The sequence below is a fragment of the Eptesicus fuscus genome, chromosome 5 (genome assembly GCF_027574615.1).
Source record: "Eptesicus fuscus isolate TK198812 chromosome 5, DD_ASM_mEF_20220401, whole genome shotgun sequence".
In the NCBI taxonomy this organism is placed as follows: Eukaryota; Metazoa; Chordata; class Mammalia; order Chiroptera; family Vespertilionidae; genus Eptesicus; species Eptesicus fuscus.
The window spans coordinates 56,720,243-56,821,483 of NC_072477.1; the positions used below are offsets into that span (position 1 = coordinate 56,720,243).

At 42.0% G+C, this 101,241-nt stretch overlaps 1 protein-coding gene, 1 long non-coding RNA gene and 1 pseudogene across 5 annotated transcripts; 2 read left to right on the forward strand and 1 right to left on the reverse strand.

The window, feature by feature from the left end:
* The first annotated feature begins 9,982 nt into the window (after window positions 1-9,982).
* On the forward strand, window positions 9,983-13,461 carry LOC114232018 (uncharacterized). Its single transcript, XR_008556123.1, has 4 exons — window positions 9,983-9,995; window positions 11,098-11,221; window positions 12,121-12,218; window positions 13,163-13,461. It is a non-coding gene; the product is annotated as an uncharacterized LOC114232018 (long non-coding RNA).
* A 2,060-nt stretch (window positions 13,462-15,521) lies between these two features.
* Window positions 15,522-89,167, reverse strand: TMOD3 (tropomodulin 3). 4 transcript variants are annotated; one of them, XR_008556122.1, is made up of 11 exons: window positions 89,000-89,167; window positions 56,539-56,731; window positions 55,198-55,354; window positions 33,606-33,728; window positions 31,793-31,882; window positions 28,091-28,221; window positions 26,133-26,240; window positions 22,124-22,267; window positions 20,697-20,841; window positions 19,413-19,498; window positions 15,522-16,634 (listed from the first exon to the last, which is right to left on the reverse strand). XR_008556122.1 is itself a non-coding variant. In XM_054716226.1 (10 exons), exons 2-10 carry the CDS (start codon window positions 56,662-56,664, stop codon window positions 19,464-19,466), a joined length of 1,059 nt encoding a protein of 352 aa, XP_054572201.1. In that variant the 5' UTR covers window positions 56,665-56,731; window positions 89,000-89,167; the 3' UTR covers window positions 15,522-19,463. The 4 variants fall into 4 exon arrangements, 1 of the variants encoding a protein (XP_054572201.1); XR_008556121.1 differs by having other exon boundaries at window positions 15,522-16,658; XR_008556120.1 differs by having other exon boundaries at window positions 17,723-19,498.
* On the forward strand, window positions 61,849-62,351 carry LOC103287435 (E3 ubiquitin-protein ligase SIAH1-like; annotated as a pseudogene).
* Window positions 89,168-101,241: the final 12,074 nt, after the last annotated feature.

Here is a 101,241-nt window from a genome sequence, read left to right on the forward strand (position 1 = left end):
AGCTTATGCACCACAAGAACTACAATATTTTGCTAATAAGTACAGGCAGAGCCTGGGGAATATGTGTGGAAGTGGATTCTAAGAATGAGATGAAGGACAGACTATAACACTAGTTTGGGCCAAATTTACTGATCTGGGTGCACTTGTATATTCTGAGTTCGATGTGTTAGCACATATAACAGGACATGACTGTATACTTGGTTGGTTAGTGAAAGCAAACTCAATGGTTACCTCCATTTAATGAAGTTGAAATGTCAAAGCTTCCCTGGAATTACGTGAAGGGAACCCAAAGACTTAGGGAGATAGAATTGTTGGGGTACACATCTCATGTGACCTGCATACCACCCCTTACCTTCTCCAACTACCTCCCTTGAGAGGCCAGCTAGAAATAACAAGTATTTATAACATACTTCACAGTTTCTGAGGGTCAGGGAGGGCTCAGGAGGGTGGTGCTGGCTCGGGGTCTCTTAGGAGGCTGCAATCAAGACATTGGATAATGCTGAGACTGCATTATCTGGCGGCTTGCCTGGGGCTGAAGGATCTGTTTCCAAGCCAGCTCCCCTGGCTCTTGGCAGATCTCAGTTTCTCACCACAGCCTCTCCATAGCAGTTTGAGTGCCTTTATAATCATGGCAGCTGCCTTTCTCTAAAGCCAGTGACCCAAAAGAGAAATCGAGGCAGAAAAGCCACAAGTTTTCCCTGGCTGGTGTGCTCAGTGGTTAGAGCACCGGCCTGCACACCCAAGGGTTGCAAGTTCGATTCCTGGTCGCAGGTTAATTCCTTGCCCCAGATGGGGCATGTGTGTGAGGCAAGCAGTTGATGTTTCTCTTTCTCCCCCTCCCACCATCCCTCCACTTACTCTAAAATTCAATGGAAAAAAATATCCTCAGGTGAGGATTAAAAAAAAAAAAGTAAAAAAAAAAAAAAAGCCACAAGTTCATGGCTTAGCCTCGGAAGTGAGGTTGTATTCTATTGATCACACAGACCAACCAGGACACAATGTTGGAGGGGACCACACAAGGGCAAGGCTACCAGGTAGGCATTGAGAACTATCTTGAAAGCTGTCCGTCACAACAACTTTGCCTTCCACCAAATTTATCACCTTCCTTCTCCATAGATACTCTCCTCCAGCTTCTGAGGGCCAGGCTCAGGGAGCCTGTTTGAGGTTAGGTTTGTTGAGATTTGGTTTATGAATCTTGGGAATATGTTGAAGTGGTAGGCTAAGAACCATCTGAAGAATTTTTTCAGAGAAATTTAGACTGTGCATTTCTCTCCAACATGGAAGCTTCTGGTGGAACCATGGATCTGTTTGGAGACATAGATGATATTTCTTCCGAGAGTGATGATGACAGCCAGCCACCTGTTGCAGGACAGCCTGTTGTAAGTACGATCACTAATCTCAACTGGTCCCACTGCTCAAAGCGAAGGGAAAATTTCCAGAGGGAGAGAGCACGGGGAGAACTGAGCAGCTGTCTGAAACATCGGATGAATGGGTGACTTCTGAGCTACGATGAGAATTTCTGGATACTATGGGTCACAAAAGGAACTGCTTAGAATGAGGCTGATGTCAAGCGTTAGGAGCTAGACTGTCAGGACTCAAAATTTAAAAACCTTTGATTTAAAAGTTGTTCAAACCTGTGCCAATTGTAATAGTTACTTAGCCTTGAGGGATTGCATAATTACACACTTCTGTTGTTAAATATCTTATGCAAACTTGATATGTCAGCAAAATAGACTTTTTTTTTCTGGTAATGCAGGCTATTAACTCTTGTGAATTTTGCGGTGTGGGTAGGAGAATAGAGGATGAAACTTTTTTTAAAAAATACACCCTTTTTCTTTTTCTTTTTAAAAAAATCTTTATTGATTTCAGAGAGGAAGGGAGAGGGAAAGAGAGACAGAAACATCAATGATGAAGAGAATCATTGATTGGCTGCCTTCTGCATGCCCCCCACTGGGGATCAAGCCCGCAACCCAGGCATGTGCCCTTGACCAGAATCAAACCTGGGACCCTTCAGTCCGCAGGCTGATGCTCTATCCACTGAGCCAAACCAGCCAGGGCGAGGATGAAACTTTAGGGAAAGGCCTGGAGGGGTTGCTGACTGCTTTATCCCTAAACTGGTGTCTAATTGTATTTCTGGTCAAACCTGCATCTGCCTGGTGCGAGAGGCGAGCTGGGCATTTCCAGTGTCGCTGCAAGCTCTCACGTCCTGGTTCTTCTCTAGGATGCACGCCGATTGCCTCAGGACCAGCAGGAGGAAGAGCCGATTTCTGACACCAGGATAGAAGTAGAAACTCCCTTCTTCAGATCTGATTTAGGAAATGAATTGCACTTTGTGAAGCTACCCAAATTTCTCAGCATAGAACCCAAGTAAGAGAACTGATTCAAGTTTTCTTTTTCTCAAGATATTGAATGAAAACATGTAGAATGTAAATGTGTTTTCTTATCATGAGGCGAATCACAAAGATCGGAGATTTCTCAACTAATGAAAAAATAAGTTTATGATGTTCTGTAGTAGAAAAATGATGGATTATTGATGTGTGAGAATTTTTTTACATTAACATGGAGTTTCTGATGTGAGTTTCTTTTTTAACCTTTTTTTTAAAATTAGTATCTAAGATGAAACAATTGATATTTTTTGAATATATTTTATTGATTTTTTTACAGAGAGGAAGGGAGAGCGATAGAGAGTTAGAAACATCGATGAGAGAGAAACATCGATCAGCTGCCTCCTGTACACCCCCCACTGGGGATGTGCCCGCAACCAAGATACATGCCCTTGACTGGAATCGAACCCGAGACCCCTGAGTCCGCAGGCTGACGCTCCATCCACTGAGCCAAACCGGTTTCGGCCTTTTTTAACCTTTTTAAAAAATATATTTTTATTGATTTCAGAGAGGAAGGAAGAGGGAGAGAGAGAGAGAAATATCAATGATGACAGAGAATCATCAATTGGCTGCCTCCTGCACACCCCTTACTGGGGATCGGAGCCCACAACCCTGGCATGTGCCCTTGACCAGAATCGAAACCAGGACCCTCAGTCCACAGGCCGATGCTCTATCCACAGAGCCAAACTGTCTAGGGCTGATGTAAGCAAGTTTTAATGCTAATAATTCTTGTAACGTTTAGGCACTTTTCTTGTAAATAAACAGATGTCACAGCTGACAAAGGAATTTTTTATTAGTCTGTAAAGCTTAAAAATCAGAAAATGAGAGTGAGGAAGTTTGCTAGAGAAATCGCAAATGTTCAATGTGAAAGCCATCGTGAATCTAGAAAAGAAGGATTTGGGACAACAAGAGAGTGTTAATTGGTATTATTCACAAAGGTGCACGAGTGCACGCAGTTAAACATGACATTTCTTCTTTAAAAAACATATTTTTATTGATTTCAGGGAGGAAGGGTGAGGGGAGAGAGATAGAAACATCAATGAGGAGAGAGAATCACTGATCGGCTGCTCCTGCATGTCCCACACTGGGGATCGAGCCCACAACCCAGCCATGTGCCCTGACTGGGAATCGAACTTTGATCTTCTAGTTCACTGAGCCATGCTGGCCAGGCAACATGACACTTTTCTTTAAAAATATGGAGAGACAGATCATGTGTTACCTGTAATTAGAAGACATTTTATCAAGCAAAGAAGACTTTGAATTATTTAGTCACGTTTGGATTTTATTTCATGTAATATATTTTTAAATCAAATTTCAAGAGAGTACAGTAATTTTTATATTTCCTTGAAGTTTTTACATGAAGTAATTCGCCTACTGGATTTTTGAAAACACATTGGTGCCTGTTGTAAGATTATAATTTGTAGTATTAATCATATTCATTACTAAATATGGCTAATCAACATTAAAAACAATTTTTAGACCTTTTGATCCTCAGTATTATGAAGATGAATTTGCAGATGAGAAAGTGCTTGATGAGGAAGAGAGAACCAGGTTAAAAATAAAGGTAAAGTTCACTTTAATCCTTTCTTTTGGTAAGTTTTTCCTTTTTATAAAGTAAAATACAGGGTTAATAACTTGAGACTTGAGCTTATGAAATGATCTTTCATATTTACTATTCAATCAATAAATAACAGTTTAGAACAAGGAATTAAATGCCTTTTCAGAATATTTTTAGGGGAGAAGGTACATCATCATTTTTTAATCCCTGTAGAATTGTCACTTTTCTAACCTTTTATTTGTAGTTGTAATTTTTTGACAAAAGACAAAAATTCTTGAAAATTGTTGGCTACCTCTTTTGGAATAAAGATAATGTAGCAAAGGCCATGGAACTGCCTGCACATCCCACAGTGGATAAATCCTAGCAACTTCCCCCAATAGAACTATCTCAGGCCCTTTATGGGAATTCAGATTGTGCACAAAAAGGGACCTTGTCATTAGGCAGTTCCTCTCGGGATGGCCAAGCACAACCATTGCTCTCACAGGGGCTTTTGCCAGGGGCTCCAGTAGTGGCCGTGAGCAGGATCCATTTTTTTGCTACTTTTGTTACTTGGAGTTTCCTACCATATGGGAAGGGTAAACTTGAACTTTTAGTTTAAACAGGACAAAGCACAAGTCTCAAGTTTTAATTTGTTAATTATTTAATGGTTTATTCTTTTAAAATGTTATTTAATGGAATGTCCAGAGCTTTTTTTTTTTAAAAAAAATATTTTTATTGATTTCAGAGAAGAAGGGAGAGGGAGATAGAAACATCAATGATGAGAGAGAATCATTGATTGGTTGCCTCCTGCACGCCCCCTACTGGGGATTGAGCCCACAACCCAGGCATGTGCCCTTGACTAGAATCGAACTCGGGACCCTTCAGTCCACAGGCCAAAGCTCTATCCACTGAGCCAAACCAGCTAGGGCCAGAGCTTTGTTGTCTTATTAGGCTAGGGGGCACTTCTTTAGTCCTTCTTTCATTGGGTTCGAGGCCCTTCAGGTGGCCCTGCAATAGGCGGACGTACCAAAGCCTCACCCTGTCTCCCTTGAAGCTCTTTTAAAAAATATATATGTATTTTATTGTTTTTGTTTTTTTTTTACAGAGAGGAAGGGAGAGGGATAGAGAGTTAGAAACATCGATGAGAGAAACATCAATCAGCTGCCTTCTGCACACCCCCTACTGGGGATGTGCCCACAACCAAAGTACATGCCCTTGACTGGAATAGAACCTGGGACCCTTTAGGCCCATGCTCTATCCACTGAGCCAAACCAGTTAGGGCTCCCTTGAAGCTCTTGATGTGCTGATAAGAACTCCTTCCTGTATCGCATTTAACATCTGCTTCCACTGCTAATGAGCTGGGGCTCAGAAAAGATTTAAACAAAATGTGTGGTTAGATTAACCAATATCTCTAGGTTCTTGTAGCAGGAAGGTTTCGGTGTGGCCCAATCAGCTATTTTTTTGGAAGCCTATTCTATCGCTACCTATGGATTCTTGGTACATGATCATAAGTCACTCGAGGAATAAAAAACATGCAGTGCCCTAGCCAGTTTGGCTCAGTGGATAGAGCATTGGCCTGCGGACTGAAGGGTTTGATTCCTGGTCAAGGGCATGTATCTCAGTTGCATGCTCGATCCCAGCCCTGATTGTGGCATGTGCAGGAGGCAACCAATTGATGTGTCTCTCTCACATCGATGTTTCTCTCTGTCTCTCCCCCTCCCTTCTATTCTCTCTAAAAATCAATGGAAAAATATCCTCGGGTGAGGATTAACAAAAAAAGAAAGAAAAAGAACATGCAGCTTGTCACACTGGGTGCCTAATGCCTTTGTGTTCTGAGCCAGGTAGAAAATACTATGCGATGGAGGGTACGCTGGGACGCAGAAGGAAATGAGATTAAAGAAAGCAATACTCGGATGGTGAAGTGGTCAGATGGAAGGTGAGCGCAAATGCCTAAGAGTGATAAAATACCCAGAGGGCGGCCTGTTGTGAGTGTGAAGTTTGCTGGGTAGGACCTTATTTTGGAGTCATCTTTCATTAAACCATGAACAAACTCTAAGCCTCTGGGAAAGCTGGGAAAAATAAACAGGGTTGCAATCATGGTGCTGCATTGGTGGGAGACATTATTATATATTTTTTAAAATATATCTTTATTGATTTCAGAGAGGAAGGGAGAGGGAGAAAGAGATAGAAACATCACTGATGAGAGAGAATCATTGATTGGTTGCCTCCTGCATGCCCCCTACTGGGGATTGAGCCCGCAACCCAGGCATGTGCTCTTGACCAGAATTGAATCTGGGACCCTTCAGTCCACAGGCTGATGCTCTATCCACTGAGCCAAACCGGCTGGGGCTGGTGGGAGACTTCAGAAATGGTCCCAGATGTGTTCGAATTCATGGTGTCTACCTACTGTTAGCTCCATGTGTGAGCTATGAGACATTATATACTGAGTGGCCAGATTATTGTGATCTCTGAACGCATAATAATCTGGCCACTCAGTGTATATCCTATATAATAAAAGGCTAATATGCAAATTGTCCCCTCAACCAGGAGTTTGACCAGCAGGCAGGCCAGCCAACCGCCCATGTCCCCTCTCTCTGGCCAGGCTGGCCGGACCCCACCCATGCACGAATTCATGCACTGGGCCTCTAATATATATGTATACACACACACACACACACACACACACACACACACACACACACACTGAGTGGCCAGATTATTATGAGTTCAGAGATCGTAATAATCTGGCCACTCAGTGTACATTGCTGTGTTTTGAAAAACTGATTTACTAATGAAGTGGTAGAGATTGGGAAGATGACAAAACAACTATATTTCGAGGGGAAAGGAGATGGGTTTTACCACTGTTTGCTTTGGAAGAAGGTAGGTTATTTACAGTATCCGTTCTGAGGAATCAGGATGAGGACAGGGCCCTGCAGCTCCACTGCATTTTAAGTGAAGCGGTCAGGGTAGCGCGGGAGCTGGAGGACTGGTTGACCAGCCGCCCTAACATGCCTGCCTCTGGTTTGCAGCATGTCCCTGCACTTAGGCAGCGAAGTGTTCGATGTCTACAAAGCCCCACTGCTGGGCAACCACAGCCACCTGTTTGTGAGAGAGGATACTGGTCTGCAAGGACAAGCCATCTTTAAATCCAAGCTCACCTTCAGGTAATTACTCAGACTGATGCGTTGTTATTATTTGCAATTAAAGAGCAACAAGGGAGAGAGAGGTTGTGCAAAAAGCCCAACTCAGCCCTGATGACCTAATTTCAAGGTACAGTTCACCAGGGACCATGGTCTGGTTCCCGTACTATTTTTCACCTTTGCTGCAAGTTGCAGTTTCTCAGGGAGCCAGCTCATGCCCTCAGACCACCAGGAGACAGTGTGTAAACCAGACCAGTGTATGAACTCACCTTGATCAGTGTACCTCTGGAGAGGCCTGAAGACCTGTCTGTGCTGCTCTGCTGGTCAGCGTGTCCTTTCCCTTTACTGGAATTCACCGGGAAGCTAACTGGTCATGAGTATGTTGGTGTGTGCCTGCAGTCGAGGGGAGGGAAGAGCTAGATGGTGTGACAGGCTGCTGCCTGACCCCACGCAGGCCCAGTGCTGCGCGTCTGTGCTTCGGCCCTGCCCTGGGCGGTGCACGGTGGCTCCGCCTCACCGCTCCCCTCTGAAGGACACTAAAGACTGTAGCAACGTGCACAAGGCTTTTCTTAGGGGTCATGGAAAAGCGCTACAATCAGATTGCCGTAGTGCAAATCAGATGGTTGTTGCACAACTTCGTAAATTAAAAAAATTATTTAATTGTTTATTTATATGGGTGAATTTTATGGTAAGAATCATGTCGTGCAGAGACTTGATAAATCTGTTGCTCTGTTTATTTTATTTTATTTGTTTTTATTTATTTTTAGAGAGAGTGAAAGTGAGGGGGAGAGACAAAGAGAGAGAAACATCGATGTGAGAGAAACACATTGATCGGTTGCTTCTCGCACAGGCCCAGACTAGGCCAGGGATCGAGCTTGCAACTGAGGCACGTGCCCTTGAATGGAATGGAATTTGAGACCCTTTAGTCCACTAGCTGACGTTCTATCTACTGAGTCAAACTGGCTAGGGCTGCTCTGGGTTTTTAAAAAATTTGTTTTATTTTATTATTATTGACAGTATTACAGATGTCCCCCATTCCACCCAACCCCCATCACCCCCTCTACCAACTCCCACCCTGCCCCAGGCCTTCACCACACTGCTGTCTGTGTCCATGGGCTGTGCACATCTATATATATAAAAAGCCAGTGACCGGAACGACCAGTCACTATGACGCCCACTGCAGCCAGCGAACTGGCCCGATCGGAAGGGGGGTGTGTGTGGGGGGGCTGGCCCGCCAACCTCCTGCAGTGGAGGGGCTGCAGGAGGTTGGCCGGCCAGCCCCACCTCCCGATCGGGCCAGTTCGCTGGCTGCAGTGGGTGTCATAGTGACTGGTCCTGCCACTGATGGGCCCCCACCACCCTGATCGACCCGTGGCCCCTCCCCCCAGACAGCTCCACCCCCAATCGGCCCCCCAACTCTGATCAGGGGCAGGGCCAGATGGCCAACCGCCCATGGCTCCTCCCCCAGGCTGCTGGCCCCCAAGTGGTCCCCCCGCTCCGACTCCATTCGGAGCAGGGCTGGCCAGCCCACCACCAATAGCCCTCCCCACAGCTGGCCCCACCCCTGATCAGCCCCCACCACCCCGATCAGCCCGTGGCCTCTCCCCCCACCACCTACACCCCCAATAGCCCCCCACCACCAATCAGGGGCGGGGCTGGCTGGCCAACCTCCCCCAGCCCCTCCCCCAGCCCCATTTGGGGGCGGGCCGGCCAGCCAACCACCCGCTGTCTCCTCCTCCTGACAGGCCTGGCCCCAATCCGCTGATCAGGGCCGGGCTGGCCGGACCCCACCCATGCACGAATTCGTGCACTGGGCCTCTAGTATGCATATAAGTTCTTTGGTTAATTTGTCAGTCTGTTCCATACATCATGCCTCTGGACCTATTTTGTTCATCAGTTTATTCTGTGCTCTGTTTTAAAGACTGTAATGGGTGGTTCTGAGGTCGCATGTTTCACATCTGACCACTTAAGCTTGAGGAGGAGTCTCAATCTCACAAATGTTTGGTTTCCTCATCCATCAAATGGAAACATCTACTTGACAGGGATGTTGCATCAGTTAAGTCAAATAATACATAAAATCATGTCGTGCAGACCTGGCACACTAAATGTGGCTCAGATCCAACCCCCGATGGTCTCTGGAGGGCACCCTAAAGGACAGGGTTCTGTGCGTGTTTTCCACCGTGTCCACGCTCCACACTGGGACAGTACTTCACTGTCCATCACAGGTTCATTCCTCGCGTCCCTTCTCTCACTGCCACACTCTCCTTCCGAGGCTCCCTCCTGAGGAGCATCCTTTCTCCTCTCTGATGCACTTAACCTGCCTTCCTTTAGCCAGGGTGCAGGGCCTCCTGTCCCACGGTGGCCCCTGAGCGGTCATGAGGCCCCCATACCACTGTGACCCTTCCCCTTGCTTTGACCTTCCTTCCGATTTTACTCAGATGGAGGGACTCATCTTCAGTTCTGAAACTATTTCTTCCAGCCTTTGTGCCTCCCTCACGGAACTGAGCTTCCCTTCCCTTCTCTTCTAGGATTGTGGTCGGGGTTTTCTTTGTAAAAGCCCTGACTCTGCCACGGCCTCTCCTCCTCCACTCCACTCCCACTTCCCCCCATCTGGCTCTCCAGGGGGCGGGGCGGAGGGAGGCACTCCTCGGGAGCCAGAGAAGGAGGGGGTGCAGAAGCACCAGGTCCGGGGCCCTGCTGCTCTGCTCACGGGAGGTGGCCGTTGTCCACAGCAGTTTGTGCGCTACGATTGCCTCCAATGTTCTTAGTAAACAGGCCTTTTTGTTCCTTTCCTGCAGACCTCACTCTACAGACTATGCCACCCATAAGAAGATGGCCCTGCCACTTGCTGGCAGATGCTCAAGGACGCAGAAGATTAGGATCCTACCAATAGCTGGCCGTGATCCCGAGTGCCAGCGCACCGAGAAGATTAAGGTGTGTTGGCTACGCTTTATCCTGGGATTTGGGGGTGTTAAGAGTTGTGCTTTCCACCCTGACCGGTTTGGCCCAGTGGATAGAGCATCGGCCTGCGGACTGAAGGGTCCCAGGTTCGATTCCGGTCAAGGGCATGTACCTTGGTTGCGGGCACATCCCCAGTGGGGGATGTGCAGGAAGCAGCTGATTGATGTTTCTCTCTCATCAATGTTTCTAACTCTCTTTCCTTCTCCCTTCCTCTCTGTAAAAAAAATCAACTAAAAAAAAAAAAAAGACTTGTGCTTTTCAGAATATCAATTCACCATTTCTTATTGCCACTGGCAGTTTACCTTCTGTGGTTATCAGGGAGCCGGCTTAACCTCCTAAACGTGTAGTTAACCACAGTAATGTCAACAGCCACGGGTGAGATAGAGCAAACCAGACACTCAGGTGCTCTCCCTCTAATCTGTGAGGTTTCAGATGAAAACTGATAATTTAAAAAAATGTAGCCTTTGAGAGATATCACAAAATTGGGTTAGCCAGATAAGAAGTGATCTAGGAAGGTCAAAGGACATTTCTGATTCATTTGACACTGGCCCTGCTTTGTGAACCCCAACATGTGGGATGCCAGGCAGATGAAGGGGTGAAGGCTCTACTTTGGGGCTCAGGCATGCTCACATGCCTGCAGGTTCTCATCCTGTCGTCGGGAGCTGAGGGGCCAGACAGGAATATCTGGGCTCTGTGGTGGTTTGGTGGAGCCTAGGCCAGTTAGGTGTCTGTCTCTTGGGAACAGAAACGGCCTCCCTCAGGCATCCGCTGGGCATGATGACATGGCTCAGCTGGTCGCTGCTCTCTGGGCTCTGACTGGCAGCACAGGGGACATGGCGGCTCCCACGGCTGTGCCTGTGCCAGTTCTGATCGGACGGTGTGAGGGGCCGTCTGCCTCTTCACCCGTGTGTGGCCTTCACGCCTTAGAACTACACAAGGCGATCGCTGTGTGTGGTGACAGGTGTGGCTTGGAGAGCTCTGTACTCTGAAGACATGGGGAATATATAAAAGTAGGTTCCAATGAGCACAAAAGTTGTTCATTTTTAAGTTCAGGGGTTTATTTGCTTCTTTACAGAAAGAGAAAGAACGCTTGAGGGCTTCTACTCGCCAGGGGACAATCCGTCTTCGTGGGAAGCAGAACCGGCAGGGCCTGAGTGCCCCCTGCCAAGAGTCCAGCAGTGACAGCGAGGAGGAGGAGGGTGAGTAATTCAAAACCAGTCCCAGGGGAACTCGGAGGTGAGTCGGTGGAGGTAACATTTCATCTGAGCCCCGGTGCCTGCTTTTGCTCTGGTGGGCTCCTATCCCCTGGCCTGCTGTCACTTAGAGGGCGGTACAAAGGTCTCTTATTATTGTTATTTTAGTAATTCTTTATTATTGAAAGTATTGCATATGTCCCCCTTTTCCCCCACGGACCTCCTGTCCCAGGCCTTCAGCACCCTATTGTCTGTGTCAATGGGTTATTTTTGTTGTTGTTAGGACCACTTTCCCATAGAAAAGCTAAGGTGGGAAACGAAGGCAAAATAAAGAAAATGAAATAATTCTGTCCTATGGAGGAAAACTCTCTTTCCTTCTCCCAATGGGCAGTTTGCTTATTTGTATAATTAAGGACCCAATACTTAAACTTGGCAGTTTTTTAAAAAATGTGTGCTTTAAGCCTTGTGGGTATTTAAAAGTGATCAATCTCTCCGAGAACAAAACTTTTCAAATCTAAGTTATTTCTGAAAGTCATACAGGGATGGGCAAAAGTAGGTTGGCAGGTATTTGTGCGGAGGAAGACCTGCAGATTATGGTTGTCACAGTAGCTTTGTTAACACAACAGAGCGGCATGGTGCCCTCAGGCCCAGTCTCAAGTGCTCACATCGCCGGCCTTCGTTACTTACACACTCCGTAGTCTACTTGCGAAACTCAAGCACACGTTGGCACAGAGTTCTTACCTACTTTTGCCCACCTCTGTTTATACTTCCCATCAAAACTTTAAAAAAACTGTTGGCTCCTCAAGGGAAAACGTACTGTGGGAAGTGACAGTATTCAGAAGAAAAATTCAGGAATAAATGTGTCTTGGAGGGTCAGTCTCATGCTCTACTTCCTTTGCTTTCAGAGGAACAGGCCAGAATCAATTCGTCAGACAGTGATGAAGGATCAGAAGAAGAAAAGCCTCAAGGATTACTGAGAGCAAAGCAACTCACCAGTGATGAGGTAAAAGCAAATACATTCCATTCCAAAGGGTTTGCCCTGCACTCAGGAGCCAGCTTCTCAAGAGGAGCTTGTAGCCTCGGCCACACGCTTGGCTGGACCTCAGTGAGAGGCAGGCAGCACCAGGACTGGGGCTGGCCCCGGTGTGGGAGCGTGTTGGCTTGTAGGGGACACCGGCCAGGGCGGGCCTGCCAGGGAGATGCAGAGGCCTGTGAGGAAGGCTCGGGGCCCTTGGGCACCAAGTCTTGTCTGGAGAACTAGGAACAGTTCAGTGTGGGAGAGAGAGCAAGGGATCTACCATGTTCCTGTGGTAACCGGGTGTCTTTATTATTTGGGTGTAATGGTAGTGGAGCGTTATTTCATTTCCATGTAATTAAAATGTTTTTCCTTTAATTATTTCCTTTGTCATGTATAGGATCATCAGTGCAAAGATATTTTAAGTCTCCACTATACAAGTGAATCACTACGTTAGTGCCCATGAGCCGTATTTATTCCTTCAGTGTTTGCCGAACACTTAACATGCTCCACTCTGTGTCCTGGAGGGAGATGGGAGTAAAGGTCACAGTAACAGGGATGTTCAACTGAACATGGGTCACTTGTCTAAGCGAGGCATTCATTTTCACTTATTCTATATAAATATATATTTCAAAATTTAAAAGCACAGAAAACATCAGTAGTCCTTTAAAAAAATCAGCGGGCTTTAAAGTGCTGAATTTTAGAGAGTAAAGTACTAAGGAAGCGGACAAATGCATCTCAAGTATAATATTGTAGAAATCCTAGTCGGGAGAGCGAGTGCCCCTCCGCTCTGACCGCTGTCCGGGGGAAGCACCGTTTCCATTGCCTGACCTGCCGGACAGGTCGCCAGTGGGGGGTCGAGTTCTCACTGAAGGCTGGCTCCTCAGTCAGTTTGGTACTGAATTTTACCTCTCGACTCTCATATTTTCCAGGTGAACCCTACAGAAGCAGGAAAGCAGGGAGAGAAGAGAAAGATGACAGACGCATAAAACCTGCACTCATTGTCTGTATTGTTTTCAACAGTTTGTTTTTTAATATATATATTTTTAATTGATTTCAGAGAGGAATGGAGAGGGAAAGATAGAAACATCAATGATAAGAGAGAATCCTTGATTGGCTGCCTCCTGTACGCCCCCTACTGGGGATCGAGTCCACAACCAGGCATGTGCCCTTGACCGGAATCAAACCCGGGACTCTTCAGTCCGCAGGCCAACACTCTATCCAAACTGGCTAGGGCTCAACAGTTTGTTTTAAAACAATGATGAAATGTCTTGTTTTGTTTGATGAATTGAGTTATTTTTGCATAATCTTAGTTGTGAATAAAAAATGTTCAGAAGCAAGTCTATGACTTTAGAAAATCCAGTTTGTGTTTGCTCTGGATCTTAGGTTTTCTTGCCTTCCTGCCCTCTGCCTCACCCCATCCCCGGTAGGGCTCAGAGGTAAGCTTGGGTTTAGCTCTGGTACTGCCCCCTCTGGGATGTCCTCCCTCTTCTGCCAGCTGGGTCAGGCCCTTCTGTGCCGTGTCAACTTTCCATTGACCACATAGCCCTGGGACCTTGGAAAAGCAGGTATAGCATGGGAGGGCTCACTGGACACTGGGTGCTGTATGGGCCCTACAATTCTAATCCTCAGAACAACTTGAAGGACAGGGCTGTTATTCCCATTTTACAGATGTGGAAGCTGAGACTTAAAGAACTTAAGACTGCTGTCCAAAGCTTTTTCTTCCCAAGTAAAGGAAAATCAGCATTTTTGAGATAAGAGGCAGGATTTTCTATGCACAGCCACGATACTGAGCAGATGTATTAGTGACTTTATGGAGAAACTAGAGGCCTGATGCACGAAACTCATGCAAAGATGTTGGCTCTCGCAGCCGCGGCAGCTTGCCTCGGCTCTTGCAGCTCCAACCAGAAGGACGTCTGGTCTAATTAGCATATTATGCTTTTATTATTATAGAAGAGCAGTGGGAACCAAAACCAGATTCAACTTCTAACTTTGTGGCTGGTGTAGCTGGAATGTAATAGGTACCTTAATAAGTATTTACTGAATGAACAAACCATCGGTAATATCTTGGGCAAGTTACTTAACTTCTCTGAAGTCAGTTTCCTCAACTCAGGGGTACTTGGACTTGACCATGTAAATAGTTCATGATTTAATGTTTATATTTCTCTGCCTCTGAGAATTGAATACTAATTAGAAACATCTTTAAAAATGTTTGTTAAATAGAAAAGGTCCAAGAAAAATGACCCATTATCTCAACATGTGGAAAACCTGGATTCATATATTTCCCTCCCTTTTATACTTTTAGATGGACACTGAGCTGTATCTGCAGCCACTGTCTGTCCTCCCCTGTTCATTCCATTATGCCTGCCTTCACATGTCCCAATGTGTGCATCTTCCAGGCATGTTTATGTTGAGCGGGGGATCCTTTGTTGAGTTTTAATTGTCCAACTTGTAAATCTAAGGGAGGAAACAATGGAGCCGTCTCTCTCCACTGACACTGAGGTCCCTCAGCTCAGCTATTCTTTATGGGGGGGTAAGTGGCCCATGGGGCTCTGCTGTCTCTGCAAACAGACTGGGGTGGGGATTTACGCTAGGATCTCCAGGCCCTCAACCTTTGCAGGTGTGCGGGAAAGTTTAACACACGAAGGATAAAAGATGTTTGGGGATCTGGGGCCCACATGTGGTCGGCCACTTATTTGGTACCTAAAAATGCAGGGTGCTGCTTGGCTGAGCACAAAGGCACTGTCTCCCTATGGCCACAGTTTCTGGCACCACCTCCACTTGAACTCACAGGAGCTAAAGTTACCTGATGACTCCAGCGCCTGAGCCTCCAACTTACCAAAGGGGACAGGCATCAAAGCTTCCTGTAAGAGAACGTACCCCAACAGCCATCCTCAAAGGCCAGCCAACATTGAAGATTCAAGGGAATTTTTTTAAATTTCAGCTTCAGAACTGTGAAAATTTTAAATTAAATTGACATTTATCCCTAAAAGTTTCCTCAAACCCATTATACGTTTCACTGATTTTCCCTTTTGGTTGGTGGACATAGGTGACTGATAAGAGGTACCTTTGCTGTAATGTAAAATCATCTGCTTTAAGCAGGACTGACTCCCAATCAGGTCATAGGAGCCCGTTTCTTCACATTTGTCAACTCAATTCAGTTTTATGGATGGCATTAGACTGAACCATATGAAATTCTATTTTTGTGGGTAAAAATGTTCAGGTGTTGAAGTGTGTAAAGAATGAACTTTAGAACATCTAAATTAAAGGGATTTTTAAAAAGTCACAGTCTACAGGATATTTGATAAACTTTATTGAAATTATTTATTCCAGAAAGAAGTGGTAACTTCTAAATGCCTATAGTACATGTTCTTCAAAAGAAATTTCTCTGTGCTATTATGAACCAGGTTAATAATATTTCGTATTTAGACATCAGTATTATAAAAATTAACACGCTTATATTTAAAAAGTTGAAAAAATAAAACATCTACAGCATTTTGGATATTTTAGCATTAAAAAATGTATTTAAATACCTATTTGCTGTGACAAAGAATGATGCATTGTAACAAGATAATTTCCAAGCTTTTAAACATAATTAAAACCAAATATAATTCATCCAAAAGACAAAAAAATATAAAGTGGGCATTTACTTGAAATTACAAAGATTTTTATGCAATGTGTGTGTATGAGCATATGTGTATGTGCCATTTTTTTTAACCCTTCTTAAGCAGACAAATTGGAACTGAGTCTGAGGGCAGCATGAGGAGCTGCTCTGCATATCCCTGTGTTTAGCTTTCCTGGATGCCATGTCTTCGGTTAACACTCTTCGGAAGTGAAGTGGCCTTGAGGACATGGTGCTAAGTCAAATAAGCCAGACAGAGGAAGACAAATACTGTATGATCTCACTTACGTGAAAAGAGAAAAAACCTCATTGAAACAGAGAACAGATGGGTAGTTGTGAGGCAAGGCTGGAGATGAAGGATTGGGTGAAGGTGGTCAAAAGGTACAAACTTCAGGTATAAGATGACTAAGTCCTGGGGATCTAATGTACAGCATGGGGACTATAGTTAACAATACTGTATTATATATTTGAAAGTTGCTAAGAGAGTAGATCTTAAAAGTTGTCATCACAAGGAAAAAATTTAACTATGTGAAGTGATGGATGTTAACTAAACTTACTGTGGTGATCATGTCTTACATCTATAGATTAAATCATTATGTTGTATAACTTTAAGCTAACACAATGTTAAATGTCAACGATATCTCAATGAAACTGGAAAAGTTGTGGCTTTGCAAGAAGCAGCCAAGTGGGATGGCACTGAGCTTGCAGAGGATGGAAGTTGCTTGGACCCCAGAAGAAGCATGCTCCTCAGGTGTGTGTGGAGGTTAGGGTGGTTCCTGATTCTGTAAGGGGGAAGTGAGGCAGCCCTGGGAACACTGAGCCAAAAATACAAGATTTTATGAAACCTCATGCATCTTCTCATCGTATTTTAATGGCAGCAAGGGTTAAATATAATATATAATAGAACAAGACTAACATTTACCAAACATTTTTCTTTTATAAGTTTTTAATACCATGGAATTCCCATTTTAAATGAAAACACATCAGATATTGTCAATGGAAAAACAATTTACAAAGTTCTATTTACATGTAACTTTTCCAGAGTGCACCTATTGCATAAAGTATGTGGGTTGTTTCATTCAAATAATAAGAATTTGCCATTTAATGATCAAGATAATTCTCATTGAAATCTCTAACAATTGGTAGGTGTTTAAAACACAAAATGTTTATTTGGTCTTTTAAATGACAGGCACCCTTAGAAAATGTATTTCTTCTATACTTTAGACTTACTAGATACAAGTATATAGCACCAAAATCCATTTTAATAATATCAATATTAGTAATTAATATTTTTAAAATACAAGTTCATGTAGACATACTAGAAAAAATTTGGACAAATATAAATATAAAATTTTATAAAATGGGAAGTTAAAGCTTTAAAAAAACCTCAGCAATTTAAAAATGCAAATGTTCTTTGATTAGATCACCAGATAAGTTTAAATTGGTTAGACTACAAAATTTAAGTCTTATACATCTTTGGTTTAAAAATCAAGACTACTTCACAACCCTAATCTATTACAAAATTTTAGAGCAATGTAGAAATTCCAAAAAATTAATAAAAGGCTAAGAGGTGCCATATTTTTAAAGATCAAAGTAAACATCAGTTTTGTCCCCTGTAGTTACAATTCTCCAAAGATTTTTCTGTATTCAATTGGATGAATGTTTATCTTTAAAGTTATTTATTAAGAAATTATATAATGAACTATTGTAGCTCAGAACTGGAATGGTACAAGCAAAACACTCAACTTCTTCATACTAAAGATATTATCCATAAGTATGACACACAATTTTAGGTAAGGGCTTGTCTGTCTCTGTTAAAAAACCAACTCATGGAGGAGGGGGTAACGTACTAATCCATGTAATGACTCACAGGACAGTGCGAGCCAGGCAGCCTCGCCTCTTCTCCCTGTGGCCCCCGCCCCGCTGGAACAGTGCAGTCTCTGAAACCAAGTACGTTTCCAAAGTTGTATATGAAAGGGAGAGAGAGCGAGAGAGCGAGAGAGAGAGAGAGAGAGAGAGAGAGAGAGAGAGAGAGAGAGAGAGACTTCCTAATTAAAAAAAAATCAGCAGCCTGTAACTGAAAGGAAATAGTGCAAAGTCAATCTTAGGCCCCTTTAAAACATTAGATACTGACACAAAGCAACAAACACACCCTGTTAAGAAGGCTTATACCATAGCACACAGGAAACTGCCCAGTCATTGGATAAACTGTCCACTGTAAGCTGAAGGAGCAGGAAAAAAACCTTTTTTTAAAAATTGACAACAGACCTCTCTGCTCCTCTGGAATGAGATTCTCCCTTAGAAAAATCTCCCTGTGAATGGTACAGCCGGGCCTGAATTTCTGAGGCCAGGGTTACTCGGATTCCTTTGCCCCTGCTTTCGGTGGCTGTAAAGACTCCGCCAGCTCCGGTCCAGAGGCTGCCCTGAACAGCCAGGACACAGGCCCATCCTCTACCGCACCGCAGCCTGGAGTCAGCCCACCACAGTACACTGTTCACTTGGATTCTTTGAGTAACAGGAAGACAACTTTTGTTATGAGAAATTACTTCTTACACAATTTGGACAAAAAAGTACAAGATAACAGGAAACAATAAAAACTGGGTTTATGAAGAAGAGCAGGTTTCCTGTTTGGAAAATTTGTAGTGAGTGATGATTAAATACCGTTTATCGAATTCTGCACTGCATACAGGAACACTGATTTATACGCGTGCCCGTGTCTAATTTGCTTTACAGGAACCATCAGTTTAACTGACGGTTTTGCAAGCTCCTCAGACTTCACCTTCATCACATTTACTGTAAACAACAGCTTTCTTTTTCTCTTACCCTATATAACCAAGAGTTGGCTATCTGCCTTTTACAGGAAGAGAATAACTTTCCTACTCTGATGCTTTTTACTATGGGCTTTCACAACAATCTAATGAAGTCCACAGTATTAAAAGGAAATACTGTAATCAGTGTAGAGACATCACTATACTCTTAGAGGTGTTGCTAAACACATCAGACAAGTGCAGTAACCTGGAACGCATTTTCTCTCTCCCAGAGGCCTGCTTTTACTTCTAAACAGATGACTAGGTTTTGAGTCACCTGGTTTAAAATTCTGGCATTGTGCTTTCTTGATAGAAGCAAAAGCACAATCTTTCCAAGCTCATGTGTTCTGAAACACGGAAATCTCTCCCGTCCTGGAATCAGGAAAGCTTTGAAGTGCTTGTACCTATGAGGTGCACAGCAAGTCTGATATCAGCAAGGTCCCTTTTTTTCACAAAGAGATTTTGGTCCTTAAAATGTTCATATTATTCTACATGTGACTTCCTACACTTTCTTATAATTGTTTTGTTTTTTTTTTAACCAAGACCCAGCATAAACCACTCAATTAAGCTAAATTAAAATTGATTTAAGTAGAAATAATGCTTTAAATATAAAATATCACCCACTATTGATTTTACAGTTTGAAACTTGTAACTTAAACTAGAAAAATATACATGTAGTTAAAAAAAGAAAAAAGAAAAATTTCCAGTCTCTTCCCTTCAACCCAGGAAAATTTTATATCTGATATCACCAACATGAGTCCTGATGACCTTCCGAAGTCTTCCAAAGGTTATGCCTTGGCGGACTTACTGGTGGTCTCCTTCAACTCGTTTCTTGCGAACTATGAGAAAAGTAAAGTTAGAGATCCCTGTTCATTTGTACAAACTTAACTTGCTTTTTACAAACAAGTTTCTGTAAATCCAACGATAGTTGTACAAACATGAAATGTCTATTTCCAATTCACATGGTCATTAAAATAAAAAATTCACATCCTTTTCCTTATCATTTACCTGAGAAGTGAGGGGTTTCAAAATGAGAACTACATGTCCTAGCTCACCTGTGCTTACATAGCCAGAGCATTAGAAATCTAAAACAGAATGTCAGCAATCACATTCAAGTCCATTGTGCTGTCTCATCTGTTTATTGAAAAAGTTTATACCTCCATTAAAAATAGTTAACAAATGATTGTGTTAAATTCTGAATTGACACTCAGGCAGCTGCGGTTAGGTAGTATTAACACTATGTGCATGCTCTTCAGATTGGGCACTACATACAGTACAGCGTACTTCCTCAGTCTGTGAAAGAACATAGTGAAAACGGTTTTGTCATTCATTTTTGAAAGTGACTTACTACTGCTCTCCAAATTTTCCTTCTCTTTTCTCCCACAAAATGACTGGCTCAGGGCTATGACAAAATAAATGCAAAGTGATGAAGATCTCAGACCCTGGTAATGTGGTCAGGTCACAGCTGGCTACCATAACCTTTGGCTGTCAAAGAGGCCAGCCAACTAGTTCAGCTGATGGAGTAAAGAAGGTGCATGCATCTGAGGCCCCCCAGCCTCCTCATGGATGGGGGGCCCTAACCCACCAGGCTGTGCTCACTAGTAGCAGGGCCAGGTCTTCAACTTCAGGATCTTGTTACTCTTACCTAACAGCCACCAGAGAGCATTTGATAAAATGGACAAACATTTTACTGTCATGTTGAAATCTTTTTTAATAGCTCCAATGGGTGACTTAGAGCTAAGAGTAAGACATTTATTATAGGAAGTATAACTATTTATTGTAGAAAACTGTTCACTAAAAGCTGTGAAATATGATTTTTACAGGAAGTAGATTTTACCCACTACCCAACCCAATAATCACTACAGCCTCCCTTAAACTGAATTCTGATCCAATCAGTATAAAAAGGACCATGCAGATATTAGAAACACAGGCCAAGTCATCTCTGTTAAAATTTATTTTAAAAGCAAAAAAAAGCTTCTCTAATACATTAGCTTTATGGCATGATTCAGAAATTTGATTTGCAATTGTACGTCTTACCTAAGTCATTGTTTTTCGTTATAGCATTAGCTGCCCTGGTTCGGGGTCCCTGCTGTGTAAACCGATATCCAAACTTAAGGATATTTGTATTTTCCTCAAGCATCTTCGCCATTTCCAACTCTACAGCTGTCCCCAGCTGTTGCCTCTGGAATATTCAGAAATAAAGAACAGTGTTAATAAACTTGCTCAAAATACTTTTCTAGGTAAGTCAAGACTAAGACATTGAGGCACATGCTGATTCTGTTGGTATTTTAAAATTTTCCCAATTCTTATAGCATACAAGAGAAACGAAAGTTTAAAGTTCAGTATAGATCATACAGACATCAACAAACTGGATTTCCATCATGAGATACTCTTCATACCCACAGGATGACTATAATAAAAAAGACAGAAAATAATAAGAGTCGGCAAGAATGTAGAAAAAAATGGGACCCTCAGGCATGCTGGTGAGAATGTAAAATGATGCAGTTGCTGTGGAAAACAGTATGACATTCCCGTATGACCTAGCGATGCCACTTCTAGGTACAGACCCACAAAAAATGAAAACACACGTTCATACAAGAACCTGTATATATAAATGTTCACAGCAGCTTCATTCCTAATATTCAAAAAGTAGAAACAACCCAAAGGTAACAATATTATTCAGCCAAAAACAAGAATAAGTACTCAGGTGCTACAACCTGGATGAACCTCCAGAACATTCTGCTCAGGGAAAGGCGGCAGACACAAAAGACCACATAGCACACAATTCCATTTATATGAACTGTCTCCAATAGACAAATGCAGACACAGGAAATAGAGTAACGGCTGCCAGGAGCTGGTGGGAGTAATGAATTGGGAGTGACTGCTGGTGGGTATGGAGTTTCTTTTGTTGTTGTTAATCCTTGCCCAAGGATTTTTTCCAGGGGGTGGCGGGGGTAGGGGGAAAGAGAAGGAAGGAAGGAGGGAGAAGGAGATGCAGAGTGAGAGGGAGACAGAAAGAAAGAAACATTGATGTGAGAGAGACACACGGATTGGTTGCCTCCCTCAGGAGCTTCAACCAGGGCCTGGGGTCTGGGATGGACCTGCAACCCAGGTACATGCCCTTGAGCAGGGCTCAGGCTGACGGTCTACCACTGAGCACACAGGCCAGGGCAAGTTTCTTTTTCTTTTTTTTTTTCAGGGCAAGTTTCTTTTTGCGATGATAAAAATGTTCTGGAATTAGACAGTGGTGATGGATGCAAACTCTATGAATATACTAAAGACCCATACTAAAAAATATCAAATTAATATTCCAGATGCCTCCAATGTCCTCTCATCCTCTTTCATGCCACCTTCCCAAATAGCTCCCTGAAAGCCCTCCTCCCCAAGGGCACGCCTCCTGAGTCCCCAGCCCTGCACAGCAGTGTGGGCTGCAGCTTCCTCAGTCACTGCTGCAGAACACTGACCTGATTGTCAATCTTGAGCTCGGCCAGGGTCTCATTATCTCTTAAAGCATCAATCAGTGCTAGAACCCCAGCTCCTGTGATAAAGTTGGACTCCATATTTAAGCTCTTCAAATTTTTGTTCACTCTCAGCATATCTGCAAAAGCCTAGAAGTTAAAGAAAATATTTGGAGGTTAAAATCTGACAATTACTAGTATACACCGTACGTACCATAAACTAATATACTAATTAACATAACTGCCTTAATGTTTCTCATTTGATTGTTTGAGTTTGACACCTACCTCATAGGTGTCACATGTATCCACTTTGCATATATACTGTCACAATCTTTTTTAAGAAAACATGTTTTTATTCATTTTTATTATTTTTTAAATATATTTTTTATTGATTTCAGAGAGGAAGGGAGAGGGAGAGAGATATCGAAACATCAGTGATGAGAATCATTGATTTGACTGCCTCCTGCACGCCCCACACTGGGGATTGAGCACGCAATCTGGGCATGTGCCCTGACTGGGAATCGAACCGTGATCTCCTGGTTCATAGGTCGATGCTCAACCATTGAGTCACGCTGGGCTTATTGATTTTTAGAGAGAGCGAGAAACATTAATTGGCTGCCTCCTACTCACGCCCTACCAGGGATTGAGCCCACAACCTAGGCAGGTGCCTTGATGAGGAATCAAACCATCGACCTCGGTATGTGGGGCAATGCCCAACCAACTGAGCAACACTGGACAGGGCCCCTGTCACACTCTTTGGATTTTTCTGTCACATGTAATTCTCTGTTGGCAACATTCGCCATTGCTATTTAATCCTCATGTTCATCCACACCCTTTGTCATGTTTTTCTCTTGTCCCTCATCCTTCTGCCAGTTTCTGTGTAGGACTGACTTCATCAATGTCTCTGGAATATTTTTTCCTTATTTAGGTCCTGGTGCAGCTGGATTACTGCAAAGCCAAAATGAGGGTAAATTATGGACTGATTTCCAAGGCAGAGATAAAAAAGAATGCCTAAGGCAGAAGACCAAAAGAGATCACCAATAACTAGAACTGCAAGAGCACAAAGACTGTGGAGAAGAAGGGGCTAACTGAACATTCATTTCCTCAAGGAATGCTGTCTTCCGTCTGCGTCCTTCCCTTTCTCACAGGACATGGTAGTGCTAGGCATTTGATCCAGTGCATGATAAACACCATATTAGCTCTGGCCGGTTTGGCTCAGTGGATAGAGCTTCGGCCTGTGGACTGAAGGGTCCTGGGTTCGATTCTGGTCAAGGGCACATACCCAGGTTGCAGGCTTGATCCCCAGTAGGGGACGTGCAGGAGGCAGCCAAACAATGATTCTCTCTCTCATCACTGATGTTTCTATCTCTCCTTTCCTCTTTGAAATCCATTTAAAAATTAAAAACAAAACAAAACACCATATTAATTTACTAACAGAAACCTGTAAGAAGGGGCAAAGAAGAGGGAAGGAGAGAGGGATAAGTTAGAATATGAGTAAATTTATATAAAATAGCCCCTCAGAAAGGTCAAACTCTAGAAAACATGTGGAAGGAAGATCCAGCTTAAAGTCAACTTAAAAGAAAAGGCAATGGGGTTGGTGGTGATAAAATACTATAAAGAATCTGGGCATGTGATAGGGGTAGGGGAGGCTGGGGGAAGGTAAAAAAAAAGAAGAAAAAAAAGAATTTGGGACAGCCCTAGCTGGTTTGGCTCAGTGGATAGAGCATCGGCCTGTGGACTGAAGGGTCCCGGGTTCGATTCCAGCTAAGGGCACACGCCTGGGTTTCGGACTTGATCCCCAGGCAGCCAATCAATCATTCTCATCATTGATGTTTCTATCTCTCTCTCCCTCTCCCTTCCTCTCTGAAATCAATAAAAATATATTAAAAAAAAAAAAAAAGAACTTGGGACAGATTATCTATACACTGGTACTTTCTATTAGCAACAACTAGCTATGTGACTTAGAACAAATCCCTTCTTCATCCTTCTGTACATACACTTATTCAAATATTATGGATAGTTTATTATTTGACAAATACTACTATTCTGTAGATTCAGAAATAAAATATGCCTGATGGAACTTGCATTCTAATGGGGGGCCCAAATAATAAGCAAGCAAAATGTAATATCAGATGGTAAAAAGAGCCATGGAGGAAGAAAAAGAGAAAGTAGGGCAGATGGGGGAGTGTGAGGGGTAGGAGTGAGGTTGCTATTTTACATAGGGCAGTTAGGAAAGGTTTCGCCTAAAAGGTGACATTTGAGCAAAGACTCAAAGTGATGAAGTGAAACTATGTGGAACACCTTTTGGGAGTAAGTTCTAGGCAAGAGGAACACAGGTAAAGGTCTTGAGCTGGGAACATGGGTAGCATATTTGAGGGAAAGCAAGAGGCTGCATGGCTGTAGTACAATGAAAGGGCAGTAAAGAAGATGAGGTCTGCTCATGTAAGGCCTTATAAGCCAGTAAAGTATTTTGATTTTAACTTGAATGAGATAGGGAGCTTCTGGAAGGTTCTGAACATAGGAATGAGATAATTAAATTAAGTTTTAAAAGAATCACTTTTGATGTTGTGTAAGGACTTGGCTTTGGGGTGAGTAAAATGGAGCAGGAGCTCAATTAGGAGGCTATTGCAATAATCCAGATAAGAGGAGGTAGTGGCTTACACCAGGATGCTAGTTGTGAAAATGGTGAGAAGTGGTTAGAGTCTAGAAATATTTTGAAGATATGGCTGGATATACATTTAAGGTTGTGAGAAAGGAAAATCAAGGGTGACTCCATTTCTTTTTCTCTTAAGCAAATGAAAGAAAGACGTTGCTTTGGTGAAAAAGGAAAGACTGAGACAAACAGGGATGGGATGGAAGTTAGGAGTTTGGTTTGGGACTTAAATTTGAGATGTCTATTAGACACCTAAATAAAGCTATTAAGTAGGTAGCTGGACAAGAATATGGAGTTCAGGAGAGAGGTATGAACTGGAGATAATAACACTGGTAGCCATCGGCATTTATAGATAATATATATCAATGAAACAGAATGAGATCACCAAGAAAATGAATGTAGACAGAGAAAAGAAGAGGGCCTATGACCGAGCCCTGGGCTGTTCCAATGCTTAGAAGAGGAGGAACTAGCAGAGGGATGGATAAGAGAAGGGATGTCTAGCTGAGGCAGGGGGAGAATCGAAGGGAGAGGGAGTGACGTCCTCAAAGCCAAGTGAAGAAAAAGGTTCAACCATGATCAAGAGGGATTTACCCCAGGAGAGCAAGGTTGATTTAATGAACAAAAATTAATGTAATATACCATATTAACAAAATAAAGGACAAAACCACACGACCATCTCAAGAGACACAGAAAAAGCATTTGACAAAACCCAACATTATAGATCCATAAATAGAATCTTCTGCAGATGGTAAAAAATTGGTGTGGAACTTTATGTACTGATATGAAAAGATCCCTTAAGACATACTGCTGAGTAAAAAATAAACTGTAGAATAGCATATATTTTATGACTCCATTTATGTTTTAAAAAGTATAGGAAGGAAATATAGGAAAAAATAAATGTAAAAGAGCAGTAAATCATGTACTGCTTAATAGAGAGCTAAACACCAATTTAAAAAAGGAAGTAAATTATGTTCATAAAATCAGTTTCGTCATCTCAGTAACACCTGGTATGTGGTTATAATTTTGACATTATCAATAGTTAACTTACAAACTGATGTTTGCCAGAGAGGAGGAGGGTGGGGGTGCAGGTGAAAATGAGAAGGGATTAAGAAGTACAAATTGGTAGTTACAAAACAGTCATGGGGATGTAAAATACAGCATAGAAAATATTGTCAATACCTATGTTTGTGCCATTCCTTTCTCACAGGACATGGTGAGTTTATATAAAATAGCCCCCTAGATTTATAGGGGGGATCACTTTGTAAGTTATATAAATGTCTAACCACTATGCTATACACCTGAAACTAATATATTGAATGTCAACTGTAATTGAAAACTCTTTTAAAAACGCAAGTTACTTACAAAAGCAACAGGGTCATTGCTCCGCGTGGCTGCAAGACTTAAATATTTCACATGTGTGTTGGTTTCCAAAGCCTTCGCAAAATCTTTCAGGGTTGGAATTGGAATATTCTTGAAAGACAATAATGCAAAACATTACAATTCAGTCCAGTAATCAAGTAAATATTTACCGTTTCTCATTAAAATGCTCCCAGGAATTACATAAACACACAACAGTTTACAAATAAAAACAATTAACTCTGCTTCCTCCATATGTATCTGACTTCTCTATCAAGGTACATCTGCACAAACTGTTGACCTAGAGCAGAGAATATATCACCATTTCTCTAGCATTCAGGTTAAAGAAGCTCTTGCGATTTTACATTTAATAATTCATATTAAAAGAAGTCAACACCTGAGTATTCAAAGTGGACCGATTTCTACAAAGAGAAAGAGGTGGGAGCCCACCTCTGAGTATGATTCCTGAGGCAGGTGACATACTGTTCTTAGTCCCTTAGTTTAAACTACAAAGCATTAAGAGAGATTAACCCTACACTACTTGAAACGTGGAAAGATGTAGTTCTAGAAGGCACTAATTTTCCCCTTTAGTCCCAAGACTTCAATTTCTTCCTGTAGCCGTGTTATTTGTAGATCTTAACTGTTGATTTACAGAGATACAGGAAGACAATTTTTAAGGAATGAATAAAATTAACGATCAAGTAGGGACATTAGCTTTTCCCACGTTGTTCTTTCCTCCATTCACAGAAAGGAACACCCATTAAAGGAGTGCAGAGGTCTTATTCCCTTGGTTCTTATAATTTCCAGATGTTCCCTCTACTCCAAATTCAGATAAATCAAGATATAATACTCAAGAGAAATGAAAACATGTTCACACAAAACATATGACTGCATGTGAATGTGAAAAGTAGTTTTATTTACAATCATTCCAAACTGGAAGCAACCACACGCCTATCAACTAATGAATGGATAAACAAATTGCACGATATCCCAATAACAGAACACTATTCAGCAATATAAAGGAACAAACTGCTGACACAAGCAAAAACATGGATGAATTTCAAGTGCATTATCCTAACTGAAAGATGCCAGGCTCTAAAGGCTACACACTATATGGTCCCATTTACACTACAGTCTGGAGAAGGCAACATGAAAGGGAAAGAAAACAGATCAGTGACTGTCACGGACTAGAGCCAGGGCAGAGAATGACGACCAAAGGTGAGACACGTTATGACCAGTAAAAGGTAGGTGCCTGTCACATGCCTCGTTGAAAGGGGACAGGACCTGATTTTAAAACAGCCGTCGGTCGGTTAGGTACCGCTATCTACCGTTGTTGGCACACCAGCTTGACTCCGAGGGAGGGGGGACTGGGTTGGGTAGGGTTAAGAACGGGAAAAGGAGCCCTGGTCTGTCTCTCCAAGAGCTTCAGCACCTTCACCTCTGAGGACCATTTCCGTTTCTCCAAAAGCAGGGAGTGAGGAGAAGGGGAGATACCCTCTCACAGTCCTCGGAGCATCCCTATGTACGATTCTGTCTGTTTCCTCTTTTGTTCTACATCTGACTGTGCTAGTGGTTGTACAACTGTATGGGTTTGTCCAAACTCACAGAATAATACACTGAAAAAGGAGAATTTTACTTTATATAAATTAAACCTCAAGAAAACTGATTAAAAAAACAAAACCCAAAAGACTAAATGCTCTTAAAAGTAGGTAGTACTTTGAAAGCCAGAGAAAAGTAGTCTAGTAGGATTTACATTTCTATGTGATACTCTTTTAAAAAGCAAGTAAGAAAAACACTGTATTACTTTAATTTTTAAAATATGGAAGAATCTGTGTTACCACAGTGTTAGGAGCAAACACTTTGCCTTTAAGTAGAAAGAATTATACTGTATCAAAACGGCCCAGCTCTCACCCTAGGTCCACCTGACTCAGCAATTCAAAACTTACTTTGCCTGGCACACCTACCTTTATATTATTCAAATTAACTTCAACAAGACGAACATCATTTTCTTTAATTCTCTTTAAACTCTCTTCAACGTTGGTTGGATTTGGTGGCTCATCAAATACTGGGACGATCTTCTCACCTTTTACCACATCTGTAGTAACAAATGAGAAAAGCAAGGGTCTCAGAGGCTGATACTATTACAGTGGATGCATATGTTAACTTGGTAACACATACCACAAACACACACACACATTCAGTAGGACTAATCTAAAAGTTTCTTCCCCACAATTTCTAAATTATCCTTTGTGCGCAAATAAAACTTTAATGAATATATATAAAATAATTAATTTTATTTATAAAACATCAGCCTTAAAAAATGATTATTTTCATGGCTTCTTGGTGTATTACAAAATTACCACTAAAATACATTTGATAACACATACCAATTATCCCATTTTTTTTGTTGCAATGTTTAGGATAATGTTCAAATATAATCAAATTTAACATCTTGTATGATTTCTCTGTGATCTGCTAGTAATTACTGAAAAGGCAGTAAGAATCACAGACTTAAAGTAACAGAGCCTTGATAAAAACAACAAGGTGATGGAAGTACACAGGTCTTCTTCCCATGGGGATACTACACAATGGGAAAAGGGGTGGACTCAATATTAGGAAGTAAAGTAGGAATAAGGAATGGGGAGACAGAGAGAGGTAACAGTACACAGAGGAACTATTGAGGCAGAAATTCCAAATTCTACTTCTTTCCTTCACTCCTACCTCCAATCCTTCACCATATATACTCTACCCACACACATGGCCAGGATACAACTATGCAAAGTTGAAAGGGGATCTAGAAGGCTTGAACTCTCTAATGACACTTAACACATTCCCCCCAGAGATATGACCATCTTGATATGCTCCCTAATGTGATTTAATCACCACCTAGGAAGCATTCTTTCCAATTCTAAGACCCAAAAAACTGCACCTGAATCTGATCAAGCCTAGAGAAAATAAGTAAGTTTACAGAAACATAGGAGACAGATAAACTTGTAAAATGATACCACAAGGTTGCAATCAGCCAAATCCAGAATGTGGGAAATTCTATATATCTAATAGCCCAGTTTCTTAAAAATGGCATGAAGAAGGGGGAAAGAGGCTGAGGAGGGGAACTATTAAGAAATGAAGAAAAACTGAAACCTAATGACAAGCAAATTCAATTGGTGACCCTTATTTGGATCCTGATTTAAACAAACCAACTGTGAAATGATTTTTTTGAGAAAACGGGAAATCTGAACACGAACTGAGTATTAGATGATAAGAAGGAATTATTGTTAATATTTACGCTTGATAATGGTATGTTAAAAGGAAAGTCTTTGTCCAGCTGGTGTGGCTCAGTGGTTGAGCGTCGCCCTATGAACCAGAAAGTCACGGTTTGATTCCTGGTCAGGGCACATGCCTGGGTTTCGGGCTTGATTCCCAGTAGGGGGTGTGCAGGAGGCAGCTGAGCAATGATTCTCTCTCAACATTGATGTTTTTATTTCTCTTTCCCTCTCCCTTCCTCTCTGAAATCAATTAAAAAAAATATTCCGGGGGTGGAGGGGAGGGGGGAATGAGGGAAGTAAATGGGTTGAGAGAGAGGCAGACAATGGATGATATAAGGCTGGCAAAATGTTAAAAACAGCTGAAACTGGGTAATGAATATATTATTCTCTCTTCTATTATGTATGCTTGAACATTTCTACAGCAAAAAGTTAAAAGATAGGGGGAATGGCCAAATCACAGAACACTCACAAAATGGAGTATTATACAGATGTTCAAATGTGGTAGCTCTATATGTACTAACCAGGAAACATGATATATTGCTAAGTAATATATACTATATAGCATGGGTTAAAATCCTCACCACTGACTTTGTGTGACACTGAAGTTAGTTACTCGATCATTCTAAAATCTCAGCTCCCTTATATGCAAATAAAAGATAATATATAATAATACCTATTTCATAGAACTGTTGTGAGGATTAACTAAGAACAATTTATATTCAAGAGCTGTGCACAGAATATGGCCCATAGTCAGCATTCAGAAAATCAGCTAATTGTATTAGTTTTGAAAAATTATGTTATTTTATTAACCAATGTCACCCCAATAAATTAAATAAAAAAGAAATTTAATTTTTTAAATTGAAAAAATACACAGAGGAACTACTGAGGCAGAAATTCCAAATTCTACTTCTTTCCTTCACTCCTACCTCCAATCCTTCACCATATATACTCTACCCACACACATGGCCAGGATACAACTATGCAAAGTTGAAAGGGGATCTAGAAGGCTTGAACTCTCTAATGACACTTAACACATTCCCCCCAGAGATATGACCATCTTGATATGCTCCCTAATGTGATTTAATCACCACCTAGGAAGCATTCTTTCCAAATCTAAGACCCAAAAAACTGGACCTGAATCTGATCAAGCCTAGAAAAAGTTCTCTCTTATATTGTAAGAAATACCTATAATACGATCCCATTTTTGTAAATAAGCAAAAGACTACGCATACATATATAAGTTTATATAAACATAGTACAAAGCCTAAACAAATATACACCAAATAGTTAACAGGGTTGGGGGTGCATGAGTAGAAGGCATAATTTCTATGAACACTTTTACTTCTTACCTTATACACTTAGGTACTGTTCATTTATTTATTTATTGGTGGGGAGGGAGAGAGGGAGAGAGGGGGAGAGGGAGAGAGAGAGAGAGGGAGGGAGGGAGGGAGAGAGAGAGAGAGAGAGAGAGAGAGAGAGAGAGAGAGAGAGAAGAAACATTGATGTGAAAGAGAAACATAGATCAATTGCCTCCCGCATACACCCCAACCAGGGATTGAACTCGCAATCTGGGCATGTGCCCTGACTAAGAATTCGAACCTGCCACCCTTCAGTGCATGGAACAGCACTCCAACCACCTGAGCCACACCAGCCAGGGCAGGTATTGTTTAAATGTACTACAAAAGTATATATTACTTTGATAATTTTTAAACATCCCAGACATGAATTTTTTAATCCTCACCTGAGGATATGTTTTGTTTTGTTTTTTAAATTAATTTGAGAGAGACAGAGAAACATCGATGTGAGAAACACTGACTGGTTGCTTCCTGTAAAGGCCCTGACAGGGGATCAAATCCACAACCTAAGTATGTGCCCTGACCAGGAATCAAACCTGTGACCTTTTGATGTATGGGACGATGTTCCATGGAACTGAGACAACTGACCAGGGCTCCTATACATGAACTTTTAAAAAAGCGTTGCTTTGGGCTATTTCATAGTTTTCATTAAATAGACTAAAAGGTTTGGGGGTTGAATAGTTCTGCGGTTTCTTCTGAATCTGATTTTATAATGTAGTTTGCCAACACTGTTGTAGACTTCTTGAAAATCAGTAACATTGAAAAAAGAATGTCAACAAAAGCCAAGTTTGATTAGCACTTATATTGTTTAGCATTATTATTACTCGTGAGGTGAGAGTGGTTCCTATCACATTTGCTGACACATTAAGCATTAAATACTTAATCTTCCTTCTTCAATGGTTTTATATATCAATACCATCTAACTGGAATTTTAGGTTTCTAGTACATATACATAACATTTGGTATGTAAACACAGAAGTTGATACATTGAGAAAAAATATATTTAACAAAGAACTGGAATTCACCAAGAATTGTAAATACTTACTTGAAAAATGTTCTTGATCGACACCATTACTACTTCCCACTATATTACAGAACTGTGTATTTGTTATCAAATTGTGCATTCCAAGAATAGCTATAGAGATAAAAAAAGAAAATTAGTTTTATTTTCATCAGTGTTAAACATAGAAATTTTACAACCTCAAATTTCTATGAATGATTTTAACATTCTCTGGACATTTTTTCTACTCAGTTAACTACAGATTTTGTAGCCCAAAAAGGGGAGACAGCGTAATTAAAAATCACCTACAGTCTCCTTCTCATCAATGCCCTTATTATTTTCCCCATAGTTCTGAATTCAGACACAGCTGGAGCTAGCCTAATCTTAAATGCAAATCTACGATTAGCTCCATCTGGTGGCTAAGAAAAAAACTGACACGATCTACTTTGCTGTTCATCCTTTTCACAAGGTTTCTAGCAACATAATGTGATAGATGGCAGGTTTTCAACGTAACCTTCACTATTTTACATTTGTTAACTCTCATTCATATTTTAGCTAAGAGTAGAACACTGAAAGTATAGCTGAATTCTCACATTTAAGATTAAAGTAGATACCCCAAAAATGACACTTAGGAGAAATCTGGTTTTGGTTTTTGATGCCCTTTTGCATAAACGAGGCAGAGGCTACAGTGTGCCCCTGTCCATTCCACTCTGATGAATTTACAAGTCCATCAGTCCTCACACTCCCGGAAATAACACACCTGCTCCGGGTGTGGAACACCTTGACTGTCCTTTTCCCGGGTCCTTCCTAAAGAATCTTCATGATCTTTTCAAATGTGTTAGTTCTTGGGGTTATTTGGGACTAAGACCTCCCCATGTGTCCTATTTTTCTATTTAGGAAAATGGCTGTGTGGGAGAGGAGCTGGAGGAGACACTGGTCTTTATAAGAAACCGGCAATGATGAAAATAACTGGGAGGTTTGGAGTGTTCCATACATACTTCAGAGAAGTTGTGAAAGTGTGAGCATAGCTTAGGGCTAACTGTCTCATCTACTTTCCAGTTACCCACCTTGGGGTCTTTCTGATAAAATGGGACAGTAGTTGACCCCGGCAACTCTTTCAGTGCTCAGATGGGACAGCTTCTAGCTGAACGCCAGCTGATGAAACATTTTTATAAAGACTTTCAAAATGGGCAACGTGGGAAAAGATGTCAAATAATACAATAAATTCCATTAACATACAAATTTCACCATTGAGAGAATTTTTAAAAATGACATTCTTTGCGTCAGCTTTAAGAGTATAAGAAACGCCGAAACCGGTTTGGCTCAGTGGATAGAGCGTTGGCCTGCGGACTCAAGGGTCCCAGGTTCGATTCCGGTCAGGGGCATGTACCTTGGTTGCGGGCACATCCCCAGTGGGAGTTGTGCAGGAGGCAGCTGATCGATGTTTCTCTCTCATTGACGTTTCTAACTCTCTATCCCTCTCTCTTCCTCTCTGTAAAAAATCAATAAAATAGCCGAAACTGGTTTGGCTCAGTGGATAGAGCGTCGGCCTGCGGACTCAAGGGTCCCAGGTTCGATTCCGGTCAATGGCATGTACCTTGGTTGCGGGCACATCCCCGGTGGGGGGTGCGCAAGAGGCAGCTGTTCGATGTTTCTAACTCTCTATCCCTCTCTCTTCCTCTCTGTAAAAAATCAATAAAATATATTTAAAAAAAAAAGAGTATAAGAAACAAAGCCAAATATGTGGTCACTGATTCAACAGCACTCTGCTAGGCAAAGGAAGCAATTGCATAATGAATAGAGGAGTGTGCTGGTCCTCCCCCCTCCACATTCATTCACAATGTGTTTCAGGAGGTACCTGCGAGGTCACACAATTCTGTATCAGAAGCACTTGTCAAAGCTTCTTCTAATTCTGGATCAAGAGAGATTTTTTCTTCTGTAAAAGTCTGGATAGGTTTCTGTTTAGGGATGAATATTTTCCCTGTAAAATAAAGCGGTTTGTTAATTTACTGTTGCTATTAACTCATTACCATTTTATTCTAACAAAAATTATTAAAAGTATGTGCAATTAAAGCTAAAATAAAGATTGACATGTAATAATTTCATTTCATCTTCAATATGTATTTATAAGCTTCCAGTGACCATAAAAGTTGGAATTAAAAAAATATGAGAAATTTTCCCATTTGTGAAAATATAAATAGGCTCTTTCTGGAGTCATTATGAGTTACTCTACAATTACTAAATCAAAAAATAAATGAATAAAGGAATAAACACAAAAATCTATAAAACTTTAGAAAGATTAAAAGAAATTTCATTTTCTTATTCTTAAGCAAGACATCATTACAGCCCCTCTGGGGATGGCAGAAGCAATTATTCCAGAAATTCAAGTTCTAATTGCACTACTAGGGTAGCAAATAATGGTGGGTAATGCAGTCTCACCCTGTCTCTAGGAATGCACTGTCCACTGTGGCAGCTACTAGCAACATGTGACTATTTTAATTTAAATTAATTCAAACTAAAATTCAGTTCCTCAGCCATAATAGCCACATTTCAGGTGGACAACAGCCACATTTCAAGTGCTTGACAGCCACTCTTGGTTAGCACAGACATAGAACATTTCCACCACTGCAGATAGTTCTAGTGGACAGCGTTGGTCCAGGGCTTCTCTGGATTCTAGTCTATCCTGACAGCCCTCACACGGTCACGAAACATTGGTTAAAAGTTAGGCTGATTGCTCCTTATCTCCTCTCTATGGTAGTTTCCTCTTTTTCAGTTAGTTTCCTCTTTTTCAGCAAGACTGGATCACCTCTCTTATGAAGGGCTTGGCACTTTCTGGAGTAATTTAAATTTGTGTCTTCAGGATCTCCGATAGCTTTTTATTTTTATTACTAGAGGCCCGGTGCCCGAAATTCGTGCATGGGGGAAGGGTGTAAGTCCCTCAGCCCGGCCTGCACCCTCTCCATTCCAAGACCCCTTGGGGGATGTCCAACTGCAATCGAACATCCCTCTTGCAATACGGGACCGCTGGCTCCTAACCGCTAGCCTGCCTGCCTGCCTGATCTCCCCTAACTGCCTCTGCCTGCCGGCCTGATGCCCCTAAGGGCTCCCCTGCCAGCCTGATGGCAGGGGAGCAGTTAGCGGCTGGGCCCCCGCCACCGTGGCTTTGTCAGGAAGGATGCCCGATCTAATTAGCATATTACCCTTTCATTAGTATAGATCAGTGGTCGGCAAACTCATTAGTCAACAGAGCCAAATATCAACAGTACAACAATTGAAATTTCTTTTGAGAGCCAAAATTTTTAAACTTAAACTTCTTCTAACGCCACTTCTTCAAAATAGACTCACCCAAGGCCGTGGTATTTTGTGGAAGAGCCACACTCAAGGGGCCAAAGAGCTGCATGTGGCTCGAGAGCCGCAGTTTGCCAACCACGGACCTAGAGTAAACTGCTTGTTTTGGTTGTTAGAGTGAGAATAACAAGTCTCTTGCAACTTTCTACATCTGAATTAGAAGTCTTTCTTTCTGTTCAAGTATTTTCTTATCTAAAAAATATCACTTGGCCAATCCACAATATATAAGAATGTGGGTTGGGGTTTTTTTTCGGCCCGCCACCCCGCTCCGTCCCCCCTATAAGGATGTTTTTAACTGCATGTAACAGAATACCCAATTAGAAGTGTTTTAAACTGGTGATTTTTAAGCTTCTCATTCACTTAGTGATCTCATTAAAGTACAGATTCTGATGCAGGAAGTCTGATGTGAGTTCTGAGATTTCGAATTTCTAATCAAAAGTATTTTTATTTCATTTAATAAGTCCACAGGTATGTGGCTGTTCAGCAGCTCAAGCTTGACATCAAAGATCCAGGCTCTTTTCATTTTTCTCTTTGGCTATAACCAGCATGGAGACCTTTGTTCTTAGCCCACCAGTCTCAAGACTATTCTGTAACACTAAGTACCGTGTCTTCATGCAACAAGGTCAGGACGGGAAGGAAGGAAGGGCGCTTTCTCAATTGTCAACTTCTGTAAGAAAAACTGTCTTCTCTTCTAATCTTACCGACCAGCTCTGGGCCACACAACCATGCCTCCACTGTAAGGATGTTTAGGAAATAAGCACCTGGCACTTGCAGTATATTTCAGAGATGGGTTTGCTAGTAGGGTAGGATGAATGAATGCATTTGTCTCAATACTGAACCAGATGAAGTACAGTTCTGTGCTCCCTTAATTCCCTGAACATTTCACTACAGCTGCACTTACACATTCTGCATATCTGTCTGTCTGTGCGAGCTTCTCAATGTTCTGTTCATCCCTGCATCCTTCCCTGGCACACAGCAGGCAATCTGATTTGTTGAATAAATAATCTGGTGGTCACCTGCAGTTCAACTAACTACTTTTTATAAAGTATAATTTAAATATCCTGGTTCAAAGTCACACAGCAGAGTTAACACTAGAACACAGATTCCCAAACTCTCAACACGTTGCTTCTTCTAATACACTGGTGGCTTTCAAGCTTAACTCTTTAGCAGTAGACTTTTCCCCTCAAGCAAATGCCTATCTATATGGCGGTATACATAATTATCTTAGTACCAAATTTTGGAGTTCTGATGATTATTGAATAATCTTTTATTATTGATTCTCAGACAAAGGCAAATTCTAATCAATACATTCCAATAATTCCATAGTACTTTTCACAGTGGTTGATATTATAAGTAAAGTGGCATACAATTCAAATGGCATACCTTTAATTGCCATTTCAGGATAATTACATTTTCCTGAGCTCGATCTCATCTGCACTTTTGGATGTCTATGGCAGTGGCTAACACTGGCTACACATTAGATTCACTCAGAGAACTTTAAAAATTCTGATGTCTAAATCCCAGCCCCAGAGATTCTGACTTAATTGGTCTTGTGTGCTGTAAGGAACATCTGGGTTTTCAAAAAAATCTATAGGGATTCTAATGCATAGTAGCCAAGCTCAAGAACCGCTGGATTATGGCATTCACTTACTAAACAAAACCACATAAGCTATCAAATAGCTGCCTATGTCTTATTCTAGGGACCAATGGAATCTAAAGCATTATAAAAATCTAAAATGTTTACTTTTGTAATCTTCATCCACATTCCATAAAGTTATTATTCATATCTAATTTTCCCCCATACATGAACTTTTGCTAATACTTATAAATACAAAATAAATTTCATCAGAAAAAATAAGAATTCTGCAATGTAAAAGTTTGCTATTTTTTTTATTTTTTTATATAGCTCTAAGAGCTCTCCTGGCATTTCTTTTTATGAGAATTTCTCTGTACATAGATATTTTTGTTGTGGAAGTAATTAGCCTATACAAGATTGTATTTTTAACAATACAAAAAGTAATTACTACACATTTCTTCATCGACAGTTTAACACTAATACAGTATAAGAATTATTGTTTAATGTGTACATAAAAATCTAGTTATAGAAAATTAAAAGTAAAGGAAATTACTTTTGTAACAAAGGATAAAATAGGCAGAATTTATTTAGTACTAAGAATACCAAATCTAAGGGGCTCTTCCCAAATTGACTGATAGGCTTGAACAGACCCTTAACAAATCTTAATTGATTATTTGTATAAAATGACAAGGTGATGCTAAATTTCATGTGGAAATCCAAGCTACCCAGAATAGCCAAACAATCTTGAAAAAGAAGAACAAAGTTGAAGAACTCATACTTCCCAATTTCAAAACTTAATAAGGCTACTGTAATCAAGCCAGTGTATGGTGTATAAGGAAAGACATTTAGATCAATAAAACAGAATTGAGAGTCCAGAAATAAACTAATATTTATGGTCAACTGAATTTCTACAAGGGTACCAAGACAATTCAATTGAGAAAGAATTATCATTTCATCAAGATTACAGACCTCAATGTAAAAGTTTAAACTGTAACACTCTTAGAAAAACACATAAATCTTGAGTTAGGCAATGGATTGTTACCTATAACAACAAATGCACAAGCATCAAAAGAAAACATAGATAAACTGGATTATATTAAAATTAAAAACTTTTATGGAGCAAATGATACTATCAAGAAAGTGAAGAAACTTAAAAAACTGTGGTACATCTACACAATGGAATACTACGCTGCTGTGAAAAAGAAAGAACTCTTACCATTTGCAACAGCATGGATGGACCTGGAGAACATTATGCTAAGCGAAATAAGCCAGTTGGATAAAGATAAATATCACATGATCTCACTCATTTGTGGAATATAATGAACAACATAAACTGATGAACAAAAATATATCCAGAGACAGAAGCATCGAACAGACTGTCAAACTTCAGAGGGAAGGCAGGCAGGTTGGGAGTTAGGGGATGGGAGAGGGGAGTAAGAGATCAACTAAAGGACTTGTATGCATGCATATAAGCATAACCAATGGACATAGACACTAGGGGGGTGAGGGCATGTGCTGGGGGGGTGGGAGCCGCCAGGGAGAGGTCATTGGGGGAAAAACGAGACATATGTAATACTTTAAACAATAAAGAATTTAAATTTTTTTAAAAAGTGAAGAAACAACCCACAGAATGAGAGAAAAATTTTCAAATCATAAAACTCATAAGTAACATACCTAGAATATATTAAAAATTTTATTGATAATAAATCAAATATTGATTGATGTAAATCAATAATAAAAAGACAAACCAATTTTAAAATAGGCAAAGGAATTGAAGAGACATTTAATCCAAAGAAGATTCAGCTATCTAACAGCACATTAAAAATGCTCAGTATCATTAGTCCTTAGGGAAATGAAAATCAAAATCACAATGCACTATCACTGTACAGCTATAATAAAAAGAAAAACAAGTGTTGGTGTGGATGTGGAGTAACTGGAACCCTGATATACTGCTGGTGGGAATATAAATGGTGCAGCCACTATGGGAAACAGATGGGCAGTTTTTCAAGTTGTTCAACATGTTTACCATGTGATCAAGCAATTCCACTTACAGATATATACCCAAAAGAAGTAAAAACATGTGCCTACATGACAACTTGTACACAAATGTTCATAGCAGCATTATTTATAACTAGAGGCCCAGTGCACGAAATTCGTGCACGGGGGTGGGGGGGGGGGAAGGGGGTCCCCCTCAGTACAGCCTGCACCCTCTCCAAACTGGGACCCCTCTCACCCTCTCACAATCCAGGACTGCTGGATCCCAACTGCTCGCCTGTCTCTGCCTGATTGCCCTTAACCACTTCTGCCTGCCAGCCTGATCGATGACTAACTGCTCCCTGGCTGGACTGATTGCCCCTAACTGCCCTCCCCTACCATCCTGGTCGCCCCTAACTGCCCTCCTCTGCCGGCCCAGTCACCCCTAACTGCCCTCCCAGTTGGCCCGATCGCCCACAACTGCCCTCCCCTGCAGGCCTGGTCCCCCCCGCCCCCCAACTGCCCTCCCTGCAGGCCTGGTTCCCTCCAACTGCCCCCCACGGCAGGCCTGGTCCCCCCCCAACTGCCCTCCTCTGCTGGCCTGGTCACTCCTAACTGCCCACAACTGCCTTCCCCTGCAGGCCATCTTGTGGCAGCCATCTTGTGTCTATTATTCTTTTATTAGATAGGATAGTTAAAAGTGTAAAAAATCTAAATGACCATCACTGATGAAAAGATAAATAGATCCATACATTAAAATATGATTCATCAATAAAACGGTATGAAGCATTGATACATGCTATAACATGGGTGAATCTCCAAAACATACTAAGTGAAAGAAGCCAGTCATAAATACATATTGTATGACTCCATTTATATGAAATGTCCAGAGTAGGCAAATTTAAAGAGACAAAAAATAGATTACTGATTTCCTAGAGCTAGAGATTAAAGTGAGAAATAGAGATTAACTGCTAATGAGTACAGGGTTTCTTTTGGAGATGACAAAAATGTTCTAAATTTAAGACTGTGGTGATAGTTGCACAACTCTAATAATGTACTAAACACCATTGAATGTATTAAACACCGCTGTACAGGTTAAATGGATAAATGCTATGATGTGGATTGCATTTTAATTAAAAAAAAAAACACCAAAACAAAACAAAACCCCACACACACCAAGGGGCCAATGTATTAAATAAGGGTTTTTGGTCTTCCTAAGTAAATTTATGTTTGCCTCTTAAAATGCAAAAGAAAAAAAAAAAGATAATTTTTGAAACACATTCAGCCAGACAGTGTGTTTATGTTTTTCTAATCAAAATCAGCTGTTTCCTGTGAAATACATAACTAGCAAACTGCTGGATCAATTCCATATAAGAAAATGCCTTTCTAAACATGTGTCTTACATCAATTAGATTTAAGTTAAAAATCTTAATTACTATGAAATGCTAATAAATAGGTCTCCTTTCTAATGGTTAATTTGGTGCCCTCAATGTCTTCCAGGATGAGTGAAATGTTAGGCTTTTGAGATGCAGAGGTATTACATAGGGTGTGCCTGTGCTTTTGCATAGGGTAGAAAAACGAGCAAATTTGATATTGTTTTTATCCAAAACCATCTATTAACACTTATTAGTATTCCATTTTGCTTCTGATGTTTTTTCAAATTATGGATTATTCTTTACAGAAATCTCAACCTCATTCTGATAAAATGATTTATTAACATATATAAAGGAACTAGTACATAGTAAACAGACACGTTAATTCTTTTTTTTTTTTTTAATCCTCACCTGAGGATATTTTTCCCCATTGATTTTAGAGAGAGTGGAAGGAAGAGAGGGACTGATGGAGGAAGGGGGAGAGAGAGAGAAACATCAATGTGAGAGAGTCATAACGATCAGTTGCCTCCTGCATGCACCCCAACTGGGGGCAGGAGATTGAACCTGAGACCCTTGGTGTGCAAGCCAATGCTCTAAACACAGGCCAGGGCTATATCAGTGGTTTTTTAAACTCAGAGAGTGAGGGTTGGCTAGGCATGGATATTCTTAAAAAAGCTTTCTACATAGTTCTGATTCTTACCTACTCAAGTTAATAAGCACTTATCTGTATAATAGCTCTGAAAATAGGGTGAGTTATCCTGTATTGATCTAATTTTACTTTTCCTCTTCTTGAAATATGGTCAAAAGCCCTGACTTATAATTATTATATTTGTATTTACTTGAAAATAATATAATGTCTGAGAAAATAGTTATTCACTTTTATTCTTCAGCAGATAGCATTCTATCTAAATGACTTTAATTTCCTTATTTAAGATTGTAAAGTCTTGGATTTTTTAAACTGAAGTTCCGGTTCTTTACATAGCAGCAAAGTATGAAAATAAACAATGAGTAGATCAGAAAAAAATCTCTCAGACAAGTATGAAATGGCATATCCCGCTCCTCCTCCCTCACCCCCGCTGAAACCAAACAAACAAAAGCAGGGCTATGACTCTTGGTTGCTAAAAATGTTAAAATAGTTCAGTAATGTTTCTGCAATTATAAAATGGCAGCTAAGGAAACTGAAGCAACCAAGATAAGAATTCATATCATAGTAATTTCAATGCATGGCATTTATCCAAAACCATGTTTGTACCAAGAGGGGGTAAAAAAAAGGGAATATCTTGCCAAGATCCTAATCATTGTTCCAAAATCAGTGACAGGGATTATAAACCGTGTTAATTTTATTGCCAGGACCTTTCTTCACTAGTTCTCATCCTTCTTTTTCTGAGAGTATACACTTTTTTTTACATATTCTCCCATCCTTGCTGAGCATATAAAAAAGTAATATAACCAAAAACAGAGATGATTCTTAGTTATTTCATTCTTACAGAGGTGAAAGGCTCTAATTTTACAGTTTGTATGTTTATAAGCTACCTTGTTCCAGAAAAGATTTAAGGCAACTAGGCCACTGTAATCTCCAGAGGGGACTTTGGGGTATACCTTTAGACAGGAAGCACACAAACCTCAAGTCAACCCAACTAAAGGATCAGGAGGCAGATTCTGGAAATGCATTTTTTGACCCAACGACATACATGAAACCTGCTCAATACTGTAATATGCGCATCAACAAATATTTAACAAATGTTTAGAGTGTTTCTATATAGTAGATGATGAGCTAGAAAAACACCATAAGGAAAATAAAATAAAAGGTCCTTTCCTTTGGGGAGCTTATATTCTAGTTGGGGAAACAGGCTATCTATAGTGTATGATTCTGGAGGCTTCTACCCACATGACTAAAATAACCCGGAAATGAACAAAATATACGAACGTGATCAGGTCACACTGATCAGGCAACAAAGGACAGTGATTCCTGATAGATAAGAAATAAAGTGAGCCCAGTTTACTGCCTGGAGAGGCCAGGCTGCAGCACAGGGACCAGGAACCCAGGCAGAACTTGGTGACCTCTCTGAACTGAGGGTGCAGAAAGATCAGGCAGCTAGCATCTGCAGGACAGACTACCAGAGAGGGGAGAGGTACAGAGTGAGCCAGATCTGCAGAGGGCCACCTCTTAGTATTCAGCAGAGTACTGATCAGCACATGTATGTTATGAAACTACCTTGGGCCAAGGAAAAAAATCTGAAAATATTAGAGATAATAATGCCTGGGCTCATGCAGGGCTGGAAATAGAACCTGTTCCCACCAATCATGCGGAAAACGTCATAATTCACAGGGCACTGGGTAGAGACCTCAGAAGGGTCTTGCTTCAGCAGCAGAGAAATAATTAGCCCTACAATCAACACTTCTCCAATTCCCCATCCACTGAACCTTAAAAGCAAGACCCTAAAGGATCAAACTGTTCCCACAATGAAGCTCAAGAACATTTATAGAAAAACCCAAATATCCAGCATCCAACAAGTTAAAATTCATAATGTTTGGCATCTGATAAAATATATCAAACATACAAAGAAGCAGGATAATTCAATCCATAAGAAAACCAATCAATCTATCAAAACTGATTTAGTCCTGCCAATCCAAACTGTCTTGAAGCAGTGCCTTCCTCTCGCTGGTCTTTGCGAGCATCCTGCCAGAGCCCTAGCCGGTTTGGCTCAGTGGATAGAGCATCAGCCTGCAGACTGAAGAGTCCCAGGTTCCGAGCTGCTACCGATGCTAACCGTGTCAGGTCACACTCGACATCCGAGTGCAAAAGGAAAGAATATTACCAGGAATAGAGAATATCATCCTATATAATAAAAGGCTAATATGCAAATCGACCCAACAGTGGAACGACCAGTCGCTATGACGCGCACTGACCACCAGGGGGCAGACGCTTAACGCAAGAGCTGCCCACTTGTGGTCAGTGCGCTCCCACAGGGGGAGCACTACTCAGCCAGAAGCCCTGAGCCGGGCTCTCGGCTGGCGAGCACAGCGGCAGTGGTGGGAGCCTCTCCCACATCTGTGGCAGTGCTAAACCATCAGTTGGACCTCCCCCGAGGGCTCCTGGACTGCAAAAGGGCACAGGCCAGGCTGAGGGACCCCCCAAATGCATGAACTTCATGCACCGGGCCTCTAGTATCATAATAACAAAATGAGTAATTCATCAAGAGGACATAATGATCCTAAATTAATAATTTAAAGAACCCCTAATAATAAAGCCTTACAGAATATGATTCTGGAACAATTAAAGGCCACATTCTATGGCATGTAAATTATATACAGACATGTTGGAGGGAAAGGAATATCCAGAGTGAGTAAGGTTAACCAGGGAAAGATTCCCATAAAATGAGGTCTTAACATGAGCAATGAACAATCCATCTGGTTAACTCCTTATCCCAAGAGTAATTAGTGAATCATTCAAAAGATATAATGAATTGTCTGAAAAGGAAATGCCAGCATCTGCATGACTAATTTAAGCAGCCCATTTCAAATATCAGCTTCAGCACCTGGGAAGATAATTAAAAAAAAAAGTTTTTATTTATTTTAGAGAGAGAGGAAGGAAGATGGAAACATCGATTGAGAGAGAAACATCATCAATTGGCTGCATCTTGCATGCCCTCTACTGGGGATCGAGCCCACAACCCGGGCATGTGCAGCAACCGGAAATTGAACCAGCAACCTTTTGCTTCATGGGCCAAAGATCAACCATTAAACCACACTGGTAGGGCGGAAGGCCACTTTTTAGAAGCATATAAGGGACATTTAGAACTCATAAGATGTAAGTAAAAAGTAAGAGTCAGTCTTTCTTTTAATTTAGTGGAAAATAATTGTTCATCAGCAGTTACATACTCTTGTTGATTTAGAAAGTTTATAACCACCACCTTTCTGGTTTACTGAGGGATCAGGTCCGCCTTTCCTCCACAGAAATCATACACTCCACAAGGTGAGGAAAGTCTCTTTTAGATGAGTGATGACAGTAAGCTTTCTGAAAAGCTAAGGCAACTGTAAGTAAATAAATTGAAAAGTATATGAGAACTCTTTAGTTGAAGACAATCTGGTTAAGTTCACCTTTAGTACACAGGGTGGGACAAATGAGCTCCGTGAGAAGGAAACCCAAGGGCATTCCTTTCTCAGGAAGGGGAAGGGAAAATAACAAAAAGCGTACATGGCTCTACCCGACAGGTCAACAGGGAGAGAGCGTTTGTGCTCTGTGAGGAAGGGAGTAGCCCAATCTGGGTGAGTCAGAAGCTCGAAAGGAATTCGCTGGTGCACCTAAGTGTAGTGTACAAGGTGCAGCTCGGTCTGTCCATAAGCTTAGGGACACCCAGGAAAAAAGTCCTAGTCTAAGTGAGGGTGAAGTGTGATTTTAGAAATGGGCAGGAAGACTCCTGGCAAAGTAAAGCAAAACAAGAATCAGTAAGAAATAATAAAGACTGGGGCAAATTATTTCTCCAAGTGTCAAAATCATCGCAAGGCTCTTATGCCTTATCCGTCTTGGAGACAGAATACTCAAGATATGTAAAAATATGACAGGAAATAATAATCAGCTATAGAGTCAGCACTCTGTGCATGTTCACCATTCTCAGGAATGAGAGAAGAGCTGGATGCATACTCTCCTTCACACTTGTCTTGCTCAATGCTTCAGTTATATATTTTGCAAAATTTCAAGGAGAAAGAGGTGAAAAGCTTCCCATGATTTTAATATTATATCTTCAAGTAAAAGTAACATATATTGGAATTCTGGTACTGCTTTAATTTTTCAACCCTTTGGTTTCTTTGAATACAGTAGACTCATAGAAAAGATTACTTGATACCATTAATACCATTTCTACCATGAGCTTGTTAGATTTAGATGAACAGATGTATATTGTGGAATCTACGTAAATAATGCACTTAAAAACAATCCTTAATACGTCTTTTGTCAGCTGTGCCTTACTAGTTACCTAATACTTTTTTTTTCCTAATAAAACTACACTGTTAAAAGCAGAACCTTTATTGGTGTAGGACAGTGGTCGGCAAACCGTGGCTCGCGAGCCACATGCGGCTCTTTGGCCCCTTGAGTGTGGCTCTTCCACAAAATACCACGGCCTGGGTGAGTCTATTTTGAAGAAATGGCGTTAGAAGAAGTTTAAATTTAAAAAATTTGGCTCTCAAAAGAAATTTCAATCGTTGTACTGTTGATATTTGGCTCTGTTGACCAATGAGTTTGCCGACCACTGGTGTAGGACAAAATATCCCCCCAAATGCATTGAAGACGATGCCTGAACTTCACTTAATTAGCATCAATTCCTCCTTCTTAGATGTTGACATACACTTTTAATTCAGTAAAATATACAATTATGAATGAACAATCATTTCACAAATCACAAATGAAATTACTAATTTATCTATATATAACAACTCTGAAAGTGTGCTTGTTAGTATAGCATGTCATTTTAAAACATTTCGAGACGATCTAGAAAGGTAAAATTTGGTGTGAGTATACAGTTTTTGTTCGTGGTCAAAAGGAAAAATCGTGAAATATCTAATTTTCAGTTCCTTTCTATGTAATTTTAGCTCCAGAAAGAGGGTGCACCTTAAAGTGAAAGAGTAACAAATACAATTAATTGTCATTTAATTGGTCTCAGAATATGAGAAAGTAGCTGACTTGAATAATTGGGTAACTATTTCTCTTAGTGGTTCCCAATTTTTTGCTTTAAAACAATTGAGTATCCTCTGATTGACCTTTAAAGTAATGTACAGGATCACTATGTGATTTTGGCATGTAACTTGGAAGAAGTTCAAGGAATTGAGTGACATCACTATAACATTTCCTGGCACAGGAAGTTAATACTGCCCTCATAGAGCAGTCATCTTAGTATAAAAAATGATTTAGAGACCAATGGCACATTTAACAAATTCTAACTAGTCTACTAGTAAGTACACCAAAAGAGTAAATGCTATTTTTTTTAATGAAGGTGATTTATTTTTTTAATATATATTTTCATTGATTTCAGAGATGGAAGGGAGAGATAGAAGCATCAATGATGAGAGAGAACCATTGATTCTCTGTATGCCTACTGTATGCCCCTTACTGGGATCGGGCCCACAATCCAGGCATATGCCCTTGACTGAAATTGAACCTGGGGGACCTTTAGTCCCCATTCCAATGCTCTATCCACTGAGCCAAAACAGCTAAGGCGATGCTTTTGTTTCTTACGAGAGATAGATTTGCCAACAGTTTTACAAAGAATCTCTACAGTTTGGGAAGGCATCCTCAAGCTGAAAATCTATCTCCTATGAAATAAGCTATTTAGTAAAAAACTTGGGACTTAACCTGTTCAGGGTAAAGGGTCATTGGAAAGGCATGTTTAAAAGAACAACCTTCTGGATTTTCAGAGTTGAGGAGAAAATTCACATTTAGCTTGATTGGGAAGTATGCTAATAACATATAGTCGAATTATTCTGAGGATCTTCTGAATGTGATCAAGATTTTGGGAATGAGACCCAAAAAAGGAAGGCATATTAGGGACTAATGATAATCAAAGCTAACTAACTTAAGGATGAGTGCCTAGGATGAGTTTGAGAAGATTAGAGCTGGCTTTTAGCTATATTTCAAAGGAGAGTTCTACAGCCAAAGTTCCCAATTGTTGATGAATTTGCCCTTCTTCGGGTCTATGGCACTGTAACATGGCTTTTAAGGCTTGACCCCACCGAGTCTAGGGTGGTAGCATTTGTTTTGATCTAATGAATTGCTGAAACTCAAAAACTCATCTCTCTGGTTCTGGATAACTCCTCCAAGAGAAAATATAAATCTCTTGTTTGGTTATAACATCACCATATGATCCTACACTGCACAGGATTTTATAGTGATTTCACTGTACCCTTTAACAAATTTGGTTCTCACAAAAACTTTATAAAGTAGGCAAGATAGGTCCTCAGAATGTATGATTTCATTGATATAAAGTTCAAACTAGGCAGTCATGTTAGAAGCTGTAATGGTTACTTTTGAAAAGAAGAGACTGGGATAAAGCATAAAGGAACCTTTTAGAGGTGCTGATAATGCCTTGTGATTTCATGGGTATGTTCACTGTATAATTCATGGATCTGTATCCTTCTGATTTGTGCATATTCTGTAAACATGTCATACTTCAATAAAAAGTTCATTATATTTTTTCAATGCCATGGTCTTCATCACTGCATCATAGCTGCCCATAAATAATATTTAACAGACATACATAACTAAAAGTGGCAGTAAAAATACTGAATGCATTATAAAAAACACACAACTGATTGTGAATGCAAAATTACTTGCTTTTTAATTTAACTATTTCCATTTATTTCATACCCACCTAAAACCTAACGTGAGAAATAAGAAAAGAATAAATATATAAAAGAAAACAAAAACTATCACCCTATAGTTAAGGATACAGCATGTCCCCCCCTTATTTGTCACCCATATTCCTCATCTCTATAATTTCTCAACTCCGATATTTTCTTATCCTATATAATAAAAGCCTAATATGCAAATTGTCCCCTTTGGCGGTTGTTCGACTGCTCGCTATGATGTGTGCTGACCACCAGGGGGCGGCACAGAATATGGAGGGCATCTACGATGCAGTTCTGGCAGCAGTGGAGGTGCTGCCAGCCCTGATGAGAGTGGGACTGCAACAGGCTGGTGGAGCAGTTGAGCGGGAGGTGCCAAGCCAAGGTGGGTGTAAGTGGGGGCCCGATTGCCCTGCTGATCGCCCCACAGACGGTGTGACCAGCGGCAGTGGTAAGTGCGGGGCCGCTACTAACTCCCAGACACTGAGGGAGCCAGGCGGGGGATGCAGACCCAATCAATTGCCCCGCAGGTGGGATGGCGGAGCAGGTGAGGAAGCGGTGCCAGGCCAACACAGGGTGCCAGGCAGGGCTGTGAGGCTGGGGGCACGAGCTGGGGCCTGATCTCCACAGGCCACCCCGAGGGACCTCACCTATGCATGAATTCGTATACTGGGCCGCTAGTTTTCCTAATTCTCTAGCTTCTTTCCTACCTCATCTAATCCTCCAAGATCTTTTCCTAGGTAACTGATGATTATGAAACAAGAGCATACTGGGAAACTTTCTGGGTCAGCTTAGGACCAATTCAGCTCTTTCATCTCTCTTATTTTCTCTTCTTATTCTTTTCCAGCCATCTCGTTTTCTCACATCTCTCCCTCTGTTTCTGCCTCTATTCTTCTTCCTAATTTTACTCCCCAAGTCTATCTGAAGCACACATAATAGTAAAAGGTAACCAACCAATATTTATTCTCATTAAATTATCCTACCTAATAAAAAGGTAATATGCAAATAACCATCACTCCATTACGCCCACGATTGGGCGGCGGGAGGCTGGGGGGCGGGACTTGGGGTGGCATATCCAGCCATTGAGAGGCGCGGGGGGTGGGACTCCCGCCCCCCGCGCCTCTCAATGGCTGGATTGGCGGCTACTGAGAGGGGCTGCCTCGGACACCCCGGACACCCAGCTCCCCTGCCATCAGAGGCAGGGAGCCGGTTGTCCGCGCTGGCTCTAGGCTAAAAGCCTCTGCCGGAGGCTTTTGGCCTGGTGCACGCATGTGCACCCGGATCCCCTGCCGTGCTCCCCTTTGTCAGCGCCTCAAGCCCCAGCAGCAGCGGCAGCGGCTGGGGATGAGCTGGTGATCCCAACAGCCTGGCAGCTCAGTGGCGGCGGCGGAGGCAGCATTGGGCCTAGGGACTAGCAAACAGGCAGAAGATGTCCCCGATCGCAGGAGGCTAGGCCTAGGGACCCTACCCGCACAATTTAATCGTGCGCTGGGCCTCTAGTGTTCTATGTAAAAAGACTCTAGTGTTATAGAGATGGCTGTACAGATGAAAATAGAGTCAGCTATGTTTTTTTATGACAAATACAAAGGAACTGATGTTTTTTGCATAGTATCTCCACACTTGAAACTATGCATGATTTTCAAATCTTTTTCTGGCCCAAACACCTGAGGAACCTGACATTAACACCTCTAACAGATGGTTAGTTTTATGTGCTAATAAAGCTGGGCATAGTGCCCAGATATATGGTCAAATATTGTTTGTTTCTAGGATGATGAGCCTAACATTTAAATCAGTGAACTTTGAGTAAAGACATAATGGTGGGCCTCATCCAATTGCTAAAGGTCTTAACAAAGACTCATCTCCTCTGAGGAAGAAGAAATTCTGCCAGCAGACAGTCTCTGGACTCAAATTACTACTACTCTTCCCTGGGTCTCCAGTCTACTGGCCTATCCTACAGATTTTAGACTTACTAAGCCTCCACATCATGTGAGCCAATTTCTTAAAATAACTCTCTCTACACACACACCCAAACCCACACACACCCTGTTTTGTTCTCTGGAGAACATGACTAATACAAGTAGCTATGGTAGTGATTCTCAACTAGAAATGGTGGGGGCAAGGTGCAGTCTACAGAAAAAACACAGGGGTTGGGGATGATAAATAATTTTATTTTTTGTTACTCCTCACCCATTGATTTTTAGAGAGTGGAAGGGGGGAAAGAGATGGGGGAGAGAGAGAGAGAGAGAGAGAGAGAGAGAGAGAGAGATGTGAGAGAGACACAAAGGGACACAGAGACATATACTGGTTGCCTCCCGCATGTGCCCAGACCAGGCTGGGAATCGAGCCTGCAACTGAGACACATGCCCTTGACTGGAATCAAACCAGGACCCTTCAGTCCGCAGGCCGATGCTCTATTCACTGAGCCAAACCGGCTAGGGTGATAGATAATTTTAAAAAGGCCTGATGCAGACCTTGTGGAATATCTACTCAAAAGTCATTTACTAGTCTTCTTCTATTACAGAGGCTGGAATACTAAAACAAAATGTTTGGCTTCCCTTATATGTAAGAGAGCTGTGGCCAAATTCTTGAGAAAGGCATCCTTTGCAAATGAACAGCTAATGCGTCACCAGGAAGCACTATGCTCTAACTATCCTTCCTGCCCAGACCACTAAGGATTCAGATGTAAAAACAGTGCCTGAAGGAGCTGATCCTCAGCTCTAGGGCTGCTCCCCCCGTTCCCCAGTGTTCATGTGCAGCATCTCATACAAGAGTGAAGTAGAATCTGGCTGCTTAGGCCAGCCTGTACTGAAAGCAGAAAAACTTAACCTACGTTATCATATTGTTACTTTTAAAAACATAGCTGAACTCAGGCTCCACTGAGACAACCTAAAGTTGAAATCTGCAGTAGGAAGGACTTCAACTAGAAAAATTTCCTGAAAACAATGATTACAAAATATTGACAATTATAACTATGAACTACTAAGGAAGGCTATTGAATATCCTTTAAAAAGCGTCTTTTGAAAATATGGCCTGAATTATTTTATGGCATTCCACTATAAAGACAAGAGTTAGACGAGAGCAGCACTTTGACATCAATTCCATTCTATAATACACTTTGACTTAAAAGTTTTACCTCAGTATACTTTCTATATTTATTACAGGAGAGCTAAAGAGTGCTATATAAAAATCACTCCATAATAAAACCTCACTAACAAACCATTAAGAAGGAACTTAGAGACACCATCCAAGACCACCATAGGGCTGGCTGAGTAGATGCTCTACAACTAGAATAAAAGAGGGGGATGTGGGATGATGCTGATGCCGGTGACCCAAAGACCACACTTTAAGAACTACAGCTCAGGCGACACAAAAGAACTATGGCTCAGGCGATACAACAGCGGCCTGGAACGTGCTCGGCGCAGTTCCCCCGGCGGTCTCCGGCTGAGGGGACGGCTCCACTGGCAGCCAAGCACGGACAGACGAGCCCCTATGAGACATGGGGTGAGAGACTCCGCGCTTGCTGACCTCTGAGTCCGTCAAGAATCTCAACGCCCCGGAAGCGGCCAGGTGCGCATGCTCGGCGACCGGCCACCGATGCAGACCCAAGGGCCGACAGAGCGACGCCAGACTGGCCCACCGCCATGCACCGGGTGCACCGGAGCTTCGCCGAGCCGCCGCCCGACGAGTTCTGCAGCAGCCATACTGGAGCCCCGGAAGGATGGCCAGGGGAATTGCTGAGGGGGGATTGACCGGCAGGAATTGGGATCGGGAAGACGGGGCCCCACTGAGACCCGGGTGCGGGCGGGGTTGCGCGCCTCTGGGCTCGGGTGTGGTCACACGCCTCTGGGTATAAGTGAGGCCTCACGTCCCTGGGTCTAGGTGAGGCCACATGCCCCTGGGTCCAGGTGAGGCCGGACTCCGGGTCCGGGTGAGGCCAAGTGCCCCTGGACCCGGATGACGCTGGATCCCGTGCCCGGGCGAGGCCAAGCGCCCCTGGGTCAGGGAGAGCCCACACACCCCTGGGTCCAGGCGAGACCATGTGTCCCTGGATCTGGGTGAGGCCGCGTGCACCTAGGCCCGGGTGAGCCCAAGTGGCCCTGGGTCTGGGAGAGGCCAAGCGTCCCTGGGTCCGGGTGAGACCATGTGTCCCTGGATCCGGGTGAGGCCTCGGGCACCTAGGCCCGGGTGAGGCCACGTGCCCCTGGGTCTGGGAGAGGCCAAGCGTCCCTGGGTCCGGGCGAGACCATGCGACCCTGGATCCGGATGAGGCCTCGTGCACCTAGGCCCGGGTGAGCCCAAATGGCCCTGGGTCGGGGAGAGGCCAAGCGTCCCTGGGTCCGGGTGAGACCATGTGTCCCTGGATCCGGGTGAGGCCTCGTGCACCTAGGCCCGGGTGAGCCCAAGTGGCCCTGGGTCTGGGAGAGGGCAAGCGTCCCTGGGTCCGGGTGAGACCATGTGTCCCTGGATCCGGGTGAGGCCTCGTGCACCTAGGCCCGGGTGAGCCCAAGTGGCCCTGGGTCGGGGAGAGGCCAAGCGTCCCTGGGTCCGGGTGAGGCCTCGTGCACCTAGGCCCGGGTGAGCCCAAGTGGCCCTGGGTCGGGGAGAGGCCAAGCGTCCCTGGGTCCGGGTGAGACCATGTGTCCCTGGATCCGGGTGAGGCCTCGTGCACCTAGGCCCGGGTGAGCCCAAGTGGCCCTGGGTCTGGGAGAGGCCAAGCGTCCCTGGGTCCGGGTGAGACCATGTGTCCCTGGATCCGGGTGAGGCCTCGTGCACCTAGGCCCGGGTGAGCCCAAGTGGCCCTGGGTCTGGGAGAGGCCAAGCGTCCCTGGGTCCGGGTGAGACCATGTGTCCCTGGATCCGGGTGAGGCCTCGTGCACCTAGGCCCGGGTGAGCCCAAGTTGCCCTGGGTCGGGGAGAGGCCAAGCGTCCCTGGGTCCGGGTGAGACCATGTGTCCCTGGATCCGGGTGAGGCCTCGTGCACCTAGGCCCGGGTGAGCCCAAGTGGCCCTGGGTCTGGGAGAGGCCAAGCGTCCCTAGGTCCGGGTGAGACCATGTGTCCCTGGATCCGGGTGAGGCCTCGTGCACCTAGGCCCGGGTGAGCCCAAGTGGCCCTGGGTCTGGGAGAGGCCAAGCGTCCCTGGGTCCGGGTGAGACCATGTGTCCCTGGATCTGGGTGAGGCCTCGTGCACCTAGGCCCGGGTGAGCTCAAGTGGCCCTGGGTCTGGGAGAGGCCAAGCGTCCCTGGGTCCGGGTGAGACCATGCGTCCCTGGATCCGGATGAGGCCTCGTGCACCTAGGCCCGGGTGAGCCCAAGTGGCCCTGGGTCTGGGAGTGGCCAAACGTTCCTGGGTCTGGGTGAGACCATGTGTCCCTGGATCCAGGTGAGGCCTTGTGCAACTAAGCCCGGGTGAGGCCACGTGCCCCTGGGTCTGGGAGAGGCCAAGCGTCCCTGGGTCCGGGTGAGACCATGCGTCCCAGGATCCGGGTGAGGCCTCGTGCACCTAGGCCCGGGTGAGCCCAAGTGGCCCTGGGTCTGGGAGAGGCCAAGCGTCCCTGGGTCCGGGTGAGACCATGTGTCCCTGGATCTGGGTGAGGCCTCGTGCACCTAGGCCCGGGTGAGCTCAAGTGGCCCTGGGTCTGGGAGAGGCCAAGCGTCCCTGGGTCCGGGTGAGACCATGTGTCCCTGGATCCGGGTGAGGCCTCGTGCACCTAGGCCCGGGTGAGCCCAAGTGGCCCTGGGTCTGGGAGAGGCCAAGCGTCCCTGGGTCCGGGTGAGACCATGTGTCCCTGGATCCGGGTGAGGCCTCGTGCACCTAGGCCCGGGTGAGCCCAAGTGGCCCTGGGTCGGGGAGAGGCCAAGCGTCCCTGGGTCCGGGTGAGACCATGTGTCCCTGGATCCGGGTGAGGCCTCGTGCACCTAGGCCCGGGTGAGCCCAAGTGGCCCTGGGTCTGGGAGAGGCCAAGCGTCCCTGGGTCCGGGTGAGACCATGTGTCCCTGGATCCGGGTGAGGCCTCGTGCACCTAGGCCCAGGTGAGCCCAAGTGGCCCTGGGTCTGGGAGAGGCCAAGCGTCCCTGGGTCCGGGTGAGACCATGTGTCCCTGGATCCGGGTGAGGCCTCGTGCACCTAGGCCCGGGTGAGCCCAAGTGGCCCTGGGTCGGGGAGTGGCCAAGCGTCCCTGGGTCCGGGTGAGACCATGTGTCCCTGGATCCGGGTGAGGCCTCGTGCACCTAGGCCCGGGTGAGCCCAAGTGGCCCTGGGTCGGGGAGAGGCCAAGCGTCCCTGGGTCCGGGTGAGACCATGTGTCCCTGGATCCGGGTGAGGCCTCGTGCACCTAGGCCCGGGTGAGCCCAAGTGGCCCTGGGTCGGGGAGAGGCCAAGCGTCCCTGGGTCCGGGTGAGACCATGTGTCCCTGGATCCGGGTGAGGCCTCGTGCACCTAGGCCCGGGTGAGCCCAAGTGGCCCTGGGTCTGGGAGAGGCCAAGCGTCCCTGGTTCCGGGTGAGACCATATGTCCCTGGATCCGGGTGAGGCCTCGTGCACCTAGGCCCGGGTGAGCCCAAGTGGCCCTGGGTCTGGGGGAGGCCAAGCATCCCTGGGTCCGGGTGAGACCATGTGTCCCAGGATCCGGGTGAGGCCTCGTGCACCTAGGCCCGGGTGAGCCCAAGTGGCCCTGGGTCTGGGAGAGGCCAAGCGTCCCTGGGTCCGGGTGAGACCATGCGTCCCAGGATCCGGGTGAGGCCTCGTGCACCTAGGCCCGGGTGAGCCCAAGTGGCCCTGGGTCTGGGAGAGGCCAAGCGTCCCTGGGTCCGGGTGAGACCATGCGTCCCTGGATCCGGATGAGGCCTCGTGCACCTAGGCCCGGGTGAGCCCAAGTGGCCCTGGGTCTGGGAGTGGCCAAACGTTCCTGGGTCTGGGTGAGACCATGTGTCCCTGGATCCAGGTGAGGCCTTGTGCAACTAAGCCCGGGTGAGGCCACGTGCCCCTGGGTCTGGGAGAGGCCAAGCGTCCCTGGGTACGGGTGAAGCCAGATCCTGGGTCCGGGTGAGGCCGTGCGCCCCTGGATCCATCCGGGTGAGGCTGGGTCCCAGACCCGGGTGAGACCACGCGCCCCTTGGGTATGGGTGAGGCCACGTGCCCCTTAGTCCAGGTGACGCCGTGCCCCTGGGTTCGGCCGAGACCAAACCAGAGGGAGTCGGACCTCCATTACCACCATTTGTCCACCATCCAGAGCTGAGGGGTCAGTGCTGACATGTACACATAAGGAACTACTGGACATCGAAATTGGGTCTCAAAAGAACTGTTGGTCCAGGGGGAAGCTCACTACAGATTGATTCATTTGCCTGTCAGCATGATGAACAACATAGACTGAGGAACAAGAACAGAACCAGAATCAAGGAGGCATCGATCGGACTATCGGGCCTCAGAGGGAGGATAGGGGAGGGTAGGGAGAGGGTGGGGGGAGGGGGAGAGTTCAACCAAAGGACCTGTATGCATGCATATAAGCCTATCCAACGGTTAAGTTCAACAGGGGATTGGGGCATGCGTGGGGAGAGGGGTGGGATGGGAATGGGGGGATGAGGACAAATATGTGACACCTTAATCAATAAAGAAATTTAAAAAAAAAAAAAAAAAAAAAAAAAAAAAAAGAAGGAACTTATTGGCCAAGTTGATAAAAAATGTAAATTAAATGCCCAAATTTTCAAACAACTTTTTAAGTCAACACTATCATATCTTTAAGGCTATCAATGATGTACCTCTAAAAATATTGTTTTCTTCAGACCTGTCTAGAAAAAGAAAAATCAAGTGCTATTAATGAATGATTTCAAAATCCCGTGTTTACCTTTCTTTTCTCCAGTGTAGGGCACGTAGTCTTCCCGGTCCTTATGCTCCAAAGCCTCCTTCTCCAGATAGGACAAGAGGTGCTCTCTATCAAAAGGCCCCGTGGCCGGCTTGGAGGTCTGGTTCTTCTGTCGGAACCCTGCAGGCAGAAGGGCATTCTGCCAAAGAGAATGAACCAACCATTATGACCACCAAGAATGCCCATTTTCATATGCTTGCATAGATTACTCAGAGAAGAAACAATTCTAGGTTAGAATATGATGTAGGCATTAAACACTTTATTACAGGATTTTAGGGTTGCAATGTAAAAGTGTTCCCAAGTTTTTTCTTAAATTAGGTAGTGTTCACTTACATTACTATTAAAATAGGTACAAACATTTTCTTCAGCAAGTATTCTACTAGCAGGAAAATCCCTTTACTTTTAAAATGTCCTGGGACAATAATAAAAAGGTTTTTAATGCTTACTAACAGCTTAGCATACATGTAAATACAGAAAATAAATCAATTACAAAAGAATGTTAAATGACTATATGCATCATAGTCCTTCACAGTAACTTTTATTTCATTGTAAAGACTTTCTCATTAAAAAAACAACACACGTATATCAAGCCCTAGCCGGGTTGCTCTGCTGGTTAGAGCATCCTTCTGACACCAAGGTTGCTGGGCCAGGGCACACATAAGAATCAATGAATGCATAAATAAGTGAAACAACAGTTGATGTTTCTCTCTCCCTCTCTCCTAAATCAATTAAAAAAAAAACAAAATAAGTATATTGCCGGGGTGGCGTGGCTCAGTGGTTGAGTGTCGATTTATGAATCAGGAGGTCATGGTTCGATTCCCAGTTAGGGCACATACCCTGGTTGCAGGCTCAATCCCCAGAGTGGGGTATGCAGGAGGCAGCCGATCAATGATTTTCTGTCACCATCACTGATGTTTCTCTCTCTCTCTCCCTCTTCATCTCTGAAATCAATAAATATGTATATATATATATATAATAGAACAGTCACGTCAGTAAAGATATGGAGACAGAAGGGGAAAACTGGAGAAGAGACAAAAAGTTAATTTAAATAAAGAGGTGTCAGTGAAGACTTGGTTTGGGGGGGTGAACACACAATATACAGATGATGTATTATAGAATTGTACCCCTTAAACCTATAATTCTATTAACCAATGTCACCCCAGTAAATTCAGTAAAAAAAGAAAATTATACATATACATGGGGGGCGGGGGGGAGGAGAGGTGCCAGTGAAAAGCCCTGAAAATGTTAACTGCTCAAAGGCAGCTACTTAGTTTCAAAGGGTTTGAAAAATTATTTCATTTTTCTTCATTAGCTAGCACCTACCTCAGGGTCAAGATCATCCAGCACAGTTTCCAGTTGTTTCAGTTCTATTTCTGATAGATTCCCAAGGAGCTCATCTTCATCCAGGTCCTTGTACTTTTCTAAGTCCTTCCGGAATGGTAGTGCCATGGTCTGCAGTGTCACTTCGTTTTTGCTATTCAATGTAGTCAGAAGTGATTTCTATTTTTTTTTAAAACTATGGAGAGAAGAGACAAAAACATTTAAAACATCATCTCCACCTACTTAGATCAATTATTAGGTTCAATGAAATATAATTTCCACGTCATATATTCTTTGACCATATATCACACACCACCCTTTTCTATGGATCATTCAATGCCTTTACCTTTTGTCTTTTGTTAACAACAACAAAAAAATAAACTGGGAGAAAAAGAGGGGAAGGAGAGAATAAAATTCAAATCCATAAAAATGTCTACTTGACAGAATTTAGATTTTCTGATAACTAAGTTTTAGGGGGGAAAAGATTATATAATTTGTGCGAAAATACAAATTTTTTCATCAATGGCTTTCAAATGATCGTTACTTTGCTTAAGCACAGTATGTTTAACGTACAGTTGTTTTATTGTAAATTACTTAGGAGAACATTATTTTCTGACTCAGCATTAACATGGGGTGATACCAATGCACCCCCCTTGAAGGAATGGCAGCCTCTTGCCATTGGGAAAAAAAATTTTTTGAAAAGTGCACTAAAAAAAATTTAAAGGAAAAAATACTGCATTCTAAAACTTTCAGTAAAATACTCAAAACCACGCTGAGCTATGTCACCCACTAACTGGCAAGGCTGGTCAGGAGAATCTGATTACAGAAAGGACCTTCATCATTTCCTTACTGTGTTCGCCCCCCTCCCTTGTTTTCCCAACTTAATATCATATTTGAACTTATATATTTTTCTCCTCAATTCAGTAACATTTTATGGATCCTTTTAGGTGTTTTCATCTCCCAAGAAGAAATGAAGGTTCACCACAGGGGTCTGTCAGTTAATGAAATGACTAGTAACCACCTGGGTCCTGTAAAAAGCAAGTTAACATAATTGTGCTTATGCAGATGTTAAACTGCAGGCATTTTGTATAATTGCCCACGACAGAACTGGCTTACACCTGTTCTACTAACACCACATAGATTTAGCAGTTAACCTAAACTTTTCTGTTAAAAAAATTGTTATCATTACTAAGTTTGGTAAACCTCTACTTTGTATTTCCAACTTTAAGATAGCAAGCTTACCAAGTATCCTGAGAGTGTATTTTCTCAATTAAAAATAATACTGTCTGCAGAGAACAATCAATGGAAAGTATCAGCACTACCAACTATAGTAAGCATAAAATGCAATTTTAAAGAAGGTGGCATGCAATTTTAGGAGAGAAGATAAAAAATTAGACCACACTGAAAAAATATTCCCTTCATAAACAGACATTTGAGACAAAGGTAAGAAACTGATAAAAGTTTAAGACTATGTACCAAGAGTAATTACTTTATGCTATTTTTTTAATGTTTAGAAAATCAATATAAAAATACATTTTCAATATAGTTCAATATAATATACTGAAGTTTACAGTACAGTCATGTGCCGTCAACAATGGACTGAGTATCCAAAGATGGTCCCATAAGATTATCATGGGGCTAAAAAATTCCTATCACCTAATGTAGCCCTTGTAATGTATAACCCAACACATTACTCACGTGTTTCTGGTGATGCTGGTGTAAACAAATCTACATTACTGTTCTGGCAATGGTATAAAAGCCTAGCACATATAATTACATATAGTGCATAATACTTGGTAATGATAATAAATGACTATGCTCCTGGTTTATGTATTTACTCTATGATTTTAAAGTGTATTCTTTCTACTTAAAAAACACACACAAAACCTTTGCTGTAAAATGCCTCACCCATCTTATTTACTGCATTTCTTGATACCATAATTTTCTCTTGTGTTTGATTTAACCGTATGTTGTTTTGTATAGGCTTGTAGCCTAGGAGCAAGGCTAAGTCATATAGCCTAGGTGTGGAGTAGGCTGTATCATCTAGGTTTGTGTAGGTGCACTCTGTAATGTTCACACAATGATGAAATTGCCCAATGATGTATTTCTCAGAACTTATCCCCATTGTTAAGTAGCACATAACTGTATATAATAGAGCTAATTTCTTAGCCAATAAATATTTCAAAAAATACTTAATTATTTTGAGCATCTCTTTTCTTTACTCTCAAAAGTATCCCAGCCCGGGCCATAAATTCAATGGTCATCCAACTAAGAAGGAACTGTAATAGACAATATGATAGGAACGAGATATTCAGAATAAAGGCAATATATATCACCCAGGTTTTATAGGTCGGAAACATGACATTCCTTAGAATGAGTAAAATAGTTTACTCCAATAGATTGCTCTTTATTCCAAGTACTAGAGGCCTGGTGCACAACGTTTGTGCACTGGGAGTGTGTGTGTGGGGGTCCCTCAGCCCAGCCTGCATCCTCTCAGTCTGGGACCCCTTGGGGGATGTCCCACTGCTGGCTTAGGCCCAGCCATGAGCCCAGCTTCTGGCTGAGCAGCGCTCCCCTTGTAGGAGCGCACCAGCCACCAGGGGGCAGCTCCTGCATTGAGCGTCTTCCTCCTGGTGGTCAGTGCATGACATAGCAACCGGTTGTTCCACCGTTCGGTCCATTTGCATATTAGGGTTTTATTATATAGGCTAATCTGTCATACAAAGCATCTTTATATACTAGTAGGGGCCCAGTGCACGAATTCATAAACCTTGAAAGGAACTGTGGGCTGCGAGGCTGTGACGGGCACAGGGGTGGGACTCAACCCATCCTCCGTGCCACCACCTGGCCCCTTCCGCCGTGACCCCCGGTCCCATCTACCAGCAGCCCCGCTCCCGCTCCCACCGCTCCCACACACTGAGGGTGCTGGACCTGCATGCACCCACTGACGGCACAGAGTGATTGGGGCCAGTGCTAACAGCGGTGCAAGTGGGAACTGCTGCCCCGATTGCCCCTCAGGAGCAGGGGGGGGGGGTGAAGAAACCCTCAGGGGCGATCGGGGCCAGTGCTGGGTGCCAGCAGCGGGTGTGAACAGGGCCGGCGCCGGCACTGGGTGTGAGTGGCGGCTCCAGCGCCAGCAGTGGGTACGAGAGGCTGATGCCAGCCCTGATTGCCCCGCAGGAGCAGGGGGAGGTGGAGAAGCCATGAGGGGCGATCGGGGCTGGTGCCAGGCACTGGCAGCGGGTGCGAGTGGCGTGTGGGAGGAAATAACTTTCAGTAACCACCAAAGGCTTGCCCCGATGACAGTGATGGCGCCCCGCCTTTGTCTGACACTCCTGCTCACCTGCTCCACCATCCCGCCGTGGCTGATGCCCCCCATGTTGTGCGCGTGCCCCCTGGTGGTCAGTGCACATCATAGTGACCAGTTGCTTGGTTGCCGTTTGGTCTATTTGCATATTAGGGTTTTGTATATATAGATTGCTTAAAAAATAGTAAAATGAATGCCTATCTTCAGAGAGAGACCATTACTAGTACCCTCATGTTCCCCATGCCAGTGGCATCTCCCGCCTCAAAAGAAGTAGCCATTGTACTGAATTTTGAATAACTTATTCTCTGGCTTTCCTCTACATTTTACCTTAAAGTTTCAGTTTTGCCCTTTTATTTTGCATTTTATATATACGCTCATATAGTATGCATCCTTTTGTGACTTGCCTTTTTCATTTAAGATTTTGAGTTGATGCTTAAAGCTGTACTTCTTTCATTTTCATTTCTATATAGTATTCAATTGTATAAATGAATATTTAAGTTTTTTGTAGTCTTCCCCCCTCTATTTTTCTGCTATAAACCATCTTGTTATCTACTTCCTGGTATACATGTGCAAGAGTTTCTCAAAGCTGTTCAATCTAGGAATGAAATTACTGGAAAAGGGTATGCTCATACTCAACTTTATTGGGTAATGTCAAACTATTTTCTTTTTTTTTAAATATATTTTTACTGATTTCAGAGAAAAAGGGAGCAAGAGAGAGAGAGAGAGAGAGAGAGAGAGAAGCATCAACAATGAGAGAAAACCATTGATCAGCTGCCTGCACTGGGGATTGAGCCTGCAACCTGGGCATGTGCCCTTAACTGGGAATTGAGCCGTGATTTCCTGGTTCACAGGTAGATGCTAAACCACTGAGCTATACCAGCCGGGCTCAAACATTTTCAAAGTGATTATACCAACTTATAGTTCTAGCAGATTCAGTACATGACAATTCATGTTGCTCATCCTTGCAAACTGTTGGTATTAACAGACGTTTTGTTTTTGTTGTTGTTTTTGCCATTCTGGTGAACGTGATCTTGTATTTTGCTGTAGTTTTAATTTGCATTTTGTTGAATTATGATAAAGTTGAGCATCTTTTCATATGTTCGTTCATTCATTGGCCAATGGTGTTTCTCATTCTGTGAAGAATCTGTTGCCCATTTTTTAAAATTGTGTTATTAAAAAAATAGATGTTCTCCAAGAAAAACAACAACAAAAATTTAAAAAATAGATGTTCTTAATATATTCTGGATATTAATATTTTTCAGTTACATGTAAAAAAATCTTTTCCATTTTCTTTCAACTCTTACTTTGTTTTTATGGAATTTTCTAGGAGAAAATGTTTTTAAGTGTTTTTATTTAATTTTTTAAGGAATTCGTTTTCCTCACCACAGACATCAGTCTCCCCGGGGCTGTGGACTGGGTGATGATGCAGTCCTACTCTGGCTTGTTTTTTTCCTTTACAAGGCAATAGAAAGCTATTTCCTTCAGATTCACATAATGAAATTTGCCAAGAGGCAAGAAATTCCAAGTAATATACTAAAGTTTCCCAGAAGCTTCAATACAAAGCAACTAATGCTTAAAACTTAAGTCACTCAAAACTTATCAGTAGCATTCTTTCATCAGGTATTCACATTCTCAGATTCTCCAACTTGATTATACCTTCCCTTTCAGCTCTCCTCCTCTACTGAGGAATGTCTATGTACTAGAAATGTTCCAAGTGTTAGTAGAGAAGCTCAGAAACACCTCAGGAAGGGAAGCTCTGGGAACAGAGCTTTGCTTCGCTTTCTCTCCCTCTATCTTAGGGAGAACCTGTCCTGGCTTGCTTGTGCTTTGATATCTGTCTTACTGGAAGGAGAACACATTCTGAATAATGAAGAGGTGAATCCAGTGTGCCAAAAAGTATTTTAAATCTACAGGAACTTTTAAAAATCCCCAAGCTACAATTCACAGAAAAGTAACAAATAACAGGCACGGGCTGAGCCTCCATGGCGGCCACCGCAGTGAGAGAAATGAGCCGCCAGACTGTGACAGCGTTCCCTACTGGGACCTCCAAGTGCAGAGGGTGCCCACCCTGACGGGCAACCACCGCATCCAACAATGACTTGGCCAGTCTTTTTGCGTGTTCTGTCTGCGTTGACTATGTGTTGCCACCCATTCTTCAGTGTCAGAGCGGCCACCTTGTCTGTAGCAATTGTCACCCAAAGCTCACATGTTGTCCAACTTGCCGGGGCCCCTTGGGATCCATTCACAACCTGGCGATGGAGAAAGTGGCCAATTCAGCACTTTTCCCTTGTAAATATGCCTCTTCGGGGTGTGAATAACTCTGCCACACACAGAAAAAGCAGACCATGAAGAGCTCTGTGAGTTTCGGCCTTACTCCTGCCTGTGCCCCGGTGCTTCCTGAAAGTGGCAAGGCTCTATGGATGCCGTGATGTCCCATCTGATGCATCAGCACAAGTCCATCACCACCCTGCAGTCTATACTCCAAACATGCCCCCCGAAAAAATTTTAGGTTTCTATGCATTTGCTTCTTTTTGTTCCCCCTCTTAGAATGAAGGCATTCTTTTTCATCTACCTCTGTCCTCAATCAAACCCCTACACGTTCTTCAAGGCCTAGCTGAAGTGTTGACAAGGATATGAAGCAACTGAAACTCTCATAAATTATTGGTGGAGTACAAATTGATTCAAACACTTTGGAAAACTATTTGGCAATATTTACTAAACTAAACAACTTGTACCATAATGACAGCAATTTTACTCCTAGTTATATACACAAGAGAAATGCTTGTTTATGTTAGTAAAATAAGATGTAAAAAATGTTCATTGAAACTTTATTCATAATATCCCAAACTGAAAGTGACCCAAATGTCTATTACCAGGAAAACACACAAATGAATTGTGGAATAGTCATAAAACTGAATACTAGACAGTAATAAAGAGCAACTACTGACATGAGCAAAAACGTGAATGAATCTCACATGCATTATGTTGAAAGGAATCTATAGTAATAAAAGCCTAGGTGGCCCTTGTGCCCTCATGTCATCACAAGATGGCCACCCCACGTCATCACAAGTTGGCTGGCAAGTGAATGCAGTTGTGGACAATCAGGCCAGCAGGGGAGGGGCAGTTGGGGGCAACTGGGCCTTCAGGGGAGGGTAGTTGGGGCGACCAGGCCAGCAGGGGAGGGCAGTTGGGGGCAACCAGGCCTTCAGGGGAGGGCAGTTAGGGGCGACCTGGCCTGCAGGGGAGGGCAGTTGAGGCAACCTGGCTGGCAGGGGAGGGCAGTTGGGATGACCAGGTCGGCAGGGGAAGGCAGTTGGGGCAACCAGGCTGGCAAGGGAGAGTAGTTGGGGCAATCAGGCCGGCAGGCAGAAGTGATTAGGGGCAATCAGGCAGGCAAGTGGTTAGGAGCCAGCAGTCCTGGATTGTGAGAGGGATGTCCAACTGCCGGTTTAGGCCCTGTGGGATCGGGCCTAAACCGGCAGTTGGACATCCCCCAAGGGGTCCCAGATTGGAGAGGGTGCAGGCTGGGCTGAGGGACACCCTCCCCCCGAGTGCAAGAATTTCGTGCACCGGGCCTCTAGTCCTATATAATAAAAGGCTAATATGCAAATTAACTGAATGGTGGAATGACCGGTCGCTATGACGTGCACTGACCACCAGGGGGAAGACGCTCAACACAGGAACTGCCCCCTGGTGGTCAGTGCGCTCCCACAGGGAGAGTGCTGCTCAGCTAGAAGCCAGGTTCACGACTGGAGAGCGCAGAGGCGGTGGTGGGAGCCTCTCTCACCTGCACAGCAGCACTAAGATGTCCAAATGATAGTTTCTGGACTGCGAGAGGGTGCAGGCTGGGCTGAGGCCTCCCCCGCCGAGTGCACAAATTTCTTGCACCAGGCCTCTAGTCTATAATAATAAAAGCATATTATGCTAATTAGACCAGATGTCCTTCGGGATGAAGCCAGGCCTGCAGTCACAGGATGGAGGCAGCCGCCACCGCGGGAGGGATCCAGGCAGCCACTGCAGCTGCGAAGACCTACTCTTGCACGAATTTCATGCATAGGGCCTCTAGTATTATATAAAAAGCTAGACAAAAAAGAATGCATACTATATGCTTTCATGTATATAAAACTCAGGAACAGGCAAAACTAACCCATGGGAATGGAAATAGCTATTAGGAGGTATTGATAAGATAGAATATTCAGAGAATATTCTAGGCTGATGAAAATGTGCTAGATCTTAAACTGGGTGATAGCTAAACACAAGTATATATATGTAAAATTTTCATTAACCTGTTCAGTTAAGATTTTCTCCTTATTCTCTGAATTATACATAAAAAAAAATTCAATACAGTTAAGTCCTCACCTAACATCATCGATAAGTTCTTTGACTTTAAGCGAAACTATATACAATGAAATCAATTTTATCAATAGGATAATTGATATAAAGAGTTAAGTTACGCCCTAGCTAGTTTGGCTCACTGGATAGAGCATCAGCCTAGGCACTGAAGGGTCCCAGGTTCGATTCCACTCAAGGGCATGTACCTTGGTTGTGGGCACATCCCCAGTGGGGGGTGAGCAGGAGGCAGCTGATTGATGTTTCTCTCCCATCGATGTTTCTAACTCTCTATCCCTCTCCCTTCCTCTCTGTAAAAAATCAATTAAAAAAAAAAAAAAAAGAGTTACGTTACTACAGCAAGCACCTTCTCAATATAATAAGGGAAACGATACTGAACAAAACGTTATTCAAGGACCTGCTGTATATGCTTGTATTGTGCAACTAATTATATGTATTTAATGTTGAGAATTAAAGTTCCCACAACATAGAAAATAATTATTTTTCTATAGCCATTTTAACAAGAAGTCATTAAAAAATAAATAACTAAATAAATAAATAAATAAACAATTTGCCTTTGCAAGCCAATCAATCACCTTCAGCTTCTCACTTCCAAAGGTCAGCCAATTAGGAACAGACTCCCTCCAGTCTAGTCTAAGTGCCAGCCAACCAATCAACAGACTCCCCAAATAATCATGCTTCTACAATTGGTGTCACTATGGCCTTGAAAAGTTTGCCAGTCCGCGAATTCCACGCTTCCCAAAAGCCCTGTATAATAAATTGGTCACCTTTGCTGAGAGAGACTGTGTCTACCCAACATAGCTCTCCCTTATCACAGTAAGTATTATTACAGCTTTGTCACTTTGCTTCAGATATTGACTATTAGCTGGTAGTCTCAATATCCTTTCATAGCAAAGAAAACTTTTAGTGATTACATAAGTTTATTTTTAAATAAAAGTATCTCAATGTTGATATATATTAGATAATAGTAGTTGGGATAAACATATTCCCTCTAGGTAAATATCCATGTAATCTTTTGAACTAGATATGGTTTAACATCCAATTAACTTCGTAAGTATGTGTTTCAATTTGCTTTGGTTAAAAATTTCAAATCAACATTCCTTTTTCGTTTTTGTTTGTACCTGGCTTCAGAATTAATCTGAAAATAATTTTAAAGTGATCTCTGTCTAGAGATTTTAACATTTAAAGCATCTAAAGGCCCTCTTCTTTAATGTTAGGCTTGAGTTTCATCTCTGCTGGCTTAAGGAACATTCTTTGAAGGAAAAGGCTAGAGTAAAGAAAGTCATCTGTTTATTCCTGGCACTGTTAAAAGCAGAGGAGGAGTATGAATATCTGTCTGTGATAGTATGTAGCAGATTCCTCAAGTGCAAGGGAGTTTTTAAGTCTCCTAAGGTCATTTCCTTTTTATAAGGTTATGATTCTAGATAACACTAATTATAACAAAAAATGTACTTTGTGTCACTACATCCAAAGCACTATTACACAGTGTTTAACTCCTAAAAAATGAAAAACATTTTACTTTAGTTGTATATAATAATGTATATTACTTTTATAGTAATAACAGTAATCTTTATCTTTACTTTTATAAAGACATTTTTTTAAAAGGAAATAAATTGGATGCTAAATCTATTCTTTTGTTTTGTTCACTGACTCTTCTGTACAATGAAGCCTCAGGGCAGCACATTAAATAAAGATTTTTGTAGAGTTCTTGGGATGTTATGATTGGCCCAAATATGGGTACATTTGAGTGAGGTAGTTGCTTTGCACATAGAAATTTGAGAAAATGTGGTTGATTAGTCTGTGTAAAAGTTTCATGGAAACTAATCAACCCAAGTATGAGATTAGCTAAGCAGTCCTGTCTTTCTTGCCATTACTACTGACATCATCTTAAATTTTTAAAAAATATATTTTTATTGATTTCAGAGAGGAAGGGAGAGGGAGAGAGAGATAGAAACATCAGTGATGAGAGAGAATCATTGATCAGCTGCCTCCTGCACACCCCTCACTGGGGATCGATCCTATAACTTGGGCTGATCTGGGAATTGAACCGTGACCTCTTTCCTGGTTCATAGGTCGATGCTGAACCATTGAGCCACATCGGCCAGGCTTGAATTTTAAAAAAATGAGATCCATATATTCCCAAAGGTAAGAAAATAAAGTATGCAGTCTGAGGGCAGCCCAGAAAATCTTGTTAGGGACAAAACAAAGAAGAGATTTCACTGGAAGCAGGTTACTACTGAGAGCAACCTTGAAGTAGAAAGCAGCTAGATCATTTCTGTGACTATTACAAGAAAACAGGTACCACATGGCTCAGACCTCTTCAAAAATACTCTTTCAACAAGACTCTACTAAGAGACTTTGTGGCCCTCATGTGAGTAACCCATTTCCTTTTCTGGCTCAAAGCAGCTCCTAGTCCTAGCCCACTTCTCTCTTCATTCTTCTTGGTGGAGTTCTGAGGGGAACCCAGTCTGTGCATACCAAAGACAAATGCCACAGGAGCCACACCCTTAACTTACCCAGTTTCTCAGTACCAAATGTTTTATAGTCTCCTTCTCCTTTTCTTCTCCTTTTTTTTTGAGTGGGTGAGTTATTTGTTTAACAGACTGGGTGGACTGAAAAATGCGGAAGCTTTTCTAAAAGTTGTTACAAACAACAACAACAAAATATATATATATATATTTAGGCCATGATGTTGAGAATGACCTTTCTTTTATTTTAATATATTTTATTGATTTTTTACAGAGAGGAAGAGAGAGGGATAGAGAGTTAGAAACATCAATGAGAGAGAAACATCGATCAGCTGCCTCTTGCACACCCCCTACTGGGGATGTGCCCGCAACCAAGGTACACGCCCTTGACCGAATCGAATCTGGGACACTTGAGTCTGCAGGCCGACGCTATCCACTGAGCCAAACCGGTATTGGCCAAACAAAAAAATATTAAAATAGAAATAACATCATATGAATGAGTCTCTCGGGGTAATAAGGTTACAGAACTCTTTATCTCTGCTGGTTAACCTAAAAAAGCCTTCTACCAGTCATACGGTGGACAAAACCAAATATGATATGAGGTGGCTTGCAAGAAAAGCTTATCAGTGCTCAGCCATCAATCAAAATGATGAATCCATTCCAAGTATACAATGGAGAGACTAATCTGAGGGTTTTCTTTCTTTCTCTCCCAAAGGGAGTATTGCTATGACTCATTCTTCCTCTTGCAAGAATTTTCTTAATCCACCAAGTTAGTAAGCATTGGACTATATACAAAATCCTAAAATAAACTAGGCTAGGTCTAAAAGAAACCATGCTAAAAGCAAATTGAAGTTATGCAGTGAACAAAAGGTAAAATGCTAACATCTTTCCTCAGTTTCATCCCTTGTGAATTTCCCGGGCTTCAGACAAGATTTTTTTCCTTAATTCTGAAAAACTCTCCTTTTTCAACCTTACCAATTTCCCTACCTTCAAATCAATATACATATACCTCTATTAAGTGTCTCTTTCATTTAATGTACTGTTCGGGGGTAGGGGAGGCATTGGACTGGAGGGAGAGGAAAGGAACCATGAGAATGGAAGAAAAGAACTTGAGAAAATTGCATACAACAGATTCTTTCTTTAAAATAATTTGTTTTTGCTGATTGCTTTTGAGAGAGAGAGAGAGAGAGGAAGAGAGAGAGACAGAGTCAGAGAGAGAGAGAGAGAGAGAGAGAGAGAGAGAGAGAGATTTGTTGCTCCACCTACTTATGCACTTATTAGTTGATTATTTTATGTGCCCTGACTGGGAATCCAATCCGCAACCTTGGCATATCGGGATGACGCTCTGAGCTACCTGGCCCGAGCTGCATAGAACAGATTCTTGTTCTAGATCCCCTACTTTATAAACGTTTCTCAAACTGGAATTTAAGAGATCACAAGATCAAAAATATGGCACAAACAAGGCACAGAGACTGTAATAATCAATTGTAGATTTGATGTTAAATTTAACTTAATTTTTTCTATTTCCTTTTGAAACACTTTCTCTCTCAATTTACAAAAATGGTAACCAGAAAAGCTGGGCATATAGTTGAAGTAAATTTAATTCCTCCTCGGACCCTCTCCTGCCAGCCAGCGTCATTAGAATCCAGCCTGAGTGGTTCACTAAAAAAAATCCATCATTGGGATGTCTCTTCTATTTCTCCACCTCCTTTTTATATCCATGGGCATCAGGACCCTATCATCCTCTAGCCTTCAAAACCCTCAAAACAAAGGTTCCAGCACACACTCTCCCTCCCGGGAGCACACCGGCACCTTTCCCTTCCTCCTTTTCTTCCCCCACAGGCTTGCATCTCCTAAACTCCAGGGACCTCACAAGGCTTGCAACTGGGGCAGCTATAGGCAATGGCAGTTTGTACCGGGCAAACTCCCTGAACCTGTCCCCAAGGCCCCCTTTTCTTTTAATTCTTAGTGAGCCAAAGCAGTTCAGCCTAGGCTCATTTCCCCACCTAGTCTCTCTCGCGAGCCACATGCGGCTCTTTGGCCCCTTGAGTGTGGCTCTTCCACAAAATACCATGGCCTGGGAGAGTCCATTTTGAAGAAGTGGCGTTAGAAGAAGTTTAAGTCTAAAAAATTTGGCTCTCAAAAGAAATTTCAATCGTTGTACTGTTGATATTTGGCTCTGTTGACTAATGAGTCTGCCGACCACTGCCCTAGGCCCTTCCTTGTTTCACTTTCCTGAGCTTTAATAAAAGTTCTCTAAAATTCCAGAGGGATATCTCAGCTGTGAGGGGTTGCCAACTGAGAACTCAGGGGTCTAAACCCCAAGCTGGAATTCCCAGTCCAGAGCACCAGAAATGAGAAAGGTGACCACGTAACATTGGCTGTGAAAAGCAGTGGGGTTGCTGTCTGCCAGGGAGACACAGCTGGAAATGCGGGCACCCTCTTAAAGGATCAATGCACAAAATTTCGTGTGCAACCACTCACTTTGGGCTCCAGCAGAGGGAGGGCAGAGTGTAGTAGAGCTCTGTGAGGAGAATCCAGGGAAGGTGGCTCTGGGGATAGAGCTTAGAGAGCAGTCACCTGGATTCCTGTGCTGAGTAATTTCCCCATACTGCAGAGGATACCTTTCTCAGGCAGACCTTAACTATCCAGGCAGCTTTTGCCTGAGGGTGGGGCAATTGCCCCATCTTGTTGGAAAAGCTCTTGCCCCACCTTGTGGAGTTTAGACCTTGCTGTGGTACATAGCCCGAGACTCATTAAGAGACTGAGAATAACAATCAGCCTGCAGGCAGAGGCAGATCTCTGGGTGCTTTGCCTGATCTGCTTCTGGACCCTGGGCTAGGAAAAGCAGACCTTTGTGCACATCTTGGTCCTGACCAAATGCACCCAACCCCAACAGAGGGAGCCACAAGCTGTGGATTGCTGATAGCTCCAAACAGGGTACTGAGGGCCAGTCACAAACTGTGTGACATTGCCCTGCACCAGAGACCCTCCAAAAAGAATGGGAGTTGTAGCAGATCTATCTAATACATAGAAACAAACCCAAACAGGCAGCCAAAATGGGGAGACAAATAATAATAATAATAATAATAATAATAATAATAATAATAATAAAATAAATAAACCCCAATTGAAAGAATGAGAGAATTCTCCAGAAGAAGAAATAAATGAAATGGAGATAAGCAACTTATCAGATATAGAGTTCAGAATAATAATTACAAGAATGCCCAACAGCATGAGAAAAGATATAGAAACTGAAAAACGAGCAGCCAGAAATGAAGAATGACATAGCAGTAATAAAGAGTACAGTGGAAGGTATAAACAGCAGATTACAGGAAGCCGAGGATCAGATCAGCAAATTAGAAGACAGGGTAAAAAAAAAAATCAATCAGAGAACCAAAAAGAAAAAATAATTAAAAAACAGGAGGACAGTTTAAGGGAGCTGTGGGACAACATGAAATGTATCAATATCCCCATCATACAAGTACTAGAAGGTGAAGAAACTGAGCAAGGGATAGAGAACCTGTTTGAAGAACTAAAGGCAGAAAACTTCCCTAATCTAGTAAAGGAAAAGTCATACAAGTACAGGAGGGAAAGAGAGCCCCAAGCAAGAAGAACCCAAACAGGCCCACACCCAGAAACAACATAATTAAATGCCAAAAATTAAAGACAGAGAATCTTAAAGGCAGCAAGAGAAAAGCAATTTGTTACCTATAAACGAGCTCCCATAAGGCTGTCAGCTGATTTCTCATCAGAAATTCTACAGATGAGAAGGGAATGGCATGAAGTATTCAAGGTAATGAAAAGCAAGGGACTGAATCCAAGACTCCTCTATCTAACAAGGCTAGCATTCAAAATAGATGGTGAAATAAAGAGCTTCCCAGACAAAAAAAAGTTAAAGGAGTTTATCACCACCAAACCAGCATTATAAGAAATGTTAAAGGGACTAAGAAATACATATAGAGAGAAACATAGACATAAAGTATTAAATGGCAATAAATAAGTACCTATCAATAATAACCTTAAATGTAAATCGATTAAATGGTCCAATCAAAAGATATAGGGTAGCCTGGATAGCATGGCTCAGTGACTGAGCATTGATCTATGAACCAGGAGGTCATGGTTCAATTCCTGGTCAGAGCACATGCCCGGGCTGTGGGCTTGATCCCCAGTGGGGGGCATGCAAGAGGCAGCCAACCAATGATTCTCTCTCATTGATGTTCTATTTCTCCCTCTCCCTTATTCTTTGAAATCAACAAACATATATTAAAAGAAAAAAAAGACTTAATCTTCCAAAACTGAACCAGGAAGAATCAGAAAACCTCAATAGGCCAATAACAGCTGATGAATCTGAAGCAATAAAAAAAACTCCCTGGTCCGGACAGCAGAGTTTTACCAAACCTTCAAAGAACAGCTAACACCTATCCTCCTCAAACTATTCCTGGAGAGTACTGTACTAAGCAAAATAAGCCAGTCAGAGAAAGACAAGTATCACATGATCTCAATAAAATAAACTGATGAACAAAATAGATCCAGAGACACAGAAGCATGGAGCAGACTGATGAATCTTGGAGGAAAGGCAAGGGTGGGTAGGTGGGTGAGGAGAGATTAACCAAACAACTTATATGCATATATGCATAACCCATGGACACACACAATAGTGTGCTGAAGGCTAGGGTGGAGGGAGTCTATGGGGTGGGGGGGAAGGACGACATCTGTAATACTTTAAACAATAAAGATAAATTAAAAGAACAAAAGAATATAATGAAAATGCTGCATGACAGACTAACTCAGCTAAACATAACCACTCTTCCTGTTTTGTTTGGTGGGGGAAGTTACAGTGCAATGTTTGAGGTACATTTTGTGTGTTCATTAGACTAACGGGGATTAATTGATCATTGAGTTTTAGTTGTTCAGAAGTAGAGTAATTTGGGAATAAATTGTTACACTAAAGTAGCTTTGAGCTAATAAAGAACTATTTGGTTTAAAAAAAAAGAATTTCAGAACATTAAGAAAAAAGACTAACAATCTATGAAACAAATAGCAAAAATCATTTAAAGTGATATATAATTACATATTCTCCCAAGTTCCACAGCTTGGGACCAAAGTCTCTATATAATTAAAATTCTGTCCCTCTTTGGATTCTGATGATTTAAAAAAATATTGGATCCTTGTACCTGAGTTTATTATTATATTTTTTTACTGGATGTGGAAAGAGAGAAATAAAAAAAGATAATCAAACTCCCCCCAACTTCTAAAAGAAACTCTGAAACTGGGGTTGGGGCCAGTTTTAGGGTGCTTCTTCCTTTTCCCTAAGTAACCATCAAGAGAAATAACTAATTTTTCTGATGTTCTGAGCAGACCTTCAAAGCCTCCTGTCTCTGGGCTCCACCCCTTCTCTGGACCAGTTCCAGTAACTAGTAAAATTTCTGGAGCTTCATAAAGAGAGGAAACAAAAACAATGCTTTAACAGGCTCTCTCCCCCTCGGACAAACACACTCCTTGCCTGACTCTAAGCTCCTGTTTTCCTGCTCTAAAGATCTTGATCATAGTCACCTGACTGCTTCCTCAAGCAGTGCTTTTACATTTTATTCCTTTGTTTAGAAATTTTTCTTGTTAGGTGTTTTTGTATTTTGACTGTTTCTCAGGCGATCCTGATAAAACTCCATCTTCTTACTTTCAATAACAATTACTAGGAACCCTCTGCTCTAATCAGCCTGGCTTTCCTCAGGGTCTCACAAATATCCTAATTTCAGCTTTACGCCTTGGCCTCATTTTCTTCCCACAATGGTGTGCACTTCTCTTCAACAATCCACCCTACTCTATCCCCAAATTTCACCTCTCCATCCTATCCAAACTCTACACATCCTTCAAAGACTAGCTCAAATCCATTCTCTCCAAAGCCTTTCCTAGCTCCTCCAACCCATTAATTACTCTCTTTTCTACTCTGAAGGTTAACAATGCTCAGGGTGCACCGTACCATTTTGCCCCAATACTTGATTCTGGTGTCTGATACCCTAGCTAGTCTGACTGGTCCTCAATGGACCATGCGTCACTCCTATATAGTGAAGGCATTTCATACACAATCTCAGAGAAGCAGCACACTTGTGACTTTTAGGCATACCACTGGTTTCACTCTAAACAATTTCAGGGATCTAGGTACATACCAAGCTTTGTTTTCAGACTAAAACAGAAAAGCAGTTATGTTTGAAGAGGTACCTGTCTACAATTTGCATAATGTGTCTGGATGTTTCACTTGGAAAGTGGGGAATGTAGAACCGATCAAAGAAATTTGGTATGCCTTGGAGTTGGGATGTAATTCTCACCAGGAGGAGAATACCTAAAGAGAGAATGAGTTCCCTCAGTCAATTGGGCAGAGGGGAGCCATTCTTCAAGAAAATGGCACCAGCCCAGCAGGTGTGGCTCAGTGTTTGAGCATCAACCTATGAACCAGAAGGTTACAGTTCGATTCCCAGTCTGGGCACATGCCTGGGTTGGAGGCTCGATCCTCAGTATCGGATAGTGGTGCAGGAGGCAGCCAATCAATGATTCTCTATGATCTTTGATGTTTCTATTTTCCCCTCTTCCTTCCTCTCTGAAAAAAAAAAAAAAGAAAAAAATAGAAAAAGAAAATGGCACTGCCCCACCACCTGAACCTTGTGTCACAACTGTAGAGAACCTCATTTTTAAAGAGGTACTATCATATGCAGAATGAATAACTGAAGCAATAACCAACAGACGAGGTACTTGTAAATAATCATGTGGCAGCCAGAAGCAATCTATATATACGGTATAAAAGCCTAATATGCAAATTGTCCCCTGAGGAGTTTGACCAGAAGACAGGAATTCGCTCGCTCGCTATGATGTGTGCTGACCACCAGGGGGCAGCACAGAACATGGCAGGCGTCGGCAACACAGCGCTGGCAGCAGGGAGCAGTGGAGGCACTGCCGGCCCCAATGGGCCCCAACGAGAGTGGGACCACGGCGGGATGATGGAGCAGGTGAGCGGGCAGCACCAGGCCAAGGTGGGGTGCCAGGCGGGGCTGTGAGGCTGGGGGCATAAGCTGGGGCTGCCAGGGCAAGATGGGGCCAGACACACTCTGAAGCCCTCCTGCAGTCCCTTCAGGCAGGCCAATCTCCCGTGGTCCCTCTCTGGCTGGCTGGCCCCAATTGTATCTCTGTAGCTGAAAGAAACTGGCATCGTTGACAGAATATGTCTGAAGACCAACTATTGGCACAAAGTACCTCTGCAGCCAGAAAAAAAAAAAAAAGCGGTGTTGTTGACAGAATATGTCTGAAAAACTGTTATCAACAAGTACTACCAATACTGGTAGGAACTGCCTTCACAGCAAAAATTAAGTAAATGAAGATGCAATTACTGAACATAGTTGTGGTGGAATGACTTTTACATGTCAATTTTGCCTATCACTAAATTTCTCCTATGCAAAACTATCTGATGGAAAATTTACTCGATGTTGCAGCAAAAGTAAAGTTTGTCCAAATGATATAAATTTTCCAGAATACCCAGCATATTTTAAAAAATTAATGATAAACTAAGATTCTGACAGTAAAAATTTTATGGAAAATATTCGTTCCATAAATAGTTCTTTTGCTTTTGCTTCAATGAGTACAAATATTGCTTCACCATCAGGATATGGGCCACACTGTTTTAGAACACACGGTCAAGTTTATCACCATACTGGAACTTTACATCCTTCAGATGGTGTTTCTTGGAAGTTTGCTCAACTCTACATTTTAGACAGAGCCGAAGCGACGAGTAAAAGATTAGCAATGTCAGAAAACCAAGGTTGCTCAGAAAGACTCATGATCAACATCAACAACCTCATGCATGAAATAAACGAATTAAGAAAATCATACAAGATGCTACACGAGGTAGAAAAGGAAGCCCAATCTGAAGCAGCAGCAAAAGGCATTGCCCCTACGGAAGTAACAATGGCAATTAAATATAATTGTAATAGTGATCTGGGTAGATATAATTATCCCCGTGTAACCAAAGTTGCCGTCATATTTAGAAAGAAAGATGGAGAACCTCCTTTTGAAAGGGACCTGCTCATTCATTATAAACCAGATCCAATAATCTGAATGCCACTAAAATGAAACAAATCAGCATCCTGTTTCCTACATTAGATGCAATGACGTATGCTATTCTTTTTCCACATGGTGAAAAAGGCTGGGGGACTGATATTGCATTAAGACTCAGAGACGACAGTGTAATCAACAATAATACCAGACAAAATGTAAGGACACGAGTCACACAAATACAGTATTATGGATTTCATCTTTCTGTCCGGGACACATTCAATCCTATTTTAAATGCAAGAAAATTAACTCAACAGTATATTGTCAATTCGTATTAAAAAATAGAAGCCAATGGGATAAATTTCATTAAAGCAAACCAATCTTAGTTGAGAGTTGAAAAATATAGTGGTTTGATGGATTATCTCACATCTAGCTCTGAAAATCACAATGTGCCGAATGGTAAAATGATAATACTTCCATCATCTTTTGAGAGTAGTCCCAGAAATATGCAGCAGTGATATCAGGATGCTATGGCAATTGTAACGAAGTATGGCAAGCCCGATTTATTCATAACCATGAGGTGCAACCCAAAATAGGCAGATATTACAAATAATTTACAACGCTGGCAAAAAGTTGAAAACAGACCTTACTTGGTAGCCAGGGTTTTTAATATTAAGCTGAATGCTCTTTTAAATTATTATGTAAATTTGATTTATTTGGCAAAGTTACAGCTAAAATTCATGTCATCAAATTTCAGAAACGCAGACTGCCTCACACTCACATATTATTGATATTAGATAGTGAATCCAAACTACAAACAGAACATGACATTGACCATATAGTTAAGGCAGAAATTCTGAATGAAGACCAGTGTCCTCGACTTTTTCAAATTGTAAAATCAAATATGGTACATGGACCACGTGGAATACAAAATCCAATATTAAATGTTAAAATATTTCTTCTCATTATTTTCCTTTCAATGTACATGATCCGTGCACCGGGCCACTATTATACATATAACCCACCAACCCACCATAAGTGATCTTGGAAACAAAAGGAAAAAAGGCAAGATGAGTATCCTCTTATAGACCAAAGAGACTAACTGAAGTTTTTGATAGGAAAAGTTATTTGGTATTACTGAATTGTACACTTAAAATGATGAATTTTATGATATGTAAATTATAATTTAATAAAATTGTTTAAAAAACACACACAAAACTTTGGTGATTTGAGCTGGAGTATTTGTGTGTGGTGAAGCATCCAACAACAGTCCAGTAAGGAGAGAGTATTCACAAGTTTTTATTGGAGTTTTTCAAGACAAGGTATAAAACCTCTGGTACAAAACCTGAATTTTTTCAAATTAAGATAGGCTCACTACAAATGACAATGAAAACTACCAAATACAGGAGATTAAAAATGGTGGCAGTGTAGGAGGATACTGCTTGAACATGCTCCCAGGAACAAGCTGGGATTACAACTGAAATACGGAAAGGCTTCCTGAATAATCAATGGAAAACTAACAGGAGAGAACCCTGATACCCAAGGACCAAAGGTGGAGACCGAATAGAGACTGGTAGGAGGGGCGGAGGCTCTGAAAGGGCTGGTCAGGCACCCACAGATGGCAACTGAAGTCCCAGAGAGTTATCTCAACTGTGGGGGGTGCCACTGAGAATTCTGGGATCTAATCCCAAAGCTGGGCTCCCCAGCAGAGAGCACCAAACTGAGAAGGGTACCCACATAACATCTAGCTGTGAAAAGCAGTGGGGTGCTGTCTGCCAGGGAGTGGCAGCTGAAAGCCTGGACACCCTCTTAAAGGGCCAACGCACAAAAATTCCCTGTGGAGCCACTCACCTTGTGCTCTGGCAGAGGGAGGGTGAAGTGGACTGGAGCTGTAAGAGTAGAACCCCGGAGATCCAGTGGCGCAATCAGTTATCGAGAGGTACTTATAAGAATAGAACCCAGGACTGGGGACTTGGGGGATAGAGCTCACAAGGCAGACACCCCAAGGTTCCTGGGCTGAGCAATATTCCCTCACACAGCAGAGGACGTCTTTCCCATATAGACATCTGCCTTGCCTAGGGGGAAGACAGTCAACACACCCTATTGGAAAACACCTTGCCCTGAGGCCACTTAAGTGATTAAAAGTAACAATTAGCCTCCAGGCAGAAGCAACTGCTCCACCCTGTTGAAAAAACTCTTGCCACACCTGAGGACGATTGCCTGGGGGCAATTCAAGTCAGAATCCTATTAGACTGTAGATTGAGGCAGTTTCTGGAGGCTTTGAGTCTTTGCCTGATCCAATTAGTCAGAAACAACCTTTAACACTGTCTTGCACTAGAGATTGAGAGGTATAAAGAATCTACCCAAAACATAGTCACAAACCCAAACAGACAACAAAAATGAGGAAACAAAGAAACAACCCCCAAATGAAACAACTATCAAATTCTCCAGAAGAAGAGATAAATGAAGCAGAGATAAGAAATTTATCTGAAAGAGTTCAGAGTAATGATCTTTAAAATGCTCAACAATATGAAAAAAGACATAGTAACTAGGAAAAAAGAACAGTCTGGGATAAAGAATGACACAACACAAAGAACACATTGGAAGGAATACACAGCAGATTAGGGGAAGCTAAGGATCGAATCAGTGAATTGGAAAACAGAGTTGAAAATATCACTCAATCAGAGAACCAAAAAGAAAAAACAATTAAAAAACAGGAGGACAGCTTAAGGAAGCTGTGGGACAATGTGAAACGTAACAATATTAGAATAGTAGGTGTGCAGGAAGAGGCAGAAAGGGGGAAAGAAATAGAGAAGGTGTTTGAAGAAATAATGGTAGAAAACTTCCCTAACCTGGTAAAGGAAAAAGTCACACAAGTTCAGGAGGCACAGAGAACCCCAAACAAGAACTTAAACAGACCCACACCCAGATACATCATAATTAAAATGCCAAAAATTAAAGACAAAGAGAAAATCATTTATTTTATTTATTTGTTTGTTTATTTACTTACTTATATTGTTTACTTACTTACTTATTTGTTTGTTTGTTTGTTTACTTACTTATATTGTCTAAAGTTTTACATATGTCTCCTTTCCCCCCCATTGACCCCTGCCAGCCATTCCCACCCCTGAGGGCAAGCCCTCAACGCCCCAGTGGACAAAGAGAGAATCTTAAAGGCAGCAAGAGAAAACTGTTACCTACAAAGGAGTTCCCATAAGGCTGACACCTCATTTCTCATCAGAAACTCTACAGGCCAGAAAGGAATGGCATGAAGTACTCAAGGTAATGGAAAGCAAGGATCTGAGACCAAGATTACTATATCCAGCAAGGCTATCATTCAAAATAGACAGTCAAAAAAGATTTAAAAAAGACTAAAGGAGTTCATCACCATCAAGCCAGCATTACAAGAAATGCTAAAGGGATTGCTGTAAGGGATTGCTGAGAAGAAGAAACAGAGAGAGAAACCTAGCCATACAGAATTAAAATGGCTATAAATAAGGACCTCTCAATAATAACCCTAAATGTAAATGGATTACCAGTAAATGCTCTAATCAAAAGGTGTAGGGTAGCTGAATGAATACAAAAACATGACCCAACTATATGCTGTCTACAAGAGACCCACCTCAAAACAAAAGACACACATAGGATGAAAGTGAAGGGATAGAAAAAAAATTTTTTCCATGCAAATGGAAAAGAAAAAAAAAAATCTGGAGTAGCAATACTCATATCTGACAAAATAGACTTTAAAAGCATCATGCTAAGCAAAATAACCCAGTTGGAGAAAGATAAGTATCATATGATCTCACTCATTTGTGGAATATAATGAACAACATAAACTGATGAACAAAAACAGAGCCAGAGGGGGAAAAAATATACTAGAATATAGTAGAAGTAATCCTGTTATTTGCAGACTTTTGATATTTCCTACAACTTTTGTGATATCATACTATGTTAGTACAGTTTTGGTAATATTATTATATTTAAAATCCTTTTATTCTTGAAATATTAATGTTTATTGCATGTAATATTATATGTAAGATAATTTTTCCTTGAATAATCAGTGTTTATTTTCATGTAACATTATCATATTTAAAATCATTTTTCTTGAGATATTAATGTTTATTTCATGTAACATTATATTTAAGATCATTTTTCTTGAAATATTAAGGTTTATTGCATGTAAAAAAAAACACCTACCAAATACATATACACATAAATAAAATCCAAATACATAAAACTACGGAAATAATGAGAACCATACTGCTCATGGAGATAGTTTCTGGGAAATGGCAGGGTTGGAGGCAGAAAGAAAAATAATATTTAAGATGTGACAGCTGAAAAAGCAGAACTAATGAAAGAAGGGAAGTCTGAGAAATCATTACTCTTGGCCAAGAAGCTTGGTTTACTAACCCCAGGGTCATAAGATGTGCTTTGGCACAGGATCTTTTAAAAAAGGCTAAAGGACATTTTTCCTTTAATAATAAACAAGGGAAAGCAGGAGAGCCACACAGAAGTAAAAGGCAACTTAATTTAATGCAGAGAAGGAGAGGAGGTTGCTGAGTCTATAGTTATATGGACCCAAAACAGGAGTTCAGGATAATAGTTCTAAAATTAACAGTCATGACGCCAACTGTAAACTATTATTTTTACATGACAGAATAAAACTGTACATATCTTACATCTTAGAAACCTATTTCTTTCATTTACTTGAGTTTCTCAGATTAACAAAGAGGCCATATGCTATATTCCAATATAATGAAGAGAAAAATAAAGGAATAAAATTTTATTTGCATACCTGTTATATGCAAAGTACTTTATCATATATGTCTCTTCATAAAAATTGCAAAATATAACTATCCTCATTTTATAGATTAAAAAACTGAGACTCAGAGGGGACAGAGCCTGATCAGGATATATAAAATCTCAACAGTAGATGTGAATTTGAACCTGAATCTAAAATTCATGCTATTTGTATTACACTGCCCCTATAAAATACTTTCCACCACATTATTACTTTTGTTACTACATTTTAACAGAAGCAAATTACTGAAGTGACAGTAACTGACAAAAAGCAATAGGAGAAAAAACTATAAAGTAACTAAAACACAAAAAGTGTGAGACAATTTAATGCAATTACCAATAACCTATAAACTACAACCACCTCAAAAGACAATTCAACAGCAGAGAATAATGTCAATGCACACAATGAATTCTAAATTCTATAGCCTCCAAATCAGATTGGTTAAATTAAGTTTGGATGACTCCATTAAAAAAGACCAGAAAAAGTGTTATGCTACATTTTAAAATAGCTTTTTAAAAAGATTTCAATTTTTTACTGGCTTTGTAATCTTGGGTAAGATGAACTATTTTTTGTTCCTCTGTTTTCCCACCTGTAAAATGAGAATAATAATAGTACCTTTCTCATAGAGCTAATACATTAATTCATTAAGTGAATTAATACATATAAATCCCTTAGAACCGTTCTTAACACAGAGCAAGTGTTAAAAAAAAATTAGCTAATAAAATCATTGTTAATTATCTTCAAGCTTCATTTTTAAGGAATACTACCTTAGTGCATGCTAGGTAAATGAGATATTACTATAATGTGATCCATATAATAGACAATTAATTATAGAGATTGGGTGAGAGAGGTAAGACTAAAAATGAGAATGCAAAAAAAGTGAGAGATGAATGTACACAAACAGTAGAAGAGAGGTGTTAAATCATTTTGCCCACACCTCCATTAACATTTATCTCACCATATTATAATCAATTGGATAAATATCTATCTTCTCTATAAGTTATGAGGGTTTTGAGGGCAGGCACTTATTTTTATACTGTCAGCCTAATATAGTGCCTGCAATATAGTAGATACTAAATAAATGTATAATAAAATAAGAAGGGGGATTTTAGATCAATGTTGGGAGTACCTGGTTTTACCATATTCTAATTGGACTGGGGGCAGAGTCAGTAAAGACCTATTATCGCTCTTTGTTTAAATGATTATCAATATCATACATCCCCAGTCTTTCTGAACTAGAAAAATATGTTCAAAATATATCTGATTAGCTTCAAAATTATAAACTTTTCAAATTATGATAAAACAAATTTTAATAATTTATTGGCATTATCCCATACACCAAGGGGTTTTGGGTTCAATTCCCGGTCAGGACATATACCTGAGTTTTGAGTTCGATCTCTGGTTGAGGTGTGTGCAGGAGGCAGCCAATAGATGTTTTTCAACTCTCTCTCTCTCTCTCTCAAAATCAATGAGGGGGCATGTCCTTGTTGAGGATTAAAAAATGTGTGTGTGTGTGTGTGTGTGTGTGTCTCTGATTAGCCTATTATGCCCAAAAGTTAACCCTAATGGTCAAATGGTCAGAGAGTCATAGCAATAAACAATACTAAATAAGAAACACGCCTACTTTTTAGCTGTTAATCTGCTAAATGCAGTATAGCTACAAAGAAGATACCTGATCTCCAGTACCCAAGTAAGCAAGTTTGGGGATGACCAACCCTAAATCCCCTTGTCTGGGACCACCCTTACTGCAGGCCCTGTGAAGTATACAGCCTAAGCAACCACATAACAATGCCCCCTCCCTCACAGATGTTTGGTACAGGGGTTACCCCCAACCCAAGCAAGATAGAAAAAAATTCAATTCTCTAGGAATCTAGAAAGCTGGAAATAAAACCTCAGTTGAGAGATCATTTATCATGCGGTCTGGAGGCAGCATTACAGCAAGCCAAAGTCACATTTAAGCTGAAGCTACTAAGGGGGAAAGCAGAAGCCATGAGAAAGCCAGTCTGTAAAAGGAGAGAATGGAGCGGGGCTAGGGCTAGGGTGGGGGAGATGGGGCACTTGCCTCTGGTGCAACATTGGAGAGGGCAACAAAAATTCAGTAATCAAGATAATCAAATTAACGTTCTAGAAGGGAGCTGAGAGGCACAGGAAGAAGGTGAAGAGAGTCCACACAGGACAAAGACGGAGGAAGGAGGGCAGGGACTTTCCCAGTGCCTGCTCTGGGTTCCAGCTATGGTTCATTTCAGGGGCCTCCATCACCTTACTGCAACTGCCAGCCCTGACACCATCCCTTGTAGCAGGCTAGCTTAAGTGGCTTCCCTTCTTCTTCTTTTTTAAAATATATTTTATTGATTTTTTACAGAGAGGAAGGGAGAGGGATAGAGAGTTAGAAACATCGATGAGAGAAAAACATCGATCAGCTGCCTCCTGCACACTCCCTACTGGGTATATGCCGGCAACCAAGGTACATGCTCTTGATCGGAATCGAACCTGGGACCCTCCACTGAGCCAAACCGGTTAGGGCGGCTTCCCTTCTAATAGGCTAGCTTAAGTGGGTTTGTGTTTCCTGAGACCTAAAAACCTTGACTAATACTCTATTTGGGAAAACGAGACAGGCACCTAAAGCTTTAAAAGAAAAAAATCAAGGCAATATATAATTAACTGTCAAAAAATGGTACTAAAATCAGTGCTACAGAAGTTCAGAGATGACTGGGTGGTCAGGAAGGATAAATTTAGCTAGATAGAGGTGGGGAGAAGTATACACTAAGCAAACAGATCAAAGTACATGGGAAGGGAGCCAGGGAAAGGAGAGGAAGTGAAGGGGAAGGAGTGATTCTCACACACCCGGTATCAAATCCAAGGAAGTAAATACAGCTCCATGCGTTTCTGCCTCCAGTCCTCACATCACACAGTTCATTACCCTGATACAGTGGTCGGCAAACTCATTAGTCAACAGAGCCAAATATCAACAGTACAACGATTGAAATTTCTTTTGAGAGCCAAATTTTTTAAACTTAAACTTCTTCTAACGCCACTTCTTCAAAATAAACTCGCCCAGGCCGTGGTATTTTGTGGAAGAGCCACACTCAAGGGGCCAAAGAGCCGCATGTGGCTCTGAGCCGCAGTTTGCCGACCACGGCCCTGATACATAGTAACCCTTCCCCCTTTTTCTCATGTTCGAATCCTTTCACATCTTTCAGCAACCAGTTCAAACAACATTTTTTTGAAGAGGTATCCTACTCAAAAGAAGGTATAGACCAGAACTAAGGTTGTGGCACTGGAAAAAAGAAAGGAAAAAAAGAGGATATGGCAGGAGGGAAGGTTAAGGGGCTGAATGCAGTGACAAGAGATATTCTCTGGTGGAGAGGAAACTTAAGAGGTTGTCCTATGTGTTAGGTACGTAGGACATGACACAAGGAGGAATAATGGGGGCTCAAGAAACTAGAGGAAGGTGTAGAGGGTGTGCTGATGACTAACTGAATGGCCGAGCTGCACCAAAGGCCTTGCAGCGGTGAAAATGTGCAAATGTGTTGTGGTCCATTTTTGTGCATAGTTCTGTGATTTTCTCTAAGAAATAGTAAATCTTAGGGACAAACTGAAGAAAAACAGAGGGGGTGGGTGGGTAGGGTCCTTGACTTTCAAATAATCACATTCTTACTGATATTTCCCAATCAAATCAAGCTTTCTTACCCACCTCCCCACCCCAATCCCACTTCCATCCTCCTGCCATAAGACCCCAGTGGCCATAATAAAGAGAAGAAAAAAAAGCAGTCATTTAAGAACATTAATTTGAATCCCCCATGAACAAAAATAAATCTTGGTATTACATCAAAGCTTGCTATGTTTAACCTAGGGTAAGGGCTGCCAGAATAGATGTCAGATTTATAATGTATATACTTGAAGGGCCTCCTTTTTTTTTTCACTGGTATGCATATATCAATTAAATATTCTTTAACAATTCCTCATTAAAATGATAACCCCACACCCAGGGAATCAAAATATTTTGTTGGTTATAATTTCCACATGCAAATCCCTTACTCTATAATTATGATTAATAATATCCTGCTCAACAATTCACCATAGTTAAGATTTGGAAACAGCCTAGGTGCCCGTCAGCAGATGACTGGATCAGAAAACTGTGGTACATCTACACAATGGAATACTATGCTGCCATAAAAAAGAAGGAATTCTCATCATTTGCAGCATCCTGGATGGAATTGGAGAACATTATGTTAAGTGAAATAAGCCAGTTAATGAAAGAAAAATACCACATGATCTCACTCATTTATGGGTAATAAAGAACATTATAAACTTGAACAAAAAGACAGATACAGAGACAGTAAAGCATCAAACAGTCAAATTACAGGGGGAAAGTTAGGGAGAGGTGGGGGAGATAAGAGATCATTCAAAGGACTTGTATGCATGCATATAAGCATAACCAACGGATGCAAAACTCTTGGGGGTGAGGGCATATATGGGAGTGGGGTGGGGGGTGGCAATGGTAAGATATGTACACATATAATACCTTAATAAAAAAAAATTGGGGGAAAAAAATAATATCCTGCTCAAAAGGCTTGCTCTATACAATAGGCTAAGGAAATACCTACAAGTCTATATACATAACTATATACATATTAAATATATCCTATTAGACCATTGCTACTGTTTAAAAAACTTAAAGGCACTAAGAATTGCCTTAAACACCAGAAAACACTTTAAATAAATTTAACTTGGCATCATGCTCTCCTTCACTCTAGCCCTCATTTCCTCCCACACACTTCAGGAATTGTGTTCACGTGCAGGTACTTGTAGTGATATCAGTGCTTAGATATACCCCGATATGAGACTGTTTAATTGTAAAGGGTTATCTCTGTGCACCAGTTACCTCAGTTTGTAAGTTTGTCTTGGTGTGTTTGTGTTTCCTCTTTAGTGAGTGCATATAGGTGTTGGAGTATATGTACTGCGGGAGGGTATATCTTCACAGGTAAAAAAGTGTCCACATCTCTGAAGGAACTTTGTATTTCAGTGATTCTCAAAATGAACTGTTAAGTGTATAAGAGTGAGAGATAGTCACAAAAGACTGCATATTGTATGATTTCATTTATATGAAATGTCCAGAATAGGCAAATTAAAACCATAATGAGGTACATTTTACATCTTCTAGTGTGGCTAAAATAAAAAAGGCTGACAACACTAAAAATTGGTGACATTAAAAATGTGGAGAAAAACACACACAAAACAACCCTGCTCAATGGGTTGGAGTGTCGTCCCATACATGAACAGGTTTCAGGTTCAATTCCCAGTCAGGGCACATGCCTAGGCTGGGATTCGATCCCAGGTCAGGGTGAGCACGGTTGACAACCAATTGATGTTCCTCTCTCACACTGATGTGATAAAAAAACAAAAACAAAACCACAGATACATAACACAGATAAACCTCAAAAACATTGTTACATGAAAGAAGCCAGACACAAAAAAGCACATACTACTGTACGATTCCATTTTTGTGAAGTCTATGACTAGGCAAAACAAATCTATGGCAATATATAATAGAAATGTGGAATCAAGTGGTTGCCTTTGGAGAAGGGTGGGTGAAGGAAATGGCTGGAAAGGGAGATGAGGGAACTTTCCATGGTGATAGAAATGTTTTCTAATTTGTCTTGGTAAAGTTACATTGTATAAAATTATCAGAACTCCTTGAACTAGACACTCAAGATATGCTCATATTGCCTGCCCGGTGTGGCTCAGTGATTGAGCATCGACCTATCACAGTTCATTCCGAGTCAAGGCAAATGCCCGGGTTGCCCAGGCAGCCAGTCAATGATTCTCTCTCATCATTGATGTTTCTATCTCTCCCCCACTTCCTTCCTCTCTTAAATCAATAAAAATATATTAAAACAAAGATATGCACATCTTACTGAATGTTAATTATACCTCATAAAACATACAAAATAGGAATCTGCTTCAAGGCATAGGTTAGGAATGTTTCAAATGAAATCTACATTACTACACATACATTTTCAATTTTGTGCCACTTTGGATTATTCACATCTCTATTCGTTCATTATTATAAACAATCTAATGGATTACAGACATGTATGGGTAGATAGATATAAGTATATGTGTTCATGTTAATTTTTCATAAACAGCAAATCAAGTTTGATTTTTTAGGATTTCAATATGTGTACCAAATGGACTGTTATAAGGCCAGTAGAATTTTCTGTTTTTCTAGATCATTTTCCTCTCAATACAATGTTATAGTTGTGATTTTAGAGGCTTGAGATAAAACTGAATGAGAATAAGGCATGTAAATCAAATGTCAGCAAGAAAGGTTGATGACAGAAAGACAATAGTGCTTTAGCCACTATAACAGCCCTAGAGAATAATGCTCTCTTCAATTATTTTAATTAAGAGCCATAATTTTTAAATTTAAGGGGAACTGAAAAGAATGAAGACTGCCAGCTAATTTGATCTTTAAAAGTTGATAATACAGCCTAAATAGCAGTGTACATCAGACTGACTCCTGAAAACCTACTGAGATTTTTCCTCCTATTTTACTGGGTCCTCCTCTGTCTTCCTTTCTCTTCATCTTTCCCCTCCCTCTATCCAGGCATATTTTTATCTCCACCACCTCTCACTCTTCCTATGATTTTACTCAGATCTAATCAATTGTCATATATACCAAGCTCACCTCAGGTTCCAAGTAAATAAATTTACAAAATTATACTGTGTTCTATTGTAGATATGGCATGTAAACTCACACAGTATACAGAGTATAGCCTGGGAAGACAGAGATGACCAGTGAGTGGAAAAAAGATGACTTCATTTGTTTCCCATCCCCACACTGTAAAAGATCTCTCCCTCTGAACTCCTACCGCATGTTTTTATTCCCCACAGATGGCTCTTACAGCGCTCTGAACTATGAACAAGGACACATGCCTCATCTCAAAGAGAGTAGTTCCCAGACAAAAACCATGTCTTAATGTCTGTATTCGCCATGAGCCTAAGACAGTGCTTTGTACAAGATGGGGAAAGACACATGTTGAACCAGTGAATGACTGAATTAATGTGAATGAAAACAGTTGAAGGTGGAAGAGGATGAGAGAGGAGAAAACACTGAGGATTCTGCACAGAGAAAGGAGAAGGGAAGGAGAGAGAGTAGAAAAAAACTTGTGAAAACAATTACTTTTGTTAAAGTGAATAGGATTATTTTTAAAAACTGAGAGTTGGAAAAAGCAATTACTATGCATCTAATATCACAGCTATCAGCTCCTATCTTTATTTCTTTTAAAAAAAATATGTTCTTATTGATTTTTAGAGTGAGAAGGGAGAGTGATAGAGAGGTAGAAACATCAATGGGAAAGTAACTTCATCGATGGGCCGAATCCTGCACACCCCCTACTGGGAATGGGGCCGACAACCCAAGCATGTGCCCTGACGGGGATAGAACCAGCAACCTCTTGGTTCTTGGGTTAACTCTCAAACGCTGATCACTATCTTTAAACTGTCACTATGAACACCTTAAAATATCTCCCAATCCTTGATGTTCAGTGTGGTCTGACATGCAAGTTCTGGGGCCCCACTTCAAACCTACAAGATCCTGGATGATTTATGCATGTTAATGTTTGAGAAGCACCACCCTACACCATTCAAGTCCTTTGTGTTGTAGGGAGCATGTGTTTTGAGACTAGAAAAGTGTCTGATTAGAGTAAAACCAATCACTGTAATGGAGTTTGACTTTATGTCTTAACTTTAGGTGAAGCTAATTACAGAGTAGTAATAGTGCCTGAAGGGTTTATGACAAAATTTTGGAATTAGTCATAAAAATATGATTAAAGGAAATTGAGCAGGTAAGTAACACCCTCCAGAACTCATTTTTGTGCATTCATGCCTACCACACGGTTTGGAATGACACCTGTGGCCCATGTTTCCTAAATAAATAAAATCATGAATTTTTAAAAATCAGACATGTTTAGGGCTGGAATAATCTTAGGGTCATCTGGTCCAACAACCTCATTTTAAAGATGAGCAAGCTGGAAGTCCTGAGAGGTTCGAAAATAAAAGTAAGCAAGCTGAGCCCTGGCCGGTTTGGCTCAGTGGATAGAGCGTCAGCGTCCCGGGTTGGATTCCGGTCAAAGGCACATGCCTGGGTCGCAGGCTCGATCCCCAGTAGGGGCCGTGCAGGAGGCAGCCGATCCATGATTGTCTCTCATCAATGATGTTTCTATCTATCTTCCTCTCCCTTCCTCTCTGAAATCAATAGAACATATTAAAAAAAAAAAATTTAGCAAGCTGAGAATTAGAACATACTGGATCTGACATTTTCATTCCCTTTTTGTTTCTTTCATAGGAATGTGTTAGAAAGGAGATTCTAAGTATTTATAATAAAATTAGGGGCTCTTAAAGAAGTGATAGGGTAAAAAGGTGCCTGGGACTAGGAAGAAGAGACTAGCACAAGTAAATCAGGCTGGACAAAACTATTTTTCTGAGCTTATTATTTTTTGACAGACCAGTTACTTAATTTAATTTGCCAAAAAATCATCTAAAGGATTCTCAGAAAAAGAAACACGAGCCGCATGAAAATGTTACAAGCCAAGAGAGACCGCACATAACTAATTTAAAATCTCACAGGCTTATTTCCTGTTCAAGTATGACCTCCTGCGATAAGCTTTACTGCAGTGTTCATTACCAGATGACTTTTGGTTTTAAGAGAAGCCAAGGGCAAGTGGGAAACGCGATTCTTAACTAAACATAAAACAAAACAAAAAAAGCAAAAACCTGCGACTGTTTCTCGTTTGTTTATAATCAGAATGCAGGCCTGCAGAGGAAACACACCAACCTCCCTCCATAGGCGAAAGTACAACGTCCTCAAAAGAAACCAAGACATAAGCGACTTCGCAGCCGGATCCAGCTGTGCTACAGGGGAGCCAGGAATTTATTCTAAGACGGAGCAGAGATCAAACCGGCGAAGGCAAGACAAGCCAGATTTTAATTTTAAAAAAGGGTGTGCCCTAAGGTGGTTTTTTTTTTTTTTTTTTTTCCCTTTCCAACTCTCAACCAGCAGAAGCCTTTGAAGGAGTACTGGTGAGAAACCCTTTTAAGATGATCGTCCCCCCGAGCTACGCCTGGGTGGGGTGGAGGAGGCAGGCGGCCGGTCGGCCGGCCGGGCGGGCGCCGCGGGCAGCGGCAGGAAGGGAGGGGTGGGGAGGGGGCCGGTCCCGAACCCGGGGAGGCCGGGCCCCCAAGTGATTCATCAGCTCAAGGTTCGCGCGCCTCCACCGCAGGCGCCACCCAGCGCGCCCCAGGGCCCCCACCCGGGCCCGGTCACCCCAAAGCAGCCCTCAGCGTCCCCTGCTCCCCGAGAGGGACCCGTGGGGAAGAAGACCCAGGCCGGCGGCTGGAAGAGCAGCAACCTCTCCCTCCTCAGCCACCATGGCCGGTGCGACTCCCTGCCCGCGCCCGCAGACGGACTTCCTGGAAAGCACCCGCTGGACTTACCTGACTGGCGCCTGCTGGGGCCACCGACTCGTTCACAGACCCGCGAGGACCGCCGCAGCTCGGTTCCCAGCACCCGCCCGTCTGCCTAAGTCTGCCTCCCAGGGAGTTGCCGGATCCGCCCGCCGGTAGCACCCCCAACTCGACCGCGCTGTCTGGGAGGCTGGTTCCCCCTCCGTCACCCATGCGCCTGCGCACTCCCACGTCGCAGGGCACCTTGGGAGTTGTAGTTCTAGCGTACAGGGAGAAGCGCAGAACCCGGGCTTTACAATCTGCAAGACATTGGCAGCAGCTTCGGATACCAAGCCTGCCTCCAGCTTGCAATGACGCTCTCTACTCGTGGAAATATTTAACCTCGACCCTCTGGAGCTTTGAGCAGCAGCTAGAGGCTCATTGGTATAGATTTCCTACTTACTTTGACTTTTACTAAAGAGCACGCCGCATGGCACGGCTTGTATTGTGTGTACCCTTGGAGTAGTTGATGCGAGACAGGGCATCGAGTCCTTTGAACTTGTTATGATAAATTGGTAGGTAAACAAACAAAAGCTACGGCACAAGAGGGTTATAAATCAAGAGGATGTCATCTCAAGGGCGTAGTGACCCTAGTGATTTCTTTAGGCCTGCAATCAGGGATGATGTCACAGCGATAGCAGTTTCGGGCCCCATTCCTCACATTTCTGCTTCAAGCTCTACACTGAGAGGTGGAGCTGGGCTAACGTGGGAGGGCGCTGATCAAAGGAGGGGACTGGGACAGATGGGTAGTCTGGAGGGCAGAACGAAGAGAGTGGGAATATTTCAGAGGACAGTGGATGGCTGTCTTTTGTGCATGGCTCTGAGGAGAGGGAACAGCGATGGCTTTCCATTCATTCATTTAGTCAGTCGCTGGGAATTTTTCTGGCCTCCTCTTCAGGAGTAAACCATTCCTAGGAGTAATGCTCAGCTTTGATACACATCTTTCAAAAATGTAGCCATGAAGAGGACTGAAATGCCTCGGTGAGGTACATTCCAGCTACACCCAGTGTGGGAACCGACTAATGGCTAAACCTCTTCTGGCATCTACTTGTTCCACTCAGAGCAGGGAGTAGCCTAGGTAAACACCTTGGAATTTCATGCAACTGGTACCCACTAATCCCAGCAATAAAGATAACTGATGATTTGGCATTTTTAAGAAAAACCCCCTCCTAAAATTGCAAATACTCTTAGAAGACCATCAACAATAAATTGTGTGGCTATTGCATCTTACTATCTCTTTCATCTTACTGTGAATCACTCTCAAATATTCTTGGAGATAACTTTCTGAGAGCAACTTCCTACGGAGTTCAAGTTCAACAAATATTTATCGAGTACCGGTACTTAATTCACACCAGGCAGTGTGCCAGCACTTCACTTATAATATTTATACAATCCTCAAAATAACCCTAAAAAAAAGTGTTAGTATCTTCTTTCCACATCTACAGATGAGAAAACTAAGAGCCAGACAATTTAAGTAATTTGCACAAGATCACACAGCCAGTAATTGGAGATCTAGAAATGAAGCACAGGTATTCTGACTCACATACTAGCATGCTTTCCACTGTTAATCAGATCAACGTGTCTCCTAAACCTTAACAAATTGTTTAATGTAAAATAATCTGTGATCATGTCCTAATTATATGAAAAAAATTTCTCTACCACAGTCCAGGGAAACAGTTCTCTGGATGAAATTAATATCTGGGTTCATTTGATAGCTCTATTTTTCATTAGAAGTTAATATATAGGTACTCTTGCTTACCAGCAAGTCTCCCATGAATTCCTGCTACAACCTCTGGGCCATCACTCCAAGGGAAACTGATAAAATGGAATTCCTGAACAAGCAGAGGACCGTGGCCATCAGATATGATTTATTTTAAGAAAGACTTTCCTCTGCAATATGGTTCATTTTGCTTTGCTTTTTAGGCAGAAATGGCTTTCAATTCATTGTCTGATTGAATTAATATACATTGTTCCTTCCTGACCTTCCAATATGGGGCTTAGGCATACATTAAATATATAGTTTCCTTTAGTTACTTATATTTAGTTTTTCCTAACAAATATTTGAATTTTATTTTAGTTCCTTTTTCTAAAATAATGTTATTTGGTGCTTGATTTTTCTCCTTCCTTCAGATAAATGTTATCATATTGTAATCACAAGGCTTAGAAACATGAATCTTCTAAACCCATGTATATTCAATACCACATATGGGACCAGCAATGTTAAGAATAATGACCTATATTGCCCTAGCCCCGTGGTCGGCAAACTGCGGCTCTTTGGCCCCTTGAGTGTGGCTCTTCCACAAAATACCACGGCCTGGGCGAGTCTATTTTGAAGAAGTGGCGTTAGAAGAAGTTTAAGTTTAAAAAATTGGGCTCTCAAAAGAAATTTCAATTGTGTACTGTTGATATTTGGCTCTGTTGACTAATGAGTTTGCCGACCACTGCTCTAGCCGGTTTGGTTCAGTGGATATAGCGTATGCCTGCAGACTAAAGGGTCCCGGATTCAATTCCGGTCAAGGACACGAACCTATGTTGCTGGCTCCTCTGGCCCAGGCCTTCGTCAGGGCTCATGCAGGAGGCAACCAATCTATGTGTCTCTCTCACAGTGATGTTTCTCTCTGTCTTTCTCTCTCTTCCACTCTCTCTAAAAATCAATGGAAAAATATCCTCAGGGGAGGATTAACAAAAAACAAAAAAAACAAAAAGAATAACGACCTATGAACCATAAGGTTGCATTTTGATTCCAGATCAGGGCACATGCGGAGGTTGCGGGCTCCATCCCCAGTAGGGGGCGTGCAGGAGGCAGCTGATAAATGATCCTCTCTCATCATTGATGTTTCTATCTCTCTCTCTCTCCCTCTCCCTTCCTCTCTGAAATCAATAAAAATATATTTTAAAAAGAGAGAGAGGAAGAGAAACATCAATGAGACAGAGAAACATCAATTGGCTGCCTCTTGCACACCCCCTACTGGGGATTGAACCTGCAACCCTGGCTTGTGCCCTGACTGGGAATCAAACCGCAACCTCCGGGTTCATAGGTTGACGCTCAACTACTGAGCCACACCAGCCAGGGCTAGAATGGTCTTTTTAAAACAAATCAGATCATGTCACCCTCCTGCTCCAATCCACTCATGGCTTCCCATTATCTAATCTAATAATAGACAAATATGCAAATTGACTGCACCTTCGCCACGCCCACCAGCCAATCAGGACGAATATGCAAATTACCCCAACAAAGATGGCGGCTAATTTGCATATCAAGACAGCGTCGAAAGAAGCCAAGAGCTGCAGAAGGGAGTAAAGCTTCGAAGAAGCAAGCAAGCCGGGAGCAAGGGGGGGGGGGGCGGGGGGGAGGGGAGGAGAAGGGAGGAGCGAAGTCAGGGCCAGGGCCAAAGGAAAAGCAGGCGGGCTGGAGGAGAAGGCGGGGCGGGTGACAAGGGTGGAGGGGAGGTGGGGTAGAGTGCAGCAGGAAATCCTATTGCAGGATTTTTCCTGCAACGGGAATGCTAATATTTTGAATAAAATCCTTGCATGACTATTTTATTTCCTACCCCACTCTCTCACTCTGCTCCAGCCACACTGGCCTCCCTGAGGTTTCTCAAATCCTACCAAATGTATTCTGCCTCAAGGTTTTTGCACTACACAGGAGAATGCCTTTCTTCCCAAATACTCATGGCTCATGTCTTCATTTTAATATTTTGCTCACATGTCACTTTTAAAAGGCCTTCTCTGGTCACTTTACCCCAGGCGTCCTCAAACTACGGCCTGCGGGCCACATGCGGGTGTTTTTGCCGCTTTGTTTTTTTACTTCAAAATAAGATATGTGCAGTGTGCATAGGAATTTGTTCATAGGTTTTTTTTTTTTTTAAACTATAGTCCGGCCCTCCAAGGGTCTGAGGGACAGTGAACTGGTCCCCTGTTTAAAAAGTTTGAGGACCCCTGCTTTACCCAGTCTTTCTCCCCTTTCCTTACTTCTTTGGCTTCATAGCACTTGTCACTACTTAACATCATCTTGCTTATGTGCTTAGCACAAGCTCAAAAAGGACTGTACCTACCATCTGCAACAGTGCCTGACATACAGGAGGTATTAAATAAATGTTTGTAAATGAATATTGAATTCTTCCCCCTGCCTCCTGTTCTCATTTTGGGAAACAAAACCAGAGAGTTTGCCAGTAAATGCCTGCCAGTGACCTGGTGCAGATATAAACACCAGCTATGAGAGCATTGGCTCCGCAGGATAAGACACAGTGGAACTCACCCTGAAATGGAGACAGACTTCTTCTTCTTCTTTTTTTTTTAAAATATATTTTATTGATTTTTTACAGAGAGGAAGAGAGAGGGATAGAGAGTTAGAAACATCGATGAGAGAGAAACATCGATCAGCTGCCTCCTGCACACCTCCTACTGGGGATGTGCCCGCAACCAAGGTACATGCCCTTGACCGGAATCGAACCTGGGATCCCTGAGTCCGCCGGCCGACGCTCTATCCAATGAGCCAAACCGGTTTCGGCCAGACTTCTTTTTTTAAAGGACTGTACTTCATGGGTTGCCATTATTAGCTTATAGTTAGAAAAACACAGTTCTTGAAGAGGAAAATAAAAGGAAAACCTGGACATTATATTTACATAAATAAGTGAAAAGGTAAATTAACTAAATTCTAGAGGAAAGGACAACCGTCCCCATGGCCATGTGACCTGCAGGCTTGGCTGCGATCTGGTAATGGGGTTTTTCTTCTTTCTTCACACAAATGTGGCCCTATTGTAATCACAAAGCTTACAAACACGAATCTTGCTTAGGCCAATGACATGTGGGCGGAAGTGACTATATGACAGCTGTGAGTAGGCGCTTATAAGGGTCATTGTGTTTCTTACTTGTGTGCTTCCTCTCTCCCTTCACCCAGAGAATGTCATGAACCACACAGAGGATGGTCCTTCGTGGGTCCCAGAATGAGAAGTCATGTGGATCAGGGCCTCCACCAAACACCGGTGCTGACATGTAATGTGAGCAAGAAGTAAAGTGAAATTTAGGTTTGTTTTGACTGTAGACTGACCTAGCAAAAGCTGAATGCTGCATTGCCTATTCAGTGAAAGGTGATCCTAGGAAACAGAAGTGGTATGGCACCACTCCCCAATGCATTTAATCCCACTTCAAGTGATGGAAACGTTTAAGTTCAACATAGTAAAGAGAACAAATCTGAGACTGTTAGGTAAAATATTTGAGTAAGGGACAGAGTACAGCTCTGTTAGTTTTCAGGGTTGGGTTAGAATGAAAGTGATAAAACAACACTGGAATTCTACTGAATGTATTACAAGCCCTAATTAGTGTTATCTTTAAACTTGCAGCCAGAAGAACTCATAAAGCAATGTCACACTGAATCATCATATGCAAACTAGTGCCAGAAGCAACTTTCTTGTTATCAAAGGGTTCCTTTAGGAAATAGTTTCCTTGATACGCTTAAGTATTTTTAAAAAATGTATTTTATAGGAGAGTTGAGAATATTTCAGCTAAAGACACGAACTTGAAACGAAGGTGTAAGTATTTCATTCTGGAAGATTGGAGTTAATTAAAGCAGTGGAAGGTAGGAATCAGAAGATAAACACCATGGCAGGAGCACACAATTTCATACAAAAGAATTTGAGCAAACTCTGGCTTGAAATATCCTTCCCTGTCAACCCATCTGTGCCTGTTAGAAGCCTCATGTTTCATTGTCCATCTCAAATGCCTGTTTCTCACTCAAACTTCCCTAATGCCATTAGGTGGAATTAATTTTGACATGCCTCATATTTTCATACCCTATTATGCTTCCACTGGAGATGCACTACAAACACATTTCTGCCAAATACCAAAGGGCTGAGAATTTGAATTTTCAGCTGAAGCCAAGTTGCTGACAAATATCACTGTCAAATAACAAACTTCTAGAATACACAAATAAACCTAAAGAATTATGCCAAAATTTAGCCGACATTCTAGCCACTGAGCCAAACAGGCTAGGGCCCAAAATTTAAATTTCATTATTTTAATATTCTTATTTTAAATGATAGCGCTAAAATGATAAAGTTTAACATTGTATATTTACACTATATACAAGTATAGGAGCAATAATTTCCCAACACTGTCAGCGATTAGACTCTCCTACAGTCATTAGAGAGATTCAAATTCCAACTGAGATGAGTGGATGAAAAAGGTAAATGTCCTAAATGGAATTAAATAAGAATTAAATTCTGGTTTTAAATTGTAAATGCTAGGTACACTAAACATTTCTACAAAGAACAGAGTTATGATGTAATCTCTGCTTATTCTTTTTCGTATTATTAAATTTTTATAAATATTTATTAACTAAAACAATAACTTTCTTCCTAAGTTATCTAGCTATTACATTCTCTATATTTGTAGTAACTGTCAACCTATTTCCCTATTTATCTACTTGAACATTAACAATTTTTAATTATTTTGAATTGATTTTGAACATAAAATATATCTTTAACAATCTGCAATTATTACAGAATTTTACTTATCTAACATTTACTATGCATTTGTACTTTAAAAGAATTTCAACAAATAAGTCAGATTTTTTACTGCCTGTATCTGAATATTTGCATAATAATAAAAAATCTAAATAACATACTTTGATTTTATCTGTGACACTCTTACTGATTAGATATAAGAATAACTTTTACACTTAACCATGTCAAAGTTTAAGGATGATGGAAATAATATTAAAGTAGGCATTCTGAAAGCTGAGGCCCAATGCACAGGCCAAACAGCCAAGACTCTTTGTCTACTGTCACTAAGATAGAGTTAGATTTTAGGCAGGCACATGCTACTGCTTATTCACAGTTAGCTTTCAATCAGTCAACATCAAAGTCTTGATCCACACAGATGACAGTTAAGTCATATTTTCCCCATTCTATCTTTTGTAGTTGAGTTTTTATTGACTTTTTTGAGAGAGAAACATTGATTTGTTGTTACACTTATTTATGCATTCATTAATTGATTCTTGTATACCCACAATCTTGGCATATCAGGACAATACTCTAACGAACTGAGCTACCGGGCAAGGGCAAAGTAGTTGATTTTTTTGGATTAAAAGTAGACAACTGTATTGTTACTTGTGTTACATTTTTAAAAATTGATTTTTAAATAGAGTGGAAGGGAGGGGGAGAGACATAAAAACATTGATGTGAGAGAGACACATCTATTGGTTGCCTCTCCCATGCGCCCAGACCAGGGCTGGGGTTGGAGCCTGCAACTCAGGTAAACGCCCTTGACCTGAATCAAACCTGGGCTAATGCTCTATTCATTGAGCCAAACCAGCCAAGGCTTGTGTTAAATTTTTATCTGAGTAGGTACAGGCTTATACTTTGGCCTCCTAGGGCCCATCAGCTAGAGACCCAGTAGTTATTTTATCAGTATTATAATCAAACTAGAGGCCTGGTGCATGAAATTCGTGCATGGGGGTGTGTGTCCCTCAGCCCAGCCTGCACCCTCTCCAATCTGGGACCCCTCGAGGGATGTCCGACTGCCCATTTAGGCCCGATCCCAGTAGTATCGGGCCTAAACGGGCAGTCGGACATCCCTCTCACAACCCAGGACTGCTGGCTCCCAACTGCTCACCTGCCTGCCTTCCTGATTGCCCCTAACTGCTTCTGCCTGCCAGCCTGATTACCCCCTAACCACTCCCCTGCCAGCCTGATTGATGCCTAACTGCTCCCCTGCCAGACTGTTTGCCCCTAACTTCCCTCCCCTGCAAGCCTGGTCACCCCTAACTGCCCTCCCCTGCAGGCCTGGTCCCCCCCCCAATCTGCTCTCCCCTGCAGGCCTGGGTCCCCCACAACTGCCCTTCCCTGCAGGCCCGGTCGCCCCCAACTTCCCTCCTCTGCCGTCCTGGTCACCCCTAACTGCCCTCCCCTGCAAGCTTGATCATCCCCAACTGCCCTCCCTTGCAGGCCTGGTCTCTTCCAACTGCCCTCCCCTGCTGGCCATCTTGTGGCAGCCATCTTGTGTCCACATGGGGGCAGCCATCTTTGACCACATGGGGGCACCCATCTTGTCTGTTGGAGTGATGGTCAATTTGCATATTACTCCTTTATTAGATAGGATTAAATAGGATAGAGGCCTGGTGCATGGGTGGGGGCCAGCTGGTTTGCCCTAAAGGGTGTCCTGGATCAGGGTGGGGGTTCCCTTGGGGCGTGAGGTGGCCTGGGCGAGGGGCCTGTGGTGGTTTGTAGGCCAGCCATGCCCTCCCGACAACCTAAGCGGAGGCCCTTGTATCTGGGATTTATTTATCTTCTATAATTGAAACTTTATAGCCTTGAGCGGAGCCAAGCCTCCTGCTTGCTCTGTGGCCGCAGCCATTTTTGTTGGGATTTATTTATCTTCTATAATTGAAACTTTGTAGCCTTGAGTGGAGGCCTAGGCTGGCCAGGGTGTGCAGAAAGCTTGGTTTCCTCCATCGCTGGGGGCAACTCAAGCCTCCTGCTCTCTCCAGCTCCGTGGCTGCTGCCATTTTTGTTGGGATTTATTTATCTTCTATAATTGAAACTTTGTAGCCTTGAGTTAGAGGCCTAGGCCAGCCAGGGTGTGCGAAAAGCTTGGCTTCCTCCATTTCTGGGAAACCCAAGCCTCCTGCTCACTCTGTGGCCTCAGCCATCTTGGTTGGGTTAATTTGCATACTCACTCCTGATTGACTGGTGGGCATGGCTTGTGGGTGTAGCGGAGTGATGGTTAATTTGCATATTACTCTTTTATTAGATAGGACTAGAGGCCCAATGCATGAAAATTTGTGCAAGAGTAGGTTGTCCTTCCCCCCTTCTTACCCCCCCCCAAACCCCCACTGCCAAAACGGCTCCCCTCTGGCACCCAGGCTGCTTCCTTCCGGCTGCCTGCAGGCACCAGGGATCTGGGCTGCTTCCTTCTAGCCCTGGCTTCATCAGGAAGGATGTCCAGAATGATGTCTGGTCTAATTAGCATATTACCCTTTTATTATTATAGATTACTGGTGAACTGCTGTTCAAAACATGCCATGGAAAGAGCCCTGCAGTGGCTAAGCCCTTCTGGTTAAATTTCTTCCATGCATTTACTTATGATCAAGAGTCAAAAAATATTGTTTAAGCCAGTCATTTAACTATTTAGCTGCACTGTTATGCAGCCCACATGTCTCAAGGACGTTTTGAGACTTTGGTAAACATCTTGCTAAAACCCAAATACAGTGTGTTCATTTGACCAAACTCTCATGATTTCCTATTACTTATTAAATGAATCTGTGCTGTCTCTTATGGATCACTGCTTCTTCCTGGTGCTTATAAACCACTGAAGTAGGTATTACACTTTTCTAGAGTTTTGCTCAGGATTGATGGATTCAGTGGTCAGGATTTAAAGACACTAACACATACACCTTTTGAGACATGCACCTTCCTGATTTTCCTACATCATCTCCCTTCTTAGGTTGGTTGGGCCTAAAGCATAGCCCAACCTCATTCAAGCACACATACATCTAGTTCCTATTGAGGTCCTGTGACATGTGGGACACTTGCTAGAGGTTGTGAGCATCTGCTCATGCTCCCTGACTGGTAGGACAGGGAAGTGGGTTAGCAGCTGGGGCAGAGAGGGTGTGGGGCACCATTTCATATCGCACAGAGAAAGGCTGAATGATTAAACCGAGAGGAGGTGGTCCATAGCAGAGTCAAGTCTAACCTCAGCAGACCCATGCCAGGCTGCCAAATCCAACGGAGGGCACCCAGAAAGCAGAGCAAGTACAAACACGTTGAGACATCAGGGAAGCCTCAAGGAGCAGAGCGTAATGACAGGGTGGGTCAGGAGTAACTCCCGAGTCAGCTGTCTTGTTTATATTCAATTCTTGGAATGACAGGGGAGGGCTGTCTGTCTGCCAGATGGAAACACAAAACTGAGTAAGATTCAGTCCTGCTTAAATTCCTGACATTGTCAGCATAAAATGGAAAACTTTGTTGGCATTAAGATCCATGGATATTTATTTAGGTTAGTATTTAGGATAGAAATACCTAAGTGCCTTTTGTATGCCAAGCACTGTTTGAAGTGTTTTATACATTCATCTTCATGATAGTACCACTGTGAAGTATGATAATGATTCCTAGTCTACAGGTGAAGAAACTGAGGCTAGGTAATTTGCAGAAATTCACACAACTAACAGAAGATTTGAACTAGGCAAGTATGACCCCCAAGTTCACATTTGTAACTCCTATTCATTATGGCCCCATCGATGGAAAGAGAATCATTTAAATAAAAACAATTACTATACTGCCTTGTCCATGATAAGGTATGAAACAGCAAATAGAAACTAGAATAGGTCTTAAATGCTCCTTCTTGCACCTTGTCATCAGTTTAAGTGACAAAGAGTTAAGCAGAGTTCAGCAGAAGGGCAGGAAGAGTAGGCTTTCTTGTTTTTCCAGGGCAAAACTTGATAGGTAACTTTATGATTTTTATCACAGCATAGGTTTAAAACGGTAAGTCCAAAGTTAATATAAAAAATTCAAGGTGAAACAGTTAACCCATTTGGGTTGTCTGTATTCTTGCTCCCACTTATACTAATAAATTTTAACTGTTTAGTTGAATATGTGCATTTCTGTTATAATGAGTTCTCCCTTCTCCCTCTGGCTACTTCTGGTTGTCTGTCTACTCCTTATCTTCATAATAAGGGCACTTTATAGTTCTTTCTGCAAATGGATTCATCTAACACGGTGCCAACTATTTTTAAAGAGATAATATGTCTAAAATTTAACCAGATTCAATCAGTCTTTACTTTCATTTTAAAAGGAAAGTTTATTCATTTCTAATGTTCTGTACACATTTTCACTTGGAAATTTCATTTCAGACACAAACAAATAGATTTTATCTTTCAAAGCAAAACGATCTTGATTAATTAAAACAGTATACATCTACGTTAGCATTAAGCCTGGCTGGCAAATTCCCAAGAGTCAAACATGGCACCTACTTGTGCCAACTGGGATCAGGATAAAAGTATTTTGCACTTTATTACATTTTGCTTTATCACACATTTAATTCCCTCACAATGTTCACTTTCACATTTAAAAAGCAAATTAGTTATTAATTCCCCAAATAATATAATAAATGTCCACCTTTGATTGAAAACTTTCAACATAAAAAAATAAAACAAGAATTTTTCAATAACTGCTTAGCCAAATAAATGTTGCCAATATAAGTTTAAACAGTTTACAAAGTATTATTTCCTTTGTTCTCTTTCAAAACAATACAGGTACACATAAAGTCCACATTACAGACATCTAAACTGGTAAGATATTATAGATTGGTGGCATGCAAGTATTGTACATTTTAAAATATATTTTATTGATTTTTTACAGAGAGGAAGGGAGAGGGATAGAGAGTTAGAAACATCGATGGGAGAGAAACATTGATCAGCTGCCTCTCGCACACCTCCCACCGGGGATGTGCCTGCAACCAAGGTACATGCCCTTGATCAGAATCAAACCTGGGACCCTTCAGTCCGCGGGCCAACATTCTATCCACTGAGCCAAACCAGTTAGGGCATATTGTACATTTTTAAGTGCAATGAAAAATGCTTATTTGTTTCCCTCGAATGGATGAAACAAAATTAAGACAAAGGTTTAATTAAAATATAAATATTCCATGTGGAGTTGTATTAAAAAAACAACAAAGTGACAGAGATAGAAATTTTAGGTCAGTTCAATTTCTTTCTTAACTAAGGATTGTCACTGGCAATGTTTACTACTAAAATAAAATTTCTTAACATGCACCTTTTTCTATCCATTTCATTCCACATATGGCCAATTCCTATCTATCCACAGGGAACATTTTAATCCTGGCCCAGCTTCTCTCAATTGCACAGTGTACTTCTGATCAGCTTCTCTGTTATCCAGTCAACATGTGCTCAGACACACATGCACGCGCACACACGCACGCATGTGCGCACACACACACACTTTAAATGAAAGCCTATGAAAAACGTGCTGTTAACTGTGCTCCATTTCCTTCTTTGCATTTCCCCCTTTCCTCCACTGATTTTGAGGAGAAGATATTATAAATGTTAAAATATCCTTTCAGAAAAGGCTGTTCCTTGAGAACTACTCTGAAGACAGTAAAAACTGCCGAGGAGGAACAGACAACTGTCTGTCTGTCGGTGGCAAGTTCAGACCTCTTCCTCTGAACAGTGCCTTGTGAAGGGAGATGAAACTGCAATGGGAACAGGTTAGAATCCC

Coding starts and splice junctions, on each gene's coding strand:
- TMOD3 (XM_054716226.1), bottom strand. CDS start 56,664: ATGGCACTACCATTCCGGAAGGACTTAGAAAAGTACAAGGACCTGGAT. Junction 31,883..33,605: donor AGAATTGTGTGACCTCGCAG/GTACCTCCTGAA, acceptor TTATCTCTATAG/CTATTCTTGGAATGCACAAT. Junction 19,499..20,696: donor AACGAAAAACAATGACTTAG/GTAAGACGTACA, acceptor CTTTTCTCATAG/TTCGCAAGAAACGAGTTGAA.